A 134,783-nucleotide genomic window follows, 5' to 3' on the forward strand; every position below is an offset into this window, starting at 1 on the left:
GCATTTTCTCTTTTTTGTATTTTAAATTAAAAATTTTGGCATTTTGCTCAGAAATTTAAATTCTTACTTACATTATTAAAATTATTTAATGTACTTAACTGTAATTTAATGTGCTCCATGGTTAATTTCCAATTAAAGATACACCGTGCACTAACTATACAATCTTGGTAATTCCTTTGTCCATTATAGATATTGTATTTCTGTACCAATTAATTTTAGTCTTTCTTCTTTCTGCTTGCCTATTCACTGTTTTTTTTTCTAAAAATTACTAATAAATACATTTTAAAAATATCTCCAGTCTAAATTGTACATAGCACTTTAAATGGAGGATGCCCCAATCACATGTATGAGCCCAAAATTTAGGTTGAGGCAATAAGCCATATAAAATTAAATTTCTTGCCCAGATTACTCATGCAATTCTATTTCACTATTTGATGTTTTAAAAAAATTAACTAATCTATTGTGCTGAACCCATTTGGTCTATAATATTTTTTCTTATATATTAAATGAAGAAACAAAAATTAAAAGAAGGAACAGGAACAATACACAGTTGAGAAAAACAAAACCAAGAAAGGAATATTAATTGGCAGCAGACATACATTCACATGTATGAAATCTTGAGGAGAAATCCCATTTCAGCATCCTATTCAAAACAGTATTTTTTAATAGAAGTAATATATTAGGAACAAATTGAGAGCCAGTTTGGTCTACTGTAGTGGTTAAGGCTCCAGGCTAGAAACCGGGAGACTGGGAGTTCTAGTCCTGCCTTAGGCATGAAAGCCAGCTGGGTGACTTTGGGCCAGTCACTCTCTCTCAGCCCACGATGTCAGGCTCCAGCGACAAGCCAGTTGATCAGTTCCTGTCCCAACCAAAGAGATCAACATTAGGTTGATCCGGGGGGAAAAAAAAAAAAGGCAGACCCTGCACCTGCAGGAAAAGCTAGGAAGAAAAAAAAGTATTGGGAAAAATTATTTAAAAAATCACAATGACCAAATTTAACTAAGTTTAACATTTACTGTAGAATTTTTCAAACTATTTGTTGTGTAAAATTTCCAACTAAAGCCATTCTCCAGACTTTTTAATACCACAGATTCAACAAAATACGTACAGTGGTACCTCTAGTTATGAACTTAATCCGTTCCGTGACTCTGGTTGCAACTCGAGTTGGTCTCAAGTCGAGGTAAAGTTTCCCATAAGGTTCAATGTAAATACGGTTAATCCGTTCTGCCCTCCGAATTTGGTCGCACCATGAGGCAAATTTCCCCATATGTAAATACGGCTAATCCGCCCTCCGAATTTGGTCGCACCCTGAGGTAAATTTCCCCCATAAGGTTCAATGTAAATACGGCTAAACAGTTCTGAAACATATGCATTTTATTTTTAAACCTCAAAAACCTTCCAAACGCCACAAAAACCTTCCAAACGCCACAAAACACACCACAAGCCTCACCGAACGTCTCCTTGCTACCGCGATCTCGCCCACAGGAAGCCACGACCGCGTGGCAGCAGGGAAAATGGCCACGGATCCGGTTCGTATCTCAAGGTGGAGTTCGCATGTCGAGGTAAATTTCTGGGGCTGGAACTGGTCATATCTTGAAAAATTCGTAAGGAGGGGTGTTCGTAACTAGAGGTACCACTGTACTTTGGTTTTCTGGTGTTTTGCTTTTAATCAGAAGGTGATGAAGCACGCAAAATGTTACAGAAATAAATGTGAGGATTTTCCAGTTATATTGTTTGCTAAAAATATTGAGTTGTGTGAATTCAAATTCCTATACTAGTGTTTGATTTGCTCTAACTTTGAAGCATAGGAGCCAATCCTTAGATAATACTGTACTGTACTGTACCACCCCTGATAACCTGTTGACCAGCTGAAAGTATCTCTTTAGAAGCAACTTTTTAAAAATGGTTGCTTTATAGCCACCTTGGATATTTAGGACTTTTGAATTATCTTTCTCTGGCTGCATTTTCACATTGTGATAATGTGGTTTACTCAGGTTTTGCTTAGTATGATGTGTGAACCAGATGTTATTTTGATCAGAAATTGAAATAACTGTTTGATCGATTAATAGATAGTTTTTAGCCACCAAATCCAGCTCCGTGTCTCAGCAGGGCATTATGGGCTCCTGCGGCCCCTTCCTTCTCTATTTCTAACCCATCCTCTAGATAAAGCAGTTCTTCACTTTCCCAATCCAACACAGTATAAGTATTACCGACAGACAGCGTAAAAGGTTGCGGCTCACTTATCAAGGCTTTAGGCTGCAATAAATCCACTATCTTAAGTTGTTTGAGTCTCTGGAGATCATCTGCAACTCAGAGCTCTTCCTTTGTTTCTTAGGTTTGTTCTTTTAATCTTCATCTTGTTGTTGGTATTCTTTTTTGTTGTTGCCCATTTCCTTTGAGGCTTAGTGAAATCTGTAAAACACCTAAAATAGCCACTTAGACCAAGTACTGGCCAGTAGAAGTTGATAAAAGTCAATAAAATTTTAAAAATAAACATAATAAAATACAAATATGAATAAAAGCCACTGACCTTCTAAAACATCAACATACCAGAGAGAGAAAGGAGAGATTAAGAATAAAAACACAATAAGTCTTCAGGAGTGTTCAGTGAGAAGATGTAAACATGAGGCCATCTTAATTCCACCCCAAATTTGGTATTGTGATTTTAAACAATTTTATGATTTAGTGCAGTTATGTGTATCCAGTCAATTGTGGCTTTATCAAGAACCCATGGTTAAAACAAAGCATGGTTTAATGTGGAGCGTGGATCAGCAATAGAAAACAAAACTGCTTTCTCTTTTTGTTGTTCAGAGTTCTTGTATCTTTATTAGTTGAACAGATTACAATTTCAAAAAGCTATTTTGACAGGCAACAGGCGATGACAGAAGAAGGAAAATAATGTATCTAAGAGAATTCTGAAGCAGAAGATGCCTTCGAAATTATTTTTATCATTTTTAAAAAATCTAGCACTGATAGCTGCTTCATTTTAAGATATCAGAGATTGTGCTGCAATTTAGGAACATTTTTTTCCATAAATAAAAATTACAGAGAAAAACCAACTCTGATGTTGCTCTAACTTTTCATGCCAAGACCTACCTCACTTTTCCTGCCAAACATACAAACTATTCAAAGCCACATTGTTTTAGGTATATGTTCATGATCATTCATTTTGGATGAATTTATCTTCATGGACAAATGGCCTGCCATGCTTTAAAACACCTTTGATTAATTTATAAAAGAATTAAAAGAAAGGAAATCCCCACACAGCCCTGTAAAGTACTGTTTTCTGATTGGAAACAGATCACCTAGTGAAAATTAAGCTGAATTTGAATTATTCATACAAACTTTACACAGCTAAAGGCAATTTTTCTAACATCTAAGAGGTGGTAGTGATAATGTTACTCTATGACATCTGAGAAGCTAAAAACAACAGCCTGTCCTGGAGGAAATACTTAGGCTGTAAATACTGGATCTTGAGACAACTTACTAGGGCAGTGCAGTGGTCCAGATTCACAGAGCAAACTCAGTGTGTGCGCACACATGTAGCCCCTGCCAGAAACACCTTAAAACAACTGCATTTTTTCCTGGGCTCACACAGCTATCTTCTCCAGCTGCTGCATGACCCCAGCTGCTGCACCATTTTTCTGGGCTGAGGGCCACATCTGACTTTTGAATGGCATGCCAAGCACAATGTTAAAAAAATAGTTGGTCAGGCCAGGACAAAAACTAAATTTTATTTCATTTATAGTAAATTTAATTAAATGTAAACATAGTTAATATGGTTCATCACAAGGTACCTCAGAATTAGGTCTGGTTATAAGTATAAATAAATAATCATCTAATTATATTAAATATCACATTTTGATAATAACTTTTAGAGATTCCTAGGAGATATAGTGAAGGATTTCTTCTATGTTGGAAGGGAACATTTCTTGTCCTAAAGAACCACCATTGGAATTGCTTTCTATTAAATCAGGTGCTTAATAAATGAGTAGTAATGTGTGGGTAAACAAAAAAAGTGAACATATTTACTCTGTTAGCCATGGTTTGTTTAACTATGGTTTACTAAATTATCTACAATTGGCTGGCTTCACAAAACATGCTAAGCCACAAACAAGCAAACTAAATGACTTACCATAATATGGGAACCCAGCTATTGTAGTAAAAAAATTCCAAAATAAAATGAAACTAAGAAGTATATGTAGTTGTAAATAAAATGATTATAGATGTGAAACAAGTACATGTATTCATTCATTTGATTCTGATGCTTCCCGACTCCAACTGACTCAAAGATTATTACCATTTATGTGGTGCCATATACTTTGAACTAACACAGATCATCGTTCCTATCAATGATGGCAAAATTGTGGGCTTCCAATTCTTTTTGTGGTGTGTTCTTTTATTTGAAATGAAAATATCTTATTTATGTTGTATTTTCTGAATATGAAATTGGGAAACAGTAGTTAGGGTTAGGGTTTATTATTTCAAATAATAAGTGCAGTTACAGTGAACTTACTGAACTTCAAGACATGAGCCCTAACGTAGTACCAGTGATAACTTCTGAAGTATACTTTTTCAGGAGAGTTTCTGTGCCTGCTGGCACAGCTATTACAAGATGAAATAATCAATACCTACATTGGCACTCCCCATCAAGCATTTTCTCAAAAGATAGAGTAGCTCCCACAGAAAGAGACCTTCGTATGAATACCAGCCAACTAACTCTTTTACACAACCCTGAGATATAGAGGGGAACAAGCCTTTGTGCTAGTTCACAGAAAAATAGTCACAGAAAAGCCTTGTACTACAATTCCCATCTTCTCTGCAAGTGTTGTTTTTGGCAGGCAGTGAGTGAAGATGTCACCCAACACAGCTGGAGGACACACAAATGGGAAAGGCAGTGGGGATAAACTTCACTGGGTGATGTGTCTGTTCTTTTTCTAACTATTCCAAGCAGGAATACCATATCTACTTTGCTTTTCATCAGATCATGCCACTGAGCATGAGAACTTGAGGCAACTTATAACAAAACACTTTTAAGCCATATAGGCTGAGTGCATAAAGGTTAGAAGTGATACCATAATACAGATTTGCAACCCTCACATTTGCAGCTTGATTTGGAATTTTATATACATAGAAGAAAAACCCAGGATGGGATTTCCTCACTTTTTCTATGTATATATTCATAGTTCTGCAGCCCTTTAACTACTATTTCAGTCAATCAGATAAATCAGCTGACTTAATATATATTAGGATTCAGGTAGAGGGCTTGTAAGATCTCAAGGGGATTGTGTGTTGCAAATGGACCTGAATGAAATTCCAACAGAACACATAACAGTAAGGTTATGATTTGCAAACCATTTACAGTAGTCCATAGCCTGCAAGAGATGATTCTGTACTACAATATGCCATTTCAAAGAGCATTGATGCCCCAAATTGAGTCATACAGCCATGAGCATGTAATTAACTCTGGTGTCCCATCATCAGAACTGGAAGAACAAGAACAAATAAACATGGACACAACAAGACAGTGCATGGATAGTAAGATGGCAAGAAGAAACATTTTGTCATGTGGTAGTCATGTCATCTCAATCTAAAGAGGCGATGGGTGCAAAACCCATGATTTGTAAAACAATCAGGAATAATGCTTCACATTTTACAATGGACTTAATCTTGCACTATTAGGTAGCAGCCAAGTAAAGTTGCTCAGTAGTTTCAGAGAAGGGCAAGAATGGTCAAAGGAAGGCCAAAGGAAGAACGGCTGGCTGGAAGGTTGGTTTTTTTTCCCTGTCTTTCAAAGAAGACCAACATTTTGGGAGATGATGATGATGATGGTGACTAAATGGCTCTCTCGGTGGCTGGGAAACTGAGTAACATCAAGTGACCACATTCTCAGCACGTGAAAGTCAGGTTGGGTAGCTGCAGACATTTCCACCTGTAACAAGGGTGCAGGATAGCTAGCTAGCCATCACAAAGACTCGCACCATGGGCACAAATTGTTGGAGGGAGAAGGGAACTGGAGTCGATGACCTGAGGTGGTGGATGCCACAAAGAAAGCGACCTCTCATGGAAGAAGGGGAACCAACCCGGGGAACCCCTAGATCCGTTGCGAAATCGAAGGACGACGGCAGCAAGAAAGGCCACAGAGAACCGAAGGCGAGAGGGCCAGAAGGAGCCGCTAAAAACCGAGCTGAAAAAACTTCGTCGAGGCTTTCCTCTGGCGATGGCAACGGAGCAGATGCTGAACGTGGGGTTGGAGCTGGGGGCCGGGAGGGGGGGGGAGAAAGAAGGGGCTTCAATTTCGAGGACGGGCCGAGGGGATCGCCTCCCCATTCAGGTCCAGGGGAGGATGAGAGAAGCAGATGGGGACTGACTGGGGGGCGCACAGCGGGGCTGCGGGAAGACAGGTTAGGCGGGGGGGCGGGGGCGGGGGCGGGGCCGGCGCAGAGGCGGCTGCAGCGGCGGCGGCTACCGCCGCCGCTGCTGCTCGCGTGGGGACGCCCCTCCCCCGCGCTGGGCGGCCGTGTCCGTGTCCGCAGGGAGCCGCCTGCCTGTGCTGGGACCTGGTGGCTGGTGCGGAGATTGGTTAGTGGGGGCGGGCAAGGTGCCGTTTGATTGGCGGGCACGGCAGAGCGGACAGCCGAGGGGAGCGCCATGATTGGCTGCCGACGAGGAAGCAGGAAGGGAGGACGGAGCGGAGCTGGGGCTCGATGCTGCCGCTGCCGCTTTCGGGGGAGTTAGAGCACAGCGGCGGCGCTGGAGGCGGCGGCGGCGAGGGCGACGGAACAGGGGAGGTGAGGGCGCAGCGGCACAGGGCAGGAGCCTTTCCCCGCGGCCGAGCAGCCGCCACCGCCCCCTCCGGCCTTGCGCGCGCGGGCCCCAGAAGGGGGCGCGCCTCCTGTCCCCATCCTGTAGCCGGGCGGCGACGCGGAGGAGGAGGCAGCGGCGCTGCTGTTGCTGCTGCTGCTGCTGCTGCTGACGCAGCAGCGTGGAGCCCGGGACTCGGGCGCCCCGGGGCGTTCCAGCCGCCGGATTCTAGCCCGGTCGGGGCCTTCGCCTACCCTGGGTGGGCCCCACGAAGTCAAACGGCGGTGGCGGTGGGAGCCACGACGACGGAGCAACCCTCGAGCGCCCCGGTGAGTGAGCCAGGGACTTGGCCAGCCCGTCAGTCAGTCCGCACCGGCCGGCAGCGCGATGGGGCTCCGCCCGCCGCCAGCCTTGAACGCTCGCGTGGTGGGGCGGGGAGGGCGCCGCGACGGGGAACTTGCGGGGCGCGGGCGGGTGATGGGAACAGGTGCCACCGCCGCCGCGGCTGGGGAAGGGGGTGGGTGGCCGGGGGAAAGGAAGCGGAGGGGGCGCGGCTTTTGCGGGACGCCCCCTCCTACGAGCCGGCGCGCTGGCTTCAACGGGCGGCCCCCGGGAACTTTCTGCCAGGATCCGGCTGGTGCTGGCCCCTGGGCCGCGGAAGACGGAGAGCCGAGGTCTCAAGCGTGGAGCCCTCCGGCTCGGGGGCGCCCCCGTCTCCTGCTCTGCCTCATGTCGGTCCGCCTCTCCTCGTGTCATGGTGGGTGGGTAAGCGGTTGGGCTGCCTGCTTCTGTTTCCTCTCCCTCCGGGATTGGTGTCTTGGCGCTGAAGGTCCCCCGTTCCCGAAGGGTGCCGTGGCCCGTCGGGTCGCCCTGAGCCTGAGCTGAAGGACCCCCCGGGCTGCTCCCCTCTCACTCCCCCTCCCATCACCCGGCCGCCAGAGAGCGGGGAGGAAATGGCCCCCGGTGGCAGGTGGGCTGAGCCTCGACTACGACTCCCCGGTGGCTCCCTGGGATCATATTAAGGGCCAGGCTTCTGCTCTGCTTCCTGGGATTACCTTTGGGTCTAAAGTTATGTAACAAACCCATTAACTTTTACAACAGCGCCGGAAAATATCCCTTTTTTCAAACAATCCGGGCCAAGGCAGGAACCGAATCTATGGGAGGCTGAGCGATTAGGATGTGAGCTTCCTTCTTGGCTGTCCATTTTTCTGTTTTCCTTTCTTGATGGGTCTCCTGTCTTTGAAAGGTATAGTCAGATGGGATGATTTCCCAGTTCGGTGGGGCAGCTCTGTCTAGGGGATTTGGGGAAGGGATAAGGAGGCAGGGAGACAGATGTCTTTAAAATGGTATGTGAGGCAGAGGGAACAGTCTGGATACCTAGTTTAATGTTTTGTTGGAAGAGGAACATGGAGCCAGCACCAGAATAGAAAGGATGAAGTTTTCTTAAAAAGGGGTGTGTGTATTTCTATGTGTACATGATATGAGCTGTTAGAAACACAATATTGAGGTATTTTCTCTAGAAACAACCAAGTAGATAACAACTTGACCCTGCTCTAAGAGAAATGTGTCCATGGAGTAAAATAATGCAGTATAATGGTAGAATTTGAAAGTATTTATTGAAATACTGAAGGAAACTTTGGTGATCATGACATCAAATACTGAACCCAAAATGATCCCAGAAAACACCTTCATTTTCTTATGTAGAGAATGATTTTGAAGGTGCCAGTGGTTCAAGAGAGAATTTTAAAAATCTATTTAGTATTCCCCACTGTACCATGGTTATGACATCAGCCAGAAACTTGTCTTTTAAACTGCCTTAGCTGCAGATTTAGGCACACTATCCTGGGAAGGAGTGCCATTGTGAATAGACATATATAGGAATAGTTGTTTAGTTTTCAGCTCTGGAATATTCTTCCTTTCCAGTTAATGGTGCTTTATCACTGTTCACAAATTTATGCTCTTCCTGCTTTGAATGCCACCGCACTCTTTCAAGTGGTGGTGGGATGCTCACTATCATTAATATGCAATAAGTTGTTTCAAAGGAAAAGGCAACCCCTATCCTTGCAGCAGCAAGCAAAAATTGTGGACTAGTCAAACTCCCTCCCAATATGCCAGTTTTACCAGAAGAAAATATGGCTAAATTTTAGTTTGGTGGCAGTGGGAAGGTTTTCTTTCCTACATATCAGTTTAGCACAGGCAGGAGAGGTTGAAATACAGGTAAGCCCTTCCAAAAATATAAGCAATGCTGGGGGAGCTAAGCAAGTTACAGTGTGCTTCGTATGGACCGTGTCTGTGAAAAGTGGCGTGCAGACATTAAAGGAAGTTTGAAATGAAATTGGTTATATGCAAATAGAATGTATAATGAGTTTTAAAACCTGGTACCTGGTCAGTTTCATGTCAAAGGTGTGAAGGAGGCTCACTTAAAACATGTGAAATGTATCTGGGGGTTTCTCTTAGCGCTTCATGAGGGTTTTAGAATAATACTGTGTAGAAAATGTTCAGGATATTTTGATTTCAATTTGAAGGAATTACGGCTGGATATTAAATAGCTTTTGGGGGGAAAGGCATGTGGATCTTCAGTTTACATGTATGTCAATCATGTGGTTAAAACAAGAAGTTTCAGAAACTGCAAAGTGGCATGTCAAGTCTTCTGTTTCAGCTGCTTGCCTTGAGTTGACAAAATCTTGAAGCTGCTTGCCTAAGAGGAAAAAAAAATAAGAGATGTTTTTCCTTCACTACTATATTTTGCCCTAACTGTGGAAGGATGATGTTGAGAATCAGTAAAAACAAAGGTTGGCGTTGTATTTGCTTGCTGATTTCCATGTCCCTGTGTCTGTAGATCACATGGAAGGCAGGCGCAGGTTGTGTTTTCTGTAGCAAGGGAGTTATTTCTAGGAGTTCCTCTTCGGAGATGCTGTTAAAGGGAGAAGACAGCAGAATTTATGAGATTAAGGAACGGATTGTTGCTTTTTATTTATCTACAATATTTACAATTGCTGCCTGAGTAATCCCAAAGCATAAGACATTTCCTTAACCATGTTGTTTTATCCATTTAAGAGTGTTTCTTTTTTTTTTCCATAATGGGAACTAAGATGCATCTGAATAAGTTTGCTTAAGGAATGAAGGACTAAGCTTATATTTGAACCTTGGGCTTACTTGCTGCCCATCCCTAATTTCTCCAGTTCCTTTTACTTACAGAGCAACACCAGGATGCCATATAAGTCCGGTGGATTGGACAGAGTACCAAAATCATGAGTATAGTAGGGGGCACAATCTAAAAATGTTTATCTGACATTCCAGTTTGATTTCTGGAGAGCTGTTACAGAATCCTGGTATTTGAGACAATGTCTTATGTCTTAATCAATATATCTATTGTTTGGGTATTTTATTGTGTATTGTTTGTAACCTGATGTTGCAGAAGTTTCTGTGGAAATATTTATTTACTTATTTATTTAAATGAGTCTGTATACATTTCAGCTATACAGCACTTTGTGGCTGATGATGCCCTCTTGTCTTCAGTGTGTAGATCTGTGTGTGTTCCATATTGTAAAAGATTCTTGGGAAATTTTCTAGGCTTGGCCTGGGAATGGGAAGAGGAGGGGTAGTATTAGAGGTACCATAGTTTCTCTGTTGGATGCTGAAGTGGCAGTGACTGTACTTGCCTTCAGCCTATCAGGAGAGCTAGACAAAGAAGGAAGCAGCAGATAGGACTAGCCAGTAAAAGATGGAGATCAAGGAGAATTAACTTTAAATCTGCAGAATGAAGAATATGGAGAAAGTTGTGGTGAGATTATGATGTTCTTCAGGTAGCTATCAAGTGACAGTTTCCTATAATGTCTGAGTTTGTTATACCAAATTGAATATAATGATTTCATCATGCAGTCAAAGAGTGCTGTACATCATTGTTAATACTATGCTATATTGAGAGGAAGTGAAGTATCTTAATTTGTGTAGGAAGCTGTGCAGCATCTTAACTCACATGCCAGTTTTGGTGAAGAATTAATTTACTACTGTTTATGTCTGCCTTTCTTTTTAACATATATAATAATTTTGTGTATATTTTTCCTGTTTTGATACATCTGAGTCACGCTCTAGAGGAGATGGGTGGCATATAAATTTAAAAATAAATAAATAAATAAATCTGCAGATAATTTACTTAAGTCCAGTTCCATCTTGCAAGCTTAAAGCAGGATCAAAGGTGATCCATAGTTCTTTTGTTAGGCACAGGGCATGTGCTTTGGGTATTCATGGTCATCAAGTGTATAAATCATGAATAAGACTCATAAGAAGGTTCAAAGGGACTTTGTAGATATTGTGTTATGCGTAATACATCCTAGGTGTTACTTCTAGTCTGCATCATCTCCCCAAATAAGTACTCATTTATTACTTTTATAACCCCACACGTTTCATTCTATGAAGAAATGTTAGAAATTGCTGGTTAGTACTTGGAAGGAAGACCACCAGGGATTGCTAGGACTTTAGGCTACCTTCGGAAGTTAAACTAATCCTGGAAGAAGGTGTCTTCCGTACGTCTGGCAGTAAAACTGCCATGTACATGTACTCCCAGGAGTCAAACTGAACTCAAAGATTTTGAGTTCTTTTCTTTTTTAACAGCATTTGGTTGTTGTATTTTAAATAAAAATACAGTACAGCCATCCTGAAAGAATCAGCCAGTGCAGGATAGTATTGGTATCCTAAGGAGAGCAAGACTTAGCCATTATCTATTCTCTTCTCCACGGCAGAACAAGATTATTTTCCCCAGCAAATGGAATGTCATGGAAATGGGGGCTATAAGGCCTTTTCTGGCAATTGATGGGATGTGAAGCAGTGCTGTCCACTGAAGGTACTGAATCTTAGGAAGAATTTGGAGTGAATAAATAAAGTGCTGGATCAGAACTTATTTTTCATTCTTTGTAATTGCCCTGCACAGTTAGTCAAGAGAATCCCTGGGTTCCACAGGGGTTTGTGTGTATTGAGGGTGTTATTGCTTCTTGAAAATGTTCTTCTAGCACCTTGCATCATATATATTATGATTTTTCCTGATCTTGGAAATTGCCTTTAAGAAGTCTGCCTTGAAAATGGTTATAAGAATATTTCAAATAAATAAACCCACTAATGAGCTCATGGCTGAGTGGAGATTAGGACTAGTACCTCAGCTGCTCAGTTGATATCAGTAAGTTATGATAAACTGCAGAGAGTTGAAGTGGCACATTTGTGCCACTTTCAGAGGCTCTCTTAACATACCAACATTTCTCAGGCTGATTCAAACAAAAATATATTCCTTTTTTTTTTTCAAAAGAAGTTGATAACTTACCATATTTGAGTTGCTGCAAGGTCTGGAGGAGTGGGCATCCTCCCCCCGCCCCCAATATGCTCCATCAGCAGAAGTTGTTCATTTCCTTTGGATTCTTTGATCTAGCCAAGCACCTGTCAGTAACCTTGTAAAGCAAAGAGAAAACTAATATGTTTACCAAAATTTTCTGATTTCTTGAATAGATTTACTTAAATATAGATAAAAACTTGCCCAGCATTCTGATTGAAGAGATGCATTAATCTTTCTGAGCAAGGTCTGCAATATTATTTATTTTGGCACTTTTTAAGAGGCCTTCATTGAGGCAAACATTATGCATGATGAATTTGACTACTGAGAGAGTTAAATAAAACTTTTAAGCAGAATTTTCTATGCTCTGTTTTAAAATATAATTGAATTCACTTGTCACATAAATGGAAGTTTGATTCCTTGATATAAAAACATGCTGTTAAAAGTTCTAGATACTAAAGGGAGTCTGATCTCTGTATTTTCTTCATCTAAGATGGATATTTGTGACACTTATTTCTATCATAACTTTCACTCTCTTTTCTCATATTTTCTTAGCAAAAATACCTCCATTTGATAAATCTTTATAGCTTGTGTTTGTAGGTTATTGGCTGGAAAGCCCCATTGCCCTTTACCTTATGCAGCTGTGCTGGCTGTATTCCTGCACAATGCCATGCCAGAATTTATTTAACTATGAATGGTTGACCAAGCTCTAGTGGACTGGATTGCACATAATGCTAACCCATAATGGGTGAATGTGCACATCATGCTAAGCCAAATACAAACCACGTTATGGTTTAGCGTTATATGTAAACTAGGCCAGTTGTAATTAAGTCAAACTAACTTTAAGAGAGATGTACTATGCTACAGGATACCTATTACTAAGTTTTTGGCTGTCTACAGTATCCCATGAAGACTGCCCATTTGGGAACAGAAGAAGTTGCTCTACACTGAGGCAGACTTCTTTGTCTGTCTGGTTTGGTTCCATCCATGTTGAGTGACAACTGCTCACCAAGGTTTCCAACAGGATCTTTCCTAGCCCTTGTTGTATATATCAGATCTTTTGTTTGTAGAAAATCTGCTCCTGAGCTACAGTACTAAAATTGTAGATCTTTTTCCTTATTTACTAGATTTGGGCAAAACACTTGAAAGAAATGCTTCACAAATGTACTAAAGCAGTTCTGTCCTATGCAAGGCTTGCATGATTCCTTGAAAGTTGTCCTTGGTTGTTTCCACCTGCATATACATGATTGTCTCACTGGCAATCCAAGTGGAAGTGTAGGCTGTTTACATGGATGTGTGCATGCACAATTGGGACAGGCTTTGAAGTAGCAGCACAAGCTTTATAGAGGATGCAGCTGCTTTATTATTTCAAAGACTACCTTGCATACTCATATTATTTATCTCATCCCATGCTTTTCCTATGTTATAAGTGGATTGTATGTACTCTGAATAGGAAGATACATCTTGTTCTGTGTAACACACTGTGCATTAAGTTGGGTACATGCACAGGTTCAGGTCTACTCTGTGTCATTATTGCTCCTCCCTTACCGCATCGGGTGGTTGTTGTCTGGTGGCCCTTTTCCAGAGGTAAGAGCCATCCCCTTGATTTACCATCTGGTTACTGTGTCCAATTTGCTTGACACTTTATTTTATTTATTTAAATTTATTGGCCGCCCAGCTCCAATGGACTTCACTGATAAAGTTGCTCAAATTCACTGTTGTCTGGATTCCACTTGGACAAGGACTTGTGACTAGGCATCATCTTGCTTGGTTGCCTGGGGGTTTTTTTGGTCTGTTGCCTCCAAGAAAGTGGATAGGGTGCTCTCTGGGATATCCTTAACCACCTGAGGACTGGACTCTTGCCCCTTCTGGCTTCTTTGGGCAGCCAGGGCTTCTGATCCAGGAGATTGTGAACACACTCTTGCCCCTGGAGATGCCATCCAGGTCATGTCCTGGTACCTGGAGGCCGTGCATTGGAGAAAACAGGCTCAAACTAAACCCTAGTAAAACAGAGCTGCTGTTGTACACTGGGGTTTCTTTACGCTCCCCTGTTTTGTCTGTGGATGGGGTTGCACTCCCCTTGAAGGAGTAGGTCTATGACTTCGGAATCCTCCTGGACTCAGGGCTCCTACGTGGATCAGAAGGTTGAGGCCATATCCAGGGGGGGCTTTGTCCAGCATTAAATGGTGCATCATATTTGGGATGAGAAGACCTGACTTCAATGGCTCATGCCCTCATCATCACCCAACTAAACTACTGCAACATGCTCTTATATGGGGCTGCTTTTAGTTTGGTGGTGCAAGCTTCAGTTGGTGCTGGTTTTTATCTAAAAAAACCCTTTATGGATTGGCACCTGGTTACCAGTTCAGTCCTGCCAGGAGAAGCAGCCAGTTGACCCCCATTTTCTACAGATTAAGGGGCCAAAGCCCAGAAGTGTTTTTCAGTGATGGGGCTGGCCCTCTGGAGTGACCTCCAGCTGGAGATTCTTCTGTCTCCATTCTTGTCTGTGTTCCAGAAAAAGCTGAAGGCAGAGCTTTTCTGGAGAGCTTTTGGGACTTGATGCCACACACCATGTTTGGGGTTTTGTTTGTTACATCTTTATCTTTTGTATTTTATTCAATATTCTCATTTTGTGAACCACCAAAATTCTGTGATTGTACCTGGATTTAAGTTTCATAAATAAATTATTCTACCTAAGATATTCTAGGTTACTTTAATTGGCTGGTGCTGCTGATAAAGTTTCTGAACAAGGCAGATATCTTTAGTCTTCCTTCTTGTATTTTCCTTGTGGATGGCATCAAGATACCAGTTGGTTTATATGAGTTGTGAACGTAAGTTAATGTATGGAGGAGCAAGCCTTGAAGTAAGACCCTAAGCCAATTTATAGAGATGGCCAATTTGGATTTTACTTCTGCATGGTACATTTGTCATTCTCCCTCTTCCCACCACTTTGCTATAAAGATCCAGTTAAATATTGCAGCAAGGCTACCATGGGAACAAATTCCAGTTTTCAGCTGATCAATTGAGCTAATCGAAACTCACAACATAGACATGTGTATAACTATAATTCAAGTATACTATATTGAACCAAACGGAAAAAGGACAAGCATTCCAGTTAACATATTAATGTTTTAGTTAACATGCATAATAAGTTTTTAGTCAGAGCAGGATAGCCTAGGTTCTTTGCTGTGAGGTGCTGTGGTTGTCCTTGTTTGTTTGTTTTTAAATCATTTTCAGTGACTTGGGTCATTTCTGCATAAATTAGCTATTCTATCAGTCGATTGATGATACTTCTTATAAATGGTTAGATTGTTTACTCTAACTGGATCAGACAAATACTGCAGTGTTTGGGCAAGACTAAACATTACGTGAATCTGTAATAAGTACAAGTTTTTACTAAAAGTTTTAATCCATCACGCATCCCTATGGGTGTAGGTTGTTTTGTTGCAGAACACCAAATTAAATGTTTCTCAACACTGTCAGCATAAGATTTGGAAGCTGGTTGGGCAAGAGAATCTTGACAGCAGATTGTAGGTCTGGTCATAAGAGAAAGAAAAACATTAAGTGTGAGTGTTTGACTCATGACAGACATCAAGAAAAATAATACTTTGGTGAAGTGTTTGGGAATATATATGTTTCAAGTTATTTAAAACTCATTTTAGAATACATTTAAAAATGCAGTGATGAAAAAATGAAAGCAAAATAATTTTTGCTTCTTTGTTTGATAAAAGATCACTTGGAGCTAGAGGGGAGCACTGAAAGTATCTTGCAGTTGTGTTGAGCTTCAGAAGGCTTAGCTTAGAAATAGGGAAGATTTTTTCAGCTCCAGGTTAAAGAGAATGCATCAGCTTGAGGTGTCTGAATTGCACACTCCAAAGCCAGTCCCTCTTAGCTCCAGAAAGGAAAAGTGGTACTGGTGATCTAAATAATGCACTGCCCAAAACGTCAGTGTACTTCAACTAGAGCTGAGCTTCTAGTCGTCTTCTCCCAATTCTGAAGCCAAAGCTGGAGGTTGTCACTCACCTGCAATGGACTTGCAGCATGATGTTTGGAATTAAGGTCAATGTACACCTTGCAAAATAATCTGCACTGAGTGCAATAGGGCTTGTTTCCTATTAACCATACAAGAGATTGCATTGAAAGGTTATTATTTTGGCATCCAAAATATAAGCAAGCAAGGTCAGCTAAAATGTGTAGGCCTGTGATTAGTAGGAAATAATAATTGCATTGAACAAAGAATACAAAATAATGTTTTGGGGATGTGTGTCAAATTTCATATTTGAAACTAGAAAAGCTACTGGATGTTAACTATTTCCAAAGAATGTTCTCTGTAGGGAGAACTTTTTGTTAAAGCTAATTCCTAATTACATACTTATGTAAAATATTGAAAAGGATCAATTAATAAATTGAGCATGGACCCAACATTTATATAAGCTCCCACCTAATGCTAAGCATAGGACTATTACAGATTATGTCAATATGTTATTTTTGCACAAAGCATATTAATAGATGAAAATCCCCCAAAACAATTACAGATAAGAAATTGGTAGTATAAATGTAGCTTTGGACTAACCTCAAATCATATATGCATAAGAGAATGCCCTCTATGTTTACATTCGGAACATATAAAAATCAGAGGGGATGCATTAAACTTTGGTGAGTCTCAGTGCACCCATTTTGACTTCTACAAACTCCCCCAAATCTATTTGACCTCACAGTGCCACCTGACTTATCCCTTGTGCCCTTCAGAAGTCAAAATAATAAAGTGTGCCCTTCCAGAATGAAACATGTTGTCTCCCTTGGGCTGTATATGGGTAGTTTTTACAGGGTTTCTAAAGCTATACAGTTTCAAAAAATTGAATAGAGCTATTTCTATTCAACTTGCAAAGTCATGTACATCCCGCTTTTCTATTTAAATCAAATTGTTCAATATGGTTAACAGTGAAGTATTAAAGTACATCCAAACATGGCACTAATATATGGAAGGGCTTTTCTACCTTGCAACACTAAGCCAGGATTCTGAAGAATTATTCCTACTTCCAGTAGGCACTGGCAACACACTGCTTAGAAATGCCAAGCCAGTATTCTCCTGAATCATGGCTTAAGATTTTTATTTGAAAGTGTCCACACTACACAAATAAAAGAAAGAAAGTGGGGTGGGGGTAACAAAGAAGAGCTCCCAGAATTAAATAGAAGGAATTTTGGTGTAAAAGAAAATAACAGAGGGTACCTGTTTGATGCTTATGTTATATTGTCTCAGTATACATATTTCTGTATACCTATGCCTGCATAAAGGTATATTTAAAAATGATCAGTAATCTACTTATTCCACTATTCTGATCAAAGCAGTTTTCTGCCTGGTAAAATCTCCTTAACCTAAGGCAACAGTGGTTTAAAAATATGTATTCATAGGAAGCAATTTAACTGTATGCTCATTTTTCAAAAACTATTTCTTATTTACAGAAACACTTCCTCTTATGGCCTATCTGCATATTTACTGTAGAGTAATGTTGGCTGCTTTATGTAGGGATTCCTTTCATATGTCTGGGGCATTTTACTCTAGTTGTCCTAAAAAGAGCAAAAGCTCATGATATTCTTAAGAAACAATACTGTGAATAAATACTTAGTTGCTAATTTGTTTTAACAATTACGGGGTGTTTTTTTTTCATAATTTGCTTTGTATTTCTGTGATGCCGTGGCATTTTAGCTGATGCAGTTGCTAAATATTCTGAATGGAAGTAGCATAATACTGAAAAGATAGATGGCGCTGTTGAAAGCATCTAAGCTAAACTAAATTGAAGAACGTATGGAATCAGTATTTTTCTTGGTGGCTACTAGAATAGGATCCTCAAACTCATATCATCATGAATGCCTTATGAGGACTAGTTCATTATCCCAAGGGACACATCCCAAACCTTGACAGAACTGGTACAGAAATTTCTAGTAAATGAAGAACATTGTGAACAATGTAGTGTACCATTAAACATAAATTAATCAAATAAAAAAATTTACTGTAAAGCAAAGATACTTTCAAAAAAGAGCTGTGAAACACTTATTTTACTTTGGCCACATTTTTCATTAAATCAAACAACAATATTCATACTCATTAATGGCTGGCTCATTTTCTTTCAAGACTATTACCCAGGATGATAGAATCTAGGAACCCTACCCCATCAAAAACTGCCCAAATCCTGTCTTTTGCTTTCTTCATTCTTTCCTTTAGTCTTTTTCTCATTCACTTTCTCTACTTCTTCCTCCCTTTACCTAGCACAGAAATCTTCCTTGCTTACTTATTTGCTTTATTTCCCAATTCTTCCCCAAAGACAAATCCTTGCAATGGGGTGGCTAGACCCAGTCTTTTTCCTCCATTCTCCCTTTTGTCCTTTCTTGAGGCATTCTCCCAGCCTGTCTTCCCTAGCCAAGCTTGCTGCCCCATCTTGAAAGCTCTGTGCCACCTGAGAAATAGTACCTGCCAGGAAGCGCAAGAGCAGATGGGAGGTTCCCGGGGAGCAGCTCTGCTCTGCACAGGTGGGCTCAAGGCATTGACTGTGTAGCCCAGCTAACAAAGCCTTGCTTTTGCTAGGAGACCTGCTGACTCAGGCCTAGGTATGGTGTCAGACCACTTCTCTTTTTGGAGCACATTGCATTCAGTGCCATAGCTTTGCCTGGCAGTATCCCTAGCTTCGCAAAGTATTTTTGTGGGTTATAGAACATTACTTGGACAGCTGTATGTGGCATGTGAGTTTGAGACTCCTGTACTACAGGTATGGGTAAGCCACCATATCTTTCTGAAGGCTTCATTTCCATGACATTCTCAACAGAAGCTACATGTCCAGATGTTTTGCTAAGGTCTGCAGGAAGATGTGGTATCTCAGCATTTCAAGCAGCAGATTTGGAATGATTTGTACAGCCATAGTGTCTTCTATTATTACAGCACATTTTTTGGGAGACAAACTGCCAAGTGTGGTCCTTAAGAAAAAAAAACCTGATCTTTTTTGCTGACAGTTTTTTCCCTCAGAGGGTAGAGGAAGGTACCCTTGACTTGATCCCATCCAATAGAGAAGACTTATTAGATAAAGTGGAGGTAGCAGGAACTTTGAGAGAAAAATGCCCATGTAATGTTGAAGTTCTTGATTTTGAACATGGTCAGATTCATCACCTGAACTTCAAGGAATCACATTTTAATAAACTCAGAACAATGATAAATACATGGGAAAAAGAGCCCAATATTGACCAGACTTCCTAAAAAGTATATAATATAGTAAAAGGGTAACTGCAAACAGTTCCAGCAAGGAAGGAAAATGGAAAATAGCAAAAGAATCCAGTGTAGCTACACAAAAAGCTTAGTGAAGTTCTTGGGGGGGAGTCACATAGAGAAGATGGAAAAAGGGACATGTAATCAAGTAAGCACACACAAAAATAGCCTGAGATGATGTCAGAAAGGCTAAAACTCACAATGAACTGAGGTTGACCGAAGAGGCAAAGAACAACAAAATGGGTTTTTCCAAATATGTTCAAAATAAAAGGAAGGAAAAAAGATATATCAGCTACTGAATGAAGACAGCAACGTGATAACAGATTAATGAAGGAAAATAGAACTATGTTGGTTCAGTTTTCTTTAACCAGAAGATATGTGGGCAGTCAAAGCAAGATTCCAGCTTGAGCTTGATAGAAACAGAGAATACAAACTGACCTTGAATAAATTTAGCTATCCCTAGGCCAGATAAATTGCATTCTAAGGTACTTAGAAAACTTATTGTTGGTTTAGTGTAACTTCTATTACCTTTGAGGGAGCCTGAAGTTTAGGTGAAGTACCAAAGGACTCGAGGACAGCAAATTTTGTCTATATCAGCAAAAAGGAGAATCTACAAAACAACAGTCTCATATCAATACATGGGAAGATTCAGGGGTAGATCACAGTGTGATTTTTAAGCACTTAGAAAACATGTAGTGATTATTAGATGTCAACATGTATTTGTCAAGAACAAATCTTGTCAGATTAACTATACTTCATTTTTTGACTGGATAGCTTCTCCTTTGAAGATTGTGCAAATTTTGTGTGTATAATATATCTTGATTTCATCTAGTATCCCATAACATCTGATTTGCAGGGATGTTTAGTATGGCATGACTATTCAGTGGATTCACAGTTGTCTTGAAAACAAACTCAAAAGAGTGCTGATCAACTGCTTCTCCTTAAAATGGAATAAGATATTAATTGTGGTCCTTGGATTGGACCTCCTCAACATTTTCCTTAATGACTTAGATGAAATGATGGAGGGAGCGCTTATCAAATGTGCAGATGATGCAGAACTGAATGAGATAAATTTCTTAAAGAGAGATAAAATGTATTAAAATAACAAAATAAATTATAAGTGCATTATTGGGATCTCTTTATATGATGGAACTTCACCATGAGAGTTTCTAAGAGGCCTGGAATAATAAATTTAGAAATAATAATAATAATAATAATAGTAATGAAGTAAGCTATGTATTAAAAACATCAGATATTGATGGTCTAAAAGAAAACTGTTATTTAATTTATTTATTCATTCATTCATTCATTCATTCAATTTATATAGCCGCCCATCTCAGACCAGTGACTCTGGGTGGCTAACAACAATAAAAACAATCAACATTAAAAAAGTACAAAAAATAAATAGAATGTAAGTGCAGCCAAGAGATCTTTAAAAACCGTTGGTGTCAACACAACCATGAAACAGGGCCCTTCACACACTCGGGGCCCCAGGCCACGTCTTCAAGGCCTTCCAAAAAGCCAAAAGGGTCAGGGGCATCCTAATCTCAGGAGGGAGGATGTTCCAGCGGGCATTATAATGTAACAAACACTATATTTATTTATTGTAACATTTATAAACTCTCAGTCTCATACAGACTTGTAGCAGTTGACACACATCTAACAAAATCATATATTCAGTGCCCTTTCTAATTAAAGCAATAGCATGTAGACAGTGCAAAAATTCAGTGATGTCAAAGGAACCAGATGCTTTCTGGAAAAATTGCACCTTAATAGCCATTCTAAAATGGGTGCTACAAACATTTCTAGTTGCAAGGTACTCCATACTGTTTCCTTCCTTCCCCTCCCCAAATCTGAGAACTATAAGATGAAACAGATTATCTAGTTTAGTTCCTTATTATGGTCACTGACTACAGTAATATGGTCAAGTTATATAATGTTCCTAGCTATATTTTAGGTTGACCATAGCATATTTTAAGCATCAGTGGGATATTGTGATATGTCCAAGAGTTTTGGATTCATGTAATCTAATAATGGAAGAGCTGGTGAATTCTCTTATTCATAGACATTTCTCTGGATACATAGGAGTAGGTGTGAAAATGACTTTTGGAAAATTATTGAAATAAAAATCAGATCAGTCCTTTTCAGATCTATTTCAAGGATCCATTTAGAGTAGGTCTATGACTGGAATACAAGCTAGGTTTTCTGGGGAGGGGATTGTTTGCGTGTTTGTCTTTTTCTGAAAATAATTGGTTATAATTTGGAAGAAATGTATAAAATGAACTTACAGAAGCAGAAATACTTGCATGAAAAGATTCTTGAAGGAGGGGAAGCTATCTTAACATAATTATTAATAGTACAGACTTGTAAATGCGCTCTCAATTAAAAATCATTTCCATAAAAAATGGGGGAAGAATTGAAAGTCAGTTGAAATATAAGCTGGTTGGTAATCTGGGTCCTTTTTAATATTCTTTACTAATACGGAATTATTTGAATAGAACCAGGCAACAATTAAGGGACAGTAGGATTGCTAGGGAGTGATATGAGACTCACAAGGAGATACCTAATATCTGGCAAACAGTAAATGTAAAAAAAGGCAAATCTTGATTGAAAAAAAAAGAAGCAGATTCTTTTATATATTTGCATGTGTACATTTATACCCATTGATGGGGAGAAAGTCTGTCAGAAAAGTCTATGAGCTGATTTGGAAGATGATGGTTTTTAGAGAACATGGATTGTCACATTGCTAGAGATGAGTAGGTATTAGATTCTGCTCCAGATCAGGGCATCCCTGCAAAATGTGATACTTAAAGCTGTCCTTAGGGATATTGAAACATAATGTATATATTATCTTGGGTCACAAAGTTGGTTATCATCATTCTTACCAAGTGACAGTTCTATAGCAGAGGAAACCTGAGTTTGGAAAATGCTGTAGCTGAGCTGCTGTTTAGTTTGCACAGCAAACAAAGCGGTGTTCCATAACTTTCTGCACTTTTGTTTTCCATCAGCATTTGGAGGCATTGATATCTAGTGAAGAACTTCCCTGTTCCCTCTGTTAAGGACAGCGTATGTGCTTGTATAATAAAGCCTTAAGATTCTATACAATCTTCTATGCTAGTATTTCATCCCCAGCATTACTTTTAATTATTATTGTTTGAGCAGACCTCTAATGTTTTCATGACATTCTTCAAGGCTACTGCTTGGTTGGATGTTTCAGTGCAGAATGAGAGAGTCTTTTGGTCATGGAAGATAATTGCTGTAGTGCTTAGTGGCATAAGCATAACCAGCAAAAACTGGTCTCACTACTGATATACCACAGCTGTGCTACTACAATGAAAACATGGCTAGGTGTTTGATGCCTTACTAATAATTGCTATGCCTCAAGAATGTGGCACAGCTTGGATCAGTTCCATTGTTATAAACCTTTTTTAAGGAATGTGGTTTAGATGTGCTTGATTTTGGGGGCTGAGGTAGAAGGAAGCCAAAGGCTTGAAATAAACCTTGCCTTCCTGGGGTAGTTTAATGAGTCTAATGTCATTTGAAAATGAGTTATCTGGACTGTCAGAAGCATGGAGGAGCTTCACCTATGATTTCTGTGCTTCAATCTCACACTTATTTCAAAGTAACACCCCATTGAATTTGATCTGTGGCTGGGTGGTAATACCTGGCCAACTTGGGCAGGCCTGAAAAAGCTAAGCAGGATTGGACCTGGTTAGTCCTTGGATGAGAGAACACCAAGATGGCTTTTTTCTAGAAAGTGGGGGAAAATCCTATGATGCAGTGGAAAATCACTTTGGTATTTTTGCCAAGAAAACAACATGGACATCTTTGTTAGGTCACCAGGAATTGAGCTCAACTTGAAAATATTTTACTAGTAGGTGTAGCTGACCTTCAGTAGAATACTGTATGTTAAGTTAGTGCAGAAATATTTTTTCCCTCTGTTGACAAATTTGTATGTTGAATCTTAGCCTGCCGACTTTGCTTTATTTAGCAAGTATAGTTTTCTGTACTCTACATGGAATTAGGCTTTGCTTATGCAGAACTTTCAAATGTTAATATTTGAGGGAAAATGCCATTGTTTAATTGTTGAAGGTAAAAATTCTTTAATAAGTTAGTGAACTTAACTGGGTAAATATCAATTGTGATATAGAACATCTTTGAAGACTCAGTACCTGAATTTCCTCCTTAATTTAATGTAGGGGAGCACAGCCTACAGACCCTATCCAGACGGCTCAGTGCTCCTTTTTCTTTTTTCTTTTTGGTTTGGCCATCTTCCTAAAGTGACACTGATGAATAACAATTAGCACGGTCTTTGCAGAAGTAAAGTAGGTGCAATGAGCCTCCAACAGGGTTATTACTTAACATTCTGGGTCTACAAAGGAAAATCAGAGCTGAAAAATCCACTTTGGTGACATCATCGCATTGTTGCCTTCCCTACTGCATATGTTCTACAGAATTTCTGTTCAAGTGTTCTGTTTAGGTGATAACTTTTAGAATACTGTAGCTCAACAGTGGCAGTTTCCAGATTGTGGACTTCAACTCCCAGAGTTCTCAGCAGTGACCATGCTAGCTAAAGCAGTCTAGGAGTTAAAATCCATGCATCTTGAATTTACCAACATAGTTGCATGGAAAAGTTATGTGCATGTTTTATAAATATAGAAGTATTAATAGAGCAATGAGCTTCCAAATTATATGGCACTGTTCTTGAATAATCCAGTAGATTTACTTGGTGCAATATTTGGTTTTATCCATATCCTGCAGCTCAGAAAGATATTACAAATGAATCTATACACAATGCCATAATGCATATTTATACCTTTATTATTTTAAGGTCTTCATACCTATTAGGATCATATTTCAGGCTTGCCAAAGAATAATGCTCTTATTATACATTATAATGCATTTATTTTTGACAGATCTTGATATTCAGAATAGCTCTGGTTCTTACATATCATGTATAGATCACAAATTATATAGACACAAACACAGTTTTGCCAGTTCTATACAGGAGAAAGCCATAACCCACAATTGTCCTTTTGACAAGTATACAAGGCTGATTTGTGTTCCAGGTTTCTTAAGGGCAGATCAAACATGGTTTGGAACAGTTTCCTATGCAATTAAAATAATTCCTATCATATAAGCTGCTGAGAGTCAAATTGATTGCAGCAGGATACAAATTAATAAATAAATAAATGGCATAGAGTAATTTGCATTTGAAAATGGTCCGGTCAAAGGCTTACATATTTATCTCACATACTCCATATTGATAATCACCTGGAAACACTAATTACTTTTTAACACACACACACATGCATATATAAAATTATTATTATTATAGAAGGTAAAAAGAAAAAAGAAAAAATAGTTAATGCAGAGATAAAATATCACTAGATGGACAAAAGAGTTACTAAAGTTATATAGTTAGTGCTCAGTATATGTATCTCTGATGAAGATTAATCATAAAGACAAAATACATTATTTTTGACAATAAGGAAAATAATTTTAAAGATCTTTTTGAATCTCTGAGGTGAGTGCCAAAGTCTCCACTATTTTGTTATTAAAGATACCAAAAGAAAGAAAGAAAAGGAGAAAGAAGAAAAACTACTAAAAACAATATAGATAAATATTTAGTTTCTAACTTCCCTTTTTGTTGTACTCCGACTGATATTGTTTGATTGATTGACTGATTATATGCTATCAAGTTGTTTTCGACTCCTAGCAACCACATAGATTTTCTCCATGACTGACTGATATTCAGTATTTATAAACATTTAAAATTTTCATATATTTCTGATTTCATTTCTTTGGTCAATTCAAATTCTTGCTTAAATTTGGTCAAACTTCTGTTATGAATTATGCTATTAATTTTGCCATTACTGCATATTCTCCAAGTTTAACTTCCAGTCTGATATCATCAATAATATATTTCGTTTCCAGTGATTGCTTTGAAATTGCCAAATTTGTCTAATAATATATTTGGAGTTGGCACCTGTTGATTATCATTAATGTGCTTAGGAGGCAGAAAATGTTCCTTGGAAAAATTAAGCATTAGAAACTTCCCAAACTACATTTTCTGGATTTTGACTGGTGGTGTCTTAAACTTTTAAAACTATGTAAATTCCATTTAGTGTTAGATTACGTGTTTATGTGTTTATTTTTTCCAAATGACAGGAAACCAAAATTTGAGGAGTGCAATTGAAAGGGGTCATAGATTGCTCAGTCCTGCATTATCTCTGGCATTCCTCTTCCCCAGCACAAATTTAAGGTTTTGTCATGACAGCTGAACCTCACAGACAATAAACATGCCATATTAGAATTCTTCTTACTGCTGTGGCATGTAAGAGATTTTGTGTAGCTGACCTAGTTTCTCCCATGTAACATGGATCATTGCTGATGAAATGGGTACTATCCTTTCACTTGAGCAGCTGTGAAATCCAGTGGAGTGCTTAGCATTTAAACTTTTAAGTGCTACTTAACTTTTATGGGGAAATGCCTGGTGGAAACTGCCTATTCTGAAATGAAATTATGAAGTGTCACCTGGTTGGCTGTGGAGCTTGAATTGAAACCAACATCTAAATTCCTCTTGTTGCTCAGTCTGTAAGTGAAAGCAAAACCAAAATGAATTCTTTGAGTTAATGATGGTTTCACTTTCAACAATATACAGAACAGTGTCTCATTTCTTTTCTCAAGCTGGGGAGAGTTTGCGTAAGATCAGGTGTTTTTAGTTCTTGGTGCAAAGATATCATTTGACAGGCAGTGGAGAACACTGATCCATCACTGCTCTCCAGAAGAATTGCTTACCATTTTTCTTGGTTGTCAGCTCCTCCCACTGGGCAGTGTGGATTGCAAGCTGTACTTCTGTGGTTTGTTTACAGTTAAAACATATTGCCTGAGTTAACCAGGGAATGTAGCCAAGGATTGCTTTGTATTTGTTTTGTGACAATGTCCCCTGTTTAATTCCAGCTAGAAGCATTCCTCATCCTAAATTTGGCTGAGATGCTTATTTATGACCAAGTCATGAAGAAGTGGTTTGCAAACCATACTACCCAAAAGCTTTGAGTTGGTATATTCACATTATTCCTGTCTCACTGCTGCCATAAGGATCCAAAGCATCCCACCGTCAACAACTTCTTGTAATTGAATAGGCTACTAAATCAGTACACAGCAAAGCTTCTTCCTTTTTCTGAATATCTTGCTAAAAATCTCCTTTAGCAAAACAATATGTGGGTCAGATCATTCTGAATCATCCCTGTATTTACCTCAAAGGAAGGCACATATTTCCTACTCCCAATTGCCTTTGCACTAGGCTATCTATTGTTCATAGAATGGAGGTGGACATTATTTAAAGGCAACAGACTTTAGAAAGGGAGAAGATGTAACTGCAGTGAGCGAGAACTATAGAAAAATGTATGTGGAATTCATGTATAGAAAGTCTATTCATGAACTCCATACACATTGTTTAGACTCCTCAGTCTCAAAGAGGAAAAAGAAATGGCAGTGCTCTGCCCCCTCTTCCCCTTTCTTAGCTCCCCCTTTATGCCAGAATCCCTTTCCTCCAGCCAGTTTTATTCCTTTATTTCTCTTAATTTCCTCTTCCCTTTACCCCATGTTCATCCAGGGTTTTCTTCTTTTATGCTGTGTATGCTGGAAGGAAGGAGGGAGGCAATATGTGTGTATTCTGTGCATCACTCTGCGTGAAAGAGAATGGTTTGAGTATCTACAGTAAATGTAGATAGCAGAACCAATTAATTTTGTAAATGGGATGCCTCATTTTAGAGACAATTTAATCAGTAGTTATTAATTGAATTAGTTGTTTTGCTTTGCTTTTTGTCCAGAGAGTGTCATTTCTGGCCACTTTGCACACAGATACACAATATACACTTAAGCAAGTGTCAGAGGTACATGTTTATAGGGGTGGATCTCTGGGTTTGGTTTCAGCCAGTGTTGGCAACCTAGACTGACATAGTAGGAGATGCCTATGCTTATAATTCTTTTTTGGGGGGTGGGGAATCTTAAATTAAGGGTGATTTTTCTTTGCAGTACTTATGGTACTTGCCTTAGATTGAAATACAGTTATTCAGTCTGCGTGATTGTGCAAATCTAGGAAAGTCAGACTAGCATTCCTCTTGTCTTGCCAATGGGTATTAAAATCTTGTAATACAAGAGGTTCCTTTATAGTTGATCTTCAGTTCAGGGCAACTCACACAGTAAGAGCCACTGAAGTTAGTCGTTTTTAGGCAACAGAACTATGCAAAAGATCTCTGCTTCATACCACACAGTTACAAAATCTGCAGCATCTTCTATAAATACTATAACTGCATTCTTTTTTATTTAGAACTTGATGAACTCAGAGAAATAAAGCAGAAGTTCCTTTTTGTTGAGTTTCTTACCATAAGGTGATACTTACGTGAAATAATAACATATCAGTGAGTTAGTGAGTGGTATTTCTGGCAAGTGGTATGAAGGAGGAAGAGAGGAAGAGGAGGAGGAGTAATACATCTCATGGTACAGTGGTAGAGACTGGTGTCCCTTTGCTTTGAACTTCAAAGGGAGGGAACTTTCAGTGTCAGATGTTCACTTTGTAAAGAATATCAATTTCACTGTACAGGTAAAGCCCTACTTCAAGACTGCAGAAAATAAGGCCATTAAAAAAAACTACTTCAGGCATGCTCAAAAGCCCATTGGTCATTTTTGCACATGCACAAAGTAGCAGAAAAGCAAAGCCAGATGTGCGAAAGCATTTACATTTGCTATCAAGGTGTGGTCTTAAATAAGGGACCACAGTAATGCAGATAGTGAAGATGTTACAGTACTAAGAGTTGCAAAAATCAGGAGAGTGTATGAGAGTGATTAATCTAAATTAGTATTAGTGATACTTCTTTTGCAACACTTAGAATGGATTTGATGGTCTCTTCAAATCCTAGTGCAATTCAGTCTCTAGCATATTCTGTTTTCTGACATTGGCAGGGAATAATTGCCACATGACATTTCAGGTGATTAATTGAAAATAATAGAATGGGTAAAGAAATACAGTAAGTATCAACTTCTTAACATATTCCCAATGTTTTGCCTAAGATTTCTATGATGAATGTTTATGTACTACTTTTTTTTAGTGTTCATGTTAGGAATTTTTACATAAAATTTAGATAATTTAATGAGAGCCAGTGTGATGTGATAGACTGGGGCTGGGAAGACCCAGGCTCTCATACATTCTCAGCCATGGAAACTCGTTGGTTGACTTTAGGCAAGACACTCTCTCTAAATCCAACCTACTACACAGTGGTATTGGGTGGGGAGAAAAATAGGAAGAAGGAATGCAGTATATTCTGCTTTATCCTTCTGGAGGAGAGGTAGGTTGTATGTCTTAACAACCACAATTAAATAAATAAAATGTGCTATCATGGTGAGAATTTTATTTTTTACTTTATTTTGCTTCATGGTAAACATGCACTGTATCTCAGCTTTGAATAAGGCTAAACATTTGTGAAATTAGAAAATATGAAAAGTTCCAGAATTTAGAATTGGGCAATTCCTTTGTTAGGGCCAATGGAAATGCATAAAAATCTGAAAAGAAATGGAAGGGTTATATATAATCCATCTTTCTGTCTGAAAGAGCAGAGTATATGAGTCAGCCTGTAAATGAAGTGTCCACAACAGAATTTATGTCTTTGCTTATTGTAGCTACACCCCCCCTCTGATGGAAATCAGTACAATGTACTTAATATTTCTAGGAAAAAAACAACAACAACTAAGCATTGCATTCAGATTTTTCTATTGCACGAGTATGAAGAGTGGGATTTTTTTGCCACTTCCCCCTCTGCCATCCATTACCTTCTCCCCACTGACTCTAGAACAGCTTTTAGGACAGATACAGACAGAAGAAAGATTGACAAGAACTCCCATCCTCTTTTCCAAGATATATATGGCTAAATTTTTATTTCCAAGTGGTTTGATTCCAATCCTAAGAATATAAATTAATTATAGAGAATGGAAAAAATATTCTATAGATTGATAGGCAATAGATTGATTAATCAGAGGCTTAGCCATTCTAAGGGAGCTTATAACCATCATAAAGCAAAAACAGAATTAAAGAATGATTAATGAGTTATACTTGGTCCAATATGTCTGGTAACAGCTTCCCAGTATGCTGGGAATAAGGGCAACTGGTACCTAAATTCAAAAGCTGTTGAAAAGGTTCAGAAATAAATTTTAAAAGAAGTACAAATGAGGCTACACTCAGAGGGGGGAAGAAAAGAAAAAGAGTAGCATACTGAACATGGTGATCAAAGGAAATCTGTAGAGATTCTTGGCTACTTGATTGAACTTAAAGTAGTATGAAAGGTGCCCAGTGCTTAGTTTGTCTTGCAGGTTGGAATGTTTTCCTGTCAAAGCACTGGATTGGTCAATTTGCAGTCAATGGTTGAATGATGACTTAGCAATCCAGTTGGCAGGTGTACATATTAGTACTTCTTTCTGAGCAATTTCTTTTAATCTAATTAATAGAAGAAACAGATACTTCTCTTTAACTTAATTAGTGGATGTGCAGCATAATCAATGAGGTTCTAACCTTTCTCTAACAAGAATAAGGCGCCAGGCCTCTGGGGCCTTATTCTTGTTCTCACCAACTGCTTGAGCCTCTGATTTTGCTGCTGTTTCTGGACCAGAATGAATTCCTGAATTAAGGACAAACTCAGTGAAGCTACACAGAACTCCTCTGTAAAATGGAGAAGCCTTTTCTCCTCCTCAAAAAAATAATTATTTATTTAAGCAATGTTTTGGCCACCTTAATGACTGAAGCAATTCCAGGTGGCGTACAACAGTATAATAGAAATAGGTTAAAAACAAATCAGTAACAACAAACTACCCAACAGTGAGAGAAAAAAAGAATAAACAACTCACATCAGAGGGATAGCAGTACTATCATGTAGCACAAGTGGGGTCAAAAAATATCCTGCCCCAGGGGCTGCTGAAAAAGTGACGTCTTCAAGGCTTTCCTAAATCACAACAGGGTTGGGTCCATGCAGGCTTCAGAGGAAATGCTGTTCCAGAGGGTAGAGGAGGCATGCCTCTGGGGCCCCATAAGAGGGCACTGCTTCATTGATGAGATCTAGAACAAGCTGACATTGCCAAATCTTACTGTGTGGGTAGAAACAATTGGAGACAGGTGGTTCTGTAGGTATTTAGAATCATACATTTGGAAGGGGCCTTAAAGCCATCAAGTCAAACTCTCTGTGCGTGTGCAGTAATGGGCTTTCTCTACTGAGCTTCTGGTCCCCAGTAACATTGCTACTCTTCTCTGAATTGGTTTCATTTTGTATACATCCTTCTAAAAGAATGATGCCCAGAACTGGGCACAATACTCAAGATGGGGTCAGACCAACAAAAAAATAAAGTTATTAGTTCCCATAAATTGCTAGTTGATTGAGCTTGGTTTTGACTTATAAAGCCTTACATGACTCGGTACTTGCAAGACCACCTGCTTCAATCAGTGTCAACCTGTCTGAGTGGGTCCTCTGGAAGGAGGTGCTTGTGATGGTGCATTTTTGTGAAGTGAGTAGAACTAAGGCTAGAAAGCATTGTTTTTCAATCATGGTACCTGTCCTTTGGACCATCCTCCCTCTAGAATTAGAAGAATTGTGGGTTGTATAACAATCCTCCTCTTCTTAGTCTACTTGTGCATGAAATTTTAGTTTCCCAAGTGAAGAACTTTGAATTTGCCTCTTTTAAATGTCCTTATGTTATTCTCAGCTCATTTCTCAATCAGAATCATTTTGAATGTTATTTCTGTCATCTAGGGTATTAGGTCTGCCACCCAATTTTGTATTATGTGCAAATTTGATAAGCATTCCTTCCACTCTTTCATTCAAATCATTAATGAAAACATTGTAAAATAGAGGAGCCAGAACTGATTGTTGCAGCACCTTATTTGATATTTCATTCCACCTGGTGAGAAGGAACTATTGATGAGCATTCTATGAGTAAGATTTTTGAGCCGGTTACATATATGTGTGGTGGCAGTTTTATTTATTTAATGAAAAAAGAAAAAAGATATGTACAATAACAATCTACATTTTATCTATTTATATAGGTTTCTCATGCATATATGAGATCATAAATGTCACAAGATTTCAGTCTTACCTGAAATACTGTGAGAGATTTTGAATGGGTATGCCAAATTTTGTGAGATTTGGGGCTAAAACATCAAGATTTCATAAGATTTTAGGGCAAGACCCCTGAAATCCCTAATCTAGTACAAAAATGGAATGGAGAATGATGTATCCTACACAGTTGTTTTTTCTGGTCTTGGAACAGAGCTTGGCTGCTTTGAATACCATTGCTTCAACTGTTCCATCATAGAAAACTATATAGACTTCAGGCTGTTTGGACCATCACAAGCTTAAAACGAAATACATATATTTCAAGAAATTTGTTTGAAGGTCAGAACAAAAAACTGGAGCTGTTTCAAGTTTGGTTCCAGTGGAATACAGCCAATTTGACCATTCCAAGGAAAATTTCTGAGCAGGTTTTTTTTGTTTTTGTTTTGTTACAAGCTCCAAACAAAATAGGTATCCCATTTCCCATGTCCTCATCTCTTCCTCTTCATTCTCTAACCTTCCTGTCTTCCATTCATATTTGCTTAACTATGAATAGAAGTATCTATACGATAAGGAACTAGTTTTTATCTAAATCTAGTAAAAAGTAAAAAGTCAGCAAAATTTGTGTTCAGGCTCTGGGAAAGATGCAATTTCCAAAGACCACCTGAGGAAAAGAATAATGTGTAGAGAAGGTATTTTTGCAGGTTATAAAGATGAAAGAAATGTATCAGGCTTCATTTAACCATTGGGAGCAAAGCAGTGAAGTTTCCAGAGGCACAGGGAAAACTGGGAGGCTCCACAGTTCCCCTGAGGCAACTTCCCTGCTGCTCAATTTTGTAGAATGAATTAGCCCCTCAAGAGAAACTTTTACAGTACTGAGGAGAGACAACTTCAAGCTTGCTTTTTGTCCCAAAGGTCTTTCTCTTTCTTGAATGTTGGCAGTCTAATTTACAGTATTATGGCCCTTGAGAGCTCTGACCATCTCTTGTGCAACTAAATTATTTCATGTGATCACACCCCAATCCCACAAAATGTTATTATAGGCTTGTTCTTGAGGAGCAGGGTGGCAAATCAATAAAGTAGCTCTAACCAGGTCTCAATGTTGCATAGAACATTAGGTGGGGAATCTTGAGGGATAGTCTCTGTTATCATCATCATCATCATCATCATCATCCATAAATAGCACCTGCAGCAAAACATTACAGTTTTAAATGCCTTCGGGCTGCACTGCCTTTTTTGCCTTCCCATTCCATTACCTAGCTTTTTGAGATCAGCCACGTTCGGCTGGGTGCTATCAGCTAGCTGGGCTAACAAAGATGTATGGTCTATATTGGGTTTCCTTGAACTGTTTGGATTTTTTTCCTATAATTTTTTTCTATTTCTGCAAAGCCTTTGGGTTTGCCCAAGCATGCTGATACCTTTTCCTCCTTTCTGGATAGCACTTTCATTGCCAAAATATCACAGTTGTTAACAGACTTTTGTTAAGCAAAGCACAGTCATAAAAACATGTAACCACTCTCCAGAAGGAAAGGACATAACAAACTTTTAGAGTGAAAAGCAAAATCCTGAAACCTAGATGGTATGTTTTAAAAATGTCTGCCTGTCAAAATAAGTACCTAGCAAAGGAGTCTGGGATGTTCAAAGTGAGGCAGAGCAATCCAAAGGAAAGGCCTTAGGCCAAGCTGAGTCCTGGGCAGGCCTGTCTGGTGAGAGCATGTGATCCTAAAATCCCATGTAAGCAGAGATTACAGCAATACAAGAATCTTCAATTTTTGCAATTCTAGTTTTCTTTTAAGTGGTTTCTGGATCTTAACTGGAGATTTGATCATGTGTCTGTAGGAAATGGGGATGCTGGTTCTCCAGTAATCAGATGGAAGAGAGGCAGTGTGTTCTGACTAGAACTTCTTCATGATTAGTGGAAATGAACACATTGTAAAACAACCTATTTGGATTGCATAATTTACAAGCCAAGTTAGTTGCACTTCGTTCCGCTGAAATTAATGAGACTTAAGTGAGTGCTACCTTCTGTTTATAGGATATGGAATTTGGTTTTAAGTTTAACTTATAGTTTAAAAATTAAGGCCAGTTTGGTGCAGTGGTTATGGTACCAGGCTAGAAACTGAGAGACTGTGAGTTCTAGTTACTCCTTAGGCATGAAGCCAGCTGGATGACCTTGGACCGGTCACTGTCTGTCCTAGGAAGAAGGCAGTGGCAAACCACTTCTGAAAATCTTGCCAAGAAAACTGTAGGGACTAGTCTAGGCAGTCACCAGGACTCAACACTGACTCAAAGGTACAAATATATATAGTCTAAAAATGAGAATGTATATGTTCCCCAGTTTATTAGGGGACTCCTTTTCTGTAGAAATTGGGAAAAATTATCTTTATCTTTTTTTCCCCTGATTTAGAAATGCTATTTTTTCTTCAACTTTGCTTGTGGCATCTGTAGTGAAAAGAAATGACTTGCTCAGCACCAGATTAAAAATTTGCATATTTTAGATGCTTTTGAACACAATTTACATATTTTTATAAACATGACAGATATTGAAATACAGCTGGTAGACATATGACATTTATTTTAAAATACACTAAATGTGCTATCATAGAATCTGAACAATGTTGAATCAGCTATTAGATCTTCCCTTTTGGGGCAATTCAAAATGCTTTTACCAAGGAAATTGTTGTTTCCCATCACTGCTGTTGTGTCACGGCAAATTGAGTTCTTTCTCACTTTTTACATCAACTATAAAGTACAAGACACATTTATATACCATTTTTAAACATTTGTAGTATTCCCAAAATAAAAATGTGCAAAAATTGAAACTACAGATATTGAATAATTAATACATTCAGTTTTTGCCACAATAAAGAGTTTTAAAAAGAGGTTAGGGGAAGGAAGACATTTTAAAAATTCATTTACAATATGAGCAGGAATATTTATTTTAATTAAGATAATTTGGAAGTAGTGCTGAGAAATGAAACTTAAGAACTCTGTGGGAGAAGAGAAAACAGGCTATGAGTCAGAGTGCTTATGGGCAATCCCCTACCACTACTGTACCCCCAATCCCATGTTCCTGCTAAAATTTTAACCATCTTAGATTCTTGCACGCTTTTAGCTGAGCAGACAATTCAGTCCATCCAAAATAAGAGAACATTTTGAAGATTCAGTAGCATTTCATAAGAAAAATATGTACTATATGTTTTTTTAAATAAAGATCACTGCCAACACTGAACTCGCTCTGGACATCACCCTTCCCAAAGCCCTCCAAAGATGTGTGCCTGGAGCATGTTTGTGCCATGCCCATGCATGGTTCCCACAGCCCAGCAAATAGGTGGGGGAGATTGGTTCTTATATGGAGTGCAGTGTGCGGAAAGGGGAATATTACCTGACCCTGCATATCTTCTAGTTGCAGTTGAAGAGGTGGTTTGTGTGTCTTGAGTTTGCCAGCCCTGATAGACCCTTCACTGCTTTTGGGTGCTTTTAGGGCAAAAGAGCTTGATTGTTCTTGATTTGAGACGAGTTTAAATATTTGAAAAAGAGTCAGTTGAAGTGACTGAGAGTGTTACCATTTTGCATGGAAGGCATCAGAAGTTTCACCTGGAACAGGGTCTCTCAAGACTTCTAGAATCTTAAAGGGAGAATCCAGTAGTAAAGTAATGAGCTAATTTTGAAATCTCTTCTAATGTAAATTATTCCAGTGTTTTCCTTTAATTCATTTATGTCATAGATTATATTAATACTGAAAAATGTAGTTTCTTCTGGGCATTGCTTTTATACCAGGTGTCCTGTACAACTAAGCCATGATTTCCCCCTAAGGAAGCAAGTTTGTGCTTATTCAGCCTCATAGATATCTAGTTATATTCATAGATGTACCTCAGATGCTTCAGTATAATTCTATTGCATATTGTTAAACCTCAGGGACAGTTTTGTTCTAGTTGGAATAATTATTTCATGTTATCAGTGAAAATATGCTATTGTTCTTGTCTATGACATGCTCCTACTGCACAATTCATAGTGCTGCTTACATAGTCAAAAATTAAGACTTGCAAGCAATGTAATACTCCACAGTGCATGCAATTAAAAAAATGTCATAAGGAAAAGTGCAAGCCTATCGCCGGAGGCTTCTGTCCATGTTGTGGCTGTAACTGCTGGCTCATTTTTTCAGTGCTTGCCTCGTAGTCCAGAAATCAGACATTCCAGCTAAGGCAAGCATTGGTTTTGATAACAGTATAGTGTGTCCTGTAATTTACTGTGGAGTGTGATTGCTTGACAGCAATATAATTGCTAGGATGGAGCATACATCCACAGAGATTCAAGATATCCATATGTTTGCAGCTGTAGTTTTCAACAGGGGCTGGCATTTAGGGCTGGAGGGGAGCTACTGCTTACTTCAGATATTCTTGCAGTTTTGGTTTGACTGAAAAAGTTTGCCAGCAGTTACTCCAGTGATTATGAGATAGCTACAGAGATCACCAGATCCTCTCAACACTTCTCTTTTATTTCCTTTTTAAAAAGAAAGAGGTGAGCAGTCTGTCTTCTGCATATTTCAGCAGTGCCCAGTTCAGACATGGTACTTTTTCACAGCCTTGGTTGGAAAGTGAGGCAAACACGCTGCTTACTCAGTGCTTTGTGCAATTAAAATGGGATGGTTGTAGGAACAGCCTTTGGGAGTAAGGGCATCTATGTTTGACACTGCTTCTTTAACTTAATTTTCAAAACAAAATTTTAATTAACTGGAGAGAGGAATTCCGTTGAGAGCTCTGGACTAAGAGTAAAAATGAAACTTCAGGTCTGCTGCTGATACATTTCAGTAGAGTGATTGTGCTTGGTCATTCTTAGATTCTGCTGTGAGTAGAGCTCCCCAACATATTCTTCTTCAAATGGACTTTGATCCTTTGATCTATACTGTAAAATAAAGGTGCTCAATCTGAAGCTCAGAGCTACAGGCAGCTCCCGGAGTCTTGGTTGCAATACACAGAGCTTCTCCAAAACTCAGATTGTATCTTAAGAGAGAATAGCTGTATTTAATGTATCCGATTATTTAAATTTAATTAAGCAATCTTAAATTAAATCTTTGTTTTAGTCTTGCTTGTGTGTATGCTACTCATCAGCCAACCTCAGTCACCAAAAAAGTTGGACATCCTGGTTTGGGGTTTCAAGGGATCAATCAGTTGTACTATTTCATCTTTAACACTTGCACACTACTATGCACGAGAATTGCCAGATTCAGAACAAGACAGATATTTTATTAAAGTAGAATCTTGATAGGTGCAGTCTAAAACTTCTGGATAATACAAGGATGAGGGAGACTGTTTTGGAGTCTTTAGTTTGTAGTATGATATATCAAGGTTTGCACATGTATATTATTAAAAGGTGGTACTCTTTGTAGTTAATTTAATTTCCACTGACATACTGGAGACACAGCCTGTCAAATTGGTAGAAGTAGAAGAATGTAGATGAGGGAGGGGCTGTACTTGCTTCATCAGATATTTAAGATTAAGGAAATCGTAGTACAAATTGCATGAATATTCTCATTCCCTCAACAGCTTTAATTATTGCAGCTAGTTTTAAACAGCTGAACTGAAAGTCACTAAAAATGGGTGATGTGTCAATATCAGCCAAATAAAATTAACAAAAGAAGTTGTCTTTGTTCTTTATACAACTTGTTGGCCCTCCTGGAAATTATCATCAGATCATTGACAGAGGCTTGGGGACAGCCTAGTCCTTTCACAGGTAAAATATAAGCAGTAATCTTGTTGCTTGGCTAGTCTGAGAGGTTCTTCTACAAGTCCTGCAAAAGGGAAGGGAAGGGAAGGAACAGATATGTTTCGGTTGTGGTTTACTCCCTCAGGGCACTCTAAATATGGTATTGATTCTCTTGGCCACGGTTTGAATTGTTTCCTCCCACACAGAGGTTTTTCTTTTTACAGGGCTAAAAAACTTTAAGATAATAAATGCTGACCCTTGGTGGCCCCTGTATGCTTCCATTGAAAAGAAAAATAAAAATTTGGACATTTTCCTTGATGCAATAGAGGGCTCCGTTCTATTTTTCAGTTGATAAATGTGGATGCTTTGGTTGCTGACTGAAGAGTAACTGCACATTAGATGCAGCCTGAGACCTGTTCATTTCTGTTCCTCGAAAAAATAAAAGTGGGGTTAGCAGAATTCCCTGTAGCTGCCCACCCAAAGAGAAGAGAGTAGTTACAGTTCCTGCGTTTTTTTCCCATTGTAGATTCTGGGGGAAAGGACTGAAACCTTTCCATATATTTTAAAGTTTAAAAACAGGCAAATCTATCTATATGTGCTCCTCCAGTCTGGTAGGGATACTGACACATTCTGGAATGCTCCCTGATAAAGCTTGTATTATGTTCTTGCTGCCTAATTCACAGAATTTTGCAAAGGGCCTAAAGAGGTTTTGACCCACTGTTCATGAGCCCATGTATTTTCAGTGCCACATCGATACTTCATAACTGCAAAAAAATCAGAAATGAGTGAGATGGATGGATGGATGGATGGATGGATGGCCAGTCGGGCGGCCAGTTGGCCGGCCTAGATGGGTTTGAAGTGGAGGGTGCCCTCATTTGTCACTTTTCAGTAATAAATGATTGCATAGCTATTTTGTGTCTACAAAACAAGGCCTTTCTCTTCTCCCAAGAGTTCTTTTGGACTGTGAAAAATCAGAGGTGGGCTGGAAACAAATGTAGAATTTTCCTGGGCTGGGCATGAAATGGACTAGAAAAAGTTGAAACCAAAATAATTTGGAAATGAAGTTACATTACATTGTCCTTGGGCTGTAGACACACTGGAGTAATAATAATTCCTAAGCACAGAATGAGAGCTGAAATGGGTTCAAAATATCTAGAGACGAAAGATGAGGTTGTTGTGAGTGACCAGGATTTTTAGTTTGTAGAAGTAGAGCCATAAACTTGAAGCCCTAGGAAAATCTCTGTGTGGAAGTTTGGAATTGGGATTGGGGGAATCAAATGTATGGCAAGCAGAAATCTTAAATGATGCTACCTTGGTGTGGATGTCTTTAACAGAAGAAGGGGACAGCTGCTCAACCTTTTTGAAAAATGTATCTTTTTAGACGACAAAATACACTATTCTGGATGTATAGTGTTGAGTGAAACTCATTGTATGTAATGAAAACTAAATGTTGCTAGAATAAATTCTAGCTCTTACACTTAAAGCTGTAAAATTGTAATTGCCTAATGCATCTCTGATAACCTGACCAGTCAGTTGCATCTGTGTGTGGGAGGGTGTTTCCTTATTTTTCTTGCTAGTATGTCCATTAAAAATATTATATGCTGGTCCCACATATGTGTATTACTAATATGTGGTCCAAAAGCAGTGTGAGGGATGATCAATATTTCTGAATGTTGTTCATCCTGGTTTCCAAGCCTGCCTTCATAACTCTGTATGGCCATTCTCTTTGTTGGCTAAGAGCTACCATCCTCTGCAGACCTGTTTCTCACCCTGGCCGGGATGTGGTCTTCTGTATGCAGGGATTTCAGAGAGACTTGTCACATTTTCTCCAGTCCTGGTCATCAGTTCTCTCTTTCTTTTGAATGCCTTTTATGCAGATGAAGATCAGATATATTGCAAACATATTTTAGAGCTTTTTAATAGGATTTTATTTAAAATATAAATACTTCAGGATATGTGAAAATGTTAAAGTAGGTGGCAACAAACTAGTTGCTTTTGCTGATGAATCATTAAAATGGGGGTAGTGGGGGAGGGAATTCTGTTCTTTTCTCACAAAAATTGACTTCCCTAGTTATGTGAGAGAAATCCTATAACTGGATAATCCTGATGGGAATCATCCTTACAGAAGATGGTGAGGTAGATTAGTATTTTCTGGAATTAGTGTAGTGTAATGTAGTGTAGTAGTGTAGAGTAGCATGCTTCTGAGTAAAGAACGAAGGTTTAGGTTGGTCTTTAGCCAGATGTAACTATCAAGTTCTGCTGGTTTGAAATGAAGACATGTTTTTAGTATAGTTGAAATCCTAATTTGGTTAAAACCCCTATCTCTTGCCCCCAAAGGTCCATATTTTGTGCAGGGCACATATATCCTAAGTATCAATTGGTGCGTTGTGTGAGGAAGCATTTCTCTACCATTGATATTAAGGCATTTTCCTCTTTGTTCTCAGGGGTGGACATTGATCCTATGACGCATGCCCGGAAGAAACAGCTCTTGCTTCTGAAACACTCAGCTGGTTTTGCTGGCCAAGCTTTGTCACCGATTGACGGTGAGAGAATGGATAGGACTGAGGCAGAGGGCAGCAAGCATGGAAATGGCACTGAAGGGCAGAACTGCCAGACTAGATTTGCCAGCACAACTAAAAGCAGGAATTTGCAGGAACTCCGAAAGACATATCCCTTGAGGAAACGCCTCAGCTCCTCTGTGGACAAAAAAACCTGCTCTGTGCTACTCACAAGGCTAGAGGATGTAGCTGGATCACTGTCGGAGGAGACTCCAAGTGGGATGAAAAGAGGTCTTTCCAGTTGCATAGATGACTTCAGACCTTCCTGCCTTCCAGAACAAGTTCAGGTAGCGGGAGCAGGGAAACAAGACTCTTCTATAGGCAAATGCCAGATATCATGCCTTGGGGCTGAGGAGGAAGGGCACAATGCCTGCCTCTCGGAGCCCAGAAAACGAAGGCTAGCCTCCCTGAATGCTGAGGCGGTGAACAACCTGCTCTTTGAACGGGATGACAACTTATTATCTGGCAGGCGTTTTCGAAAAGATTCCCCCCAAATCAGTGGGATTTGTTGCACTAATAGTATATGTTGCAAAGCTCAGGGCCCATGGCCCTTGACGGAAAAACGAACCACTAAAACGGTGAAGGGAAAGAACCAGACTAAATCAAGTCAGAAGTGTGCTCCTTACAACCAGTCCCTGGATGGTGTCTTTGAAGGGAAAAGACGGGAGGACAAGGGAATTTCCTACCATCCTGCCCCAAAGAGATTGGCCAGTCTCAATGCTGCAGCTTTTCTGAAACTGACCCATGAGAAAGACCAACCATTAAAGCCCAGAAGTAAATCAACTGGAGAAAGCAAGATGGAAGGACACAGTTCCAAATCAAAACTCAAGTGGGCCAAAGTCAATGGAAAAAATTGTGTTAAATCCAAAAAGGAAATATCCTCTGTCAAAACAGAGGGTCAGCGTAGCTGGCAAGGAATCCCTGAGGGTGCATTTAGAAAAGTAGGTCATCAGGATTCTCCTAGAATCTATGGGAAAACAGAATCCATCAGTTACAAACCATTGCCTAACTCTTCTGAAGGCACAGAGGGTTTCTACCACAGACTGCCTTTGCTAATGGGTGGGCAAGCTTCCATGAAGCCTGAATATGGAAGACCTGGAGAGAAATCTCCTACCCCCAAGCAGGAATTTCATCAGCCTTCCTTCCCAGTACCTCAGTTCCATCCTTTGCCTGTGCCAGGCAATCATCCAGATTGTGGCTGTCTCTTTGAATCGTCTGACTTGACGCCATTGAATGGATTTTATGTTTATTATGGCCAAAGCGGATACAATAGTTATACTCATTGCTCGATATATCCGAAGGATGAGTTGTCGCAGGCAACGGGTTGTGAGGGGCTTTTGGTATCTCCAGGTTCCTTACCGTCTGACCCCTCGTTTCAGCCATTTCATTGGTGTAGCTCTCCATATTGTTGTGGAGAGGGACCAGCAATTAACAGCTTCAGCCTTTGTGGAGTTATGCATGTACCAGAAAGCAGAATTGGTAGTGTGCATACAGGGCGGAATGGCTACCCTTATAAGATGCCTTTTGCAGCAGGTAAGTCTGTAACCACCTCCTTTTGTTAAAAATGCTAATATTTACGGCAATGAGTCTTTGAACAAAGTTATTTATTTCCTTGTTGCTGGTTGATGGTATGCTTACATTGCCTGAATGATTGGATGCTGGGATACTGTGCTGGCCTTCAGCTTCTTTGTACCTGAAGTAAAAAATCCATGTGGGTTAGCTCATTTTTATTCAGAGGCAAAGGTAGAGGTTGGAATCAGAAGAGCTCCCCCCATGGAATCTCATGCCAAAAGATGTCAGTTGCATCTTCTTGGTTGCACATAGCCCAGTTGCTCCTTTCAGAGATCTTCTGTGCTGTATCAGGTTTGCACGTGAGATGTTTCTTACAAACACGTCTCCATTTGATGCTTATATTCACCCCATCAGTAAAAGGCTGGCAAAACTTGCTGGTTGCTAATATTGAGATTCCACTTAAGGTTTGGATAATTCAGCTGTAAGTTGAGTAGTCTAAAATATAAAACGCTTCAGTTAATGGGATGTCTTGTTCGAGTTGTGATCCATACCTAGTGTTTGGCCTGTACTTGGTTTCCTCAAGCAGGCACCAAAGGCAGAAAAAAGGCAGAAGTTGCAAAAGAATGCAAGAAGTAGGATAGCACAAGGGAAATAGCACTGCTTGACTTTCCTATATTTCTCTGTTTCTGACTAAAGCTGTGAGCATGACATGGCTAATTAATGTTACTCGTAATATAATATGGATAGAGATACTCATTGGATGAGTAGTGTACTGTTTTTCCCAACCTGGCACTGTGCAGCTAGGGTGAGATTGGCTAGGAATTTGGGGAATTACAGTCCTAACAGCTCTGGAAGTTGACAGATTGAGGAGGCTACTGTAGAAGGAAGGAAGATGTGGATGCTTAGAATGTGGGATTTTTCAGTCTTTTCTATCCTTCTCAATAGGGAGCCCTTAATGGCAGATACTTCCTGGGAATTCTCAGAATTGATGATCCAATATCTGGAGAGCACCATGTGTGGGAAGACTGGCCTATTCAAACAAATCAGTTAATTTAAATCCGGAAGAGCAACCTTTTTGTTGCTGGGGTTGGCACTATTGATTGATTTTGTGTTATTTTTAGCGGTCAGAGGCTACAGGGGTGGGTGAGGTAGGGATGTCACAATGTCACATAAACGGGTAAGATAATTTCTTCCAGTTTTTTTTTTTTTAATCTGTGGGAGGGTCTAATTCTTTAAAATGTACTTAAACCTCTCTGAAGGCTTACCACATTTCTTTATGTTTGTATTTCTTACCGAAAACTGCACTACCAGTTTTGGGTGATTTGCCCCACATTTCTGCAATATAATGCTGGGGATTCTGGTATTTGTGGGCCATGTATAGCTCACAGGTTACCTTTCCCTGAGCTAAATAGTTCTCCAAATATAAATATCTCATTCTACAACAGTGGCACCCGCTGTGCAGACTTTTACAAGGAAGATTTGCTGTCCGTCAGCGCTAGACACGATCAGTTTAAACATGACTGCTTAGTTTTCCTTTCAACATTCATTCAACTTCCTTAACTCCACTAAAAAAAAGTCTTTTATTTCTACATATCTCATGTCATGGTTCAGCTGCCTTCAGTAACTACATGCTGTCAGCCACAGTGGAAGGAACATCCCTGTTCCCTTTCTGTGCACAACTCTGCAGCAGTCAGACTGCTGAATATATGGCCAGGAACTACTGCTAAAGTCAAATACTCTTTCCAGTTCGGATTGTTACCTTTATTAATGCTCATTGGAAAGGCTTAAGTTGTATAGCCGACACAGCATAAGCTCCCTTTTCAAGAATGCCTGCACATTCAGTGTCAGGTTTCTACTTTGAGGGCTTCTCTTGGCAAGTGCTTACACTGCTCGTGCTAGCACGGAAATAAATGCATAGTGCATATATTGACCCTTTGTTTTTCCAATTTGTGATCATTTTGGCTTTGCAAGCTGGCCTATCCCAACACTCGAAAGAAGCAACAGAAATGCTATTCAGGGAAGCATTTTGTTCTCATTGTTTAAGTGAGCAGGGGTGGGTATCTAGGAAACTTAACACTTTTCCTTAATCCCTGCCAAAGTTTAGGGCCTCCAAAATTGATTCTGGCACCCAGGAATTCTTGAAATGTATTCCCAGTACATTAAACCTCCTAAGGGTGCCATTTCTGGACTGTTTGTAAAAAACATCATGCTACAGCAAAAAAGGCTGGGCAGGATTCCAATGTGGCCATTCATTGGTCTACAAAGTTCCCTTTTCTTTTTGGTTAAAGAAGGGCAGTCACATGACTAAGTGGTGAACATATTGGGCACTTGTATCTGTTGTTCCTGAACTGTAAGATGCTGCAAGATGTGTTCCAATATAAAGCTAAAATATAAGGTACCTTGTTTTTAGTTGGACATGGTGAGAAAGAAATTATAGTTAATTTTTAGCAACAAGCTACAACTTAAATCCATGGCTTGCCCTTGAATTGCAAATCCTGGGCTGCATTAATAGTCACTTTTGTTATGTTTGAACTCAGAATTCTGGCTCATTTCCATTGGTATATTATTATTATTATTATTATTATTATTATTATTATTATTATTATTTCCCTGTTGGTGACAGAAATGGGGGGGAAATGGGAATTGGCCAAACAAGCCATAATTATTTTTTTGGCCTGCAAATCTGACCTTTTCTGCCTTTTAAGCAAACCATAGTCAACACAAATCTTGACTTAATATGTGTGTGAATGTAGTACCCCATATCCTCTTTTTCTTTTTTGTGTACTAAGAAGCAAATTGCTTGTTTACAAAAAAGAAACAGGAAAGAATGACGAGGAAGCCTTAAAAATAAATACACAGATGTTACTAGCCCAGCTACCCACACATACTTAACGTAAGTGAAAAAGAAGAAAACTTCTTTGAAAGCTTCTCTTGTGTGTGCTCCTCTTCACAGATTGCTAAGCAAGTAGTCATTTTCAAGTCTCAATTACAGATTATGGCTGGGATCTAAGGATTCTTGCTTGAAGAGCCTATTTCAGCTGTTTCCAACCTGCTGTGGTCCAAAGAGCTTGTTCTTCAACTCTCAGAATTCACAGGGGTCATTGAAGTTGAAGTCCAGCAGACCATGAGGGCACCAGGTTGGAGAAAGTTAGTCAGAGGCTTCTTCAAATGTAGGGATTATATAATTTTTCAGATTGCTTAGGTATCACTAGATACTAGGTACCTAGGTCCCTTCAATTTGAAGAGCAGATTTTGAAGGATCTCTTAGAACCTCGTGAGAATGAGAGGCATTCTCATTACTCAGAACACATGATCTGTAAAGTCTTTAGAGTAGAATCTAATGTTCTTAAATAATGGTAATCAGAGCAGATGGCCATGTCTAGATAATCTTGGCAGATCTTGAGAAAGCTAACCAGATTCAGTCCTTGTTAGTTCTTGGATAAGGGACCACCAGTTAATCTCAGGACTGTAAATTAGTCTTTTAAATTTTAAGAAAATCCAGAAAGAAGACAATGGCAAACCAGTGCCATATTGTTACCACAAAAGCAGCATGAATGTCTCCGTGTAGTCACTGAGAGTTGAGTTGAACTCAAGGGAGATTTTATCTTTAGTGTCAAATAAAATAAAAGGCTCCAGTGCTGTTTTGTCCACTTGTTCCTCTTGACTCCCTGTACTCAGGTCTTCTCAGCTGGCCTGCTCTGCCTTCAGCTGGAATTGCTCTTGGTTGAATTTAAATTCCATTTACACACACCTTTTACAGGATGGCCTTTTATGTTCTTGTAACTTTCTGAGATCAACCCCTTTCATTTCTTATTCAGTACTGATTTTTATACACCTCAAAATATATTTATTTATAATGAATATGAATTTATTTATAATAAATATAAGTGCCAGTTTGGTGTAGTGGTTAAGGCACCAGGCTAGAAACTGGGTGACTGAGGTCTAGTCCTGCCTTAGGCATGAAATCAGCTGGACAACTCTCTTAGCCCTAGGAAGAAGACAGTGGCAAACCATTTCCAGGAATCTTGCCAAGAAAACTGCAGGGACTTTTCTAGGCAATCACCAGGATTCAAGATTGGCTCAAAAGCACCTCCCTGCCACCTCCCAACCCTGAATATATCTTAGCTACAACTTTCAAAGAATTCTTCTAAGTATTTTATAATGCTTTCAGTATTGACATGCTTCCTATTTTACTCCCCTCAGCCAAAAAAAGATTGTTTACTTTTTTAAAAAGTTCATAACCCTGCCAAACTACATTAGAATTGCTTTCTGTCATATCGTAACAATTCCTTTAAACATTAAAATAATCTAACTTCCCTGCCCAGCACCCTTCCCCACCAAAAAAGTAAATCTCAACCAAGTGCAAGACTGGTGATAATTATTGAGTAAAATCATGTTCTCTATTAGATGGGAGATAAATGTCTTTGTTTTTCAGTTGCTTGGTAGAATCATAAGCATTTACATTACCAACTTTAAACTAAGGAATATAAGAAGCTATCTTATCCTGAGCCAAGCTATTAATCCATCTAGCTATGGTCCACATGACTAGTAGTGGGGCTCCAGAGTTTCAGATAGAAGTTTCTGAGTAGAATCTGAGTATCTGATTAGAATCTGAGTAGAAATGCTGGGATTACAAACATTTCAGCAACTGAACTCTTTCCCATTTAGAGCCAACTTATCCGCAATACATTAGGCTAGAAACCTTTTTATTTTTTACAGCCTTCCTGTGATGTGACAGAGAGGCAGGTCTTTTCACTGATAACAGAAAAGCTTGGAAGTGGCTGTTTGTACAACCAGCCTGAATCTCTATCAGTCTTGGAACCAACTATTATAACCCCTAGAGTCTATCCAAATTTATTGCCAAATTGTAGATTTTAAGGGGAAAGAGTTATTAAATGCATGGTGAGTAATCATATTTGCTGTATTTAACTAATTTAAAGTTAAATTCAACTTAGTTAGTTTTTGTTCAGCCCTATTTTTTAGAGTGTGGCCTCAGCCCAAAAGCATCTGAAAATATGCTATGCACTTGCAGAGTAAAGGCATTTGGGTAGAAAGGCTAAGGAAGGTGTTAGAGAAGAGCCTACTGTGCCATAGGAGAACAGTAGACTGACTTCTATAGAGCCAAATTCATATGTAATCCTATTCAAAAAACACTTGTGATGTCTGTATAAGTGGGTTCCAGCGATGTGTTATTTTACCTCTTTTGTTGCTTGTGTATAGAATCCTAATCCCAACTATTTAACTTCTCACTTCTCTTATTTGCTATGTTGGAAAATTCCATACCAGTATCTCCAGTATAAACGCTACAGGACTATAAAATTCTAATAACTGTTATTTAGACAATTAGTTGATAAAGAGGTATAATTTCTTCCCCTCAAAATGGCAGGTACCTCTGTGGACATCATTTTCTGGCTGTGTGCAACCATGCTGTGAGAACAATTTTAAGATTGCAGGAAAGGATAACTAATTCAATTAAACTGCTGGAGGATTTAAAGCAATGTTTAAACTAGGACTGTGGGACAAAATGGGTATTATGACTTATTCATTTTGCAGAAGGATGCTGCCATTCAAAAAGCAGCATATGAATAAAGACTGTGTGACTAAACATCTGTTATTTATCTGCGGATTTATAGATTTCCCAAAATCCTGTCTTGCACTGAAGAGTTAATGGCCATATAATTCATTTGTAAAATTAAAAGAGTGTTAGCTCTACAGATTAGGCAGTGCTGTGCTGCATTTCAGAGACTTGGTTGGCTGTAGCTTAGTATTCAGAACTGAGAAGATCATGTTTAATGTTCTGAATAATGTGGAGGCATGTTTGTAGCCTATTCAGTGAATCCTTTCCTAGACAGAAGATGAACTTGCTAAATGAAGAAGAGTGGTGTCATTCTTTCCATCATAGCGCAAAAGGTTCAAGTGGTAGTTGAGTGATTTGTGCAGACCAGAGATACTGGTCTCTCTGTTTATCAATCATTGGAAGCCCTGCCTCCAGCTTCCTACAACTAGTAGCTGGGGAAATTCCATCTGAGTTGGATCACAAGCAGAAAGTGATCCCCTCACTTTCCCTCCCTGAATTATGGGTCCTTCTAGCAACAAACCAGTTTGAAGTTGTGACAGAAACCTGTGTATTTTTCACAAGCACCTTTTTCCTAGTATTACACATTGTCCTACATACTGTTTCCTACTTGTTACAAACTGGTATTTTTGCACAGTGGGTTTTGTTCTACAGACAAATTCAAATTCACTTGAAAGTTTGACAGGTGCAGATTGGGTAAGTTCATCTAAAAATGTTGACTGAATCCATTTCCCCTTCATCTGTATTTGAGATATATGAAGTACCCCTTTCTTAGCTCTCTATAGACCATTCCCTGGCTTGAGATATTATGTAGGCTTTGGGGATTACAATTTTTAGCATAACAAGGGAGAGCCTGCTCAGTCCAGGAACTTGAGAGGATCCCGGAATGGTGTTTGCACCTCTAACAGTTGGATCACTAAATGTTCTTGTCATATTTATTGGCTGCCCTTATTTGTGCAACTGTGGCAGCAGTATTATTATTTGTTAATGCTGCTCCCCCTATGGACAGAGTAATAGTTTCATGGCCTTCTGTCTCAGTAAAACATCTCAGACATGCTATGCTCTTTAGATCAAAATCAGTGGCAATATTCTTTTTTTTTTTTAAGTTGTCAGGATTTCAGGGATTTTCTGTGTTCGTAGCAGAGGCCTGGTTTTGTCACGGCTTGCGTGTCAATGAGCTTCCTCACTTTCTAGAGGTTACATGAGGCATTATTGATTTTTATGAGTAGTAATATCTTTGCTCATGTGGAAATATTTTATACTTCAGGGTGAAGGGTGCTTCTTGTGGAATTGGTCAGGTGTAAGCCACTTTCTATCCATGCTGATTCTTGCCATTCAGAATCTTTGCGTTAAGATGCATAATTCTTATTCTAAAGATACCTGAAGTAGTTTGCAGACTTCAGGCCACTATAAGTTCTTGAAAATCATGGCCAATGTCAAGCATGAAGTTTTACTTTAACTGTTTAAGTGAAGATATCCTTCATTAGCACTGCATCAGCAACTATTTCCTCAGCAGCTGCTAAACAATAGGGCTGTGCAGTGATCCAGATTTGAAAGAAAATGGTGATTCAGAGTTCACATAGAGGTGCATGTCCCACTTATTGGCATCTCCTTAAGTCAAACATGTCTCTTCCTAAGTTGCATGAGCACAGGAAAAGAAGCCATTATTTTAAACAGGTGCAACAGGTGAGACGTGTAACTTCATGTACAGTCCAAATCACCTTTTCCCCTTTAAATCCAGATCTCTGCACAGCCCTACTGAACTGTTTTGATTCCCAGTTCCATCGTTCCCCTGCTCTCATTTTTCTTGAGATGCTGAAACTATTTGATTATTCTTACAATCATGCATACTGTCAGGAAGAAAATTGGAAGACTTATCCCAGTGTTAATTAAACAGAAATATGGCCCAGCCATTTCACTGGTGTGGCAGGAATTGACGGCATGCTCTATAGTGGTGTGTAAAATGTTTCAATTTGAAACACTCCATTTTGAATTCAAAACTCTTCTTTCAAGTTAAAATCTTTTTTTTTTTTTTTTTGCTTTTGAAACAAGGTATTTTAGTCATTTTGGAGGTGTTTTGAAACACCTTGTTTTGATACTTGTAATCTGAGACAGAGTGTTTCAGAAAGATTTGAATTTAAAACATTTTACACACCTCTAATGATTTGTATTTCAAAAACTTACGGATTTTATGAATGATTGACAGTCTGAATAAGACATTTTCAAACAAATCTATTTGCTCCTAGTTGCAGACTTTTTGTGGAGGAGGAAGATATGGAGATATAGAAAGCATAATATTTTCTCAGATGTGAAATATGGGCTAATAATTCCCTCAGGGACTCGTGAAACATGGGCAATAACTGTGTAGGTACTAGGGAGGTGAGCACCAGACACTTTTGATAAGTACAGTACATAGGAAGGTTTAATCAAAACTGCTTATGCATTTTTTTCTTTTTCCTATTCATCAGTTGTAGCATTAGAACTGCAAATAAGTTTTTATTTTGTGAAGGAGAAATTCAAGGAAAATGATGTCTTGATTCTCAAGACTGCAGATAAGATCTGATCATTTGGTATAGTTATAGATGTCATGTGTTTTGTATACTAAGAATGCTAAGTTAATTGTGAGGTTGGAAGCAGACTGAGCAAGAACACCTCATATTTCATATGGCCAAAAGATTACTTTAATGTCCGTTCTGGTAATTCTCAAGCATAACACCTGAGTTCAAGCAATAATATGGTCATTGCTAAATGGTGCTTTGCAATCTTTCTCTTGGGAACTGTGCCAGCAATCATGAAAGATTGAGTCTTGCTCTGAAAAGCAAAATCTTATATTACTTGTTCACCTCTTGCTCATCTTGTAGATAGCTGCAAGTCCCTGGACCAGCTGAGCCTCACAATCCCAGTGGCAGGACATCCCGTTTCACCTGCCCATCCTCTCTCAGGATGTCCGGTACCCAGTGTGCCACCCGCTGCAGAACCTGTTCCTCACTTACAAACGCCAAACTCAGAGCCCCAGACTATGGCCCGTGAATGCCCACAGAGCTCCAAACCACCCAGCGGCTCTAAATCTGGCCTCCGGAATTCTACTAGCTGCTTGCACGTGTCTGACAGCAAAACAGTTGGAAGTCACCTGCATCCCAAGCAGCAACGCATCAACCGGAGGAGAGCCACAAATGGCTGGATACCCATTGGAGCGGCATCTGAGAAGGCCGTCTATGTTGTGGTAAGCATTCTGCAAATGATTTTTCTGTTAGCAGGCAGAGCCAAGAATGAAATTAAAAAATAAAGAAGCAGTGTAAGGTAAAGAAGGAAAGCAGTTTAGGTAAAGAAGCAAACAAATTAGGTTGCACCATCATTGCAATCCAAGTCTTAGCTATCTGAGATCTGGTTTGCAACAGGACCAGAATGCCTTGTAGCAGTTTCTCAGGAAAGATAGCAAGGCAAAGAGGCTAGTCATTAGCTTGCCTTTGAATTGAAATTCTTGCTCTGATAATTTTTAAAGTATACTTTCTTTGAGAAATATATTGGAATACTTCTCTAGAAGATATTTAAATGACCTTTTTTAAAAAGATCAGAAAAAAATAATAGATTCGTTAAAAATGAAATTAAACTGGAAGTCTAGAGATTATGTATTTGAACAGGAGAAATAAATATTAGGTGGTGAAATAAAGTATACTACACTTGCTCTTAAGGAAGTGTCTCTTTCTGAGTGCTGTTCACAACCAAGTCTTTAAACATTAGCCGTCTTCTCTAGGCAAAAGTATAACAGTCCTAATATTGGAACTTCCTAAGTTTTGGTGATTGTCCGCAATTAATCTTTACAAAAAGAATTAGTGCAAGACACAGGTGAGCAACTTCTGAAAGGCTTCAGAAGGCCGCTTGCTGATGTGACCAGAAAAAAATGGATATTTTTTCCAACTGTTTGTTTGTTTGCTTTGTGGGTTGTATAGATAGGAATGGAGAATGCAGAATGGAAAAATGGCCCTTTTTAAACTAGTTTTTGGGGGTTTGGGAAATTTAAAAGTAAGAATGGGAGCTGGAGGCAAATTGTTCTCATCCTTTAAATCCTCCAAAAATCTGAAAAACATCCTAATATTGCACCACTAGTATTCAGCCATTTTGCCACCAAACTTGACATTGGAGATATATTCAAGCTCTAACTCAGGCTCACCATGGCCTAAGATATGTTAGTTGCAATCCCCTAAATAATTGACCATTTGATGCACTTTAATGGAGTCCTATAGTCTGCCACTAGAGGCAAGTGCTTCTCTACAGTAAAACCCTGTAGAACAAGGTATTCCTTAAAATCACTTAGAGGTAGTCCTCGACTTATGACAGCAAATTGGGACTGGAATTTCCATCGCTAAGCAATGCAGTCATAAAGTGCAATCAAATTACTTAACCGCAAACCCTGCAGTCCCAGTTGCGTCATTAGCTTAATCCTGCAGTCGTTAGGCAAGGCAGCTTCCTTCCGGCTTCCCACAACCAAAGTCAGTGGGGAAGCTGGCAGGAAATTGCAAATCCCAAGCCAGCAGGTAGGTAAGTGGCTGCTTCTGGGTGGGGAGTGAGCAAGGGGGTGTGTGGAGAAAGGTTGGGGGGGTGCGAGAGGGCATGTGAGAGGCGTGATGCAGGTCAGGGAGGATGCATGAGGGTGCACAGCAGGTGCAGGTGGGGGAAGGTGTGCAAGGGTGCGTGAGTGGGGGAGACTTACCCCAATGACTTGTGACCTTCCCAGCCAGCTTCCCCATTGACTTTCTGGGGAAGCCAGCAGAGAAGGTCACAAATAGTGATCACATGATCACAGGGCATTCCAACCAGTCGTAAGTGCAAGCTGGTTGCCAAGCGCCCAGATCGCGATCACGTGACCACAGGGGTGCTGAGATGGCTGGAACTCTGAGGACCAGTCAAAACCACCATTCATTCAGCGCCATCATAACTTCAAACGGTCGCTGAACGAACAGTTGTAGGCCAAGGACTACCTGTATTCAGTGTGCTTTCTATTTATGTTTCTTTCTTTCTTCTGAAATTCATCCCTTGCAGTCTTTTTTCAATTCAGATTCTCTTCATTTGCAGACTTTAGTTGTGAGAATTGCTGGTAAGTAACAGGTGACCTCTAGGCTCATCTAAGCTCCCTATGGGCAGGTTTACAATATACAATCAGGTTATAATTATTACTGGGATCATATTAGAATGAAATCATCCCAATGTGGAAGAAAGACTTCTACCTCCTTAAAAAGAGTTCACATTCCAGTAATAACATTACCATTCTTGTTAAATATTCTTGTTTTTGGCACCTCGTGGCCAGTTTTTATACATTATAGTGCTATAGATGTGGCTGGATTATTGGGTGCTTTGGTATCCAACTTCTGTCAGTAAATGCCAGGTCTGCACAGAATAAGACTGCATCTGTTCATAACATGGTAGTAGATGAATGCACCGGTCAGGCCACAGTAATAAGCTGTGAGGCTTTTGTCCAGTCGCTGTCCCAGGCAGTTTCTTGGTTTTCTGAAAAGTTGAGGGAAGTGAAGTGACTGAAAAGATGCTTAGAGTGACTGTAGCAGAAAACCAGAAACCACAACCAAACTTTGGTAAAATCTCATGTTTGAGTCCACACAGTGGCAATAAAAACAGCAAAGCGTCAGTTCTTCTCTGCAATTATGATGTCTGTTGATTCTGCCCATCAGCCGTGTTCAGAGTGATCCAGAATCTTTTAGGAAAGGATGGGTGGAACAAAACCTCTGCAGACACACTGGATGAATTTGAGAGTTTCCTTGCAGATAAAATAACTTGTATCTGCTCTGGTTTGGATGCCGGATGGGGAGAGTCCATTTCAGAGAGCGAGGCATTGTTTGGCGTTGCTACTTGGGATACATTTGATATCATGGAGCCCAAGGAAGTAGACTGAGTCCTCTGTAATCTGAAATCTGCCTCCTACAGGCTGAATCCATGTCCCTCCTGGCTTATTTGAATGGCTTAGGGAGATGTAAGCAACTGGCTCCAGGAGATCATTTCAGGGAAAGCATAATGCCACCTGCCTTAAAGAAGGTGGTAGTACATTCTCTCCTGTTCAGACAGCTCTTACTCAGTTTCTGATCTCTTTCCTTGTGCAAGAGTGTGGTGGGAAATCAACAAGAGATTCCTAGATGAAATGGATTATCTGGATTCTTTCCATCAGGATTCATACCTGATCATGGGACAGAAATGGCATTGGTTGAAGAGGCTGATGATCTCTGCTGGAACTTCAGTGGTGGGGAGTGTACCCCTCCTGGTCTATTAGATGTCTCATCAGTGTTTTATACCAGTGCCTGCCTGGAGGCTATGTGGGAGTGATTTGGAGAAAGTGTCATTGACATAAATCTTAAGACAAATGTCTTTCAGGATACTTCCTCCAGTTTGAGACTGAACCCCTTCCAGGATTTGATTCTTACTTTGAGCATCATTTTTACTCCAGATCTTATTGCTTTGAATACCAGGATTGGTAGCTTACAAATAGATATATTTCTTACAGATTTCTTTCAGCAATTCCATTTTATTTTGTGGCCACACCATTGTAAACATTCTAAAAACTTATTTTCAGAGGAATTCTAAAAGCACAGGAAATAAAGTATAACATACTTTTTTCTGGTAACACATGGAACATATTAGAAATGTACAATAGCAGTGAGAGAGGGAAAACTGCTATCTATGGATAAATCTATATAAAAGTGTGCATTTAAGTACATAATATTGCTAGAATTGGTATCAATTTTTCCATTTTGAAATTTCTAAATATAACACACATTTCTGTACAGATCTTTACTTTGTGTGTGGGCAAAGATATATAATAGCACAAAAATATATGGGAATATCCACATATGTCCACACATAAGATGTGTGGTTTACAGTGCCTACAGCGGGACAAATATCTGACAGCAATTCTCACATGGCAAAACATATGTTTCAATGCACAGCTTGTGAACTTGCTTTAGGGATTTAAAAAGTATACTGGGCATTGTCCTTTTAACTTTTAACATCTTTGCAGCCAAGAGCAATTCAGTATCAGTGGACACCCAATATTGATTTCTACACCAGAGAAGTTAAAATGGATTCTTTTAATGGGGGCATTAGCCCTGCAGTCTCCCACAGAGCCAGGCATGAAGAAGCTCACCTTTTGCTCAGCCTTTGTCCTTAAAATGAATCTGAACTACGTAAAGTGACTTGAATATTTCTTCTTCTCTGGTTTAGTAATCATTACCTTTCATTTGAGCAGCATGTTTTGCTTCTGAAATTAACCCGCTGGGAAGAGAGATGCATCCTGCTGTTTTGTATGATCCGTCTTCTCCACAGACTCTTTAGCAGTAAAGACGCACACCCTTTTTTGGCAGGAAGCTGTCTACTTGGCGTAGGTGGATTAGTGGAGGCTGCTGGTGTCTGTTTCTCAGTATTGTTTTTGCAGACTCACTCCTTTTCTTGGCGCTCTCTCTTGTCAATATTTGTAGAATGAGCCAGAACCAGCTGTTCGTAAGAGCTACCAGGCTGTGGAGAGAGATGGAGAAATCATTCGGGTTCGGGATACAGTTCTTCTGAAATCAGGGCCAAGGAAGAAATCAATGCCTTATGTGGCTAAGATATCTGCCCTGTGGGAAGACCCCAAAACAGGTATTAAGCACAAAACCTATGTCCCTTGTACAGGCTGTCAAGGTGAGATGGCCAGCTGTATGATGGATGTTAGCTATGTAACAATGTATTTGTTTATAAAAGATCTGTGGAGCTGGGGGTGGGGGGTGTCTGAAAATCATCCTGCATATCATTCCCTGTGAACCAGTCTACCACATGCTCAGTGTAACAAAAATCCCTAGAATGTAAAAGGCATCTAAATGATTCAGACAAGCTAACTGTATCCATGATGGTAATACCCTGCAAGCTTAGGTCAGGAAAATCCAAGATGGGAAGTTAAATTAACCTAGAAGGCCAGTTGGCAATCTCTGGAACTTTCTTTCATTTGCATGATCTGTAAGGCTCTTTTTTAAGTTGGCAAGTAGGTGCCTTAGTACTAAAATTAAAGGCACCCAGAGGCTTCTCCTCTGAAATGAAGGCAAGAATAACCAACCTGACTGTCCCTGAATTAGATTTCGTACGGGGCAAAAATGTCTGTGTCTCTTACAGCAGATAATTGCATCCAATTGGTCAGTAGTCACCCATACATCATCAAAAACAAAAAAAAAGTGGAATCATTTTTTAAGCTTTTCAAAAATGGTGACCCCTCAGATCACTTTATTTCCTAAGAACTTCAGCTTCTAGACATTGGTTCAGTCTGATAATTGGGGATGCGCACCCTGGAAACAGTTGCACCAATTTTGCCAAGTTGACATCTTAGCAACAGCAGCTCCCAAAAGATTTTACCACAGCCCGAATGTCTTGAACCTCTAATTAGGCTAACATTCTCTGTAGTTTGTAATCTGGGAAATGGAAGATAACTTGATTTCCGTTTGCTTGATTGCCATAGTACTAAATGAAGGCCGTGCTGCTATAGAAACGGAAATAAGAAATAAAACTAATTTGGGGATATAGGCTGTTCCTTTCCAGTTGGGCTAGTGGCTAGGCATCACCATCAATAGTATTATTGATAAAGTAGACAGGCCATTTTCAAAATGCTTTTGTTGAAGCCAGTTAGACTGTACCTGTATCTCCATGACTGAGGATGTGGGGGAGGGGAGCATTCTGTTAACATGCAACACAAGCAGGCAGTTTGTGGTGCTGAATTTGAATCACTTCATGATGTTTATAGATCCTCAAAGTTGTTTCCATATTTTAAAAAAAATGCAAACAGGCCTAGTAAAGCTGGGGGCAAATGGAAAATTAGAAGGTTTGCATGGGGCACTCAGTTCATATTAACATCTCTTTCAGTTGCAAAGCAGGCTGACATTTCTGCAGATTGAGGTGGCATGATCTCTCTTCTTTGTGTATCACACACATGGGTGATAAATCTTCAGAGAGTCAGTGATGGAAATTTCTAGAAAGGTGACTTCTTAGGAAGCTTATCCTCCAGTCCACATCTGAGAATGTTCTCCATTGCTTCCATTAGTTTCCTTGTGACCACTGTAGCATCATCTGAATTCTTCCCTTCTCATAAATGTCCTTAGTGATTCAGAGGTTGTTTTATTATTTTTGCTTGCTTCCCTGGGTCTTTCACTGGGGCAAGTTTTTGAAAGTCCTCTGAAGATGTTAGACTTCACAGGCCAATGGCAGGAAAGGCACACTTCAAAAAACGTGCTAGCAAATTGTTCCCTACCAACAATCATTCTTTTTTGTCTGCTAAGACTAAGAGAGACTCATGTCATAGAAAGCTGTATTGGTTGTTAAATAAGCTTGAAAAACACCAAATGTCAGGCTATGTTTATAGGAGAAAGTCATTCTCATATTTAGAGTTAATGACATTGGATATTCAGTACTAACCACTCAGATGGTTTCAGACTCAACCTGTGTGCTGACCTCATGCCATTTTTTTACTATTTCAGGCAAGATAGCGAATCTCCTATTCCAGATATTTGTCTGGTGATTTTCCCAGTTAAAAAAAAAAAAATCTTCAGTATGAAGTCCCTCTTTGAGACTGATGGTCTATGTCATATATGTCTGCTTTTGGACCTCATTCAGCTGCCCCACTTGAGAGGACTCATTTGTCATACAACTCTCCTTGCCTCCAAGCTTTGATAGAACCTGAACGATTTTCTAACACAGAGATTGCGCTTGCCACTTAATGAGCAGATTGCTTATAGATGTAGACTTTGTATGGACAAGTATAATGAAATATGGGACTCATTTATACAAAATACAGTAGGTTTTTTAAAAAAAATGATAGTCATATAAATCTGTTAGAAATATATATGTACTTGAATAGTATTTATATTAGATAAGTATATATAGAATTGAAATTGTTTATTGTTATGATATATTAACACTTCTTTTCTCTCTGTTGTATTTTTTTCACTTTTTTGTTAAACCACTTTTATGTATTTTTTTCTTCTTTTTGTGAACAAACATTAAAAATAAATAAATTAAAAAACACACACACCACAGAGATTCAACAATCCTCACAAGAAGATATCAGGATGCCAAGCAATCATATTCTTCCCAGTCCAGGTCATCTTGATCTCACTAAGAGTTCCCAAGAACTCCCCCAACTCTTCCTACTCCTGTTCCTCTGATGAAGGACACTGGTATAGACCAGTACAGCTCCTATTCCTCCATTTTTCTGCCTGGCACTGTTGTCCTTCCATGCAATATGACCAGTGGTAACAGTGGCCTTGTTTAAGCATAAGTTTTCAGTGTAGATTCTATCCATTTGCCCCACTGAACAGCACTATTCATTTTCTCTGATACCTTCAAACCTTGGCTGAAGATGTTCACTTAGATTCTGAGGATTATCACTTTAACACTTCTTCCACCTACTCAGACCACCCATTTCATTCTTCTCGTGACTCAATAGTATCTATGTTGTCAACATCAAAGTACTTTGAAAACCTACATGACGTTTAAGAGAAGGAATAATATCTTCTCTTTTAGCATTTGATACCAAGCTGTATTATTGTAGATGCTTCTCCAATTAAATTTAAGCTCACTAAGTCCAGCGTATCAAGAGCTAAGCAGTGAAGGGGAGGCTGTTACATAAGATTCCAGGATTCTTATAGTTTGAATTCATAGTATAACCTTCTTTAGGATTTGTTTGCCATTCTCCCTTCGATTTGACCCTTCATGGTGACATTCTTGAGATCTTACAGAAGGCTGCAATAAAGTCAGCCACATATGTTCTAGTTTTCAAGGTTTTTGCTTCAATAGTTTCTTTATCAGAGAAAAGAGATGGTAACACGCATCCTATCTTGGATTTAAGGAACTTAAATGCTTCAATTTATGATAGAAAAATCCAGATAATGATTCTTCAAAACCAACTGCCTTTACTACATCTGAAAATTGGTTTGCACTAATTGACTTACAAGATGCCTGTTCTCACATTACAGAAGTTACAACACAGGGAGTAACTACCTTTCAGTAGAAGTTATTTTCTTTAGCTTCTCTGTTATGCTAACATTTTTCACAAAATGCACTATGATTACTCATCTCTGTCTTCTCATTATCCAAATATATCTATCATAGAAAATTGTTGCTCTTTTTCATCCATCTTTCAAAACAGATCCACAGAACCCTTCATCTGCTCCATCTCACAGTCTTTGGGTCAACCTGAGATGTCTCATTTACATTCTAATGTATCTTTTCCCTTCATAGGAGCAATTCTAGATTCACACTGACAAAAGACATTCCTCCTCTGGAAAAATGCTGTGAACCTTCCCCAGCTGGCTCAATACTAGTGGATGTCAGTGACTAGTGGATGTCAGGCATTATGGCAGCTTCTATTTCAGGATCTAGTTCACAAAGCTTCAGCGAGAACCTTTCAGTATTTGACTATTCTCAGTTAACTCCCACAGTCATCATCTGAAAAGCTGGCTTTGTCACCTATGCAGCTTGCACTTCACTCTCCTGTAGGGTTGAATCTTCTTAGAAGATTCACAACTGACATCTTTATCATGGTTGGATTACTCACTGTAAAAGCTTCCAAATTAATGACTACTGGTGTCACCTGTATGCTATCACTTTAATTATCTAGAATTCTTAGCATTCTTCAAGAATGTACAAAATTCAGTCCTGGGTTTTGGAACCATGTGGCCCGGCTGTTTTTATAAATCAACAAAGAAGGGGGTCCTCATTTATGTTGTAACTAATCTAGAACATTGGTGTTTAATCCACGGGACATGCCTAACCATCCCACAATAAATGGTTCTCCTAACTCATAGCAGGGGAGGGGGCTAATAGCCTGACCCAACAACCCTTCAGATAGCAGCATGTTTTTTGCAGTTCTCTTTCAAAGTAAGGGATGTACTGTGGGCAGCGCATCACAATTTGACCAAATGGTGTTTACAATAATAAAGAGGCTTATTTTTCCACTTGTCATGCTATTGTGGAATGTTTCAGTGTTCATTGCAGCATACATCCAAATTCTACTTTTTCTGAAGCCAGCAAGACTTTCCTTATCTTTTGTACATGTGTATTTGCGGAGTCCTTGGGGTTCTCTGAGCTTGGTTCTTTTCTTGCAAACATTTCATTACCCGGCTAGGTAACATCTTCAGCACTGAAGATGTTACCTAGCCGGATAATGAAACGTTTGCAAGAAAGAACCAAGCTCAGAGAACCCCAAGGACTCCACAGTTCAACCCTGAGCTACACATATTCACCTCTATTGGTACATGTGTATTTAGCAGCCATTTTTGCCTACCATATAGAAGTGACCATTTCTTGGTTTTCTCTCCTTTCATCAATGATCTCATTGCCTCTTACCCCCATCTTCTGTTAAATCACTGCTTCCTTCATCATTTGTCTCTTGTCCTTTCCTGTTTGATTGCAAAACTCAAATAACAGTTCTATAGCTTCTTAACTTTAAAGCTGTATCAATCACCTCAGCTTGCACTCCTTGTTCCTTGACTGTTGACCAATTCTATTTCTAATTTCCCAAAGAATTTCACAAAAAAATCACAAAGCCTACCTCAGCCTTTCTCTCCAAGCTAGTTTCCTTTGCCATCCATGCCTGTTGAGCAATCCCCTTGCTTCCTGGACATCTGTCAGATTTTGGCCAATTATGCTGGTTGCATTGCTTCCTTTCACCCTTCCTCTCAACTGCTTCTGTGATGTAAGGAGCCCAAGGAGGGTTTCCCAGTGTGAGTACAAATGATTTGCCAGATAGGTGACAGCTGCAATATACAGGTGAAACTCGAAAAATTAGAATATCGTGCAAATGTTCATTTATGTCAGTAAGGCAACTCAAAAGGTGAAACCAATATATGAGATAGACGCATTACATGCAAAGCGAGATATGTCAAGCCTTACTTTGGTATAATTGTGATGATTATGGCGTACAGCTTATGAAAACCCCAAATTCACAATCTCAGAAAATTAGAATAGTGTGAAAAGGTTCAATATTCTAGGCTCAAAATGTCCCACTCTAATCAGCTAATGAATCCATAACACCTGCAAAGGGTTCCTGAGCCTTTAAATGGTCTCTCAGGCTGGTTGAGTAGGAATCACAATCATGGGAAAGACTGCTGACCCGACAGTTGTGCAGAAAACCATCATTGACACCCTCCATAAGGAGGGAAAGCCCCAAAAGGTAATTGCAAAAGAAGTTGGATGTTCCCAAAGTGCTGTATCAAAGCACATCAATAGAAGGTTATGTGGAAGGGAAAAGTGTGGAAGAAAAAGGTGCACAAGCAGCAGGGATGACCGCAGCCTGGAGAGGATTGTCAGGAAAAGGCCATTCAAAAGTGTTGGGGACTTTCACAAGGAGTGGACTGAGGCTCGAGATAGTGCATCAAGAGCCACCACACACAGACAGATCCTGGACATGGGCTTCAAATGTCGTATTCCTCTTGTCAAGCCGCTCCTGAACAACAAACAACGTCAGAAGCGTCTTACCTGGGCTACAGAAAAAAAGAACTAGTCTGTTGCCCAGTGGTCCAAAGTCCTCTTTTCTGATGAGAGCAACTTTTGCATCTCATTTGGGAACCAAGGACCCAGAGTCTGGAGGAAGAATGGAGAGGCACACAATGCACGATGCTTGAAGTCCAGTGTGAAGTTTCCACAGTCTGTGTTGTTTTGGGGAGCCATGCCATCTGCTGGTGTCGGTCCACTGTGCTTCATTAAGTCCAGGGTCAACGCAGCCGTCTACCAGGAGATTTTGGAGCACTTCATGCTTCCTTCCGCAGACAAGCTTTATGGGGATGCTGACTTCATTTTCCAGCAGGACTTGGCACCTGCCCACACTGCCAAAAGTACCAAAACCTGGTTCAATGACCATGGGATTACTGTGCTTGATTGGCCAGCAAACTCGCCTGACCTGAACCCCATAGAGAATCTATGGGGCATTGCCAAGAGAAAGATGAGGGACATGAGACCGAACAATGCAGCGGAGTTAAAGGCCGCTATTGAAGCATCCTGGTCTTCCATAACACCTCAGCAGTGCCACAGGCTGATAGCATCCATGCCACGCCGCATTGCGGCAGTCATTGCTGCAAAAGGGGCCCAAACCAAGTACTGAGTACATATGCATGCTTATACTTTGCAGACCCCTTCATGGATCACTGCCTTGTCGTGGCAAAGGGGCTTGCATAACTCAGTGAAGCCATGAGCTATACCGTGCAGGGCCACCCAAGACGGACAGGTCATGACAGAGAGTTCTGACAAAATGTGGTCCACTGGAGAAGGAAATGGCAACCCACTCCAGTATCCTTGCCAAGAAAACCCCATGGACAATGTTAAAAGGCTAAAAGTTATGACACCGGAAGATGAGCCCCTCAGGTCGGAAGGTGTCCAATATGCTACTGGGGAAGAGTGGAGGGCATTTCCAAGTAGCTCCAGAAAGAGTGAAGCGGCTGGGCCAAAGCCGAAAGGACGTTCAGCTGTGGATGTATCTGGAAGCGAAAAGAAGGTCCGATGCTGTAAAGAACAATATTGTATAGGTACCTGGAATGTAAGATCTATGAACCAAGGCAAGCTGGATGTGGTCAAACATGAGATGACAAGATTGAACGTCGACATCTTGGGAATCAGCGAATTGAAATGGACGGGAATGGGTGAATTTAATTCAGGTGACCATTATATCTACTACTGTGGCCAAGAAACCCTTAGAAGAAATGGAGTTGCACTCATAGTCAATAAGAGAGTGGGAAAGGCAGTAATGGGGTACAACCTCAAAAACGACAGAATGATCTCAGTGCGTATCCAAGGCAAACCATTCAACATCACAGTAATCCAAGTCTATGCCCCAACCACTGATGCCGAAGAAGCTGAAGTTGACCGGTTCTATGAAGACCTACAACACCTTCTAGAACTAGCACCAAAAAGATGTCCTTTTCATCATAGGGGATTGGAATGCTAAAGTAGGAAGTCAAGGAGTAATCGGAATAACAGGCAAGTTTGGCCTTGGAGCACAAAATGAAGCAGGGCAAAGGCTAACAGAATTCTGTCAAGAGAACAAGCTAGTCATAGCAAACACTCTTTTCCAACAATACAAGAGACGACTCTACACATGGACATCACCAGATGGTCAATACCGAAACCAGATTGATTACATACTTTGCAGTCAAAGATGGAGAAGCTCTATACAGACAGCAAAAACAAGACCAGGAGCTGACTGTGGCTCAGATCATGAGCTTCTTACTGCAAAATTTAGGCTTAAATTGAAGAATGTAGGGAAAACCACTAGACCACTCAGGTATGACTTAGATCATATTCCTTGTGAGTACACAGTGAAGGTGATGAATAGATTTAGGGGATTAGATTTGGTAGACAGAGTGCCTGAAGAACTATGGACGGAGGTCTGTAACACTGTACAGGAGGCAGCAACTAAAACCATCCCAAGGAAAAAGAAATGCAAGAAAACAAAATGGGTGTCTGATGAGGCATTACAAATAGCTGTGGAAAGAAGGAATGTGAAAAGCAAGGGTGAAAGGGAAAGATATAAGCAACTGAATGCAGATTTCCAGAGAATAGCAAGGAGAGATAAGAAGGCCTTCTTAAATGAACAGTGCAAAGAAATTGAGGAAAACAATAGAATGGGGAAGACTAGAGATCTCTTCAAGAAAATTGGAGATATCAGAGGAACGTTTAGTGCAAAGATGGGCATGATAAAGGACAAAAAAGGCAGGGACCTAACAGAAGCAGAAGAGATTAAGAAGAGGTGGCAAGAATACACAGAAGAACTATACAAGAAAGATCTTAATGTCCCCGATGTCCATGCTGGTGTGGTCACTGACCTTGAGCCAGACATCCTAGAGAGTGAAGTCAAGTGGGCCTTAGGAAGCATTGCTAAAAACAAAGCTAGTGGAGATGACAGTATTCCAGCTGAGTTATTTAAAATACTAAAAGATGATGCTGTTAAAGTGCTGCACTCAATATGCCAGCAAGTTTGGAAAATGCAACAGTGGCCATGGGATTGGAAAAGGTCAGTTTACGTTCCAATGCCAAAGAATGCTCAAACTATCGCACAATTGCACTCATTTCACATGCTAGCAAGGTTATGCTCAAAATCCTACAAGCTAGGCTTCAGCAGTACGTGAACCGAGAACTACCGGATGTACAAGCTGGGTTTCGAAGAGGCAGAGGAACTAGAGATCAAATTGCCAACATTCGCTGGATCATGGAGAAAGCACGAGAGTTCCAGAAAAACATCTACTTCTGCTTCATTGACTATGCAAAAGCCTTTGATTGTGTCGATCACAACAAACTGTGGCAAATTCCTAAAGAGATGGGGGTACCAGACCATCTTACCTGTCTCCTGAGAAATCTGTATGCGGGCCAAGAAGCAACAGTTAGAACCAGTCACGGAACAACCGATTGGTTCAAAATAGGGAAAGGAGTACGACAAGGCTGTATACTGTCACCCTGCTTATTTAACCTATATGCAGAGTACATCATGAGAAATGCCAGGCTGGAAGAATCACAAGCCGGAATTAAGATTGCAGGGAGAATCATCAATAACCTCAGATATGCAGACGATACCACCCTAATGGCAGAAAGTGAAGAAGAACTAAAGAGCCTCTTGATGAGGGTGAAAGAGGAGAGTGCGAAAGCTGGCTTGAAACTCAACATTAAAAAAACTAAGATCATGGCATCTGGACCCATCAATTCCTGGCAAATAGAAGGGGTAGAAATGGAAGCAGTAACAGACTTCATTTATTTATTTATTCACCGCAGACGGAGACTGCAGCCATGAAATTAAGAGACGCTTGCTCCTTGGGAGGAAAACTATGGCAAACCTAGATAGCATATTAAAAAGCAGAGACGTCACCTTGCCGACAGAGATCCGCATAGTCAAAGCTATGGTTTTTCCAGTAGTAATGTATAGCTGTGAGAGCTGGACCATAGAGAAGGCTGAGCGCTGAAGAATTGATGCCTTTGAACTGTGGTGCTGGAGAAGACTCTTAAGAGTCCCCTGGACTGCTAGGAGGTCAAACCAGTCAATCTTAAAGGAAATCAACCCTGATTGCTCATTGGAAGGACTGATAATGAAGCTCAAGCTCAGATACTTTGGTCACCTAATGCGAAGAGAGGAGTCTTTGGAGAAGACCTTGATGCTGGGAAAGATTGAAGGCAAAAGGAGAAGAGGACGGCAGAGGATGAGATGGTTAGATAGCATCACTGAAGCAGTGACCATAAAACTGAGCAAACTCAGGGAGGCAGTGAAGGACAGGAAGGCCTGGCGCAATATGGTTCATGGGGTCACGAAGAGTCGGACACGACTTAACGACTGAACAACAAAACTTTGCAGAGGTCCGATATTTTTCTATTTCCAATCCTTGTGTTATTGATGTCATGTAATATTCTAATTTTCTGAGATTGTGAATTTGGGGTTTTCATAAGCTGTACGCCATAATCATCACAATTATACCAAAGTAAGGCTTGACATATCTCGCTTTGCATGTAATGCGTCTATCTCATATATTGGTTTCACCTTTTGAGTTGCCTTACTGACATAAATGAACATTTGCACAATATTCTAATTTTTCAAGTTTCACCTGTAACTCTGCTACATTTGATCAGAAGACAGCCTCCTGGCCATCCAATGGTCCACCATGTCTTCTTCTGCAGCCTTTGTCTCCTGGCCATCCAATGGTCCATCAAGTCTTTTTCTGCAACCTTTCTTACTGTTCTCTCATTGCCTGTGTTTTGTAAAATCATAACCTAGTTGCAGTTTTCTACATCATGGGATGACAATCCAAAGATTGCACAATCCTCACCATCCTACTTGTAGCTCCAAGAACTACTCCACCAGTAAGGAGATGGGCAAACATTTTGAACCTTTTTCTCATGCTATGGGCTTGGGGAGTTAAATTTCATTTAAAACCAGCAAGAAGTTGTGGACTGTTCACAGCCCCTAGGTCAAAAAAGATCACTGTTTCCTGTTCTACATTCATTAAACATTAAATATCAGAACTGGAAGTTCATTGAGGGCAATGGCCCACCTTTAATTCACTTACTCAGATGTGTTGCACAGAGAGTTATGAGAAGAACAGGTTTCTTATACAACCCACATACCACCCTGCTCAGGTAGGCTGCATTTTTCCTGTTCTGCTCTTCAGTCTGGGGAAACTGAGGCAGGTGAGAACTTCCCACTTAAAAACATCCCCTGCAGCAGTAAAATATTCCAGTGTTGGCTATGCACAGGTGCATTGCCTATATGTATGAATGCACTAATGACCACTGTTAGAGGTAAGCCTGTCTTTGTATCCTGTCTGACTTTATGCTGGTGTGTTAGAGTATTAAAAAAACCTACTTTATCCCTTTCTAGGGGAACTGATGATGAGCCTCCTGTGGTATTACAGACCAGAGCACACTCAGGGAGGCCGTAATTCTAGCATGCATCAGGTGAGTGTTTGGCCACAATGACCGGGAATGGAAGTCCAGAACATTAAAAAAAAGGTCAGCAAAGGTTGCTTGATGTTATAGTTCTGATGTTTCTAATACTTCTGCAACCATTTACTTGCAAAGAAAAGGAAGAACATTTGATGTTCTGCTTTGGACAAGTGCTTCAGCAGTTGGGCCACTTCTTTTTAGACATAGGAAAATTTGTGCTGTTTCATAAGCTGGAAAAAGTGGCAAAGAATACATTAAAGACTAGCACATTTATTGCTTTGGGTGTTTCTTCTGTACCAAACTAACATGGCTGCCCCCTGGAATAAGTTGGGAAGTAATTAGAGTGGCAGGGCATTAAAAGACTTTCCATTACCTCACTCCAAACATTCATAATTTTATAAACAGTCCTTAATTACTCTGAAAGTGTACTTTTATCTTTGTGAATTTGTTAGAGAATGGTTCTTGCTCATATCTTAAAGTTGGCTTTCCTTCGCTTTAAGACACCAAAAGCTATGGAAATCATTTGCCTCTAAGACTGGAGGGTTATCTTTAAAGGTTGGATTTTTTCCCTATTAAGACCTACAGTATATTGTTACAATGCTACCTTTCCAGATTATTGTTTTTATTGCACAATAAACGCAGAGGTTCTCTTCCATTATGGTAGATCTAAATGTCTTTTCCTTCATTTAAGACTACAGTTGTAGGAAAATTGCTTTTTTCAGTAGCAACAAAAACAACTCTCTCGCCTTTCCCCTCTCCTCAACTAGCAATTCCTATGATTAAATTAATTCCAACTACAATGTCCACCTGACAGGATGATCCAATCACCTTTGATGGCTTCAGATCTAAAATTTCTAGACTAACACAGGGAAAATATGAGCGCCATTGCCTTTAGTTTAAAACTGAGGGGTGGGAGCTTTGAGGAGAAGGCAGTAATTGATTTGACGTGTTGTCAGGTTGATCCCAGAAATTGAAATATAAGAGTTACTTGAAAACAAAGTCTTCTTTTGGCCAAATTATGTAAGTGAATGAGTAGGCAGTTGAAGGCTGTGAAATGTCTATGCATATTTCTGAACTGGCAGACTTCCATTTTAGCTAGATACATTTACATATAAAATATAAACACTAATATGTAATCTATTTCGATTAAATTTCCTTCCCTGGCTCCCCTAAAGAACTGCTGTCCAAAAACACACAAAAATGAAAAAACTGATTAACTGTTACATAATGTAATGTATTAATATGTTGTTGTAAACTATCTCATAAATTAATGAGAATAAGTACTGGTATCCACCTCCTTTTCCCTACATCAAGGAACTAAGATGAGGTGGAAATTATTAGTCATTAAATGTATACACTTAAACTTAAAAAGGCCCAGTGTGGTGTAAAGTGATGGGATAGGACCAGGGAAATCCATGTTCAAATCCATCTTGAATATGGAAGTTCACTGGGTGACTTTGGGCTAATCATTATTTTTCAGACCAACTTACCTCAGGGTAGTTGTTGTGAGAAAAAATTGGAGGAAGGAATGCTATAAACACCACCTTGAGCTCTTGAAGCAAAAGCAGGATATACATTCACTAAATCAGTGTTTCTCAACCTCGGCCACTTTTAGCTGTATGGACTTCAACTCCCAGAATTCCCCAGCCAACACATTTGCTGGAGAATTCTGGGAATTGAAGTCTACACAGCTAAAAGCAGCCAAGGTTGAGAAACACTGCACTAAACAAACAAATATACTCACGAATGCTACATTATAAGATAGAATCATAGAGTTGGAAGGGACCATGGAAGTCATCTAATTCAACCCTCTAGTGCAGTATCTCATTTCTTTAAAAAACAGGCTAATATTGATATGTTAAGCCTTCAGTAGCCTTGACATACCTGTTTTGCCTTTAAAAAAAAATTCACCCCCTTAAACACATCAATCAAAAAAATTAGATCGCACACTACCAGCCTAACCCCTGGGGCCCTCAGATATTAAATATATTCTTTTATCAAAATGTGCACCTCAGCAATAAAAAGTTTGCCTCACCTGGTATATGTGATCAGAAGATTAAGCACCAGAACCTGAATGAAGAACCCACACTCTGAATGCTTTATATATAACTTGAAAATGTAATAGTTAATGGTTAAATCACTCCATGCTGGTCTCTAAAATGTTGACTCATCTATACAGCAATTGACCTGCTTCTTGGCAGAACTGTGCTTAAAAGTGTGACCTGAAGAGCATGTAGAAATAAAGATCTGTATCTTAACACACCCACAGACAAAAACATGCCTTGGAAAACTGTTCTGATCCCCTTGTACACCTTCTTGCAGAATGAGATCTTTGCATCCCGACACCAGGACGAGAACAGCGTGGCCTGTATTGAGGAGAAGTGCTATGTTCTGACCTTTGCAGAGTACTGCAGGTAGGTGGCGCTCTTACCGTGCTTGTGTTATGGTCTTGGTGCTCCATCAAAAGAGTTCCATAAGATGTCTTGTTTGTTACTGGAAGAGTGTTCTCTCTAGGTACAGTGGGGCAAAAAAGTATTTAGTCAGCCACCAATTGTGCAAGTTCTCCCACTTAAAAAGATGAGAGAGGCCTGTAATTTTCATCATAGGTATACCTCAACTATGAGAGACAAAATGGGGAAAAAAATCCAGAAAATCACATTGTCTGATTTTTAAAGAATTTATTTGCAAATCATGGTCGAAAATAAGTATTTGGTCAATAACAAAAGTTCATCTCAATACTTTGTTATATATCCTTTGTTGGCAATGACAGAGGTCAAACGTTTTCTGTAAGTCTTCACAAGGTTTTCACACACTGTTGCTGGTATTTTGGCCCATTCCTCCATGCAGATCTCCTCTAGAGCAGTGATGTTTTGGGGCTGTCGCTGGGCAACACGGACTTTCAACTCCCTCCAAAGGTTTTCCATGGGGTTGAGATCTGGAGACTGGCTAGGCCACTCCAGGACCTTGAAATGCTTCTTACGAAGCCACTCCTTCGTTGCCCGGGCGGTGTGTTTGGGATCATTGTCATGCTGAAAGACCCAGCCATGTTTCATCTTCAATGCCCTTGCTGATGGAAGGAGGTGTTCACTCAAAATCTCACAATACATGGCCCCATTCATTCTTTCCTTTACACGGAGCAGTCGTCCTGGTCCCTTTGCAGAAAAACAGCCCCAAAGCATGATGTTTCCACCCCCATGCTTCACAGTAGGTATGGTGTTCTTTGGATGCGACTCAGCATCCTCTCTCCTCCAAACGAGTTGAGTTTAGACCAAAACGTTCTACTTTGGTTTCATCTGACCATATGACATTCTCCCAATCCTCTTCTGGATCATCCAAATGCTCTCTAGCAAACTTCAGACGGGCCCAGACATGTCCTGGCTTAAGCAGGGGGACACGTCTGGCACTGCAGGATTTGAGTCCCTGGCAGCATAGTGTGTTACTGATGGTAGCCTTTGTTACTTTGGTCCCAGCTCTCTGCAGGTCATTCACTAGGTCCCCCCGTGTGGTTCTGGGATTTTTGCTCACCGTTCTTGTGATCATTTTGACCCCACGGGGTGAGATCTTGCGTGGAGCCCCAGATCGAGGGAGATTATCAGTGGTCTAGTATGTCTTCCATTTTCTAATTATTGTTCCCACAGTTGATTTCTTCACACCAAGCTGCTTGCCTATTGCAGATTCAGTCTTCCCAGCCTGGTGCAGGTCTACAATTTTGTTTCTGGTGTCCTTCAACAGCTCTTTGGTCTTGGCCATAGTGGAACTTGGAGTGTGACTGTTTGAGGTTGTGGGCAGGTGTCTTTTATACTGATAACAAGGTCAAACAGGTGCCATTACTACAGGTAACGGGTGGAGGACAGAGGAGCCTCTTAAAAAAGTAGTTACAGGTCTGAGAGAGCCAGACATCTTGCTTGTTTGTAGGTGACCAAATACTTATTTTCCACCATGATTTGCAAATAAATTCTTTAAAAATCAGACAATGTGATTTTCTGGATTTTTTCCCCCATTTTGTCTCTCATAGTTGAGGTATACCTATGATGAAAATTACAGGCCTCTCTCATCTTTTTAAGTGGGAGAACTTGCACAATTGGTGGCTGACTAAATACTTTTTTGCCCCACTGTAGTTGTGGTTTGTGGGGCAACACATATTTTCAGTGCACAAGTTGTCAAAACTAGTGCTCAGTATTTGTATTGGGAACTCTTATTCATTTGTATACCTGCCCTCCTCCATCAAACTTCTAAACAAACATTTTGAAGCATCCAAGCTTTAACTCTATTTATAATAGACAATCAGATTGCCATTAAAATTATGCACAGCCCTACAACTTGAGACAGTTTAAAACACAAGAAGCGTTTTTCCTCTAGTAGAAATAACTGAAGCTCTTAATCTTTCTGGAAATATTATTTAATAAATTCTTTGTATTTGCTTATTAACTGCATCTAAGCCAGTGTTCATGTCAAAAGTTGTATTGTTTGTCCAAGATATGGATCAGGAAGGATCTTCTGAGAAGTAGATTTTGTATGCCTTAGATTTTTATTTTCTTTAAAAAAATATTCTTTACCATTGTTTTAAAAATGTTTTTCAGTCAAAGTGAATTTTCCTCTTATTGATTGATTGATTGATAGACAGACAGACAGACAGACAGACATGTTACAATCAGTGCTATTGTGGGCATTTTCACAGACATCCTTATGAGATCACCATGGCATTTGTCTTCAGACAGTTTTTGTATGTGCCAACTAACGTAGGTTAATAAAAGTACTGGCCTTTGTCTCTCATCAGCATCAGACCCAGCAAAATTCATAGGTTTGGTAATCCAGCATATATGGAAGGCACCAGGTTGCCTATCCCTGCTGTAGACTCAGTAGTAAAAAACAGAAGGAAGCAGAGCTATCCCTTCCAATCCAATTATTTGGCCTTTCAGCTGGATGAGTATTGATTTTGCTGTATTTTTATGAGTTTTGATATTTTGTATTATGTATTTGCTTTGCAACATCGAGAATCATATGATTAGGGCAGTATATAAGAACTGTTAAGTGAATAAATAAGATGTGCTAGATCCAAATGTCTTCAACACTTTTGTGCTTTTGATCTTGGAGTAAGGATGCTGGGGAAGGAACAGTGGGACTATGCTATTATTTTTCCCCACTTATTTTCTCAGAAGTTTTATCAATACATTATGAGCCAGTGTTTATAGATCTGGAACCCACAGCTCCAAATCTACAAGAAAAAGAGCAATGTAATCTACTGTGGGAGATTGGCTTTGCTTGCCTTTTATCATAGAGCAAGACTGTAGTCTGTAGACTGCATACAGCCCTTGGAAGCTTCTGGGTGGCCCACCATGGCTCCCAGTAGCCTGTCAATCAGCTGATTGATGGGTACATAGCAAAAGATTGCTGAAGTCCCACTGCCAAGTAATTTGAAGCATATTACTAAGTGAAGGGAAGAAGAGAGGAAGGCTCATGGCTCCCCCTTTCATCATATAGCTTGCATGGGACTCAGCAGTCTTTTGGCTCAGGCCAGCAAAGGAATCTTTTGCTATGTGCACATATGTGCATGTGCCAGCACAGCCTCCAACTTGTCACTGGGCAACCATAGCAGCTGGAATAGAAAACAATTTCTTCAAGTTGGAAAAACTAAAAAAGGTAAAATTTGGGAAATCCCTGAGCCAATGAATTGTGGCCAACTGCAGGTGTCAGAGTAACCAAGAATGCACTAGCATCATTATTTGTCTGTCTTGCAGATTTTGTGCCTTGGCAAAGCGTCGTGTGGAAGGGATTCCAGGCAAGAAAACAGTGATGGTTCCTCCATCTGAAGAGTATTCCACCCCTGCCCATCGCAAGGTGCCAGAGGACACTGATCCAGAGTTGGTTTTCCTCTGCCGTCACGTCTATGATTTCAGGCATGGACGCATCTTGAAGAATCCACAATAATACTGCTGTGGGTTTAGTGAGTAGCGACAGCAAGCCATTAGGCAGGCTGAGCTCTTTGTCCATGTAGGGGCCTCCTTTTGTGGAGTGCTGCCCACAGGCACTGAATAACATCCCCGAAGCACTCAGTCCTCTACATTTGGAAGCAGATTTCCTGTTAAGGCAGATCTTCAAAGCACAGCACTTCATATAAAAAGCATAAATGGAAATATATATCTATAAAGAAATGTGTGTCTGTATATAGATATAGGTGCTTGCTTCTGTAAATCTATATCTATATATCTGTACAATGAGCTTCATATACTGGAGGGAGGGGGGAAGAGAGGATAAAAGTGGATAAAAGCCAGTAAACTGAATCTAGAGCCAATCTTGCTGGGGATGGGTAGAACATACTGAAGGAAAACTTCAGTGTAGGAGTGAGTCAAACTATAAAAAGGTTCCTGGTGTCATGTTCTTCTAAGAAGAGGAAGGACGTATATCCTTTTGTTTAGTATGATATTGAACATGGAGATGAGACCTTGTTTTTGGAGCCATTAATATACTGAAAATCCTTCTCATATTCTGCATACATACCACTTGAGAAGGGAAGGACCACACTCAAGGTATTTTGTATTCTGTGATTGCCCAGTCAGATTGGTTGTTTTGGGCATCACCTTCAAAGCAGGAAGTGGGAAGGATGTAATAGGATCACCTCACACTATTGTGAAAAGCTGCATATCCTTCTAAGGTTGAAGCTCTTAGCCAATTGCTTAGCATTAACTTACATTGACATCTGTAGGATTTATTTCCAAATAAATGCCATAAAAGTCAGGATATCAGGAAACAGGCCCAGCCTTAAAGATCACTCTAATTGGGCACAGCGGTGGTGGGGATGGTAGGGTGGCACTTGAAAAGTTCTCAGAGCTTGAGACATAAATAACAGCTGCTACAATACTGATCTCTTCTCTCCACAAACCTAGAGAGGCCTGCCTTCTTTGGGCAGAGGTAATTTATATTCTTTCCCTTCCCCATCCCATTTTCTTTGCTCTCATGTACAGTCCTTGTAGAACCTGGATTTGCATACTCATCTACCTGGGAGGGCTAGAAGCCAGAGTTGAGAAATGATAGCATAGTGCGTAGTGCTTGAGTTTCAGTCTTGAAACAGGCATTGTAACCCAGCTGAATCTGCTTTTTGCCTGTCTACCTCTCTTCTCTCCCACCTACCCCAGAATATCTTAACACTGACATATGAACATGCCCATGATGGTGAGACTCTGGCTTCCAAAAGGAACTGACCAATGAGAGGTTTGCATTTTGAGAAACTGCTACTTGATTCTCACGGATATTTCTGCCTCTTGCCTTACATGTATAGCTCTTAGAATACTTTAGTTTAGCTTTAACACAAAGCTGTTTCAGTTAATTCTAAAGCAAACCAAAGGACAGCATAAGAAGAGTCCACCAAATCAGTCAACACCCAACTGGGATTCCATTTGTAGATTGCACTAATTCTAAAGGAGAATCAACACTGTATCAGTCCATGTACCTGCTGACAGCCAGAGTTGCTCACCTGAACTGGGGACCTATGTGGTTGCTTTTTTTTTCTTTTGTAAGGGGGTGGGGGAGATTTAATTAGTATTATTATAGAAGTGTTCCTACGGCTTTAATATTGTTGTCTTTTCAAGTAGAATTAGCACTATCTGTTCTGACCCTCAGGCTAGAAGCATGAGTTTGGCCACCAGTGCTCTATGTCTGTTAGTTCTGGAGAAAGTAGCCCTACCATGTTCAGCTTCTTGTGTGTTGACGCAAATGGTATCTGCAGACTTGCTCTACATACCAAAGAGGGGAAGTGATGGGGGAGAGCTGTAAAAAAATCTAACCATGGTGGATAGCAGAGATCAGGTGGTGATTCCATTCCAGTAGGAATGGATGTATTCCTGTTTGGGGGAGGAATCTTCCACCCTAACACTGAGCATGAATTATCCGAGCTTGCTAGTGTCAAAGTAGTGGCTTCCTTTATCAGAACCACTGCTTGGACACAGAAGGGCTCTTTGTTGACTAAGGCTACAAAGCATATCTTGTTACAGCACAGGAATGGAACAGAAGATTCTGTACAACTTTTCTTCACACAAGGGAAAGCAACCCTGGAGAGGGAACTGATTAATGGAAGGGGTAAGCAGAGAGAATGCTTTGGGAGCAGTATTATATGCTCAGTAGCTGTGGCCTGTTCTTCCATTTGCCAAGTCAAGGAGGGAATTGTAGAGATAAAGAAATAGTCCTCGAATGATCTGGGTAGGAGTGTGTATGAAGGGTTGGTTAGTCTGATCTATGCAGAATCAGATTCGGGATTCTTTTTTTCTTTTTCTTAACTAGAAATGGGAGAGAAACTCTACTGCTAGAGAGCCTCTCCCCCCCCCCCCAAATTCTGAGAATTCATGGTGTGGTGGCTGGAATCCTCAGCATGGTGAACTGAGACCCAGATTCAGGGTGGTCTTCCTGCCCTAATGAGAGAAGTGGAGATTTAGCTTCAGAAACCAGAATAACTTCCTAACGTCCTGATTTCTGTTGCTGCTTCCTCTTCTTCCCTTCTCTGGCTTCTTCTCCAGGCAGGAAAGCAACAGTTGTCCAAAAACAAACAAACAAAAAAATAGTTAGCTGCCCAATTCTGAAATAGGGTTGGAGCCCCTTTTCTGGAGAAGAGAAACCCAAAATCCTTCCCTGCTTCTGATAATTGTCAGAATCTACTTCAGGCCAAGAATATTGTTTTAAAGATTTGTGTAGTTGTTTTATGCTGTTTGCAGACAGCATGTAAATGATTTGAAATGTCTTATCTTCAATGAAAATATTTCATGCTTTTTTAATCTATTAGATATGGAAATATTTTTGAAACTGAAAATGCAGTCAGTAGAATTTAAATTGAAATGTAATACATGTAAAATATATTTTAGTTGATAATTTTGTAAAATGCACTTTTTGTGTCTCTTCCCTTGTTTCCCAGATCTGTATTTCAGTGTTTACAGATGGAATGAGAACATTCCCTATACTCTCCTTCTGTGAAAAAGATATATTAGAAGTAATTCTTAAAAATAAATTTGAGAAATTGTATTGACTTAGAAAACAAAGCTAAGGGTGTTGTCTAGTTTTTATTACTGGCACTGCACGTATTGGTGGAGACTACTCAGTAATATGAAAAGACATTGCATTTATTTTATTAATTAAATGGATAATCCTGCCATATACCTGAAATGGCTCACAAAATAACATTGCCTTATAAAATACAGTCATTCTTTCAAGCTGGATGAAATCCACTATGCCCATTTTCAGCAGCACAATATTTCACATTGGGAGGGGCTCTTTGCTTGACATCAGCACATCTTTACCATCTTCTCTCTGGCCCTTGGAGGGAAAACACATAAATGTCTAGCTCTCCTTGCCCAAAGGTTCCCTACCTCTGACTTCCCAAATAGGGGAGGGGCCTGAGCCTGAGGCTGAAATTAAGAATGGAAGTGGCCCCAGGCATGTTGCATGGCCCACCTCTTCTTTCTTTTCCCTTTTAAGCTGCAAGGAAACTGCCCCAACTCACAGATTAAAAGGTTATATTTGGAAGACTGAACTTGGAGAGAGGCAACTCTGTTCCAATATTCACCCTGTTCCCCTGTAGCGTCTGATCTCTCGGTGATAGTCCTTTTAGGCCTCTTCATCATTACTTGAAGCAAAGCAAACATCAGAAATGCTCCTGTAAGGGTTAGGGTTAAAGCAGATGAAGATGTGAGGCAGTTGAATGAAATGTTGAACAGGGACTTGGCTTAGTTATAGATTTTGGGAGCATTTTGAGGGCCTTGCTATGAGTGATAGCAATACCTTACGGGTTTTCTGCTAGAGCAAAGAGCAGTGCAAGTAAGAAGGGATGGTGAAATACTTTGAATATTTTAAAAAATATTTGTAATTGAACATTTTAGGAAAGAAAAGAATTTATATAAACCAGACAGAATAAAAAGCAAAATAAAGAATATAATCAGATAAATAACAAAGAATTTACAAATGTGTTAAAACTATGAGAGTTCCTTTCCACTAAGGGTGGTCCTACAAATGTATCATATTTCATACCTTAGATTGCAATACATGGTTTGACCCAAATTCTGCCCAAATCTGCTACATCCTAGGGAGCTTTCTGGCAAAGTATAGTTAGAATCTAAATAAATGCACATGGAAATTCTGGTAACTTGTTGATCTCCAACATATGAGAAGATCAAGGAAGATGAATTCTCCACCATTAGCTGGGGTAAAAGAAAATGCCTCCATGAGCATGCTCACGTACTAGATCCCATAAGATCAAAATCCATTTAGTTGGGGAAGCAGCAGTGTCAGCAGGCCTGGGAGCGGATAGTCCTGACAGCTTTGTAAAGCAGGTACTTGGGCTGACTCTCACATTTGGTAGATGTTGCAGTATTGACATTTGGGCTTCCACAGGCATCTGCAAATGGTTCTGTAAAACAGTAAACTCTAGGGAATATTGATAGAGTAGATCCCTTTCCTATTAGCTTTTAGGCCTGAGAAATGGTAGTTGGACTGAGTATTAAGTGTCCTGGTCAGTGGACAGTGGATCTGGCAACCTCGTGCATATGAAGAAGGAAAAATCTCAGAAAAATATCTGATTTATGGGTTGGTGGTACAGTAGTTAGTGGTGCAGTGATTTGGTTATACTTTAAAGAGACTGTTTATTGCAAATCATAATGTCTGTATGGTTGAAGTAATTACTGAAAGGGTGCTTCCCATCCAGGGGACAAGAAGGAAGTTCCTTTTCTTGGCCTCATCTTTTCACCAGAAGAAAAGTTAATCCTTTCTTGTCAGGTCCATCATCCAGTAGCCAAAAAGATACTTTACAGCACCATTTTGTTGCAGAGAACTACTAATATAGCTTTTCTCCACTTGCTAGTGCAAAAATACATCCGCCTCATTTATACATTTAATTCTTCTATTATCCAGGACAGTTAAAGCAAAGGGATTTTCAGAGACAGGCAATTAAATGGTAAAGAAGTGCCATCTGGTGGCAGAATAGCAATTTGGGGAGGCATCTCAGTCTTACTTAAGGAGGTGATGAAGTGAGCAATCATTGCTTGACATGCTGTGCTGTGTTTTTTAAAGGCATGAGCCTCACTTTGGCTTTAAACAGTGGACCAGGATCTGCGTACCAAGGAAGTGAGGTGGAACCAGCACCAAAACTAATTTGATTTATTTTTCATTTAATTAATTCAAGACAGATAAAGTAAGTATTATATAATATAAATAATATTTGTCAATGCCCTACATCTGTCAATTTTAAAAGTACAATGTACCATCAACTTTGCAGGGGAGGGGGCAGTTCTGGAGTCCACACCCCAGGATTTCAAGAGGGGACATGCTACCTTTACATCTTAGATTGGATAGACCTGTTCTGTGGGGAATTAATTCTAGTCCGAGGTGACTAGATTCAGCACAAAAAATCCCTTTAAGATGCACTCAGGATAAAGAGTGCCCCAACTGATTTTTGCTAGACCCAATCTGTGCAATTTGTTTATTACTGAATAGAATGCCACCAGCTACTCAGGGATGGTGACCCAGCAGAGACACAAGCCATCTGCTTTTGCATGAAAGAAATGGACAGCCTCCCCCAACTGGGTGCCTTTCAGATTCTGTGGGCAAAGCCTCATCTTCCTTAAGATGGAAAAAGCAGAATGAGGGATGACTAGGCCCCGCTGACCAGTGACTTCCAAACAGGCTTGAACCCAGTCAGGTTTTTGTGTTTGTTTTGAGAAATGCACTGCTCATTGGCAATGTTGTGCAGTGGGTAAGGTGATGGGCTGTGACTCAGGATCCATGTTAAAGTCCATCTTCAACCATGGAAATTCACTGGGTGGCTTTGGGCCAGTGACCAATATGCCTCACAAGATTGTTGTGGGAATAAAATGAAGAGAAATCCCTTTGTAAAGTGCTCTGAGCTCCTGGAGAAAAGGGATGTGAGCATAAAATAAAAAAATGTGTTTTCTTTGGAGCTCAGAACAAAACATGTATCCCTGACATTCCATCAGACCATTTCAGAGTGGCTCTGTTTCAACAGAACAAACTGATTCGGGTGTTTCTTTTAAACAAAACTCAGTACTACACTGCACCAAAAGGATACAGAAAGCTCTTTAACTCTTTGCTGCTATCTAATCCAGATTTCTGTAGCCTACATCTCAGCCTTAGCCCTAGCCTTCCTTGAACTCAGAGTGAACAGTCATCTGCCTTGGTGGAGTGAGGCAAGGAGAAATAGATATTCTGGTGAAAGTAGAGGAGAAGGGAGGGGAAGCTTTACTAATATGCTAGCTATATGTTTTTGATCTCTTATACAAGTCACAACACTTTCAAATTAATTACCTTATTCAGGGTATCCTGGCAAAAAATATGAAATTCCAATCAGTTTACTAAAGATTTGCTTTATAAATGTTTTAAATATACCTGTTCTAAATCGATAGTCTTGGTGTTTAAACCTAACCTTTCAGAGTCTGGAATTTGAATTCTATCATGTTATATTTAGGGGTTTTTTCCCTTTCTGATTGCCAAAAACAAGAAAAAAATGGTCACCTTTTGCCTGATGAAATGAGAAGATTAGGGAAAGAAAGAACAAAAAAAACTTACCCGTCTGGCTGCCAGCATTGACATCCTACATGTAAAACACATTATTTAATAGAACAAAACATTCATCATGAGTTATGCATGCACCTTTGCTCAGGAAAGCAACTCTTCCTTTTGCACTAGGTGTGCTAAAGTGATAGATTGAAGCACTGTGGCAAACTGGTCTCAAAACAGCAAGTTCAAATGTGCCTTTGCAGCAAATGCACCATGCGCTACACCCATGGGATCCAAGAGCTGCGCAGGGTGCCCATGCTTCAGCTTAGCAGGCCAAGCAATGTTTGCATTTTTAAATGCACAATGGCATCTCCACATAATTCTATAAACCACTGACAGAACAGGCATTATAAAGTTTATTAAAACAAAGATAGTGCTGCCTCTATATCCTGTTTGAGCAAAACCAATCACTACTGTAGTTATCCAACAAAAAAGAATCTGAAATCGAGTGACTTTGGGGTTTTGGGAGGGGGTATTTGCTTGCTTACTTTTTTGTTTTGTTTTGGTTGGGGGGGTTAAGAGCCACATCAACACTACTAAAACGTATTAGAGAACATCACAGTTCCAAATGCCGTTAACATTTAGGAGCTTTAGGCTTGTTGTTGTTAATTAAAAGACGTTTTAAAAATTCTTTAGTGGCTGACTGTCCTTGCTTCCCCACAGTACCCCTCTGGCACCATAAAAAGTTTATTTGGAAAGATCCTCAATATAATAGGAGTACAGCAATATGCTTTAGCATCTAAAAGGTTTCTGTCAGCTCCACGAGGTAGACCAGTCCATGAAATCAACTCCACAGGAAGGCTAAAACTACTTTTATTCAGACTGGCTATAATAACAGAATCTTGCAAGTCTGATTGTGCTGTCCCTCCTCTCCTTCTTGAGTTCAGTGAATTAGGGAGGTGTCTGCTTCAGAATGTTACCTGGATGTTCTGGACTTAAAAAATATATCATCACCTTCTGCCCAGCCAACAGCTTCTGCACACCTCCATCAAGGTATCTTCTTGACATCTTCTTTACCCTCTACAGTTTCCTTGTTCGGGCAGTGGGTGTCTATTATCCTAGTTAAACTTATATTTCAGTCCATCTTCTTGCTCCTTAATTTGCAGAATCAAATGCAGTTTTTAAAACTTCAAGACCATATAAATTTCAACTTTTCAGCTTGGATTTCCTGCTGCAAAAGTGTTTGTTTCTCAGGAATCTATTTGCTTCAATATTCACTCATGTATTATATGCCCCTGAGTCAATAATAAAAAGATGACTGAGGAACAGGGAAATTATATTAATTATGTTACAAGGTTATTCCAGTAATAGAAAAATGAAAGAAACATAAGCAATTAAGAAGCATGTGGGCTGAACATATTAGAAGGTTTTTCAACATTGGAGAACATGAGCACTCAATAATTTGCTCAAATATTCTTGTTTTTTGTTCTCTGTTTTTGAATTATAGACTGCTTTATCGTTGCAATGAGAGACAATATCTTAATAAGGAGCTTCTTTGGGGAAAAAAAGAACTAACAATAGATCAATGCAATTGTTAAATGCCAAGAAAAGAATTGAAGTGTGGGCAACTCTTTCAGCAATACACGTGTGTGTACACAGTGAAGCTCAGAGGAAAAGGCATATTAAAAATAACCTTTAAGAAAGAACTTTCAGTAAAATATGCATTATTCTAGGAAACATGACCCAATTGAACACTGGAGTGGAATGTTCACATGAGGATCTATGCTTTATTAATTAGTAAAATCCATAATAATACTTTTACTAGGAACAGCCAAAGTAGCCCAAAACTGTATGCAAGTGTTCAACTTCTCCAGAACTCTTAATCAGGCAACATGGTTAAAAAACAAAGGGATGTGCAAGAAACAAGGTAATGCAAAAATACTTCAAGTGCTGCTGTCATAAAACATAATTAGCTTTGGTTTTTGGCTACCACATTTTTTCACAGAGATTTTGCTTTCTTAATTCTGGAGTAAACGTAAGGATGAGTCTTAATTAGTAGCCTCTAGTACGTGCAGCTCTGAAAATTGAAAATGAGGGATGCTGAATCTAGAAACACAACAAAATCCCACTGAGTGATTTCCTTAGCTCTCATTAATTCTAGAAGGCAAGCAAACCTTGTCCTGCATCTGTAAGAAAAAGTGATACAGGCCAGGGATCCTGTTTTGTTATTCTAATTCCATTTATCCAAACTTCAGCCAAACTATACCCTAAACTTTTGGGAAAATTTTCTTGGTGTACTGCATACTTTTCCAACCTGGAGCCTTCCAGAGATTTTGCAGCTCTAACTTCCTAAATTCCAACATATCTAGAGGGAACCAAATTGAGGAAATACTATATAAGCTGCCATTTTTTTCTGCATTAAATATTCATTGGTATAAACATTTCTGGATTTACCTAAAAGGGTTTATAACTTTTAGGGATGTAACTGTATGTGAATTACATAGAAGATTGCTTCAAATCTGCTTAGCTGTATAAATCTATATATTATGTATGAAGGCTAGCAGATAGGGTCCAAAATAATTAAATAAAAACATTCCACTGGTTGGTTGGCTACAGTTAGAAAACAGCAATTTGCTGTAACTTTGGTGCTTGTTGATCTATATGTGTCTCCTTTTTCTTCCTGTAACGAAATACACTGGTTCTTTTCTGCACATTCCTACTACATGTTTAAGTCAATATTAAATCAATAATGAAACCATCCTAACAGGTTATGGGCCCAGGCAGGATATAAAAAAAGCAAAGCAGGTATAGAAGATACAAAATACAGTACGTAAGTGTCCTGAATGAGAGTGAAGAGATTTATTTTTTTTAGAGGAAAGTCAAACCTTGTGGCTTATGGCTTTGCTCTCAAATTTTCTGTGGCTAAATTATACAGTAGAAACTATGAAATGTGAAAATATAAGCTAAAAATATTATTATTTAAAGATGACCTGGACATGAATGCATAAAAAAATACACATTCAGCTATTCCTTTTTGCAGTAAGCAATATTATACAAAGCAAGAATTTGTATACCAAGTTACACAAATTCATCCATTTACTCCAGGGTTCTTTTACCATTTATGTATATCTAGTAATTATTCACTCCCCTTTTCCTGTCAAAGACAACTACCTTGATCTTTGATATATTAATTTTTATATCTAGATTCGTTGTATAATACAGTCTAATATTCACTGAAAATCACTGGGTTCTCTGCAAATGACATGTACATGTATGTGTACATCCCCAACCAATACACCTCTAATATCAGAAGCATCACTTATACATCTATCAATAAAGACATTAAACAACCAAGAAGTTATCATAATTTCTTATCCTGCTTTCTTCAGTGTTGACCCATTCACCAGGCATTCAATTATTCTCATGCATGCTTTACTTCCATTATATACTTCTCAGAGATCCTGAGAACAAAGATTAATAAGACAGGAGTTGACTAAAGACATCAGGACTAAAAGACATTATCTATCCAGTAATAATGAAATTTGAATGCTGCACTAAGGACAAGTAACGAGTGATTTTATCAAAAAATATTAATATAAGGTTGAAAAGCCAACTGGTCTTGGGCCCAGTGAAGTTTGTGATTCATTCAGTGAAGATTCCTATATTTGGATTTTTCCTTATTTACATCCAACCATGGTATGAACATCTCCTGGCAACATCTTTACTGTGTCCCCATGGTGTTGCCTTCATTTCATTCTCAACCAATATGTGAGACAGCCTTACAGTTGTCCTTAGCTGTACTGGTATTAAAGCATATTTTCCCTTAAGCTAAGAGCAACCAACAACAAAGTGTGTCAAATCTTACATCATTTGTTATCCATGCTGTCAATAGTGCGGTCTGGTGACTTGTATGGGGTGGGATCCGCCCAGTGTGTATTGGCCATTTCAGGCTGGTGTCTTTGGCCCCAGGCACTATCCTTTGATGCTTTTGGTGGCCAGTCACTCCTCTGCCATTGTCAGCCTTACAAGGCACACCAGACAGGAAACATGACCAGATGAGCTAATTCTACTTTATTTTAAGGTTACATTAACATCATCTTGCAAGTCTGAAAGTACTTCTCTCCCCTCATCCCCTTTACAGCCTAAAAAACTAGGGAGGGTTTCTTCTGAGCCTCTTGCCCCATCCACATTCCTGCTATGGGGTCAACTGCCTTTTATCTGACTGTCCCCTTGGCCGATCCTGTCTCCCAAGGTCATTCCCACATACCATTATATCACCCTCCCCTTCAGACTCAGCCCCCCGTCCTGAGTTCATGGGGAAAGCTGACTGACAGTGCAGTAAAGGAAAAGAGTGCAGTTCTTTCAAATTCTGGCTTCAGCTAAGCAACTGCATCACTCCACTCAGTCAACTTGCACAGATGCTTTGAAAGAGCACTAAATCCACACTCTCCTGAGACCATAGAAAAGCAGGAGAAGGCGGTTGAGCCACCTGTAATTTATAGCTCAACGCTTCCCCAGACCCACTGTCACACCACTGTTGTGATTCGTGAATGGTTTCACACCATCTGGTGACCTTCAAAAGAGGGACGGGCAGCAAAATCCAAGGGTTAGCTAACCGCTTTGCTCCACACAATCTCAATGTATGAAATCAAAACACCACCGTTTGGGGCATGTCAAAACAGAAGCAATAGATGCAGGATAGGGCTTGGCAAAGGGGACAGCAAAAAACTTTGTATAACACAGATATAAGTTGTTTCTGCTTAGAATTACAATGATCATATAGTTTGTATCTTTTTTTTTTTACTCCACTTTTTACCAGTTAACATTTACTTGTACACTACTACTATAACAATCTAAACAGAAGTTGTTTTCAGGAACAGTGGAAAAGACACATTATGGAACAGTGGAAAAACCAAAACAGGGCACAGTGGAATCTTTGGTTGCAAACCTTTAATGTATATTCTGAAAGGAAAACATAGTAAGTTACAAAACTAAAACAGGGATTGTATACAGTGAACATTTTAAAGGATATAGAACCTGAGTTCCAATTACTAACAGAAGAATACATAGGTATTAATAGAATGAATGCTGATGAAAGCATAAAAGGGAATATTATAAGTCTTCAAGAAATCTAAGTAGATTAGAAGAAAAATGAAGAGAATTGAAAATTAAACTTCAAGACAAATCCTTGAAGCAAGAGATTCAATTCAGCATGGACCCAACTGAGAATGAAACTGAACCTAGCACAACTGACAATGCTGTGAATGAGAAATCAAGTAGATCTACAAAAAGATGTTTTTGCAAGTTATCTTAAATTGAAAAGACAAATAAGATAAATGAGCCAGGGAGAAATTTCAACATTGCCTAAAGTGGAAGTTTAGAAATAAACTGAAGCAGCAAACCAAAATACTCTGAATACTGCAAAAAACTAAAATTTGAATAAGCTGGATATAAAATGCTTGGATGTATTTAAGTTAAATGTAATGCAAAAGGGGATTCACAACAATATAAAGTCAGGTTTGTGGCAAAAGGATATTCTGAAAAGCATTATAATAAAATGTTAGCTTTGAATATAAAGTACTCAGTTATAAGAATACTTTGAAATGCAGTGGCTGTAAAAAGAATATAAATAAGGTATTTGGATGGTAAAACTGCTGTTTTACATGGTGAAATTTAAAATGTAAAAATATATAAATATGGAACAATCTCCTGGTTTGATGATTCAAATAATCAGAAACTAGTATGTAAACTTCAAAAGAGCTTTGGAGATAAGATCTTTCATGCTACTTGAGAGATTTTAAAGAAAAGAGAAAAAGAAATCTTCTAAATGTTCCCAATGGGCAAAGGTCTATGATTCTCCAGAAGTTTCTGAACTACAATTCCCAGCATCTCTTGTCATTAGAAATACTGGCTGGAGAGTGTCTGAGTTGCCATTAAGATGCATCCTATTATTCTCCGTATCTGAATGTAACATTTTATGAATCATCTATAAAGAAGCAGCTATGCATCTTAAGTGGATCGTTTAACCAGTGGAGGTTAATGAATATTAATAAATCAATGAATAATAACAAAGAAGAAAGCCAAGACTGAAAACGCCAATCATAAGCTGTTCTAAATATACAGTGGTACCTCAGGTTACGAATTTAATTCGTTCCGTGACCCTGGTCGCACCCCGAATTGGTCGCACCATGAAGCAAATTTTCCCATAAGGTTCAATGTAATTACCATTAATCCGTTCCGGCGTCTGCGGACGACGTGTCAGGGGTGGAAAAATGGCCGCGGACCACATGTAACGGGCGGAAAAATGGCCGTGGACCACGTGGCACGGTGGAAAATGGCCGCGGACCACGTGGCACGGCAGAAAATGGCCGTGGATCCGGTTCGTATCCCAAGGTGGAGTTCGCACATCGAGGTAAATTTTTGCGGCCGGAGCTGGTTGTAACCCGAAAAGTTCATTAGCAGAGGCGTTCGTAACCCGAGGTACCACTGTATTTATTTTCTGCATTTCTATCTTTTCTCTGAGGACTCAAAGCAATATACATTTTATCCCTACAAGAGCAGTCCTGTGAGATAGGTTGAGCTGGAAAGGAATCACTAGCACAAAGTCATCCATTGAGTTCTGGAATAAAGAACCTTAATTAGGTTTCACTGATCCAAGTTCAAAAACTATATTGGTTTTCACAAGGTAGCATCACCATGGGATATATTCTAGTTGTTGAGTGAATTTGTTGTTGGGTTGCAGTTCAGAGCTAGAACATCAGTCAGGATGATTTGGGCTTGTCCTTGTATTTCTGTGTTTTGATCAGAAATTCATAGGAATACTAATCACAGGATAATCAGTGTCAGACTTCAGCTAGAGGCTGAATATTATTAAGAAAGTATCAAAAGAATTTCAGCAAAGTTAAACATGAACTAGTCCTATTTCTAAAGATAAGGGTCAAACTTTCTTATCTTTAGTGTTTTGATCCCAACCTACCTCAAATTATCCTACTTCAGGCACATTATGTGAAAAGGCTCTAATGCTGGGAAAGGTGGAAGGAACGAGAAGAAGAGGATGATCAGCAGCAAGGGGAATGGACTTTCAAGGTGGCTTGAAAGGCCAAGTTAGGGACAGATTGTCATGGAGAAGATCTACCGATGTGGTCACAAGGAGTCAAGAACAATCTGATAGCACATAATAAAAAAAACCCTAACAGAGAACTTAGCTCTCTCTTTTGGGCAGGCTGGCTTGTTTCGATCTGTCCTTTGTTTTTATAATGATCAGACCTGCTTTTACCTGGTTTCTCACTGAGTGTGTGAGAAAACTCTCACACTCAGCATGATTTTAATCACTGTTTATCAATAATGTTACATGTTCTCCTTGGCTGTACCTCCAGTATTTGAAGTTTATCAAGGTATCAAGGATTATTATGAACCTCCTGTCAAATGAACTGTTCTGCAACACTGGAAAGATAATTGGACACCTGACTCTGTGGGATACTGTTTTGTCAGATCTGATTAGTCCTTTTTGATAGAAAAACAAGGAAGAGGACTTTTCAGTGACCTGAGTGGTTTTGTTACAGTATACATTTCCATGCATTTTCTGTAACATGATCTTCCTATCCCACTTGTAAGCATTTAAGTACTATATTATATATGATACTTATACGGGTATTGGTTAGTTTAGACTTTGTTTGTTTGTTTGTAAGACTTATATTCTATCTTTTGCTCAGGACCTCAAGGTGGTGTGCAATACTGCTCCTGTTTTTCCCTGCAACAACAATCCTGTGAGCCAGGTTGGGCTGATCAAGAATGACTGGCCCAAAGTCCCCCAGGGTAGATTTGAACCTAGACCTTGGTGGGGGCAGTCCAACACGTTACAGTAGTTGTATTTGTATTTTTTTTTCTTTTCACCTTTATGTTGATGTGGGCATTGACATTTTGTTTGTTTATAAAAGCAAAAAAGAAAAGGTTTAGACTCCCTGTGAACAGCTTCACTGGGATAGTCTCTCTCCCAATTCTTTAGTGTCAGCTGAATTTGAGTGCCACAGAAAGTGAGCAAATTGTCATTATCGTTATTTTTATATTTTTACAATGAAAGAGAAGCAGTTGTCTTTTTTTTTTTTAAGACAGCCAAGCTGTACCACTTGATTTAGCAAGAAAGGAAGATATATTCTGCTTTACCTAAGGCCAAATCCTGCTAGTGCTATTATCACAGCATTCGGAATCTTCCTAAAACTAAAATGATTTGGATTCATCTTCAAGGAGATAATGTTTCTCCTATTTTCCATAGTGCCATCCTCTCTGGAGGAAGGATGCTGGTTGTTAGAAACAGGAAAAGGAGAATTTAAATATAAAATATTAGTTCATTGTCTGTTCTTTTAATATACAGTCTTTCATGCTTTATATAATATCTGTCAGTCAAATGTACTTCTGTTTATGAAGCTTCCATCCAGTTAATTATACAGTCAACAAAATGAATAAAAGACGATTTAAAAGCAAGATACATTATACTCTACTGCAGTTCACAGAGTAATTCTTTGATCTTATATACATTTTTACTTTTATGCATCTGATAACTGCTACTGTTGTGTAGGGTTTTTCTTTCCCTGTCGAACAGAGTTATTCATATCGTTTGTTGGCATATCCAGCTCGGACTAAAATAAATATAAATGGAAGGTGATCTAGCCTCCAATTTCATGGCAATAGCTTTACCAGTTTCTAAACTGCTTGTGAATTTTATCAGATGAATTATTAAGCAGAAACAGCTTCACTGTCAAGTTGAAATAGCTTTTGAAACAGGTAACTTAATAAGAACCATGTATCCAAAGACTAGTCTAAGGGAATCCCACCATATGCAGTTGCACTGGATCCCAGAAAAGTGCCATCCCCCAGGAAAGCAGCAAGTGAAATGGTCTAGGAATGAGCAATCTGACAGCAGGAAAGCAGAGAGGTTATTGCTATCTGCCTCCATCACAAAATCCCTGAAACAGTGCCCGTTGTTTGTCTTGGCCAATGAAAGGTTGGGTGAGCAGGTCTATCTATAGTCCAGTGTTTCTCAACCTTGGCAACTTTAAGATGTGTGGACTTCAACTCCCAGAATTCCCCAGCCAGCCAGACTGGTTCAAAAACCCTAGATTTTTTACAACCACTGCGAGAATGAATACTGAGTGGCAGACCAAAGTAGGATTTATAACAATATTTTTGAATGAATATATATGTACAATAGTGGAACAGTTTATTTGCAGATATTGTGGGTTCTCCATCTCTGGAGGTTTTTAAGAAGAGGCTGGATAGTCACCTCTCAAGAATGGTTTAGCTGGTTTTCCTGCACATTGCAGAGGGTTGGATTAGATTATCTTTGTAGTCATTTCCAACTACACAATTCCATGATCTGCTTTCATCAGTCTCCTCTGTTTCTTTTTTGGCTTGCTGAAAGACAATTCATCCCATCACACGCCCTCAGATTTGGAATACACCTGATAACATTGAACACATTTTATAGCTTCTTAAATTTTATTTTGATTACTGAAATTAGAAGAGCTTCATCACAAACCATTATTCCTCCTCCGTTCTACCTGTACTTGTTCTAGTCCCTGTGAGCCCTTCAGCCATTGCCATGTATGGAAAACAGCCAGCAAGTATCTCAATTGGCAATGAATGAATCAGAAAACCTCCCTGCTTACCAGAGGAATACTTCATTTTAACTGGGCTCTTTGTGTACTCTTTTGTTTGGTGGCCTGATCTGGTGTGCAGCAATCAGTGCTTCAGGAAGACCAGCCCAGCTGAAGAAGTACACTCTCGCTTATTTTGCCCTTGTTTGCTTGGATTGCTGTTTGTTCTTGGAAGTGACTGGCCTCCAAAGTCATCTCACAAAGAAGAGAAAATAAGAGTGCTTTGGGCATCGTTCAGTTCCCAGTAAAAGCCATCTCGTGTGGTGATAATGATGGTAGGGTCCCTGTAGTCCACAGGAGGCGTATTGATTCTTCAAGCTACTCACTGTGAAGCTCAAGAGAAAGAGCAGCTCTTCAAAGGTCTGGCCTTTCAGGACAACAGCTGTCACTGCAGTAACAACTTTGCTGTTTTTCTCTGCAGGAGGGGAAAGGATTATTTCCTCCATATGGTTAACATTCTCTCAGGGCTGCCCAGTAGTTGTTAGGTGGTTGGGACCCATGAAGCAGAACTTCTGGCTTAGCAGGCTACAGTCTCACAGATGCCTCTGCTGTGCCTTGCCATTATTTAATGGGAGCTGCCGGTGGTAGCTCAGCAAGTAAACATCACAGATCAGCTCCCCCACACTGTGTGAGGCTTTGATGCACACAAACTGAGTTGGAATTTTAAATCATAAGAATACTTAGGGCTAGAGAGGCACCTTTTAGTGCCAATGGACACCTTTGGTTCTTTGAAAACGTGCCATGGAAGCTGTCACAAAGGTTTGCCTTTGAGAGGGCAGTCACAAAATACCTATATAGAATCACAGATTCAAAAGGGGCCATTCAGGCCCCTGAATCCAGCTCTCAGCTCAGTGCAGACAACACATGAAAACATCCCAGAGAGATGTTTGTTCAGTCTCTGCTTGAACATATTCAATGAGGAGGAGGCTACCATGTCTTTGGGTAATTCATCCGATTGCCAAACTGCTCTTACTATAGGTAGGTTCCCCCCCCCCCCGACATTCAGTTAGCATCTGCTGACTTTTTACTGCTGCTGCATTTATCAGAAAGCAAACAGGATCATCCACTAGAGTGTTCCAGAATATTCCTTGCTATCTCAGCTTTCCTTCATCATTCTGAAGGAAATTTGCAACTTGAGTGGGTTGCAATTCCAACCTGTACCCCTACATTAAAAAAAAAAAATTAAGTTAAAACTTGGAATCTAATTAAAATGTAACATTTGAATGTTAGAGGCTGCTGTCTGGCACTGTCCCATTAATTTTTTTAATCTAAGAACCATAATGATTCATATATTAGGAGAAGGGAGCCTGGCAGGCAACAAGAGAGGTATCCATGGACACCACATTGCTTACCCCTGACTTGGAATTTAATGGAATTCTGTGAAGCGTGACGGGGGATTAACCCACATTATTTCTGATTCTGATATTTTAAAAAAATCTTAAATGAAGCCAAGTGCTTAAACATAATAAATACAAAAATTAAAAAGTTGGTTAGAAAAAAATCAAAAAAGCATAACAGCAAGCAACTTTAAAGGCAATCTAATCTTAGAAAAGTTGTTATTCCATCAATGCTTGGGTGAAAAGGCATGTCTTCAATTATTTTCCAAAAGAATACAGTGTGAGGGTCATTTCTCAGGAGGGAGTTCCATGATTGAGGTGCTACTGTCACCAAGAAGGGCATACTCCTGGCAACTCAGAGTGAGTCAACCCTATCACTAGGACTGTGAGCAAAGCCTTCCCAGCTGATCTTATTGGGGGAGGCATTTTTAAACTAACTGGGTCCCAAATTGCTTAGAGCTTTATAGGCTAAGGTCAACATCTTAAATTGAACTTCATAATTCCCGAGCAGCCCATGCAGTCCTTTCAGGACTGATTTGACATGATCTCATTTTAACCACCCTCCTTAACAATTGATAACTGTCTCCTAGCCTATCATGTAGGATAGATCCACATGGGTTGCAGTAATCTAACTGAGTGATTATTAGGATAAATGAAGGCATCCTGTCCCTGTCCAGATGTATAATAGCTGATGCACCAGCCAAAACTGGACACAGGCTTTCCTTCTTGCTAAAGCTGTATATGGATCTAGTAACAGATTACTATCAATGAGAATTTCCAAACTACCTATTCCTTTAGAAGGAGTGATACCTTATCCAGAACAGGTTATCTTCAAAACACCCAGCCCTGAAAGCACCTATCAACATCTATCTCTATTGGAATTCAGCTTCGGTCTGTGTGAACCTACATCACAGCCTCTAGGAAGCTGTCAAGTCCCAGCCTAGTCTCTTCTGATTCAGGTGGAAAAGACAGAATTAAGTGTCACATGCATACTAGACATCAAACATGAAATCTCCAGATGGCCACCTCAGCAGCTTCAAATAGAATTACTAACTTGTATGACTAAGTTGAATTCAAGAACAGCTACCAGCTCCACAGTTCTGAAGGCTTCTGGACTCAGCATTGCACAGGAACTGATTGTCCATAAGATCCACAGTCAGAGAGAAATATAGGTTGTTCTGGGAAAAATAGCACTGGGAGGATGCACTGAGGCATGTATTTTGGTGTTCCATGAATGTGGAAGCTGCAATACTAACAGGAAGTAACATGGATGGTATCTTCACCAAGTCTCCATATAAATGGAGAGGGAAAATCTGATGATGGGCTTCTGAATTTCAAAATTGACCATTACACAAGACTGATTATTTCAAAACAGCTATATAAACACTAACAACAGAATTAAAAGCACATTGACAGGCAGCAGTGTTTCACCCTCCATTCCTATGTTTCAAAGCTCATGTTTCCTTCAGAAATACTAATACTTGTGACTAACTCTCACATTCTCCAGACTGGTTGTATATTATTAGACAAAACAACCTACCTGTCTTACCTGGTATACAAAAGAACAGTTTGAAAAAGCTGTTTGTGTTTTCTTGACTTGTGTGGATAGCGTTGCTAGAATGATTAGGAGGAATAAAAATGTAACCATCATAAGGGATGTTTCATTGTGTTTGTTGCTTTAACCTTCCATAGACTCCAATCTTCAGACAGACTGACTTCTGAGCAGATTGGGCTTGCATGGCCAATCTTGAATCTAGCCAGGATGCCGTGGTTGTCACCAAACTTTTCTCAGAAAGTTATCTCATTAATTAAGAATTTCCTTTTTTTTGCAGCCAAATTTCAACTTCGGTTTAAGCCAATGAAGATGTAGGATCATTCCACAGAGAGAATTTTTATGAAGGAAAATTTTAAAACTTTCCCACATTAAATTGTCCCCTAGTTATATCAGGCTACAGCACCCCTAATTCTTTGCTAACATGACTAACTGGTGAACTGGTTGAGAATTCTGGGAGTTGTAATCCAACACATCTGGAGGATCATGTTAAGAAAGGCTGCTATGAATTCACTGTTCTGTTTATTATATGTGGCTTAAGGAAAGGAAAGAGGAATTGTGCTATGAAAATAATTGTTTGAATGAGATGGCTAGCATCACAAAAATCTGTTACCATAGAAACTTCAAAAGTTGTTCATTAAAAGTCATTATCCAAAAGCAAGGAACAAGATGAGAAAAAATATGTTATTAGTGTAAATCACTCAATATAATCACTGGTGCGGCTAGGAATTGTTCTTGGGGCTGGCACTTATTGTCCAGCAGTCAAGTGGAAGACCAAAAATTTCTTGAAGAGTGACAGATGTTTGGTGTATCAGTTTTTAGGCACAAACATCTGAGCTGGCATGAGCATGACCCACCAAGATACAGGACCCTTGTATCTTAATTTTTAGCACATTTTACAGACAAGCCAGATTACAAATACTTACTTAATTATTTTTAATTTTAAAATGTGATCTCCCACAACAAAATGGTGTTTATTCACAAGTGAATGTATTTAGCATCACATGCTGATGCTAAACCAACTCCATTTTAGTCCTGGAGTTATTCAATTGAATATAAAATGTGAAACTGGACATGCCCAGAGGATACATTACATCAAGATAATATTCATGCTATGGAAAGGAGTACTAAGGAGATTAAATAATTTTTTTTATTAAAGTTGGCAAACCACTGTTGGCTCTAATATATTACAAATATGGTGGGAGAGGGAAAAAGAGAAATACCATCAGAACTGAAGTAATAAACACAGCTGAAGACCCCCACTGCCCCAGTAAAATCATTAAATCCAGGATCTAAAATTACATGCTGTCACCACTGACTATGAGAATTTGGTCATAATTTATGTTCCACTGATGTCAGCCCTTCAGAGTATTCCAGGCAAGAAACACAAACCATGAGTACTAACACTAACTTTTTTGTAAGGTTGCAGTATCTTGCAAGTCTGAAAGCCCTTCTCCCTTCCTTTATTTTTACTTTCCAGAAAACTAGGGGAGATCCCTTCTGAAACACTTCCCACACCCCTTTTCCTTCTGTGGGCTGAGATACCTTTTGCACGATGGTAGTCTAGGCTGCAGCTCTTCCTCCTATCTCCCAAGGTAATTCCCACATACCATTACATCTAATTTTAATGGAATCTAAGGGCAGCTGACAGTCCAGAGGGAAATCTGGGATGAATGTGATTAAAACAAATCCCATCTAGCTAAGTCCCTCTGCCATTGACCCATGTCTCTCCATCAACACCAAATTATATTCCCATGAGATTATCATTCTTCAATTCCTTCTGTTCCTGCCCTCCATTTACGGTAACATTCTGCACCCCAAAAAGTGGTCTGCTTTTCAAAATCAACTCTCCAGATTTGGTTACTTCAGTTTCATAGGTCAGCCAGGTTCAATTAAGACTTCTAATGTAAATTATTCTGTTACACTGAAAAAGCATTGAGTCCAATTAAAAGGTACAGAACATAAACCACTGACTGATTATTATTATTGTCACTAGTGACAAACATGTCATACTGATATGCAAGGTTTGAGGTAGATATCTATTGTTATGCTTCTTCTGATGTACTGTATCTGGTATCTATTGTTCAAGGACCAAGAACTATAGCAGTCTTTTACCAACTGATGTCAACTTCTGATATATCAGAGTGTGCCTTGGGGTTTTCCTACATCAAGTAAGAAAATGATGCACAGAAAATAATGGAGGCATTTAACTTGGATCCTAGTGAGTGGTTAGTTTGCTTATGAAGTTTCAATGCTGTAAATCTTCTGCTATCTCATACTGCTACTTGTTTATTTAAATACACAGAATTTATGCACAGAAACACCAGGGAATGAATAGATCACAGTGACTTCTTCTTTTACAAGTGTTCACAAGGGACCCGTTCTACTTTGCTAAATGTAACAAATATATGAAGTAAGCAAAGAGCAGGGAGCTCTATTTCTGAGTCCACATGTACTGTACAGCTCTCTTGCCAATTTGTTCAAAATGGCATGAAATAACTTTTGGTCAAGACCTTGATTAGAAGTAAAGGTATACATAACATGCAATTGGTGCAGAAAAAACATACAGGGTTTGGCTGCCTGAATGAAGCATTCTTATACTGTAAGAATTGTTCCTGCTCTGAAGATATTAAAGGGAACATGTCTATACATACAAAACTTTCACATTAGGGTTAGGGTAGGGTTAGTACATTCTTATGTCATCATATTCTCTTTCTTTTTCTTAATTTTATTTATTTATTTATGCAATTTCTATAGCTACCAATCTCAATCCAAGTGACTCTGGATTGCCTGTCTTTTCTGGTTTTAGCTTTTCCCTGGGCTTACACTGAATTGCAATTGTCATGTCTGAATAAAAATACAGATATTATAGAATGGAAACTTGCTGCAAGCCATTGTCAGAATCCTCACAAGATTTAATAGTAGATTTTAGTGTTGGCTAGTTGGTATTTGCTTTTTACATGCTGCGGTTCTGCCATTGTAAAAGGTGGGGGGGAATGGCGGGAAAAATGGATGAAACATCGTTAGAGACAGATGGCTCCTTATCACAGGCACTGGAATGCTCAAGGCCGTACCAGCGGGAGAATCAGGAGACTAAGGAGGCAACGGGGGTGAAGGAGGGAAAAAGTAGAAAAACAACTTGGCGCGCACAGGCTTAGTCTTAGCAATGCTTTGGAACTGTACACTTGTTCTCAATAAATGAACTTTCTTTTGAATCAATATTGGTTGCAAGAGAAGTTACTGGACTTGGGAGTAGCGGGTGGCAGATCATTACATTTTGCTAAGACTCCCAATGAAGACTTCCACCGGGGAGATTACCCTGTGGGGAGTCCCAGGCATCGCGTTGACCGGGACCTACGAAGCAACGGGATGGCCGATGATGTTGTTGAGGAAGTGGACGAGGTGCCGCATCCCCCCCCCCATTAGAAGTTAAGGTGGTGTCCCAAGAGGAGCTGGTGGAATCATTGCACCAAACCCACGCGGCAGAGAGGGCAACGGCGATGAAGGAACGGGGCCCTTTGATGAAAGAGCTCATGGGAAAAGTGGAGGCGCAGCTGGGCTCCCTATCCAAGGATGTGCAAGCGTTGAAGAGCATGGTGGATAAACTGCTCGGAGGGGGATTTACCCTCCCTACTTGAGAGTCGGCAGGGACACCGGGAGGAACGGATGCAGCAGGGCAATCGGCCGAGGGTGAGACCTCCAGCGAGGAGGATGAGGATTACTCACCTAGCTGAGCAAAAAAGAGCCCGATGCAGCATTGGGGCATCTCCATGAAATTCGGGGGGGGGGGGGGATGCTGAGCAGCTTCCCTGCTTTATCACCCAAGTTCGGGTCTACATGGAGGGCTATGGTGAATTGTTCCGCAGCGAGGCTGAAAAGGTCTCCTACATTTCGAGTTTCTTTGAAGGCACAGCGGCCGAGTGGGTGGTCAGGCTGCACCGGGCGAAGGATTGGGCATTGAGAAAATTGGAGGATTTCATGACTGTCTGCACACGCTTTGAAGATCCGTGCGTGGCGCTGAAAGCACGACGCAACCTGGAAAGGCTTAAGCAAGGGTCCAAGACGGTCTCCAAGTTTGCCTACGAATTTCAGGGTTTGGCTCAGAGGCTGCCTAACGTGTCTGAAGAGCTCCTAATCGAGTTCTTCCAGAGAGGCTTGCAACCCGATTTGCTGCAGCGCGTGATGTGCCAGGGTTACCCCAAGACCTTTAATGGATGGGTCGCTATGCCCGGCGAGGTGGAAGAGCAATGGCGCACCGTAAAAGCAAGAACCTGACTTCCGCCCTTACCCGGAACAAAGAAGGCGGCACCCAAGGCGAAGACCAGTGCGCCGGAAAGTAGCAGGAGCCGTCGCGTCTGTTTCAACTATGGGGAGCCGGGGCACTTTGCCGCAGCGTGCCCTAAAGCGAAGCAGGAGCCTGGAGGCAAGAAGACGGAGCAGAAGGAGCAGAAGGAGCAGAAGTCTTCGAAGCCCAGCAAGAAGGAGTCAGCGGCGGTCGACAGCAAGGTGGGAGCTAGAGCGGCAACGTGCAGCGGCAGCAAAACCCAGAAGTTGTTAGCTCCGCTCTCTCTCCGATAGGCGGCTGCTCCTCCGGAGAAAGAAAGTAGTTCACTGGAGGACTCAGAGAGCGAAGAGATGGGGGTGAGTCCCATTAAAATTTGGGTGGAACTAAGGGTGGTGAGGATGAATCGGAGGGCGGAGATACGGGCGCTGATAGACTCTGGCTGCTCTCATAATTTGATTAATCCCGCCCTCGCCCGGGGTTTGGGACTGCGCTTAAAGAGACTCAAAACCCCTGTGATTTTTATCCAGCTGGATGGATCCCCAGCAAGGGGAGGGCTGGTGGAATATCGTACTGAAGAGCTCGAGCTAATTATGGGAGACCATAGAGAGACTATTAAATTCCTAGTAACTCCCATGGCATCCAACCCAGTGCTTCTGGGCATGAACTGGTTAAAAAAGAAGAACCCAGAAGTAAACTGGGAGGAAAAGATTTTGTGTTTCCCGAAGGAGAGGGGAGTGGAAGTTGAAGGAATTACCAAAACGTTGTCAGAGGGAGAGATGGGCGCTGTGAGTGGAGAAAAGGCAGTGGAAGCTGCAAATCAGATTCCCAAGCAATACCGCGACCTGCAGGAGGTGTTTAGCGAACGAGAATCAGATCAGCTACCCCCCCCCCCATCGCACCAGTGACTGTGCTATAGAGATTGAGCCTGGGGCTAAATTTGCAAGGAAGAAAATGTACGCTATGACACCCAAAGAGTTGGAAGCCTTGCGGGAGTTCATTCATAAGAATCTAAAGAGGGGCTTTATTGTACCTACGCATTCTCAAATTGCTGCACCAGTGCTTTTCAGGGAAAAGAAGGATGGCTCCTTACGTTTATGCACAGATTATAGAGGCCTAAATGCCATTTCTACTGACAACCGGTACCCACTCCCCTTAATGAAAGACCTGTTAGCCCATTTATCCAAAGGGAAAATTTTCATGAAGCTGGATTTAAGGGATGTGTACTTCAGGGTGCGAATCCGGGAAGGAGATCAATGGAAAACCATCTTCAACTCCCCCCTGGGGTGCTTCCATTATGAAATAATGCCATTCGGATTAAAAGGAGCAGCGGGGGTGTTTATGCAACTCATAAATGAGGTGTTACAAGAGGATTTATACCAGGGGGTGTTGGTTTATCTGGATGATATCCTGATTTACACTGAAACCATGGAGCAACATGTACAATTAGTCAGGAAGGTACTAAAAAAGCTACTGGAAGCGCAATTGTATCCCAAGCTCTCCAAATGTGAATTTCATAAACAGCAAATTGACTATTTGGGGTATAGAATTTCGTATCAGGGAATTGAAATGGACCCGGTCAAGGTGAGGGACGTCATGGGTTGGGAGGCTCCCAAAACCAAACGACAGCTTCAAAGTTTCCTGGGCTTTGCTAACTTCTATCGGCAGTTCATACCCAACTTTGCCCAAGTAGCACTCCCACTCACAGACTTGTTGAAAACCAAGGGCAAGGACAAGGCAAAGGCCTCAAAACCTGGAGCCCCCTTGGCCTGGACTAAGGAGTGCCAGGAAGCTTTTCAAGGTTTAAAGCAACTGTTTACGGCTGAATTGATCTTAAAGCACCCTGATCCAGAACAGCCATTTGTCATCCAGGCAGATGCTTTGGATGTGGCAGTGGGAGCTGTGCTGTTACAGAAAGGGGCAGGGGTGGAGCTATTTCCATGTGCGTACATATCCCGGAAATTTTCAGAAACTGAAAGACGCTGGTTGGTGTGGGAAAAGAAGGCATTCGTGGTGCGCTGGACTTTAGTTTGCTGGGGACACTTGTTGGAGGGATCATCCCATCCCTTTGAAATTTGGACTGATCACAAAAATCTAGAGGCTTTGACTGCGCCAAGGAAACTGTCTCCCAAGCAAATGAGATGGGCACAATATTTTCATTGATTTAACTTCTCCTGGGGGAAAAAATTTCCTGGCGGATGCCCTGTCTCAATTGCCTCAACACAACAGCAAGCGAGAGGAAGTGGTCGCTCCTGTAATTCCATGTACCCAAGCAGCCTTAAGAGTGGTCACTAGAGCTCAGAGAAAAAGGGGTGAAGAACAACCAGAAGGAGAATTATTGAAAAAATTAAATGCCCAGATTGCTCAGGATGACTGGTTTAAAAACAATAGCCAATCGCTAGTGAACAAACAACAGGCATGGTGGTGGCAAGATAAGCCATATGTCCCTGCAGATGCTAGGAAGTGGGTCTTGCAAAGAGGTCATGACAGCAAAACAGCTGGGCACTTTGGCTTTGTGAAAACTTTACATCTACTTAGGCGTCAATTTTGGTGGCCAACTATGAGAAAAGATGTAGGGGAATGTAGCTACATGCCCCATGTGTGCAATGGCCAAAAGGAGGGGGGCAAACCAATGGGGCTTCTACAGACAGTGGCAAACCCAGAGGCTCCTTGGAAGCAAATTTCCATGGACTTTATTGTAGACTTGTCTGAAAGCAACAAAAAGACAGTCATCTGGGTAGTTACAGACCTTTTTTCCAAACAAGCCCATTTTCTGGCATGCCAATCCCTTCCATCAGCCCCCAAACTGGCTAAGTTATTTATACAACATGTCTACCGAGCTCATGGTGTCCCAGAACGAGTAATTTCGGATCACGGGGTCCAGTTTACCGCCATGTTCTGGAGGGCGTTCCTAAAACTACTGGGGGCATCGCAAGGCTTGAGTTCGGGGTACCACCCCCAGACGTCAGGATCCTGTGAACGTCTGAACTCAGTGCTAGAACAATATTTGAGATGTTTCATTAACTACCAACAAGACAATTGGGATGAGCTGTTACCTTTTGCTGAAGTAGCTTATAATAATGCGGTGCACCAAAGCACTGGCCTCACCCCTTTTAAAATAGCTACAGGACAGGACTTTGTACCCATCCCAGAACTACCTAAAGAGTCCACTCAAGTCACTTCAGTTAATGAATGGGTCCAACAAATGACGCAAGTGTGGCCTCAGATTGCTGCATCATTGAAGGAGGCCAGAGCAATGTACAAAAAATTTGCAGATGCTAAGAGAACCCCAGAGAAAGACTGGAAAGTAGGCGATAAGGTTCTTTTGTCTACCAAGCATCTTAAATCATTACAACCCTCGAGAAAGCTCGCTCCAAAGTTTGTAGGTCCTTTTGTTATTGATAAAGTAATTAATCCAGTTTCACTACGATTACAGATGCCTGCTGCATTTAAAAGAATCCATCCAGTATTCCACTGCGACATGCTTAAACCCTACAAAGAGTCGTCTCAATGGCATCCCTCCCCAGTGCCACCTAAGCCAATGATGGTTGAAGGAGAACAACATTTTGAAGTTAAAGAAATACTGGACAGTAGAAAACATAGAGGGGGGATTCAATTTTTAATTCAGTGGAAACATTTTCCTAAATCAATGGCTGAATGGATTGACAAGAAACATGTAAAGGCTCCACATTTAGTTAAAAAATTCTATAATGCTTATCCTACAAAGCCTTAACAATTAGTATTGTTATTGTATTATGTTTTTCTTTACTTTTTATTTTTTAGAGTGAAAAATATGAATCATCTGACTGACATCCTCACTTGTGGAGGGGCAGCATGTCAGAATCCTCCCAAGATTTAATAGTAGATTATTATGATGGCTAGTTTAGAAATTGCTTTTTACATGCTGCGGTTCTGCCATTGTAAAAAGGGGGGGGGGGGAGAGAAGGAATGTGAAACCATTAAAAGCAGATGGCTCCTTATCTCAGGCGCTGGAATGCTCAAGGTCGTACCAGCAAGGGAATCAGAAGACCAGGAACTAAGAGGGGTGTGGAGGGGGGGTAAGGTAAGAAAAACAACTTTTGGTGCGCTTAGGCTCAGTTTCAGCAATGCTTTGGAACTGTACACTTATTCTCAATAAATGAACTTTCTTTTGAATCAATATTGGTTGCAAGGAAAGTTACTGGATTTGGGATCATCAGGTGGCAGCTCGTTATAGATGCTTACTTCCGGGTGAGGATCCAGGAGGGGGATGAATGGAAAACAGCATTTAATTGCCCCCTGGGGTGCTTCTGGTATAAAATCATGCCATTCAGATTAAAAGGGGCACCTGGGGTGTTTATGCAACTTATTAATGAGGTGTTACAAGAGGACTTGTATCAGGGGGTGTTGGTTTATCTGGATGATATTTTGATTTACACTGAAACCATGGAGCAGCATGTGAAATTAGTCAGAAAGGTGCTAAGAAAACTGCTGGAGGTGCAATTGTATGCCAAGCTCTCCAAGTGTGAATTTCATAAACAACAAATTGACTATTTGGGGTATAGAATTTCGCATCAGGGAATTGAAATGGACCCGGTCAAGGTGAGGGACGTCACGGGTTGGGAGGCTCCCAAGACAGGGCGGCAGCTTCAGAGTTTCCTGGGCTTTGCTAACTTCTATCATCAGTTCATCCCCAACTTTGCACAAGTAACACTTCCACTTACAGACTTGTTGAAACCAAGGGCAAGGACAAGGCAAAAGCCTCAAAACCTGGAGCCCCCTTGGCCTGGACTAAGGAGTGCCAGGAAGCCTTTGAGGGATTAAAGCAGCTGTTTACAGCTGAACCAGTTTTAAAGCACCCTGACCCAGAGCAGCCATTTGTCATCCAGGCAGATGCTTCGGATGTGGCGGTGGGAGCTGTTCTGTTGGAGAAAGGAGAAGCAGAGGAGCTGTTTCCATGTGCCTACATCTTCTGGAAATTTTCAGAGACAGAAAGGCCCTGGTTGGTGTGGGAAATGGAGGCGTTCGCTGTGTGCTGGACATTAGTTTGCTGTAGACACTTGTTGAGGGATCACCCCATCCCTTTGAAATTTGGACTGATCACAAGAATCTAGAGGCCTTGACGGCACTGAGGAAACTGTCTCCAAAGCAAATGAAATGGGCACAATATTTCCATCGGTTTAATTTCTCCATGAAGGATATTCCTGGGGGAAAGAATTTTTTGGCGGATGCTCTGTCCCGGTTGCCTCAACACAACAGCAGGCAGGAGGAAGTGGTCGCCCCTGTAATCCCATGTGTCCAAGCAGCCTTAAGGGTGGTCACTAGGGCACAGAGAAAAAGGAGTGAAGAACAACCAGAGGGAGAATTATTGAAAAAATTAAATGATCAGATTGCCCAGGATGAATGGTTTAAGAACAATAGCCACTCCCTGGTAAACAAACAGGGGGCATGGTGGTGGCAAGATAAGCTGTATGTCCCCATATAGGCTTGAAGTTGGGTTTTACAAAGAGACCATGATAGCAAAATGGCTGGACATTTTGGCTTTCTGAAAACCCTACATCTACTCAGATGTCAATTTTGGTGGCCAACTATGAGGAAAGATGTAGGGGAATATGTGGCTACATGTCCCACATGTGCAATGGCCAAGAGAAGGTGGGGCAAACCAATGGGACTTCTACAACCAGTGGCAAACCCAGAGGCTCCTTGGAAGCAGATTTCCATGGATTTTATTGTAGACTTGCCTGAAAGCAACAAAAAGACAGTCATCTGGGTGGTGACAGACCTTTTTTCCAAAGAAGCACATTTTGTGGCATGCCAATCCCTTCCATCAGCCCCCAAATTGGCTAAGTTATTTATACAACACGTCTACCAAGCTCATGGTGTCCCAGAACGAGTGATCAGTGATCAAGGGGTCCAGTTCACCACCAGGTTCTGGAGGACGTTCCTAAAACTACTTGGGGCAGCACAGGGCCTGAGTTCGGGTTACCACCCCCAGACAGCAGGATCCTGTGAATGATTGAACTCAGTACTAGAACAATACCTGAGATGTTTCATCAACTATCAGCAGGACAATTGGGATGAGTTGTTACCTTTTGCTCAAGTAGCATACAATAATGCAGGGCACAAAAGCACTGGCCTCACCCCTTTTAAAATAGCTACTGGACAAGACTTTGTACCAATCCCAGAACTACCTAAAGAATCCACTCAGATCACTTTGGTTGATGACTGGGTCCAACAAATGACGCAAGTGTGGCCTCAAATTTCTGCATCATTGAAGGAGGCTAGGGCAACATACAAAAAATTTGCAGATTGGAAGAGAACCCCAGAAAAGGACTGGAAAGTAGGAGATAAAGTTCTTTTGTCTACCAGACATCTTAAATCATTACAACCCTCGAAAAAACTCGGCCCAAAATTTGTAGGTCCTTTCGTTATTGATAAAGTGATTAATGCAGTCTCAGTACGATTGCAGATGCCTCCCACATTTAAACTAATTTACCCAGTGTTCCACTGTGATCTACTTAAACCATATAAGGAATCTTCTCAATGGCATCCCATCCCATCACCACCTAAACCTATTATGGTTGAAGGAGACCAACATTTCGAAGTTAAAGAAATACTGGACAGTAGAAAACATAGAGGGGGGATTCAGTTTTTAATTCAATGGAAACATTTCCCTAAATCATTAGCAGAATGGGTTGACAAGAAACATGTAAAGGCTCCAGATTTAATCAAAAAATTTTATAATGTTTATCCTACAAAACCTTAAGACATAGAAATGTTTTTATACCACATTTTCTTTTTCTTTTTCTTTTGCAGAGAGAAGACTATGATTCATCTGACTGACATCCTTATTTGTGGAGGGGCGGTATGTCAGAATTCTCGCAAGATTTAATAGTAGATTTTAGTGTTGCTAGTTGGTATTTGCTTTTTACATGCTGCTGTTCTGCCATTGTAAAAGGTGGGGGGGAATGGCGGGAAAAATGGATAAAACACAGTTAGAGGCAGATGGCAACTTATCACAGGTGTTGGAATGCTCAAGGCTGTACCAGTGGGAGAATCAGGAGACTAAGGAGGCAACGGGGGTGAAGGAGGGAAAAAGTAGAAAAACAACTTTTGGCACGCACAAGCTTAGTCTTAGCAATGCTTTGGAACTGTACACTTGTTCTCAATAAATGAACTTTCTTTTGAATCAATATTGGTTGCAAGAGAAGTTACTGGACTTGGGAGTAGCGCGTGGCAGATCATTACAGCCATGCACACTTTTTCCTGTTTCCTTTGTGAGTCCAAGCACTTACAAAAGTGAGTACATAAATTGCATCAAGTTCTAGGTGGATCCAACATCAAAATATAAGGTTCCAACGAATGCCTTCCTGCATTACCTTTAGTGGCATCATCAAAGTCTACCACTGTCAGAGCTAACTGACAATGTTCCAGTAACGTCATGCATGTCAGAAAGACCTAAGAGATTGCCCATACTTGCAAAAAGTTAAAAAAAAAAAAAACTCCATCAGGGAAAACCAGACATAATAATAAAAAGAAACTAAAAAAACAAAATGCTGTCTGTTTAGGCAAAAACTTTCTATATGGTTGAGGATGCACAACATGGTTCAGTCATTTTTTTTTAAATTTGAAAATACGTAAACAAGTACAAACAAGAACAAGAATAAAAAATATAATACAGATGAATAAACCAAGGATCTTAAAATGTCACGGTTATAGCTTTCTAATATATCATTAATTTGTTAAATATGTTGTGTATATTATGTCACATCAAAAGACTAAGGGTGTGATAGAAGGCATGAGCAAGGAGGATCTTGGAATGGAGCTTCAAGGTTACGGGGAGGGGGAGAGGCATTCCAAGCATCTCCTCAGCCCCCAGCCAGAGCATGTGAAAGTTAAGAGAAGGAGACTGACCCCTCCCTAAGGGATTCAGGGTTATAGTTGCTGTTGTTAGGGGTTAGAGTTAGTCTGGCAAGATTCTGTGTAATAGGTGTAAGCTAATAAAGTAACTGAACTGTTCCTGGATTTGTTTCACTGTGACAAAGAGTCACTATTAAACTTGAGTTAAAAGTGAATATAAAGAATCATGGTCAACACAATATAAATCACCAAATGGAATTATACACTTCAATAAATTCAATCCATATTGCTAAGGATCTGTTCTGATGTAGGTATCTCACAAAATTGAAATATAAATTCTATGCATAGATAAACCCAAATTTTGGATGTGGTACCAATCCATGTATTAAATTATAGCCTAAGAATGATTTCCACTTTGAGTTAAAATCTGTGTCAGATTTTAAAGGGTCAGATCTGTGTCAGATTTACTTTTAAGGTACAAAATTATTCAAGTCATTGAAGCATATTCCCATAACTTCATTAGCCATTCTTCTGTTAAAGGGATCAGACAATAAGAAGCATACAGTACCCTTGCAGCAGTTATCATCTATAAAACTAATATAATTTACATTAAGTCAATATAAGATTTGATAAGGTTTAATATGAATATTGTAAGTTGAAATGTGTCAGCCTTACCAGGTAGACCAGACAGGAAACACAATCAGATAAGTTAATTCTACTTTATTGTAAAGCTACATTAACAAAATCTTGCAAGTCTGAAAGTACAGTTTTCCCACCATCATCTTTACAGACTGAGAACTTAGGGAGGGTCCCTCCTGAGCCTCTTGTTCCATCCAATATGTAGCTGCAGGCTATGCTGTCTTTTATCTGACCATTCCCTAGGCAGTATCTCTTCACCCCATCTCTCAAGGTCATTCCCACATACCATTACGAAATGGGAATTCAGCTTTTAAGATTTATTTCATTCCAGCCTGAGCCATTTTCTAGAATACAGGAATATGCTGCTTTCCCAAAAAAAGCACATTTGGGGGTCCCACAGAGCTCAGTTCTCTCTCCCCTTCTATTTAACATCTACATGAGGCCACTGGGTGAGGTGATCTGATGGTTTGGGTGAGGTATCACCTGTATGCTAATGATACCCAGCTTTACATCTCCACCCCAGGCCACCTGAGTGATGCTATGGACATCCTGTCCCGGTGCCCAGAGGCTGTGAAGCCTGGATGAACAGCTTCAGCTCAAACCAAGCAAGACAGAGTGGCTTTGAGTGTTTGGATCTTCCAGTGCTGAGGATTTTCCATCCTTGGTCTCGGATGGGGTGGCACGACTTCAGACAGACTTGATGTGCAATCCGGGGGTCCTCTTGGACTCATAGTTCCTGCTGGAAGATCAGGTGGCAGCCATGGCAAGGCAGCCCTTTGCACACCTTCAGGTTGTGCACCAGCTGCGCCCATTCCTGGACCGGGAGGCCCTGGTCACTGTCACTCATGCCCTCGTGACCTCCTGTCTGGATTACTGCAACGCACTGTACATGGGGCTGCCCTTGAAAAGCATTCGGAAGCTGGTGCAGAATGCGGCAGCACAGGTAATAAATGGTGTCAGTTACTTGGCACGTGTAACACCACTACTCCATGGTCTGCATTCATTGTCAGTGTGCTTCTGGATGCAATTCAAGGTGCTGGTTGTCACCTTTAAAGACCTTCATGGCTTGGGACTGGGTTATCTGAAGGACTGTCTTTTCCCAGTTGTTTCTATCCATCCAATCCGATCCGGCAGGATGGCCATGCTCCAGGTCCAGTTGGCCAGGGAATGCTGGTTGGCAGGGCCCAGGAGGCATGCCCTTTCTGCCACAGTGCCCACCCTATGGAACGTTCTCCCTCCAGAGACTGGGATGGCCCCAACCCTGCTGGCTTTTTGTAAGGTCTTAAAGACCTGGTTCTGCCCCCAGGCTTGGGGGCCTGAGTGTGTGAAGGGTCCCATCTCCTGGTTGTGCTAACAACTATTGATCGTGACATCTTCCTTGGCTGCTGTGTATTTTAGTTTTTGTATTTATGATGGAAATTTGTTTTTAACTTATTTTAAGATGGTTCACCACCCAGAGTCACTTGCTGAAATGAGCAGGCTACGTACTGAATAAATAAATAAATAAATACTTTTTAATGTTAATAATACCCTAATAAAACTTATTATATAACATATGTAAGAAAGAAACTGAGAGGTATGCAAATAAGCTAAACGGGGGGGGGGGGGGAATGTTTATCCTGAATGTTGATGGACACAGCAATGTTCACAATGGTTGCATCATATGTGCCTGTGTGCCAACAAAATGACAGAGTCTTTGATATATGCACACTTTCCTAAATGTTTACAAGAAATAGCATAAAAGCTGTAACAAACTGTCAAAAGAATCTCAGATGCCTAGTATATATACCTTTGTCATAAGTAATGCTGCAGGTATATCCAAAATAAAAAGAAATTTAGAAGAAAGCGAAGATGTTTTCAAACTAATAGCGTAGGATTCAACGTTGATTTAATGTGTCTTATCAAAAGACTTTGATGTTTCAGAAACAAAAGGTAAAATAACAGACATTGCAGAGTAAATTTACAATAACCACTCTTCAGTAGTTGTTCTGAAGAAAGCAGGAAGAACCAAATTAACTCTCCCACAAGATGACTGGTAGAACATATCTAATTCTTGAAGTCTTTTATCAAGAATTGGCCTATTCTGATAGCAATTTGTGAACAAGGTCAAAAGAAATAGTCGGATGTGTTGGGGCTAAAGTTGTCAATAAGAGGTTAAAAATAAAATACTGAATATTTAATACATATTTAAAAATATTTTTAAGTCACATTAATGATTATGTTAATTACAGTGGCTTCAGCTTTATTTCAGACTCACACTGCTTTAATGAATAACAGCAGGTATTCCACCTGAACTTGCAACAAGGTCCAAGTACTGGTTCTGAATAATTTTCAAAGCATGCACCATGCTAAATAACCATCCTAAAGTCTATTTTTGGGGCATTGAGCAGAGGAATAATGGGAGATTTCTGAAGCTGTCAACAATAGGAAAGAACAGAGTGCAAGGATCTGAGAGAAATGGGCAATGCCAGACTAAATTTTAAAAAAACCAAAATGAAAAAAATATTGTCTCCAGCTCGTTTTCTTCCTAATGCTATCAATATTCTTTACTGGAGCAGACCTTAACTTCAAACAATGCTATCTATGACATGGACATCTCATAGTCATCCTCATGTAGCATCCACTACTACAAATTTCAGGGCAGAGTGATCTTTTCCAGAAATATATGTTTGCTGATGCCATTCTAAAGAAAGTCACAACAGTGAGCTTGTGAAAGTCTGTTAAATATTTAGATCCAGAGATCACCGGGGGGGGGGACCAAACTCTTAACATCAATACCTTCTGCTCATGCAGAAAGAGTGTTTTCATCTTTTGGAGTAATTCTTTCAAAACTGAGAAACAATTTGCCAACAGTTAGAATAAACAGAAAAGTGTAGCTTTCTTTGCCAAACTTTGAAAAAAGAAGAAAGACTTTGTTCAATATAGACTTTTTTTTTATTTTAAACATGTTTATTATAAAATAGCTAATTCCAAAATCCATGTCTTGCTTTTGAGTAATATATTAATATGATATGCTTTGCATTGCTTCTTGGAGAAAGGTTGGGAGAACAAACAAAATTAGTGATACAATTGAAAAGATTACGGTGTTTCTTCTCCTAGCATATTATGGCAAAAACATCCATTAAGAGTTAATGGAATTGGACCTGATTTCATTCCTAATACCAACTATGTATCTTCTTCCTTGGTACAAAAATCATTACTCCATTTTTAAGGAGAATTAATCTGAAACGAATTGTGACTGAATAGTTTATATCTGTTCCTTCCAAAAATGAAATCTATATCTCTGAGTTTCTTTTTTTTATGACAACTTTATTAAATTTTAAAAACAGAAAGATAAAAACTAACAAGAACTAATAATCAAGAAAAAGAAAAGAACAAAAGAAAGCATAAAGAGAAAGAAGGAAAACAGAAGTGCAGAAAGAAAAAGAAAAAGAAAGAAACAGAAATACAAAAAAAAGAATGACTTCCAACTTCTTTTACAGTAGATATAAGTAAAACATACATTAAACTCTTACTCTAGGATTACAACTTAACATCCATTTTTTCTATAATCTATTAATTTTACTAATCATCAAATCCATATATCATAATTTCATTTTTTTCTGTTTCCCACAAAAAGTCCAAAAGGGGCTTCCAATTAGCATTAAAATTAGTCAGTGTCTTTTCTCTAATCAAAGCTGTCAGTTTTGCCATCTCAGCCATCTCCATCAACTTTACAATCCATTCTTCCTTTGTAGGTAATATCAAGTCTTTCCACCTTAGAGTATATGAAAGTCTCACTGCAGTTATCATATATAAAAACAAAGATTCATGAGATTTTTCCAATTGTTTATCCATTAGCCCCAAAAGAAATGTATACCTGAGTTTCTGAAGGTAAGTATTTGGTTATAGCACACCACAACAGCCTGTTATTAGAAATGGTAATTGTAGAATCTTCCTGAGTAGTGATTTAAATCAAACCCACTATGCTTGTTTTCAAACTGCGTGTGAAGGATACAGAGCCCATGGACCTTACCCTGCAGCCTAAGGAGCCTTCTTCTCCCGTCACATTCTACAGTAGTATTTCTCAAGCTTGGCAGCTTGAAGATGTGTGGACTTCATCTCCCAGAATTCCCCAGCCACATGCTGGCTGCGGAATTCTGGGAGTTGAAGTCCACACATCTTCAAGCTGCCAAGCTTGAGAAACATTGTTCTAGAGACTTAAGCTATCCCATTGGGCTTGGCAGTCCTCCCTTTTCCCCTAAAGGTGTGGGCATGCCAAATAGAGAGAGGGTGCCAATGCTCATGTAGAGAAAGCACCAGTGCAGCATTAGCATTCAAACAGATCTATTATGTCTATCTGCCTGTCCCCCCCACCACATATTGGTTTCTATAGCAACAGGAGGTTACTAATGCCAGTTCCTACCTGAATGTAATAATAATAATACACCTACTTTCTATTTCCCAAGATTAAGAGAGATGATTCTGGACAATATGATGCTTCTGGCATTTGATCAATACATCATTATGCTCAACGGTGCTCCTGCCTATGCGGGGGTGGCATTTGCATTATTTTGAAGTGTAATCAGAATAAAACATGAGTGATAAACATCTTTACTTCAGAAAGCACTGGTCCTACCCTTCCTTTCTAAGCATGGCTCCCTCCCCAGCCATTGGCTTTTTCTGAGTGGCTAAAAAAGAAAAAAAAAAGCCAGAAGCATCCAAGATGAGAAATCAATGGGCCAATGACAATTTCTTACTCCCCTTTCTGCTTCTGGAATCTCATGAGCTCTAAAAATGCTCAGAAGAAGCTAACTTAAGGGCCTAAATAACTAACTAGTAGAGAATCACTTCTGTCCATCCACAAGACAAAAATCCTACCTCTGAAACCAAACCAGATAATACAGAAACAGAGTGTGGTTTGGACCACAGGTTGCCTCATGTGCACCTTCTTTGTCCCACCCAAACTGATGTGTCTCCCTGCATATGGCCACCCTGGCCGTATCCTCCACTGCCAGGAGCAGAAGTCTGGCCTTTGGGCTCCTTATTTTGTGCTATCCAATTCTCAGCCTTCAGGGATACTAAATAACAGGAAAGAAAAGTCTTCGGTAGCTAAATCCCCATTAGCATTACCAACCACATTAGACACGAATACCAAGCATTGCTAAAAGCCATATTTCATGTTTCCATGGAAGTGGGAATCACCAACAAAGAAATCAAAAGGCTCTTCATGCAATTGTTTCTTAAAGATAAGAAACTCCATCCCAAAGTCTGATGCAGGAGATTAAAAAGAGAGTAAAATGAACTGTAAATTAGGGTGTTCAGGCCTTCATTAGTGTATTTTAGTAAGAAAATATATAATCAAAGCCAGTGAGATCTTCCCATCAGCCTGCATATTCTAATGAACAATAGCTATTATGGCGCTCAGCTAATAGGATAAAAAATCCCCCACAATGCAGTAAGGTGCCCAATAAAATAATTTTATCAGCATGGCACCCAGTTTTATATTTCATAGGCCTCAAAGAAGATGTAAACATCTACTTCTCTGGGAACTGATCATTAGCTTATACCTTGCTTCTTCTCTACCTGCCCCTACGCCACTAGGATACTTGAACTTATCCCTGAAAACTGCATTGCATCCTTGTTTAGTCTGAACTGATATTCTGATAGCTTGCAAAGGAAGTTGAGAAGTTATGGGTGACACCCATTGCTGAAGGCCTGAGACTGAGAGAACATTTATTGTTTTCCTGGCTGAAGCTCCTTACTTACAATGCAGGACTGGAATAAGGAAAGGGTTTGCATACTCATATAAACTACTCAGAAAGATTTAATGCTGAGAACCCAATGAAATAACCAGATGGTGTATGCCAAGTGTGAGTAGCCCGAGTCTCTCCAGATGTTTTTGAGCTTCTGTCAGCCCCAGCTATCTTGGCTAATGGGAAGAGGAGCTGGGAATTACAGTCCTGCAACATCTAGTTCCCTCTTTTCAAGATGTAATTTAGGCAGAAGTTAGCCTTTCTTCTATGTATTTCTTAATAAATCTACCTTTTACTTCAAATAAACAAATTGGAGGGCAGGAAGGGCTCTTTCTCAGTTGATATTTTGGCCTCGTGGAATACCCTTCCCTTAGAATTATGAATTGTTCTGTCCTTTTTAACATTCGGGAAGCCACTGAACACAGAACTTTTCCAAAGAATGTTTGGCTGAATAATTTGTTATTGCCATCTTTAATTGGTTTCACTTGGAAGTGCTTATATTGATGTAATTGTTGGTATTATTTTATTTGGCTCTGTTATTATTTATTTATTCACTGATACAATTTATCCTTGTATTATTATAACTTTGATTAGTTATTGGTTGTTTTAATGTATTTATAATTACCATAGACATTGTAACTTTTACAGATGTTTTTGTCAATTATTTTATAAACCACCATTCAGTCTATATTGATTCAACAGTATACAGTAGAACAACCATGATAAAGGTAATGAATTTCTGTTAGCATTCATTAATAGTGGGGTAAGCCCATACTTTGTTCTGCTACTTAATTACTTTGTATTCTTTCAGCTCTCACCGTATGCTCCAGAGCACATATTCTAACAAGGGCTGCTGATGAATCCAAATTCAACAAGTTCATATTTAATTCCATAAGGAAAAGGAGCAGAAGATCTCAGCTGGTTCCAGGCAAGGGGGCTCGTAAAGCTCTCAGTCATTGTACAACTCTTCAGGTTTGTGACTTGCCCCTACATTCTTATCTTCTTTGATTTTGCACATAAAAAGCAGACACTGCCATGGCTGCCATCTTGTCTTCTTTGACCATACCCTGTGGACACCCCTGATGCCCCCAGAAAGCACAGCCAGGTCACGGCTTCCAGTTTACCATGGAACTGTCAATAAAAGTGGTTCAGTCCCATTGAGACCCACCAGTTTTTCCTGCCAACAGCTGATGGCCCCAAACAGATAGATGGTTCTTCTCTGTTGAAGGCAGCAAGAAATCAGCAATCTTGAGCAGCACTGCAAATGGGAATTGCTACAGCAGGAAATCTGCCACCTGCAAGCATGTTTGCTGGCACGAAGGAAGCTCTCCCTTTCCTCCTAACAGTTCTGCTCAAAAGTCTGAGAGGGAGAGGGAAGGAATGTATGTTGTGCTCAGTCCCTGAACCCTGATGTGACACTTAGGGCTGAAACCCTTGACTGCCTCAGGAATGGAATGTGTGAAACGTTGGCACTACGCAGGGAATAAACATAATTGCTGTCCTGGTTTCTGAATACTCATCCAAGGCTTACGTTTTTTGAGCAATTACAATAGGCCAGCTCTTTTATAATTCAAGTGGAGGGTTATTAAGTACTGTAGCAGGATTAGCCGCTAAGCTAAAATCTGAGTGCTTTGATGTCTGAGTGCTCCGATAAGTCCAAAGCCATGCCACCAACAGCCGGCTGAAAGCAAGGAAGAAACACCACTTGCTCCCCCTGGTTTAGTATCCTTTGCAAACCAGCTAAAAGTTGCAAAGAAATGATGTAAAAGGGCTTGGAACCCTGTCTTTCTGTCCATCCGTGTATTTGTCCATCAGCAAGGTCACTGTCTGAAAACGTAAGAGGACAGGACCTCTTTGCTGCAGGGGAAAAAGCTGGCAAAAGAAAGATGAGGTTTGACAGTGGATCAGATCCAGCTTGAAGCTGTGGAGAAAAACATTTCAGGAAAAAAAAATCCCCAGTGCATCCCTAGGCGAGAGGCACTTTGAAAGTTCATGTCTGTTCCAGCCACTCCTCCCTCCTGGTCACGTGACCCAGATGGAGGGTAGGCAGCTTCCCCTGTGAATGAGCACAAACACATGCAGACATAACACAAGAGGAAAACAGAAACACACAGGAAGAGACAGAGAAACATATATTACTCTGTTACACAGAAGAAAATGCAGATGCTCCCTGCAGCCGCTCCTAGTAAAAGCGTTGGAAAGAACTCCAGAAGCCATGTTCTGCAAGCTTTCCCTACCTTGATGGTCTTCCTGGATTACCAGCTGATATCACCAACCAAGCACTTGTTCCCTCCTAGTGTAAAACAGACAGATTTATCAGATACCTGCAGGGTAAATAGCAACCTGAGGGAAGGTGGATTTCAATTCTGAAAATGGGTATGAGGAAAATGCATTTGATAAAATCAAGAACACTTACAATGCCAACAACTGCCCCATCCCCACTTCATTAGGTCCCACAGGCTCAGTGGAATAGCCAGGTTTTAAGAGAATTCCCAAAGGCTGTGAGACTTGGGGCCTTGGGAGGCAAGGGTTCCAGAGTGTGGAGTCGGCCAGAGAAGCTATGTCACTGGGGCCCCACTTCCTTTCCTTCATGTGGGACGGAGAGCCTCTTGTAACTCTCCCTGCAGAAATGTATGGGGTGGGCAAAATCTTGCTGGGAGAGATGGTTCTGTAAGTATCTGAAATCAAGGCCACATTACTGTTGTTTTTAAATTGTGGGTTCTTGTTGTTTTAACCAGGACTTGTTCCGTATCTATTTCTGATAACATGGCATTATAGAAATTTGAGGGGGGGGGGGACAAAAACAAAACTAAACAAATATTTCATAGCCTCACCTCCCCCTGCATTATTTCTGCAGATGCCTTTGAGGCTATCAGTCTGGAAACATCCCAGGGAAGTTGTGGGTGGCAATGTTACAGATATCTTCAAATAATCAAGAGTAAGTGAGTAATTTGAGTTGTATCTGTGTAATAATAGGTGTATGTTTAAAGAAAAAAGAAAACAATCAATTTGTAATAATGCTGTTGATAGCTTATAGAAGCACAGTTCTGAAGAGTTAGACCTTGTGAGTAATTGACCAGCTCATAACAATCAGTTCTTGTTTTCCCTTGCACTACAAAGGACATCTGGCTTTGCTATATTTATTTGGCTGAGGACAGTAATCTTCCCAAATTATTCCTTGCTCTCTCCTGCTGAAGTATGTTGGGGCAGTATATAACCCAACCAGAAGAACCATATTAAAAACATTAATTAGAAAACAATAAAAACAGAAGCAGCAATAAAAATAACAGATACAGGCTTGTTGGCAGAACACCAAAGCCTTACATCAACAACTCAAAGATCCCAATTGCTCTTTGAAACCAAGAATTACACTCTTGTACTAGATGCCTTGAATAGAGCCAAGGAACAGATTGGAATACCCCCAAGTGTCAGTTCCAGAGCTCTGTCATTGCCATGGAAAAGGCTTTCTCTTAGGTAACCCCTCATATCACAGAACCGAACCAAACCTTGGGTCTCTGATACAGAATTTAATGAATGAATTGAATCTTTTGGGAAAAATAAACCTTTAATCAACCCTGGGCCCAGCCCACGTCTCTCTTATTCTTGACTTCATTAATGTATTTAGGAAACCTTCTTGTCTCCAGCATTGTCTTCAAGCAATCCAGATGATCTCATCGGTCCCTTCCAACTCTATGATTCCATGAAGTATTCTCACCTAAGTGATTCCTGGATTCACTTAGGAGACATGAAGAGAGGGAGCAAGGCATGTAGTTAGTGCTAAGGGTCCTAGCCCAAGAGACCTTCTAAAAAACAAGAGATTTTTCACATTGTGCTTGCAACAAATTAGTATTCTCTCTTTCTACATGTTACTTCCTCATGATGGCAGTACACCAGGGCAGGCAAACCTTCCACTACCGCCCTTTGTCATTCTCCTCAGACTGGCTGAGTTCTGAGAGGCAAAGGCTTAGCTCACAGGTCCGTAAGTCTGCTTTGACTTTCTTTAGGATTTAGCATATGAGTGAGAGATGCCTCTTTATCTTGACGTCAAACAATGAATCCTAGGAAAGCAATTTTCTCTTCTCCACATGAAAACATGCCTTTAAATTCTTTCAAGAGAAGAACAAGGTGCTAGCAGCTAAATGCAGGTTGTTGAGTGCATTATTTTCAGATGTATCATCAGCTGCTGATTCTACTTTTAGCTGCCAAAATAAGGCCTGTATTGATTCATTCTGTCAGGGATGAGCCACCTGGGCAAGCATGCAATCAAGGCCAGCTCGTGACTTTTTTTTTTTATCCCATCTTGTGAATGGCCTTGATAAGCCCTATGAGAATGAATACATAGGAAAGCAAAATATTCTCTTCCACAATTTCTTACAACTTAGAAATCTTTTCTGGTGATTGAGCAGAAGAAGGCTATCTTAAAACTGCAAGAGAGGAGGAAAAGAAAATGACAACATAAAATTACCTCCCCTAAACAGCAAGTAATGATTAGAGTGTACAATTCGTCCTGAATAATACTAAATTATACATAGTATTATAGGGTTGGTTCTATTATTATAGGAAGGAGAGAGAGTTTTTAAAAAACTCCCCCAAATGGGTTGAAAATTCCCTTCCTTCAGTGATACCATCCCTTCAGTCACCTAAATCATCATTTAAAAAGCCCACTCTGAAAAGATTATTTGATTGGGGTTCTGGTGACGTCATCCTGTAAGTGCCTAAGAAAATTTAATCTATGGTAGCCTTTGACAATATGGATCCTTTTGTTGTGATGTACAATTTATATTAGAAAGGTAAACAACTTGTTCTTGTAGATATTTTAGCAATAATCAGGGGTGTTTATCTAGCCAGTTCTATCTGGCTCATGAAAACTAGTTGATGTTGATTTTTTTTCTAACACAGGACATCTCTTTGTTTACCTTAAGTGAAATATGGCAGACAGGACGGGACTTTCAAAAAGGTGAAGGGGCACCATCCTGACAACATGCCTGATGATGCCAGCCCAGAAGCCCATGTCCCCCCAGTAAAGTGGAGCGCCAAACAGGAGGAAGGATCATCTCCAAACACTACAAAAAGACATGTCTCAACACATTGGTCCCCTCCGTCCCACTTCCTACTTTCCAGCTTGCCCCACCCCTTACTTGTTTAAGAATTAGTTGTTGTTGAATTCAAATAACATTCCTTGGAACAATATGGAAATGGTTAACCCTTGCCTTCTTTTGGGATGCTTTTATAACTTCCCAAACTAGTCTAAAATCCTGGAATTTCCTGGTAGTTCCTCTTCCAAATAGCACCAAGATTTGACCTAGCTAAGTTTTTTTCAAGATCAGCCAAGATTGACTATGGGTGTCATCTGTTGTGAGTGGCTGTGGCACAGGTTTTTGCTGACAATTGCCATTGATGCTCCCATATCTGTAGAAGTTTTCTTGGAGTCTTCATAGCTTCATCCCTCAGAACGAAACTTCCATATCAGGCCTTTTTCTTCTCCCTTGGAACTAACTCATAATCCAGCCCCCAGTGAGAGCAGGAGTCAGCAGGTGCAACAAGCAGAGCTGCTGGCCAAGCACGGGGCTCCAGATTACTTTAGTGCCATTTCTATGTCATTAAAACAAAAAATAATAAAGCCCACAGTGACACAGTCTGTGATTTCAGCTCTTAGCTGAAATGAAAGCAATGTTCTTCGCCAGGATTATTTCTTTTTAGACATTGTCAATGTGCAGTGGCAATTTGTTCTGTCCTAAAATAAGAAGAAGAAGAAGAAGAAGAAGCACTTGCAGAAACAGAGGGTTATCTTTGGCCCAGAACAAAGCAATTTAATGAAAGGAAATGCTGTTAAGCAACAGACATGCCTTGTTCATGCTGCCTGACTAGTTCTGACTTGGTCCTTAATGGCACATTCCTCTGGGTACATATCAATTTCTGCTGCATCTAAGGGTTTCTGGTGGATTTGACAATAAATTCATCTGCTTGAACTTGGATCTGCCAGTCATGTAGAAAGTGTTGTTGCTGCTAGTAATGGTGGAGTTTTAACACTAGCTGGGAATTATGGGAACTGATATAGCTCTGGAGAGTACCAGTTGTGCTCTGGGGTTGCATCATGCATTGCCTGTACTCTCAGCCCCTATCTATAGCACATAGCCTGAGGATGCTGACTATGACACTGGCTGCCAAACATCTCCGTCATGCGCTTGTAGAAGAAAACGCAGCCTGATGATAGCCTTCAGCAGGGAGATCAAAACATTAATTTTATACTGAGAAATGACCAGCTTCAGTTTGGCTGTTGAGACGTAGCTTTTAATTATTCGAAATCATGTTATTGTATGCAGGCTATAATTTTCATACGCAAATGCGCACACACCAACCGAAAGTTTTCATCTGAATGCAACTCCAGCATTGAATGAAGTCATGTTGGCACTCATTAAAATTGCCAACTGCTATCAGCCATTCTTTGCAGTTACCTTGCATTTCCCGTAGCTGAAATTCAGTTTGGTGCTTCCCAAACAGGCATCCTTCAGCTATGATTTAATAAATAAATAAATGATGAATTATGACTCCCATCACCCCCTGATAACAGGCCCTGATGATGGGCCCTGAAGTTTGACATAAACCCATCAGACTAGGGAATGCCAGTGTAATATATTATTTATGTCTGCTCCTACGTATACTGATGCCTCCAGTGTTTGGAAAAGAACAGAAATAGTGCAATTGTTAAAATGCACATGCTGTTAATAACTGTACTTATTACAGGTCATGGAGAAAATCGATCTATGTGGTTGCTAAGAGTCAACAAGACTTGACAGCATGTAATCAGTCAATCAATCAATCAATTATAGGGCCCAGGGATAATTTGTTCTGATATAAATGTATAACTTGGGCCCTCTTCCATACACATCTGCCACAATTATTTCATCCTATGTATTTGATCTCATCAGTGATGAAAGCAAATGTATCTGTTTTAATCACAAAATTAATAAACTTGTAAATAAAACTGATACTGGGTGTTGATATTTATTTGTTTGTTTGTTTGTTTGTTTGTTTATTAAATTTGTACGCTGCCTGTCTCCCCAGAGGGTGACTCTGGATGGCTCACAGTTGGAGTAAAACCCGAAAACAATTTAAAAAATAAATAACCACATTCATTAGTTTAAAAAAGACTACATAAAAAAAGAACCTATACCTAAAAAAGACTAAAAACATTCAAGATGATGGGGCAGGGGGTAGAATATTTGCTTTGCAGCATGCCAGCTGCCCTTTTCTTAAAATTTAACTTTTAAAAAACTTAAATCAGGTAAGTCAGGAAGCCTGATGGATGCCAAAAGTAATGCCCCTGTGCACCACATTGTGTCAAATTCTAGTTGTGCTCAATCTTAATAACTATATCAATGTTATGCAAATACTGCTGAAAGCCAGAACCCATTCTATTTTTTTTTTTAATTAATTGGTGTTGACCTCCACTTCCCTTCCTGGTGGCTCTAATCCTGGGTCCTAGCAGTCAGATTGTTAGTGACCTGGCTTTCAAGTTGTTGCTGGTAAACAACAGGTCTGTCTGCAATAAGACCACCTTTACTGTGGATGAATTGGTACATCTGGTATGTATTCATGAAACCTGGTTTGGCGGGGAAGGGACATAGCCCTTTCAGAAACCTGCTCCCCTAGGTGTTGGCTCCTGCAGGAACCTTGACACCAAAGCTGGGGAGAGGTGGTAGTTTTGATCCTTACTTCTGACCAGGGTCTTTGCTCTGGACATAACAGTGTCCAAATACCTGCATGTGGCTTGAGGCCATAGATACAAGCCAGATATCCTTCTGATGTACTGGCTGCCCTGCTGCCCAGTTAGTTCCCTTCCTGAGCTCCTGGATCTGGTTTCTGAGCTGGTGCTGGAGTCGTCTTCTCTTTTGGTGCTCGGATGGGAAAACCTCTGGCATTCATGGGGCCCTTGAAGAATATAGGCTTGTCCCAGATGATCTCTGGCCCAATACATGCAGGTAGTCATATGCTCAACCTCATATTTGCTTCCAAGCAATTGCATTGTGATCAGAATATGAAGATATTGGACCTAATATTTTGCCATAGTCAGAAAACTACCTAGTCCAGTTAAGATTGATTGTCACCTGGGACCTCTGGAAGACTGTTGAACCAATTAAAATGGTCCACCTCAAGTTCCTGATAGATCCAGAGGATTTCCAGAGGCACTTCCATTGATTACCTACTCACCCACTGGCAATAAGAGGCTATTTTGACAGGATTGCTCCCAGGCCGCCTCTCTCAGTTTTCTAATCTGAGGACACACCTTGGTTTACAAAGGAGTTCCAAGAGATGAATCAGCAGAAGTGAGACCAAAGCACCAGTCCAAAGGCAATTCTAACCAAACACATATTAGACCCTACTCTGAAACAATAAGGAATGTGAAGAGTTTTTACTTTTTCTTTCTTATTTTCTTGGGACACTGCTGGACAGTGGCTTTGTTTAGGGTAGTAAATTCCCTCTGAGGGAGGGACGAGCCAGTAAATCTCCCACCTGGTTACAGACTCTTTTGCACAACACTTTGCCAATAAGGTCACTCAGATTCACTGAGATGATATGTGACGAGTTGGCTATCATCTTGCTGGGTTGTCTGTGACTCCCTTTGAACTGTTGTTTCCACTGAAGTAGAGAAGTAGTGCTCTCCAGCATGACCACCATCTGTAGGCACAATCCATGCCCCTCCTGACTCCTTTGCAGAGCCAGGAGATGGGTAGTGAGCTGTATCCAGGAGTTTGTCAATGCCTTGCTCAGATTTAGGTACCAAAAAAGTCTTCTCCTGGAGGTGAACTTGTTTCCATCAGTTTCACCCTTCCAGAACTTAGTTAAAGCCAAGTTATATGGGGAGCAAAGCTTTGGGTGTTGACTGTGATGTCACCAGTCTTCTGTTTTATGTGTGATTTTAATTAATTAACTTTTCTTTTAGTGTAGACATTTCATTTGTGCTTTATTATTGCTGCAAACCACCAAGAGTCACGAGATGCAGTGGTATTAATTGGTTAATGAATTGCTTGCAGGAATACTTGGGTGGCAATAGTTGAACAGTGATTTGATGGAAAATGTTCACCAACTGGTTTAGACTTACTCCTGTATTGCCTGGGAATGAGGGGAAGCCTGACTCCGGTGAAGCAGGCCTGATTTGGGAAAGCTCCTCTGTGCAAATGTTACAGCTTGTTCTAGCTGTCACAACTATACAAATCTCAGAAGCCAAAGATGAGTTGCATATTTATATAGGTGGCAGAAAGTAGCTGTCTGAACTTCTTTATAGTTTCATCTGAGAAGTAAGAAGACCTGTACTCAATACTGTTTTGGAATATCTGATTAGTGAATATGATAGATAAGGACTTTGATGGTGCCACAAGTCCAATGTAATAGTCTCCTCATCAAAATCCATTTGATTTCTCTTCATACTTAAGAATGAGATTTTATTTCAATGAGCCTTTAATAGAAACAAAGTGTAAAACAAGGAGGGGGGAGAGAGAAAGAGAGAGAAACTAAGAGAGAAACATTTTCATAGGATGAAGTTTATTTGAGGCTGACACCTTTTCTTACTGATATTCTCACTGTATTTTAAGACCATGGCAAAGAAATGCAGGAATTTCCATATTACTTTTAAGATTAATTTCATTGTTTACAGTCCTGGAAACTTCAAACAGTCAAAGTGATGATGCCCTTTATTATCAATCCACTTTTGATGAGGAACAAAATGCAAACCTTTTGCTCTCACAGTTCTCTTGTTCTTTGTTGATGTGATAGGAGACAAAGATCATTAGCCATTAGCTTTACAGAAGCGGCCGTCAATGTACATTGTTCATTCAAACAATGAATTAACCTACTTATTATATAGAAGCATTTATTATTAGAAGCAAACTTTATTATTATGTAGAAGCACAAAAAGATATACCCATCCTTAGTAAGGCTGGCACACTGAAATGGATGAGCCATTACAAATGTACCTTCCAAATTGCCAAGTATTTAAACACAAATATCTTAGGGTGGTATTTACTAGAGCAAAATTTGAGCAGTTGGACACAATGGTTAGACATGGAAGATTTAACCAAGTCCCTTATAATGAATGTACTTGTATTTGTGGAGCTCCAAAGATAGAAGACATAACACATATGTTATTTGAATGTCAGTTGTGTAAGAAAGAGAGATCAGTACCTTCAACCACACATTAGATGAACAACCTATTGGGATTCTTACATTAACACAACCTATTTCATGTGCGGTCAGAATTCAAAAATCATGTATAATACAGCCCTTTATTTGAACAAAACAGTGAAGCTGAGATCTGCATATGTGGATCTGATCAGGGTAAACTGTAGGGGTGATAGAGAAATATGATTTGCATCTTTTTTTCTTTCTTTTTTAATTTGCTTCTCTTATTATATTTTCAATATATGCTCTTATTAATGTTTTCTATTTTCTATTCTGTATTCTGATATGGCCTAATGGCTAATCAATAACAATAAACTGTTAACTGTTATTTATTAAGTGACCCTTGCAGGGTGTCATGTACTGTGTCAGCTGTGAATGAACAGATAGGAGTCCATGTGATTCATTGTGCTCATCATGTTGAAAGGTGCTGAAGGGGGTGAGGTGTGGTAGAATTGGTATCTTTGTCACTTGGCACCCAGAATATACTTTATTCCAAGCAGTTCAATTAATCCAGTATTGGCCCCGTCATACACAGTGAGAAAATGGATGCACCGGAAAAAAAAAGAAATAGAAACATCCACCCTGAAGACACAACTAGTTAGTTCTCCCCTTCCCCTCCAGTAATTGCTCTGGGTTGGTGTGGGGAGTGATTTTTATTGAAATCATGGTTGGGAAGGGAAGGCTTAATCTTTTCTTACCTTGCACTGCACTGTTCCTGACCATTTCCCACCATATGATGAGCAGTTTTGTTAGCCCCTCAGCAGCTTCTCAGCAGGTAACTTTGGAGCTATTGGTAGCCATTACAGAAAGAGAAAGCCTTGGTCCTCCAATGCTCTGCAATATTCCTCTGGGAGGGTGACAGCTCAAGGTTTACAGGTTTACCATTGTCAGCATTAGGCCTCAGGAGCCAACAGTGTTCTTTAGACTGTATGATCTTGTCTTACTTGTAGAGCAGAGTTTTTCAACCCTAGCAACTTTAAGATATGTGGACTTCAACTCTCAGAATTCCCCAGCCAGCTATGCTGCCTGGGGAATTCTGGGAGTTGATGTCCACATATCTTAAAGTTGCCAGGGTTGAGAAACACTGTTGTAGAGGAATGAGTATTCCTCCCTAGACTCTATGTTGCATTGCACAAAAATTCTTTGTCAGGGGAGGAGGAGACCTTTTGGGGAAGATCTCAAACAAGGAAAGGAATTCTGTTTTGCTCTATGTCCTGATCACATAAGTGCCACCTTCTAAACCTAAATCAGAACAATGAACTTCAGAATTCATGTTGGAGAGAACTAAGGATTTAACTCAGTGATTAAATGTGTGTTTTGTATGCAGAAGATCTTAGGTCTAATCCCAGTACCTCTGGGGAGGGAAGAAAAACCTTGCAATTGAAAAACCCTGGAATCCCACTACTGTCAGTTCTCCAGGACTGACAGTGGACCAATAGTTTGACTAGGGATAGCGACCATTTCCAGATGGCAGAAATGGAAGACACCCCTCCCTATTGATCCGCCACTCTCTGTCAGAGCCACTTCAGACTGTGTTTTTTTGCTCCCCTTTTGAAGTACATTTTCCCGTGTTATGGTCACCCTAAAGCTACTCTCTATTTGGAACAGAACATTTCAGTTTGTTGCAGACTAATCTCAGCAGATCATTGGCTTTTTTGTAAAGGAAGGAATACCTCTTCAGCTGAGGCAGTGCTTACCATGCTCTCTAATACATTTTATAAGTACTTTTTCTAAAAAAAATATGGGTGCTATAATAGCACAATAGCTATAATTATTTTTTTGTAAAGAGAAAGTTGCTGATATGATTTTGTTTTTATTTGTATTACTTTTAATTACTTTTTTTCTTTCCCTGAGCTTCCTTTTTCCCTGTGCTTTTTTTTTTTTTTTTTTAAACCCTACTGTTGCACTTTCACAATTTCTTCAAGGAGAAGGAGTTTACCCTTAGGTCCCAAACAGCCCAAATATCCCAGGACTTTCTTAAGCCAGCTTATATTCAAGCCATTATAAGCCTGAAACAGGAGCAGCTTAAATTATAAGTGCAGTTATTTAGTATTAGTATTAGGCCATGTGTTCTTGTTCTTGGCTTACAGATGGATGAAATCTGATAGATCTGGGCTGGATCTATAACAAAAAAAGAAGTGTTTGATTCCCAAACAATGACTGATTCTTAGGAGCCTGAGATGCAGATTCAGGTAGTCCTCACTTAATGACTGCCCTGTTTAGCGACCACCCAAAGTTACAATGGCACTGGAAAAGTAACCTTATGACTAGTCCTCACACTTACAACTGTTGCAGCATCCCCGCAGTCACATGATAGAGATTCAAGTGCTTCGCAATCAGTGGGTGTTTATGACCATCACAGGGTCCACACAGTCACATGATCATCATTTGCTCTCTTCACAGTCAGCTTCTGACAAGCAGAGTCAATAGAGAAGCCAGCAGTAAAATCATAAGTTGCAGTCATGTGATGTCTCGCTTAACAATCGCATTGCTTAGCAATGGAGTTGCCAGTCCCAACTGTGGTTGTTAAGCGAGAACTACCTGTACTTCTAAAAGGGCAGCTAAAGTTAGATGAGCAATCCCTATCTTTCCCACTGCTTTCCTTGTGATTAGGAAACCAGAAATAACTGTGGTTTGTAGAAGTAAAATAGCATTCTAGTTGGAAAGAATCAGCCCAGATCAATGGTAAGCAATCAGCTGCCTCCTAATTTGCAGAATGATCTTCCAAGAAAGATTTACTTGTCAAAATCAAAGCATAGTATATGTGTGATGGAATGGAATTATGAAGGCCACACTCAGGGAGGCAAGCATCCTCTTTCGTCTCCAGAAGGGCGAGGAAGAGATGAGGCTGGCGCCTCCCTGAGGAATTCACTCTGTTTTCACAGCTACTGTGGGAACAGAGTTTCAGTCTGGGAAGATTCTTGATAGAGGTTGTAGCTAATAAACATTGCTGGACTGAATCTGCATGGTCTCCTGGAGTTCCTTGGGCTAGGCCTGACATCAATCTTCCCAGACTGAAACTCTGTTCCCACAGTAGCTGTGAAAACAGAGTGAATTCCTCAGGGAGGTGCCAGCCTCATCCTCTTATCTCTTCCTCACCCTTCTGGAGACGAAAGAGGATGCTTGCCTCCCTGAGTGTGGCCTTCATAATTCCATTCATCACAATATGGGAGCATACTTATTGCCATCAATTTGCTTAGAGATATTCCCACACAACATTGTGGTCTTTCACTTACCACATGCAGTTTTCGGACTAATTAATACTACTATTTTTCATACTAACTTTGCTAAGTGCAAAATCTGATCATGCATATCATAGGCAATTTGCATTTAAATATATAGAAATTAGTTTTCCTAGTTGGCTGTTGTAAAAGGGTACAGACCTTTTAATCAAATTAATAGCCATGTTCTTTTATAATATGCTGATAGTTTATTTAATAAACTACTTAGGGTCACATTAAATTTCTAATGAGGTTTCCAGACCAGCAAATAAGCATTAGTATTCATTATCTTCCTATTAAGTCCTTTACTAATAATATTTAACCATGCGAAAGTTATGTTGTGCAGCTATCGAGTTACATTAAAATCTCTGCTACTTGCCCATGAAAATGCTATGTGTAAAATCTGTACTAACCGTTTGTGTTTCCTGTGAAATGAATCCATTATCTATTTTCACTTTTTAAAAACAAATCTAGGCCTTGATCTTTGGAAATCCATGGAAAATATTTCAAAATTGCAGAATTATAATACTAAGGCCATTCTCCTTCACCTTCTCCTTCTCCTTCTTCTCCTTCTCCTCCTCTTTTTCAGTCATGGCTCATTTAGTCATGATTCATTGAGAAAGTTACTAGTGGCTGAATTCACACAAGGTATTTGCAAACAATCATAGCTTGGAGCACACTTTGTCCTTAACCCAAACCAAACATATTACATTTTGGCTTCACTTAATGTGTGAACTCAGCATTATCTTTTTTCAGGGTGTGTCATTTTAAAAGAGGGCTTCCTGGTACATAGTTTAGCTGGATTGGCACATCATACAGCCAAAATATGGTTTGTTTGCTGTGGCTTAGTATTTTGCATGAATCCAGCCATTGTAGCTTGTAAAACAAATAATTAGGGCTACCATATCTGAACTGCATAAATCCAGATGGCCACTAGATGATTTTACACCATTCTACAGAGTTTTGTATTCTCTATATAGTAGCTCTCTCTCTATATGTAGTAGTAGGAACAAAGTCCTAGCCATAAGCATCTCGAAAAATAGCTAACTCTGTAATAGGTATTCTCTATGATGAATTGCATTTTTCAGTGGAACTTATTCTGCAAGGGCTAGCAAAAGGGAAGATACATCTCCATTCAAGGTGAAAAATAATTTGTACTGTAGAAATTTCTACTTAAAAATATCTACTATGCCTATTCACACACACATTCAGACAACATCATAACTGAAATTAAAAGATGTTTTCTTTTTATGAATTATGCAATGTTGCCCAGTTCAGAATTATTGAATAGTGTTGGTGTCATCACTTTTTATATTAATTGCAAACATCTTCTGTAAAACTGGTTTTAGTAAATGCTTGACCACAACTGATTGATACAGCTTGTTGTAATAGAGTCTTTACTTATCCAGACAGTAATTAGATCACAAAAAGCTCTTCCAAATTTGCAACCAGAATACTGTAAGTAAGGACTTCTGAAATGACTAACATTTTCTTGGGATAGCTGAAAATTTTTCATCTTAGTCTCCTCAATTAAAAAAATAGGAGAGTTATTGCTTAAACCCTATCCCCTTGAAGTAGTTTTTATCATACAGTTCCACCAATTCTGCCTAAGTCAGACCCTCCCTTGAGTTCTGAGTCCAGTTCTGGGCACCAGAACAAACTAGAATGGGTACAAGTAAGAGCAATGAGGATGATCAGGGAACTGGCCAGTAAGTGATATTATAAGTGATTGAGGGAGCTAGATATGTTTAGAAAAAAAACAACTGAAGAGGAATATTATCACACTTTTCAGACTGGACAGAGATTAAGGCATCTGTTGTGAATGCCTGAATCTGAAGTTCTGTAGATGGTTGGACTCAATGACCTAAACTTGAGAAACATTCAATTTTCTACATTTATGAAGTAGATTTCATATTCTATAAAATATGCTGAATTATAACTTCCATCCATACCCTCCCATCCTCATTTTGTAACATTCATTTGCTTTCTATACTGAACTGTTGACCATAGGATAACTATATTTTTATTATTTTTTTATTTAGCAGACTTATCCCCGCCCATCTCCCTCCAATGGGGGACTCTGGGCAGTTTACAACAAATTAAAACACATAAATACATAATTAAAATTTATTTAAAAAACTATAACCTTTTATGTATCAGTAATTATTAATGATCCATGAGGAAACCTGTCATCTTATTCAAGGGTTGCTTTACTCAGGAGCCTTTACTGAAGGACTTTGAAACATTTAGAATAAATTCACTTTTTAAACTGGTGTGTGTGTGTGTGTGTGTAGGATCAGATTGTTCATTGCTCTGCTGATTGCTTTTGAATAGATCTGAAAGGGTGCTAACGAAAATGACTCTTGTTTTCCTAACTTTATATGATTGTGTCTTATGTATTTCTTATTTAAAGCCAAATATTGCCATTAGCTACTATTACCTTTGTTTTGGTGTTTTTGTATATATCCAATACTGTGTACAGATATTTAAAAAGGATTTTCTACCACCGGTGCTGTAAGGACTGTGGGAATTCTATAAGATACCTTCAGGGGAACCTATCCAGTTTATCTATTATTTTAATTCTCTCCTCTCATCCCACCCCACCCTCTTGATTCCTCTTGATGTTTTTTCTCTCTTTCTTCTCACCAGCCTCATGCTTACTGTTCTTTCTCTCCCCACTCTTTGCCAGGAGATACCACAGGCAGTTTTGTTTCTCTTTTCTTTTTTTAAGAGTTTAGGTATACTGTAAAGCAAATCTACAGTGCCATGTTTTATTTTTCCAGATGGCCCTTAAAGGAAAAAGAATCAAGACAATATAATGGGGGTGAAGAATACCTGTAGCTCTATTTAGGTGGGGGGGCTCTAGGTTTAAGGACCCTGAACTTTGCCTGGTGATGTTGCCCTGATGATACCACTGTTTCCAAGCAATTATGAATGAAACAAAAACATTTCAAGTGAGGACGCACAAGGGAATCTGATAGGTATAAGCATTTAACCTTATTCAACACTTGTTTTACACATGTTTGTGTACATACTTTTTCTGATGTATCTCAGAACACCAAAGTGATCACTTTCATTTTGAATGACAGCACAGGAGCACAATGTGAGTGGAACTTTAATTTTAATCATTCCTATTTGTATCACTTATTCATAAAAACAGTTTTGATTTATGAATTACTGTATAATCATTGCCATCAAATATCAAAATATTCTGTGTGAAAGTGCAACCACATCTAACTTTCAACTTTGGTGGACTAAGGCACCAGGAAAAAACAGAAGTTATGGTTGATCTTAGCCAAAGGACCACGAAAGAATAAAGAACAAAGTAGCTGAATACAAACCAATTCTAACCCGACACTTAGGTTTGGTGTTCAAAATATATACTGCTCCACTACATAAATCAACATGCATGCAATATATCAAAATATTCATTTTGAATGAAGATAGAAGATAGAACTGATCATTTCTCAGTTGACTTCTTCAGGGAAAAAAAGTAGGAAAAAACCTCTGTTGTCCATCCTTTATCATGCCTTTTGTCATGGATTGTAGGATGAGCTGGGATGAGCTGGGGTCCAGTTTTGGGATGGGAATGAGAAGACAGCCATGTTACAAGCTTCTTTGTATTGGCCCAAAGAAATGGTGTTTGGGTTCTGTTTGCAGTGCAATTTTTTCTGAGACCCCCGCAGGGTTATTGTCTGCCAAAGTAGAGCAGGTATTTAGCCGTGAGGTCTTGCAGGATATGAGGCTTGACTTCTTCCTGTGATAAAAATAGTTCCTAATATGGAGTCTGAATTTCTCATGGAGGGAAGCATAAATGAAAGGATTAAAACAGGCTGAACTCATGGCAGTCACATGGCATGAAACTTGGATGACATTCACATATCGCTTGTCTAGGATAGCAAACTCTTCATCAATATCTCTAATTAAATTAACCACCTGGAGAGGGAGCCAGCAAAGAGCAAAACACAGAACTGAAACCACCAGGATCTGAAAGGTCTTTTCTTTTTTTTTAGTCCGCTTTTCTTGGTTGTGGCATATGGCTCCTGGGATGTTTCTCTTCTGGAGATGGTAAGAAATGGCACAGTAAGAGACCGACACAGCAGAAAGTGGGAGCATGTAAGACAGGAGGAGCATCAGGCAGGAATACAGCTGTCTCTCTGTCTTATGGTGCAGCCAGATTTCTTCGCAGATGATCATGTCATGGCCAATGGTGTTGAGATCCAGGTAATGGGTATGTAAGTAGGTCGGTAGAGAGATCACAAGAGACAGGAGCCAAATAGCAGCCACAATATAGGCACAGGACTTGCATCTCACCCTTTGGCGAATGGGATACACAATCACAATATATCGATCAACGGCAATGGCTGTGAGTGACAGGACAGACACAAATACGGTAGCCCCTTGCATAAGGGTGACAAAGTAGCACATGAACACTCCAAAAAGCCACCCACGACTTTCAAAGGCATACATGGCTGTCAGAGGAACGCAGAAAATGCACATAATCAGATCAGCAGCTGCCAAGTTCCCAATAAGGAAGTTAGTGGTGCTGTGCAGCTTTTTGGTGAAGCTGATGAGAAAGAGGAGGAGAAGATTCCCAGTGCAGGCAACTATCACCAACAGGGCATATAAAGGAATGAAAAGGGGCTTCAGCTCAAAGAGGAGATCCAGGCCAGTGAATAAGGGATCTGAGCTATTAGAAGAGGAGTCATTCAATGGCTGGGAATGGGTCGCCATGTCAGAATTTGATCATGAGGATGCTGGCAAAATCTTTTAAGTTAAAAAGAAAAGGGGAAATTCGTTAGAAAGAAAAAAATTAGTTGCCTGGGAGAGGTTGGCATTGTTCATCCATGTGAAAATGCCTGGTTCAATATGTTATTATCACCAGGACATGGGGAGATTAAAGGTGTAGAGGGGAAACGGCTCCTTTGCACCTGGAGTTGTGTCCAAAATAATTTCTTGTCTGTTTTGAAGCTCTTGCAGCTTTCAATCTTCATCTTCTAGCACTCTTAGGGGCTCTTTAAAATTCATCCCTTGAAACTCCTTGATAGATCACATTTCATTACACTTCCTTTAAAGCTATTTTCCCCCCAAAAGTATTTTCATAAGCTCCTATAAGTATTTTTATTTGCAGCTAGAAATATGTCCTTTTCCCCAGTCTCTCCCTCTTCCGCTTTTTGCCTTTCCCTCTAATTAATTCTGGATGGCAAATCAATCTGAGCTTGACAATTATAATGAGCTATTCTTACATCAAACTCTTCCTTAAAATGCACTTGTTCCATGAAGTTATGGGTTTCACTGCATCTTCATTTAAGCTTCTGTTTGTCCATACTGACCTGCATAAACATAAATAAATGGTAATAGGAAATAATTCCAAGAGCATTATCTCAAAAGATTCGATAAGGAAAACACTGCATTTTTAGAGGTTCATTTTCCTAAAATGCTAGCTTCCATTTTCAGTTAATGCTAATTACTATTCTATTGTTCTCCCTCAATTAAGTGTGCATGTATACCTATACCTATATCTATCCATATCCATATCCATATCTACATCTACATCTATAACTATCACATGCAGCCTGTTGACTGATACTTGCATTAATTGCATATTCCTCACCCATTCCATGGTTCAGCTACGTATATAGCCATATCTCCAGTGAAGGAGAAGAGATACCATTAGGAAGTTTTTTTTCTAATGTCAAACTGAAAACTGTTTCCTTATAATTTGCATTCATTAGCTGTTGTCATGACTCATTAATGCAATAGAAAACAAATTTGTTCCTTCTTCTAATTTCCACTTATTTCCCTGGGATTTAAGCTACAATTGTCTGGCCAGAGGAATTAGTCAGATCTCAATATGTTGTCTGGGAGTAGTAGGAAGCTTTACACATCTGGATGATGGTGAGAAGAAGCTCTGCTAAAACCTGAATCAAATTACATTCTGACTAACGTCTAGTTTGGAAGGTGAAAAATAGTCAGCAGAATACATTTTTCCCAAGTTAATGGTCTCTACTCTGCAAGTATTTATTAAGTACTTCCTATTCTAAAAGTAGTGATGTATCGAAAGACTTGCATTGGATTCCTCCTCATTCCCAGACTGTAGAGGATCTTAGCCTAGATCTCTTTTCCATGCCCTTGATTGTACCACCTACATGAAGCTATCTTTTTCAGATTGTGTCATATGTTAAGAAAACTTTAGTTTATGAGCCTTTTTCATCATGATGAAAATGTAATCCCATTAACCCCAGGAGATGTACTGGTTTCCCCTTCATGGATCACTGCCTTGTCGTGGCGAAGGGGCTTGCGTAACTCAGTGAAGCCATGAGCTATACCATGCAGGGCCACCCAAGACAGACAGGTCATGACAGAGAGTTCTGACAAAATGTGGTCCACTGGAGAAGGAAATGGCAACCCACTCCAGTATCCTTGCCAAGAAAACCCCATGGACATTGTTAAAAGGCTAAAAGATATGACGCCGGAAGATGAGCCCCTCAGGTCAGAGGGTGTCCAATATGCTACTGGGGAAGAGCGGAGGCCATTTCCAAGTAGCTCCAGAAAGAGTGAAGCGGCTGGGCCATAGCCGAAAGGACGTTCAGCTGTGGATGTATCTGGAAGTGAAAAGAAGGTCCGATGCTGTAAAGAACAATATTGTATAGGTACCTGGAATGTAAGATCTATGAACCAAGGCAAGCTGGATGTGGTCAAACATGAGATGACAAGATTGAACATCAACATCTTGGGAATCAGCGAATTGAAATGGACGGGAATGGGTGAATTTAATTCAGGTGACCATTATATCTACTACTGTGGCCAAGAAACCCTTAGAAGAAATGGAGTTGCACTCATAGTCAATAAGAGAGTGGGAAAGGCAGTAATGGGGTACAACCTCAAAAACGACAGAATGATCTCAGTGTGTATCCAAGGCAAACCATTCAACATCACAGTAATCCAAGTCTATGCCCCAACCACTGATGCTGAAGAAGCTGAAGTTGACCGGTTCTATGAAGACCTACAACACCTTCTAGAACTAGCACCAGAAAAAGATGTCCTTTTCATCATAGGGGATTGGAATGCTAAAGTAGGAAGTCAAGGAGTAATCGGAATAACAGGCAAGTTTGGCCTTGGAGCACAAAATGAAGCAGGGCAAAGGCTAACAGAATTCTGTCAAGAGAACAAGCTAGTCATAGCAAACACTCTTTTCCAACAACACAAGAGACAACTCTACACATGGACATCACCAGATGGTCAATACCGAAACCAGATTGATTACATACTTTGCAGCCAAAGATGGAGAAGCTCTATACAGACAGCAGAAACAAGACCAGGAGCTGACTGTGGCTCAGATCATGAGCTTCTTACTGCAAAATGTAGGCTTAAATTGAAGAATGTAGGGAAAACCACTAGACCACTCAGGTATGACTTAGATCATATTCCTTGTGAGTACACAGTGAAGGTGATGAATAGATTTAGAGGATTAGATTTGGTAGACAGAGTGCCTGAAGAACTATGGACGGAGGTCTGTAACATTGTACAGGAGGCAGCAACTAAAACCATCCCAAGGAAAAAGAAATGCAAGAAACCAAAATGGCTGTCTGATGAGGCATTACAAATAGCTGTGGAAAAGCAAGGCATTACAAATGTGAAAAGCAAGGGTGAAAGGGAAAGATATAAGCAACTGAATGCAGACTTCCAGAGAATAGCAAGGAGAAATAAGAAGGCCTTCTTAAATGAACAATGCAAAGAAATTGAGGAAAACAATAGAATGGGGAAGACTAGAGATCTCTTCAAGAAAATTGGAAATATCAAAGGAACGTTTAGTGCAAAGATGGGCATGATAAAGGACAAAAAAGGCAGGGACCTAACAGAAGCAGAAGAGATTAAGAAGAGGTGGCAAGAATACACAGAAGAACTATACAAGAAAGATCTTAATGTCCCTGATGTCCATGCTTGAGCCAGACATCCTAGAGAGTGAAGTCAAGTGGGCCTTAGGAAGCATTGCTAACAACAAAGCTAGTGGAGATGACAGTATTCCAGCTGAGTTATTTAAAATACTAAAAGATGATGCTGTTAAAGTGCTGCACTCAATATGCCAGCAAGTTTGGAAAACGCAACAGTGGCCACGGGATTGGAAAAGGTCAGTTTACGTTCCAATTCCAAAGAAGGGCAATGCCAAAGAATGCTCAAACTATCGCACAATTGCACTCATTTCACATGCTAGCAAGGTTATGCTCAAAATCCTACAAGCTAGGCTTCAGCAGTACGTGAACCGAGAACTACCGGATGTACAAGCTGGGTTTCGAAGAGGCAGAGGAACTAGAGATCAAATTGCCAACATTCGCTGGATCATGGAGAAAGCACGAGAGTTCCAGAAAAACATCTACTTCTGCTTCATTGACTATGCAAAAGCCTTTGATTGTGTCGATCACAACAAACTGTGGCAAATTCTTAAAGAGATGGGGGTACCAGACCATCTTACCTGTCTCCTGAGAAATCTGTATGCGGGCCAAGAAGCAACAGTTAGAACCAGTCACGGAACAACCGATTGGTTCAAAATAGGGAAAGGAGTACGACAAGGCTGTATACTGTCACCCTGCTTATTTAACCTATATGCAGAGTACATCATGAGAAATGCCAGGCTGGAAGAATCACAAGCCGGAATTAAGATTGCAGGGAGAATCATCAATAATCTCAGATATGCAGACGATACCCCCCTAATGGCAGAAAGTGAAGAAGAACTAAAGAGCCTCTTGATGAGGGTGAAAGAGGAGAGTGCGAAAGCTGGCTTGAAACTCAACATTAAAAAAACTAAGATCATGGCATCTGGATCCATCAATTCTTGGCAAATAGAAGGGGTAGAAATGGAAGCAGTAACAGACTTCATTTATTTGGGCTCCAAGATCACCGCAGACGGAGACTGCAGCCATGAAATTAAAAGATGCTTGCTCCTTGGGAGGAAAGCTATGGCAAATCTAGATAGCATATTAAAAAGCAGAGACATCACCTTGCCGACAAAGATCTGCATAGTCAAAGCTATGGTTTTTCCAGTAGTAATGTATGGCTGTGAGAGCTGGACCATAAAGAAGACTGAGTGCCGAAGAATTGATGCCTTTGAAGTGTAGTGCTGGAGAAGACTCTTAAGAGTCCCCTAGACTGCTAGGAGGTCAAACCAGTCAATCTTAAAGGAAATCAACCCTGATTGCTCATTGGAAGGATTGATAATGAAGCTCAAGCTCAGATACTTTGGTCACCTAATGTGAAGAGAGGACTCTTTGGAAAAGACCCTGATGCTGGGAAAGATTGGAGGCACAAGGAGAAGAGGACGGCAGAGGATGAGACGGTTAGATAGCATCACTGAAGCAATGAGCATGAAACTGAGCAAACTCAGGGAGGCAGTGAAGGACAGGAAGGCCTGGCGCAATATGGTTCATGGGGTCACGAAGAGTCGGACATGACTTAACGACTGAACAACAACAACAACAATGTACTGGTTTTGCTGCTGCCACCAAACCCTTTCCTGATCTGGATATTCTTTTCTTTTCCTTCTCTATTCATGTCTCTGTCTCTGTCTCCATCATCTCTATCTCTATATCTGTGTTAATGTGACTAGGGAGAAGATTTTTTTAAATTATTTTTTTATTCATTACAAAAAAAAGGAAAAAAATATAAAAGTGCTTTAACATAAAAGCGAATATAACAATGAAAAAGTAAACATCAGTAGTACACAATTACAATTCTATATATGCTTATCTAATACAAATATTATTCAAGTACATATATGTATTTCTAATAGAATTGTATGACTATCCTGTTGTTGTTTTTTTACCCAGTGTATTTTGTACAAATGAGTCCCATATATTTGTCCATACAAAGTCTACATCTATAGGCAATCCACTCATAAGTGGCAAGGACAATCAGGTCTTCAATCCACTTACTAAATGGGGCCATACATTCATCTTTCCAAAGCTGAAATATCAGTCTTTTGTCCAAACTAAGGGTATGAGAATCCATTTACATTGTCTGGTTGTCAAGTTCCATGTACTAGGTATATAGTTCAAAAAGATATTATCCTCTGAAAATTTTAGCTTTTGTCGCACCAGTGTGACTAGGCAGAAGATTGGGAAAATATAGACACAATCTACAGTCACTTTATTAACATTTAAACATGGAATCAAAATATTTTTAAATAGCATAAAATATGCTATAAACAGATTCTCTTAATATTACATGTATCTAAGAGCTACCTAGAGAGCCAGTCTGGTGTAGTGTCTAAGGCACCAGGCTAGAAATCAGGAGACTGTGAGCTCTAGTCCCACCTTAGGCACAAAGCAGGCTGGGGGACCTCGGGCCAGTCCCTCTCTCTTGGTCTTGGAAGCAGGTAATGGCAAACCACTTCTGAAATCTTGCTGAGAAAACTGCAGGGACTAGTCCAGGCAGTTGCCAGGAGTTAACAGTAACTTGAAGATGTGAAAAAGAAGAAGAGGAAGAGGAAGAAGGAGTAGCAACAGCAGCAGCAGCAGCAGCAGCAACAGCAGCAGCAATATATCCGAGCCTTTCCTGGCACTAAATATAAACTCCAAAACCTGTCAGTTTGATAGATGGTGGTTTTCCAAGAGCTAGGACTCTAAGCTTCCCTCAAACCCATCCTTCCACCCATAACTCCCAAATTCTTCTCCCCTTAGTTCCTCCATCCCTCTGGAATATGTATCGGGAGGACATAAAAGTACTTATACATGCACCAGAGCCATCAAAACAATATGCAAGAAAAAAGAATAAAGAATAAAGAAACAATGGGCCCATAAAAGTGTAAAAAGAAAATGGGCAAAACCAAAGCATTCTTTAAAATAACCCCCAAAAGAATCTAAAAATCCATCAGATGCTAGTAGATGGCTGACAAAGAAATAGCTTTGATGCTGGTCTGAAGGTCAGTATAAATTGAAGAATCACAATCTCTCTTAGGAGGCAAATTTATGGTTGTGGCACTGCTTCTTTTCTTCCCAAATACAAAGGCCTATCTTGTGTGCCCAGCAACACTCAGAGGAATATTTGAAACAAAGCTAGAACTCATGTTGTTCCATGTCTTACCACAAAGAGGCAATTTTCCCTCCTTCCTATTATTATGAAATCTTTGCTGGGGGGAAAACTCTCAGGGTGAGCTAATGCAATACTTCACATGTGGTTTTTTTTCTCCTGGGAAAAAAGGCATAAAAATGATATAACTGAGTATTATGTTATAAACCAGGAATGGTACAAAGTCTGTTATGGATCTACTTGTTAGCTCCCGCAGCGTTATCCTCACTTTTCAGACTTGCTAAAATCCCTCTGCTCCTTTTGTGGTGTCAGCAACAGTGGAAACAACAGTGGAATGAATGCCTGTTGGCCAGCATGCCCAATGAAAAGCACCAGATTTGTGTGATTCGGCCCTGATTTGATCTACACAGGAGATTAAAAATGTGAAGAGGGAGTAATGTTGTTCAGTTTGAGTATGTGATTCAAGATTTAAATGCAAACATAATGGAGTTGATCCACTTCAAAATGCAGTATTTGATTCTTTAAAAAAAAATTGTCCACAAGGTATGATGGGAAAGTATAAAGCCATCTGCTGTCACTGGATGGCTTCCTCTTGTCCTCCGATAAGTGGGAATGATGAGCTGTAGATCTGAGTCCCTCTGAAGTTGCCCACTGCTGTTCTAAATGTTTTCCTAAGATATAATACATACAAGTGGAATTTGCTCAGCTTTCCATGCATAAAATAATTTTTAATGCTCCTCATGCTGTTGCATGATATTTAAGGAATATTTGTAATAAAAATTGTGTTTACCACCCTACATGGTTCACTAGGGAGACCAAATGTGGCCTTAGTCACTAGAACTTTTTGTTCAACAGACTGTAGAAAACTACTCTTCAGATGTGAGTCTGTTTCCCAAGGAGAGGGTGCTAACAAGTTGACAAATGAGGGTACAAAATATATTAGCCTCTCCAGAAAGTTAAGTAACACACATAGGAAGCTCATATACAGCTAAGCCAATCCCAATTTGTTTGTCCTGCATATTGCAGCATATAATAATAAACATGCAAATTTCTTGTTTTCTTCTTTTAACATAAATGCAGTCTGAAGGGGAAACGTAAGACAGCTTTCCCCAGATATGTTGGACCGTAACTCCCATTCTGCACCAGCCAGAGGGTGCTACAATACAGAAGATTGGTGTGAGGTATGATGCTACTCCAGAGTTGTGGAGAATTCAAAATATGTATTATACATTTAGGCTGCCAAATAACCAAAATTCTTTAGGCAATGTACAGTAATTACAAAATAGTAAACAATGATAAAAACAACATATATTTAAAAAGGAAGATAAAACTAGCAACAAAGCATAAAAGCAATGCAGCACATAAAAGCAAAGAAAGGACTTATAATAACATAATTGATATATGAATGTAGAATTCTAAAATCTAGTACTATAGATTACTCTATTACTAGAGCAAGACTTTTATTAGATCAGTATAAATATATAGCATAGTGGCTTGTATCCAAGCTGTTATAATACAATAGTGCAGTGTTTCTCAACCTTGGCAACTTTAAGATGTGTGGACTTTAACTCC

General features: G+C 39.9%; 2 protein-coding genes across 3 annotated transcripts; one reads left to right on the forward strand and one right to left on the reverse strand.

Annotated features, from left to right (window-relative positions):
- Positions 1-6,673: 6,673 nt before the first annotated feature.
- On the forward strand, positions 6,674-74,274 carry BAHD1 (bromo adjacent homology domain containing 1). Of its 2 annotated transcripts, none has more exons than XM_088145458.1 (7): positions 6,674-7,133; positions 39,625-41,271; positions 49,687-50,048; positions 54,304-54,463; positions 65,196-65,272; positions 67,583-67,674; positions 70,999-74,274. In XM_088145458.1, the coding sequence occupies exons 2-7, from the start codon at positions 39,642-39,644 to the stop codon at positions 71,186-71,188; spliced, it is 2,511 nt and encodes an 836-aa protein (XP_088001584.1). In that variant the 5' UTR covers positions 6,674-7,133; positions 39,625-39,641; the 3' UTR covers positions 71,189-74,274. The 2 variants fall into 2 exon arrangements, with proteins under 2 accessions (XP_088001584.1, XP_088001585.1); XM_088145459.1 differs by having other exon boundaries at positions 6,689-6,791.
- Positions 74,275-125,792: 51,518 nt separating this feature from the next.
- Positions 125,793-126,920, reverse strand: LOC103054862 (prolactin-releasing peptide receptor-like). Its single transcript, XM_007444091.2, has one exon. The coding sequence runs from the start codon at positions 126,918-126,920 to the stop codon at positions 125,793-125,795; it is 1,128 nt and encodes a 375-aa protein (XP_007444153.1).
- Between the last annotated feature and the right edge of the window lie 7,863 nt (positions 126,921-134,783).

Source organism: Python bivittatus, unplaced genomic scaffold (assembly GCF_059951505.1).
Source record: "Python bivittatus isolate LINGU-HERP-01145 unplaced genomic scaffold, Pbiv_v1 ctg000480_np1212, whole genome shotgun sequence".
Lineage (NCBI taxonomy): Eukaryota > Metazoa > Chordata > Lepidosauria > Squamata > Pythonidae > Python > Python bivittatus.

What these genes read in the sequence shown, in the direction of transcription:
- BAHD1 (XM_088145458.1), top strand. Translation starts at nt 39,642, where the DNA reads ATGACGCATGCCCGGAAGAAACAGCTCTTGCTTCTGAAACACTCAGCT. An exon ending in TAAGATGCCTTTTGCAGCAG is followed by an intron (nt 41,272 to 49,686) that starts GTAAGTCTGTAA and finishes CTCATCTTGTAG; the next exon opens with ATAGCTGCAAGTCCCTGGAC. An exon ending in AGAAGGCCGTCTATGTTGTG is followed by an intron (nt 50,049 to 54,303) that starts GTAAGCATTCTG and finishes CAATATTTGTAG; the next exon opens with AATGAGCCAGAACCAGCTGT.
- LOC103054862 (XM_007444091.2), bottom strand. Translation starts at nt 126,920, where the DNA reads ATGGCGACCCATTCCCAGCCATTGAATGACTCCTCTTCTAATAGCTCA.